Consider the following 144179-nt stretch of genomic DNA (forward strand, 5'->3'; position numbering starts at 1 on the left):
AAAAGTCCATCTACCTCTGAACGGCATCTGCTCAATTTCCCTTCACTTGGCAACGTAGATACTTACAAGATGATGTGAAAGCAGCCTTGATGAAAAAACAACCTAATATCTACAATTACTGAGGCCGTGCAACTCAAGTTAAGAAAGAAATTTTTGCAGAAATACAGTATTAAAAATTTTATCAGGCGGTAAGAAAATGGATTGACTTCTGGAAAATAATAACCGAAATTTCCACACAAAAATGTTTATGTTGTCATTGATAGCCAAAGAAAAGGTACTATTCAGTACACATTTAAACTATTGGTTATTTCCTTCCAGTTCACAATTCATACACACATTTCACATGCACAGCAGCCAGAAATCTGTCTAAACAACGTTTTCACTCTCATTACTCTCACCACTAATATGTGTTATTACATTCGGTCCTTCTTGTGGATTTCTTAAAAAAGAAAGTATTTAAAGTAATCCACAGTGGGCCAAAAGTGTATCGTGTAGTCTTGTTCCATTAATTTTACGAGAAAGTCTTCATTACCATAATAAATTTCTCAGTCTTTAATGCACAATGATAATTAAGTTGCCCACACATACTACAACAAATGTTGACTACCATTTAATCTCGAGTCTACATCTACAATGGCGTCACAGACATGTTCCAAAAATAGCAATCACATGCATTCTTTCTGTTAGGCGAAATTTCTTAAGCACAATTAAATTGTAATTAGCACCATAGTTTTCCCTACAATAGCATTCAGCCATTTTAGTACACTCACTAATTTGCTTAGTGCGTTGACCACTCCCACAGCACCTTCGTGCTTTGACTCAACAGACACTTTGGTTTAACTTCACTTTCGTTCTCATACACCGGCTGGTTCACATACTGTGTTCTTCTGTATTCAACATTTGTGAATTACATTGTGTTCAGTAAGTTAATGTTTGTTGGAGCTACTATTCCCTCATTTATTGTAAAGGGGCAGAAGGTAACATACTGATGACCCCAAACTCATTTTTATTCCTCTTCACTTTATTTGGACATCTCTTTATTTTGAATGATGCATATACAATATAAACAATGAACCATTCACCATATAACATTCTGAACCCTGTGTTTTCTCCTCATTTCTTGGCTCCAGAGTGTTTCTGCCAGTGCATGCCATAGTTAAAATGGATCAGGTACATTTACTTCCACATGTGACATGCATGAGTTCATGACCTACCTGGGTTCACAATGGCAGGCTCCATGTGCATTACCTTCAGTGCCTACTCTAGGTCATGCCTAACTTATCATTCCACAAGCTGCACAGTCTCATGAACACGTCCATTTTGGATTCAATGTCCCACACAGAGTGTGGATATGCAACATACATCTTCACCAGTGTTCAGTGGTCATCAGGCAGTGAACTACAGCTCACATAATGCACCTCAGTGTACTGTCCAGTCATTGGACTGGTTTTCCATGCATCTACCACTACTGAAGACAGCTATGGCTGTATCATCTGTGCCAGTCAGCTGTGTTCCCATGCCTTTTGTGTTTCCTCTACTTGCTCCTCCTATAGAGGCATTGGATGATGCAGCACACCATGCTCTCTCACCTCAAAAATGCACATCACTACTGCACTTGATGACCATGTTTGTCTCTCTGCATCAGTCGACCATGCCCTCACAGAAGCCATGTCATGTGTTACTTGTGGATATCACCTCGACCCCCTCCTCCCTATGGTTATCTCAAGTGACATAGCACTGCAACATCAAACTACGTATGCTGTCCTTAATCAAAATTTTGCTCCTTTTCACTGCCAAGATCCCTTGTTCTCCTGGCTCGATCTGCACCTGCACTACAGGTTCTAACTAGCAGACTCCCAAAACTCCTTTCTCTGCTGAAAGACAATCACATGGCTTAGACTGCTTTGATCGACAACCTCCTCGACATCCATGGCATCATGGATGATGACTCATGCTTCATTTGCCTCGTCAGCCACTTGCATGACCACACTGATCTCATCAGTGATTTGGTCCTCTGCCCACCTACTCATCACAAGTACTGTGCCTGTAAAGCTACAGTTGTCGAATGTCTGTCACACCCACCTGCTGCAAGCTGTTAATCATATCATTTATGATGAAAACCTCGATTCTCGTACTCCTCAATTCTGGCTCTGCCTACAAGCTCTGGTAGACACTGATTTTAAGCCTGATATTACACTATGGACTCTGTAGCTGGTAAAACTATCACATGAATTGCAACTACAAGTCCTATCACATGGTTCTATCCTATTGGAGACCAAGCTACATCTCTTGGACCAAGCATTCTTGAACTCTTCAACACAGACATCTTTTTGTCTAACCAGGTGTCTTCTCAGGAGAAAGTTGACAACTGTGACGCCGCCCCCCCCCCCCCTCCCCACTTCCCAACTCCCATCTCCCATCCACCTCACCCAGGCAGTAGGGAGGGTTTGCACGGGACCCCGAAGCACAACAGGAAGACACGCATCCACCTGGCAGCAGCCTCCATGCACTACCTGTGCCAATCCACGATCGCCTCTAGCCACTGCTGAAGGTACGTCCAAACATTCTAATGACTCAAAATGGAACCCAACACATGTTGCACACACAGTACAGAGCACTCACTACCTCACATGCCCTCTATGATGTTTCCACACTATATTTGGGGATGTATCATGGAATTGCCGCAGTCCCTGTGTCTACCCAAACTCTGCCTATGGGCTGATTTAGGTGCCCTGGTCCATGACGACTGCACACTGCACCTTATTACACAGTAGTCAATGAATGCCATCTCCATCCCAGGTGAGCACCTCTACATGTTGAATCACACAATGAATTTAAGATTCCTGATCAATTCAAGTGTGGAGGCCATCGTCATCCTTATTGCATTGGCACCCGCTCACACATCCCTAACTAAGCTCACATTCGCCAACAAGTCTAAAAAATGATTCAAATGGCTCTGAGCACTATGGGACTTAACTACTGTGGTCATCAGTCCCCTAGAACTTAGAACTACTTAAACCTAACTAACCTAAGGACATCACACACATCCATGCCCGAGGCAAGATTCGAACCTGCGACGTAGTGATCACGCGGTTCCAGGCTGTAGCGCTTATAACCGCACGGCCACTCCGGCCAGCACTAACAAGTCTAACATCAATGTACTTGGCACAGCAGATCTTCAAGTGCACCTTGCTCCTGATCTCGATTTTATCTGGACTAGACTTCTCTGGAAATTGTGTGTCACTAATGTCAAAGATCCTGTGCTTGGTATTGACTTTCTTAAGAATTTCCATTTATCACCAAACATTCAAACTACCTCTTTATGCTATCGTACCTCTGGCTCTCTCATTTCATGCTCATTCAGCTCCGCAACCCCTCTGTTAGATAAACATGACCTTCTCCTTCTCTCTCTTTCTGAGTGCCATACATCGATGGCTCTCCTCACCACATCACTGGTCAAACCTATTCCCAAGTGCTCTGCATACGGCACTCTCTGTCAGTTAATTGATGCAGCATCCAAGAAACGGGCTCATTGTATACTATGCCACCTCACCTAAACGCAGCCACCACTCACATTCGACGTGCCTGCAACCATGCCCCTCAACGCCTATGGCATCACCTGCCCCGCTACAGGGCTCTAAGGTATGTGTCACTCACTCTCAACGTTTCTCCCCAGTAAATTCCACTGTCACACCTCTACTTCCGTGAGTATGCATGATGCACATGTGGCAGTGAATACTAATTGGACTTGTCACAAAATCAGTGCTATGGAGGGACCACCCATACACCACAAGGCTCGCTGCCTCATCCCTAAAAAACTGTGTCATGCCCAAACCTCTGTCAAGCAGCTTCTAGACATGGGCATTATCTGCCCCTCAGGCAGCAACTGGTCTTCTGCCATGCATATTGCCCTCAAAAAAGACAGTTCACTTCGTTTATATGGCGACAACAGAGCCCTGCATGCTCTCTCTATTATGTACAACTACCCGATCACTCATTTACAGGACTTGTCTCAACTATTCAGTGGTGAGCACGTGTTCAGTGTATTTGACCATTACAAAGCTTATCATCATACTCTTATGTTCAAATACGAAATCCTAAGATAGCACTCACCTCCCCTTTCAGACTTTTTATTTATTGACTCTTTGTTGTTCAACCTTCCACTTTTGCTCGAAGCTTATCATCATACTCTTATGTTCAAATACGAAATCCTAAGATAGCACTCACCTCCCCTTTCAGACTTTTTATTTATTGACTCTTTGTTGTTCAACCTTCCACTTTTGCTCGCCTACCTTGATGACATCCTCACCTCCCTCCTCCCTCTCCATTCAAGGAACATGAACAACATCTGGTCCAGGTCTTGGCCACACTCTGTGACAGTGGTGTCGAAATCAATCACGAGATGTCACGAATAACTTACGACAGTGTCACTTTCCCAGGCTATATTGTTTCTTCTGAAAGTATCTGACTGACATACAACCATATTGAGTTCATTTATAATCTCCCACTGCCTACTGACTACAATGAATTGCAGAGTTTTCTCGGCATTATAAACTTCTGTCACTGACATCTGCCTCACACTGACTCCATCCAGGCCCTATATACTGATGCTCTGGCCAGCAAAAACATCCCTGGCACGAGAAGAGTATCATGGACAGAGGAAATGATTCATTCTTTTGAGGCGCTTGTGACAGCTCTAGCCAACACTGTTACACTGGCACATACGGTACCTGACACACTCATTCAGTTACTGCCAATGTGAGTGATACATCGATAGATGTGGTCCCACAGCAGGAAATCAGTGATACCGCTAAGCCCCTCAGACTTTTTTTTACTAAAAGCTATCGTGTTGTCAGCACAAGTGGTCAACTTTCGACTGTAAGCTTCCTGCAGTCTATGAGGCAGTCAGGCACTTCCCTGACGATACTGAATGGTGTGAATTTACCATGTTTACTGATCACTGGCTGCTCACCGTCACCATCCACATCTCAGGCAAAGCCTCACTCCACCCCCCCCCCTCCCCCCCCCCCTCCCCAGACAACTCAGGCACATGGACTTCATCAGTCAATATTCTGCAGAAGTCCAATACATACTCAGAGCTGATAACGTCTTAGCTGTTTACTTGTTCGAGTGAACGTCATCATTCCTCCCATCATGAACTAGCTGGACCTCTTACAAAAAGACGACATTGAACTTGCAAAGGGATCCCAAATGCACACTATCTCTTGAATCAAGCATATTGTCAGACCCCTCCCTGCCTGTCGCATGTGGTACTTCGACAGGTACTCTCAGACAAGTCATATTTCCTTCACTCTGACTGGCAGTGTTCACATCCTATCATGACCCCGCTCACCCAGGGATCAAACCCACTACACAACTTGTTACTGAATGTTTCACCTGGCCTAAAGTGAAGACTGATTGCCATGCATGTATTCCTTATCAGAAAATCAAAGTTGGACGACATGCACAGCCTTCTTTCGATCAATTTGATGTCACCAAGGGTCGCCTAAGGCATGTACACATTGACATCATCAGATCTGTCCCTCCTGCCAAAGGTTTTCGATACACACTCTCGATCGTCTGTCGAGTCACTAGGTGGGTGGACGTGGTCCCACTATCTGATATTGTGGCTGACTTGGTTGCTCACACTTTCCTCGACTGCTGGATCTCCCACTTTTTCTCTATTAGCACCGACTTGGGCTGCCAATTTGAGTCTTGCCTCTTTGTCAAACTACGTGAGCTGTGTTATGTCGACAAGTTCCACACCACTGCTCATCATCCACAAAGCAATGGACTTGTCGAATGCTGATACTGCACACTCAAGGCCATGTGACTCCTGGTTGGAGGCGCTACCATGAATCCTTCTTGGTTTCTGTACTGCACACAGAGGAATAACAAGCGTCACTCACTGACATTATGTATGGTGAACTGTACATTCTACCAGTTGAATTTGTAGAGCAATCTGACATCCCAACTCAAGGCAAACTCTCCACTCTAGGTGATCGAGTGTGCTCACATATTTCTCACATTTGTACTCCTCCACTGAAATTGCACACCCTGCCAAAGATCATCATTCATGAAGAACTCTCTGACTGTGAATATGTCATGCTTTGTGATGACTCAATTCATGCATCTCTCTGGTCTTCATACGTGGGCCTTCACAAACTCCTTAACCAAAGACAGAACACTATGGACATAGTGTTAGATAGCAAGTGCCAAACTGTCTCACTGAATAAGGCGAAACTGGCCTGGTCGTTAGTGGATGACCCCTCCCTTACTAAACCCTGCAGCTCTCCTGTGACGAACGACAATATTTCTCTTCTGATGGAGTAAATGATGCCTCCTCTCGGGATACAATCTGCGAAGTGAACTACGGCATCACGCACCTGTGCGACACCTCTCTCTCTCTCTCTCTCTCTCTCTCTCTCTCTCTCTTTCTCTCTCTCTCTATTCCCTCTCTCTCTCTCTCTCTCTCTCTCTCTCTCTCTCTCTCTCTCTCTCTCTCTCTCTCTCTCTCTTTCTCTCTCTCTCTATTCCCTCTCTCTCTCTCTCTCTCTCTCTATTCCCTCACTCCCTCCCACCTACAATGCTTACAGCTGATGTCATGGGCCTTAACTGAGGTGAACGTTCCATTGAGATCTGAGACAGCAGAAGCTTTTGTCTTCCTTTTCTCTCTGACACTGCAACTCGATGCAACCACAACCCTCACTCAACTACTGGACACCTTCCAGCTGCTGGCAGATGAAAACAACTACCACATCATGGACATAATCTCAGGCGACAGTGTACTCTTCAGTATCGACCCTCTACAACCGCCATCCATGGACGAGGCTTAGGTCAATGAGCCTCCTTGCTCTTGCACAGGCTACCACCTCCACAATACTGGGGTGGGATTCTGTGGTGACTATAGACCACTCACACAGCACCTTTGTGCTGTGACTGAAGAAACACTTTGGTTTAATTTCACATCGTTTTTGTGTGCTGACTGGTTCATGCTCATTCGATATTTGCGAATAAAATTGTGTTTAGTAAGTTAATGCGTCTTGATGCTACTATTCCCTCATGTACTACAAGGGGACAGAAGCTATCATAAGTGCATATGGATATCTGAGGGATGAAAATGAGAAGTTCGCGAATTCTATAGCGACAAATATACAGTCATATTCCAATCGAGCATAGAGTTCCGTTTCAGTTGTTCAGCTGTTGTTGCATCAATGAGTTTACATACTGGGCTCAGAGATGTATTTCAGATCACTTCATGTTCATTATCTAGTCTGGTGATGCTGGTTTCTAGTTATTGTTGTTGTTGTTGTTGTTGTGGTCTTCAGTCCAGAGATTGGTTTGATGCAGCTCTCCATGCTACCCTATCCTGTGCAAGCTTTTTCATCTCCCAGTGCCTACTGCAACCTACATCCTTCTGAATCTGCTTAGTGTATTCATCTCTTGGTCTCCCTCTACGATTTTAACCCTCCATGCTTCCCTCCAGTACTAAATTGGTGATCCCTTGATGCGTCAGAACACATCCTACGAACTGATCCTTTCTTCTAGTCAAGCTGTGCCACAAATTTCTCTTCTTGCCAATTCTATTCAATACCTCCTCATTAGTTATGTGATTTACCCATCTAATCTTCAGCATTCTTCTGTAGCACGGCATTTCAAAAGCTTCTATTCTCACCTTGTCTAAACTATTTATCATCCACATTTCACTTCCTTACATGGCTACACTCCATACAAAAACCTTCAGAAACGACTTCCTGACACTTAAATCTATACTCGATGTTAACAAATTTCTCTTCTTCAGAAACACGTTCCTTGCCATAGCCGGTCTACATTTTATATCCTCTCTACTTCGACCATAATCAGTTATTTTGCTCCCCAAATAGCAAAACTCATTTACTACTGTAAGTGTCTCATTTCCTAATCTAATTCCCTCAGCATCACCTGATTTAATTCAAGTACATCCCATTATCCTCGTTTTGCTTTTGTTGATGTTCATCTTACATCCTCCCTTCAAGACATTGGCCATTCCATTCAACTGCTCTTCCATGTCCTTTGCTGTCTCTGACAGAATTACAATGTCATCAGCAAACCTCAAAGTTTGCAATAACATTTTTAACCAACATTTTTATATGCACATTCTTGTGAATGCTGCAACTGCACTTCTTTATTTACCGCCCAGTCGCACCCTCAACTATTATAACTGCCATCTGGTTTCTGTGCAAATGGTAAATAGCCTTCCGCTCCCTGTATTTTACCCCTGCCACCTTCAGAAATTGAGAGAGAGTATTCCAGTCAACATTGTCAAAAGCTTTCTCTAAGTCTACAAATGCTATAAACGTAGGTTTGCCTTTCCTTAATCTATCTTCTAAGATAAGTCGTAGGGTCAGTATTGCCTCACCTGTTCCAACATTTCTATGGAATCCAAACTGATCATCCCTGAGGTCAGCTTCTACCAGCTTTTCCATTCGTCTGTAAAGAATTTGTTAGTATTTTGCAGCCGTGACTTATTAACCTGATAGTTCGGTAATTTTCACATCTACCAACACGTGCTTTCTTTCGGATTGGAATTATTATATTCTTCTTGAAGTCTGAGGGTATTTCAACTGTCTCATACATCTTGCTCATCAGATGGTAGAATTTTGTCAGGGCTGGCTCTCCCGAGGCTATGAGCAGTTCTGATGGAATGTTGTCTACTCCTGGGGCCTTGTTTCAACTTAGGTCTTTCAGAGCTCTGTCAAACTCTTCACGCAGTATAATATCTCCCATTTCATCTTCATGTACATCCTCTTTCATTTCCAAAACATTGCCCTCAAGTACATCACCCTTGTATAGGCCCTCTATATAGTCCAACCTTTCCGCTTTCCCTTCTTTGTTTAGATCTGGGTTTCCATCTGAGTTGTTGATATTCATACAAGTGGTTCCCTTTTCTCTAAAGGTCTCTTTAACTTTCCTATAGGCAGTATCTATCTTACCCCTAGTGATATATGCCGCTACATCCTTAAATTTGTGCTCTAGCCATCCCTGCTTAGCCATTTTGCACTTCCTGTTGATCTCATTTTTGAGACGTTTGTATTCCTTTTTGCCTGCTTCATTTACTGCATTTTTATATGTTCTCCTTCCATCAATTAAATTCAATATTTCTTCTGTTACCAAAGAATTTCTACTAGCCCTCGTCTTTTTACCTCGTTGATCCTCTGCTGCCTTCACTATTTCATCGCTCAAAGCTACCCATTCTTCTTCTACTGTATTTCTTTTCCCCATTCTTGTCAATCATTCCATAATGCTCTCCCTGGAACTCTCTACAACCTCTAGTTCTGGCAGTTTATCCAGGCCTCATCTCCATGAATACCCACCTTTTTGCAGTTTCTTCAGTTTTAATCTACAGTTCATAACCAATAGATTGTGGTCAGAGTCCACATCTGCCCCTGGAAATGTCCTACAATTTAAAACCTGGTTCTTAAATCTCTGAATTACCATTATATAATCTATCTGAAACCTTCCAGTATCTCCAGGCCTCTTCTATGTATACAACCTTCTTTCATGATTCTTGAACCAAGTGTTAGCTATGATTAAGTTATGCTCTGTGCAAAATTCTACCAGGCAGCTTCCTCTTTCATTCCTTACTCCCATTCCATATTCACCTACTACATTTTCTTCTCTTCCTTTTCCTACTACAGAATTCCAGTCACCCATGACCATCAAATTTTCGTCTCCCTTCACTATCTGAATAATTTCTTTTCTCCCATCATTTGACGTATGTGTCATTAAATCAGCTCAAACAGTTCAAGTGAATGTGATGACATGGCGGATATGTTGAGAGAGAGATTCAACCATTAACAGACTAGGGCCACATGTGAAAAGTATCTTGAAGTAGATGAACATCACTGTGGATGAGTTAAAAGAAGAATTATGCGATGGATGTGCACTGGGAAAAATACATCGGTTGCCTTTCAGTAATCGAGTGAATTGACCAGTGTTACTGGTTAACAAATCCATAGCAACGTAAATGGACCTACGTCTATAGAGTCTCTTGAGGAAGCTTGCTACTACGTATGTTTTAAAGATCTTAGCAAATTTCGTAAAATTTTCATCTTTAAGAAGAAGAGTGAGGACGCCAAAGTCCTGGAACAGTACTTGAATGAAGGTAAGACGATTGTTCTGTTATCAAACAGTTCAGGTGTGACAGAGGAAAAGAATTCAGAAACAAGAAAGTCTTGGAATTGCTGGCAAACAGAGGCATAGAGAAATGCAATACTCCATCCTACACACCACAGCAAAATGCTCCTGCAGAAAGAGAAAACTTCTGGTTGGGTACGTGAATGACAGAGACAGCTTTAGGATATGGATTCCATCTCAGAGAAAGGTTGTGGTAAGTCACGATGTACAATTGAAGACTGAAGTTGAATGTAATCTGTGCACCAATGTTACTGAATTTGAAGTTTGTAATGATGAAACTGTTAGACAGAGTCAACCTAATCAGACTTCTATTGAGGAAAAGGAATCATAAAATTTCAGCCATAACAAGAGGACACAAGTTTAAGTGAAGAGAAAGAAGATTTGGGTAAAACATCAATTTATGGAGAAAGTATTAATTGAGAAACGAAGAAACTAACGTCAAAATAAGAAACCAGAAAGGACGAGCTGTGGAGATTTTGTGTAAATAGCTCGAACACCTATCATCAAGGACTAGGATTGAAGTTCATATACTGAAGCTTTGCGGTCTGGCAATAAAATCAGTGCCCAGAGGCCTTTCATGAAGAACTGAAGTAGGCCTACCTGAAAGAGAGTAACACTGACTATGTAAAAACATTCAGCCCTGTTGTACATTATGGTACTATTCAAACCCTGTTGGCTGTGGCTGATGCAGAGAAAATGGAGATTGACTAGTCTGACAAGTCAGCTTTTCTAAGTGATGTATTTTGAAGGTACTACTGGAGGTGTCTGCTCTCGAACAGGCACCACATTGTTGGAACAAATATTTTGTAGACGTGATGATGAAAGCCAGATTTAAAGAAAATGATGCTGATATGTCTCTCTTCTATCACTGGAGCAACAATAATATCTTATATGTCACAATCTATAATTATGATGATTTACTTGTGGGAAGCAACAGAGCAGGTATTGAAGAATTCATGAAAATGTTGAAGCTAGAGTTTCATGCAACTAGGAGATCTCTCAGTAATTTTCTGTGTATGAATATACAGCATAATGAAGAAGGGTCAACAGAAGTGAAAAAAAAAAAAAATCTCTGGAGAGATTTTGAATGGAGTTTACACTACGTTTGGGTGTGAAAAAAGTAATGTGAAAGAGAAAATCACAGCCAGAGTTTGTTACAGCAAAGTGGTGTGTTGTCTGAAGTATTTGACAACTGTCTTACATCTGAACATTGGTTTCACAGTGCACAAAGTAAATAAAGCTGCAGAAGATCCTACAGTTCAAGACTGAAATCAAGTGAAATGAAGTTCTAGATACCGGTAAAATACAATGTGTTGTGGCGTAACAAGCTAGCTACGCCACACTGAGAAGGGAGCCGAAAGGCACGCGTACACACACGCCGACTGGCGTCAAGTCTGGAACAGGATACGTTATGACTGCTATCAAGAAAATACGTAGCTTTGGAATATACTTAACTTTATTCTTTGTTGGTTTACAATGTTCTTCTTGAGACATTTATACGATAACTCTCAAACTAGGTAAGGCTAATGGCGCCTTGCTAGGTTGTAGCCATGGACTTAGCAGAAGGCTATTCTAACTGTCTCTCGGCAAATGAGAGGAAGGCTTCATCCGTATTGTCGCTAGCAATGTCGTCCGTACAACGGGGGTGAGTGCTCGTCCGTATCTCGAGACCTGCCTTGTGGTGGCGCTCGGTCTGCGATCACACAGTGGTGACACGCGGGTCCGACATGTACTAAATGGACCGCGGCCGATTTAAGCTACCACCTAGCAAGTGTGGTGTCTGGCTGTGACACCACACAATGTATTATGAAAATATGCACACAAGAACAGAGATGGTCTGAAGGTCTATAGTTATGCAGATTATGCTGGATACAACGACATAAGATGTTCAATGGACATTGGACCATCCAAAGAAGTGACACATTCAACAGTCTACGTTGACAGTGCAAGTACAGCGAAGCTGTCTAAAAATTAACATATCACCAAAAATCAAAGCACATAGAAGTCTGTCACTTCTACATCAGGGGAAGATTCTTGAATGGTGATCTTGGATTAGAACACATCAATAGACTAAACAGTTAACTTGTCTACTAACCAAGCCATTATAAAGGGTCCAACTCACGATGCTATATGAAAGAATTGCACTTTCAAACAAACCTTGGGACTGGATTAAGGATTTCTTGGTTGGGAAGGTGCAGTATGCAATCTTTGATGAAGAGCTGACAATCATAGTAGTAACATAAAGTAAGCAATTGGAATCAGTCAACCGATATAGATATTTAGGTGTGGGACCCATACCAAATATGATTAACAGGGTATGTTGAATGCAAGCATGGAAGGGCAGCTCGAATGGTAACAGTTTTCTTTGACTCCTGTGAGATTACCACAGAAAAAATGAAAAACATAAACTCGTAGACACTTGAAGATAGGCCTACTTACAAGGCATACTTACCATGTTTGAAGAATTAGTATTAAGTAAAAGATATGCTATAGCCCTTTACAGCTCACTCCCATAGGGACTGTGAAGACAAGCTGAAACTAATTACAGTTGCACAGAGTGTATTAAACATTCATTCTCCCTGCACTCCATATGTGAATGAAATGAGAATAAACATTAATCTGTGGTAACATGCAAAGTTCCCTCTGATATGCACTTAACAATTGTTGCAGAGCATAGACAAATGGGTAGATGTTAACAATTAAGTAGATGGAGTGCATAAAGCAATTTATGCTGTGCTTATAATCAGGTCTAATGCTGGCTGCATTTCTGAAGTGAAATGACTAATCTACGGTACACATATAGGGGTGTGGGTGATGGGTTGCACAATCCAGTAAAGTCATTCCATTGCATCTCTCTGTAGTGTCTCAGTATGAGATGTGCATTCAGCACTGAACAATAAGTTTCATTTTAATGCATGTATAGTAATGGGTGTTTTACTGTAGCTGTACAGTTTACATAAAGCAAACAAATATATTAACATCTAATAAAATTTTCAAAGAGAATTTGGGTACAAGTATATTGTTGCTCTGTTGTGCAACTACATCTACAATGAAACACCAAAAAAACTGGTGTAGGCATGCGTATTCAAATACAGAGATATGTAAACAGGCAGAATACGGTGGCACTGCGGTCGACAGTGCCTATATAGGACAACAAGTGTCTGGCACAGTTGTTAGATTGGTTACTGCTGCTACAATGGCAGGTTATCAAGATTTAAGTGAGTTCAAACGTGATGTTATTGTCAGTGGATGAGCAATGGGACACAGCACCTCCAAGGTAGCGATGAAGTGAGAATTTTCCCGTACCATGAATATGGTAAAACATCAAATCTCCGAAATTGCAGCAGCTGGGAAAAGATCCTGCAAGAACAGGATCAATGACACCTAAAGGGAATCGTTCAACATGACAGAAGTACAACCCTTCCTGAAATTGCTGCAGATTTCAATGCTGGGCCATCAATAAGTGTTAGCTTGTGAACCATTCAATGAAACATCGTCGATATGGGCTTTTGGAGCTGAAGGCCCATGTACCCTTGATGACTGCACAGCACAAAGGTTTATGCCTCACCTGGGCCTGTCAACACCGACATTGGACTGATGGATACACAGACATTGGACTGTTGATGACTGGAAACATGTTGCCTGGTCAGATGAGTCTTGTTTCAAATTGTATTGACTGGATGAACATGTACGTGTATGGAGAGAACCCCATAAATCCATGGACCCTGCATGTCAGCAGGGGACTGTTCAAGCTGATGGAGGCTCTATAATGGTGTGTGGTGTGTGTAGCTGGAGTGATATGGGACCCCTGATATGTCTAGATATGACTGACAGGTGACACGTACGTAAGCATCTCGTCTGATCACCTCCATCCATTCATGTCCATTGTGCACTCTGACAGATTTGGGCAATTCCAGCAGGACAATGCGACACCCCATATGTCCATAATTGCTACAGAGTGGTTCCAGGAACACTCTTTTGAGTTTAAACACCTCCGGTGGCCACCATACTCCCCAGACATGAATATTATTGAGCATATCTGGAATGCCTTGCAATGTGCTCTTCAGAAGAGATCTCTACACCCTCATACTCTTACAGATTTATGGGCAGTATTGCAGGATTCATGGTGTCAGTTCCCTCCAGCACTATTTCATATATTAGTTGAATACATACCATATCGTATTGTGGCACTTCTGCATGTTTGCTGGAGCCATACACGAGCAGGTGTACTGGTTTCGTTGGCTCTTTAGTGTAAATCTACATCCATACTCTGCAAGCCACTGGAAAGTGCATGGCAGAGGGTATGTCCCATTGTACTAGTTGTTAGTGTTTCTTTTCACTCCATTCACATATGGAGTGCAGGAAGAATGATTGTTTGGGTGTGTCTATGCATGTTGTAATTATTCTAATCTTGTCTTCTTGATCCCCATGTGAGTCAAACACAGGGGGTTGTAGCATCTTCATAGAGTCAACATTTAAAGCCGCTTCTTGAAACTTTGTTAGTAGACTTTCTCAAGATAGTTGTTTATGTCTGTCTTCAGGAGTCTGCCAGTTGAGTTTCTTCAGCATCGCTGTAACATTCTCCCATGGGTCGAATAAACCTGTGACTATTCATGCTGCCATTCTCTGTATATGTTCAATAGCCCCTGTTAGACCTCTTTGGTATGGGACCCACACAGTTGAGCAATATTCAAGAATTGGTCACACAAGCCACTTGTAAGCAATCTCTTTTGTACACTGATTGCACTTCCCCAGTGTTCTACTAACAAACTGAAGTCTACCTCCTGCTTTATCCACAACTGAACCTATATGATAATTCCATTTCACATCCCTACAAAGTGTTACACTCAGGTATTTGTATGAGTTGGCCAATTCCAACTGTTACTCATTGATATTATAGGATGCTACATTTTTTTTCATTTTGTGAAGTGCACCTTTTGACATTTCTGAACATTTAAAGCAAGTTGCCAATCATTGCACCAGTTTGAAATCTTATCAAGATTTGACTGAATATTTATGGAACTTCTTTCAACCAGTACTTCATTTTAGATAACTGTGTCACCTGCAAAAAGTCTGAGGATACTGTAAATGTTTCCAGAATGAGATTTTCACTCTGTAGCAGTGTGTGCACTGAGATGAAACTTCCTGACATATTAAAACTGTGTGCCGGACCGAGACTCAAACTTGAGATCTTTGCCTTTCATGGGCAACTTTTCTACTAACTGAGCTACCCAGCACAACTCACAACCCATCCTCACAGCTTCAATTCTGCCAGTACCTTGTCTCCTACCTTCCAGACTTCACAGAAGCTCTTCTGCGAATCTTGCAGAACTAGCACTCCTGGAAGCCATGTCTCTGCAATATCATTTCTTCCAGGAGTGCTAGTTCTACAAAGTTCACAGAAGTTTCATATCAGTGCACACTCAGCTGCAGAGTGAAAATCTCATTCTGGAAACATCCCCAGGCTGTGGCTAAGCCATGTCTCCACAATATCCTTTCTTCCAGGAGTGCTAAATCTGCAGGGTTCACAGAAGAGCTTCTGTGAAGTTTGGAAGATAGGAGCCAAGGTACTGGCAGAATTGAAGCTGTGAGCATGGGTCATGAGTTGTGCTTGGGTAGCTCAGTTGGTAGAGTACTTGCCCGCGAAAGGCAAAGGTCCCGAGTTCGACTCTCGGTCCGGCACACAGTTTTAGTCTGTCAGGAAGTTTCACTGTTAATGTTGTCCACAAGGTCATTAATATGCAACAGGAACAGCAAGGGTCCCAACACACTTTCCCGGTGCACACCTGAAGTTACTTCTACATCTGACAATGACTTTCCACCCAAGATAATGTGTTGTGTTCTCACTATCAAAAAGTCCTCAGTCTAGTCACAAATTTCGAAAAAATGGCTCCGAGCGCTATGGGACTTAACTTCCGAGGTCATCAGTCCCATAGAACTTAGAACTACTTAAACTTAACCAACCTAAGGACATCACATACATCCATGCCCGAGGCAGGATTCGAACCTGCGACCGTAGCAGTCACGCCGTTCCAGACTGTAGTGCCTAGAACCACTCAGACACTCTGGCCGGCTCACAAATTTCACTTCATACCCAAATGATTGAACTTTTGACAACAAGCATAGGTGTGGTACTGAATCAAACATTTTTTTGAAATCAAGAAATACTGCATCTACCTTTCTGTCCTGATCCAAAGCTTTCAGTATATCATGTGAGAAAACTGTGAGTTGGATTTCACGTGATCAACGTTTTCAAAATCCAAGCTGCTTGGTGTGGAGGAAATCACTCTGTTCAATATACCTCATTAGGTTTGAGCTCAGAATATATTCTAAGATTCTACAGCAAATCAGTGTCAAAGATATTGGATGGTAGTTCTGTGAATCACTTCTATTGCCCTTCTTGTAGACAGCTCGTTACCTATGCTTGCTTCAAACTACTGGGCACAATTCTTTGTTCAACATGTCTACAATACATGACAGTTAGAAAAGGGGAAAAATCAGCCACAAATTGAATATAGAATCTGATAGTGATTCCATTGGGCCCTGGAGCTTTGTTCAATGTTAATGATTTCACTGTTTCTCAACACCACTGCCAATAATACTGATTTCATGCATCTTTTCAGTGACATGAAGATTAAACTGAGGCAATTCTCCTAGGTTTTCCTTTGTAAAGGAACAATTGAAAACAGAGTTAAGCATTTCAGCTTTTCCTTTGCTACCCTCAATTTCAGTTCCAGTCTCATTCACTAGGGACTAGACACTAACTTTGGTGCCACTAACTGCCTTTATACAGGGTGTTACAAAAAGGTATGGCCAAACTTTCAGGAAACATTCCGCACACACAAATAAAGAAAAGATGTAATGTGGACATGTGTCCGGAAACGCTTGATTTCCATGTTAGAGCTCATTTTAGTTTCGTCAGTATGTACTGTACTTCCTCGATTCACCGTCAGTTGGCCCAATTGAAGGAAGGTAATGTTGACTTCGGTGCTTGTGTTGACATGTGACTCATTGCTCTACAGTACTAGCATCAAGCACATCAGTACGTAGCATCAACAGGTTAGTGCTCATCACGAATGTGGTTTTGCAGTCAGTGCAGTGTTTACAAATGTGGAGTTGGCAGATGCCCATTTGATGTATGGATTAGCACAGGGCAATGGCCGTGGCGCGGTATGTTTGTATTGAGACAGATTTCCAGAATGAAGATTTCCTGACAGGAAGACGTTTGAAGCAATTGATCAGCGTCTTAGGGAGCATGGAACATTCCAGCCTATGACTCGCGACTGGGGAAGACCTAGAACGATGAGGACACCTGCAATGGACGAGGCAATTCTTCATGCAGTTGACGATAACCCTAATGTCAGCATCAGAGAAGTTGCTGCTGCACAAGGTAACGTTGACCACGTCACTGTATGGAGAGTGCTACAGGAGAACCAGTTGTTTCCGTACCATGTACAGCGTGTGCAGGCACTATTAGTAGCTGATTGGCCTCCACGGGTACACTTCTGTGAATGGTTCATCCAACAATGTGTCAATCCTCATTTCAGTGCAAATGTTCTCTTTACAGATGAGGCTTCATTCCAATGTGATCAAATTGTAAATTTTCACAATCAACATGTGTGGGCTGACAAGAATCCGCGCGCAATTGTGCAATTACGTCATCAACACAGATTTTCTGTGAATGTTTGGGCAGGCATTGTTGGTGATGTCTTGATTGGGCCCCATGTTCTTCCACCTATGCTCAATGGAGCACGTTATCATGATTTCATACGGGATACTCTACCTGTGTTGCTAGAACATGTGCCTTTACAAGCACGACACAACATGTGGTTCATGCACAATGGAGCTCCTGCACATTTCAGTCAAAGTGTTCATACGCTTCTCAACAACAGATTCGGTGACCGATGGATTGGTAGAGGCAGACCAATTCCATGGCCTCCTCGCTCTCCTGACCTCAACCCTCTTGACTTTCATTTATGGGGGCATTTGAAAGCTCTTGTCTATGCAACCCTGGTACCAAATGTAGAGACTCTTCGTGCTCGTATTGTGGATGGCTGTGATACAATATGCTGTTCTCCAGGGCTGCATCAGCGCATCAGGGATTCCATGTGACGGAGGGTGGATGCATGTATCCTCGCTAACGGAGGACATTTTGAACATTTCCTGTAACAAAGTGTTTGAAGTCACGCTGGTACATTCTGTTGCTGTGTGTTTCAATTCCATGATTAATGTGATTTGAAGAGAAGTAATAAAATGAGCTCTAAATTGGAAAGTAAGCATTTCTGGACACATGTTCATATAACATATTTTCTTTATTTGTGTGTGAGGAATGTTTCGTGAAAGTTTGGCCGTACCATTTTGTAACACCCTGTATATGATCAGAATTTCTTTGGGTTTTGTGAAAAACCACTTAAGAATATTCTGCTAAGGTAGTCACTGAAGGCTTCATGCATTGCCCTCTTGACAGCCAAATGTGTTTCATTCAGTATCTATCTATAGTCCTATGCTTTTTTTTACACCTATTATACAGTATTCTCCATTTCTTTAGAAGTTTTTTTCACAGAGACTGCGTACCGTGAAGGGTCCCTCCTATTTAGAACTGTCATACTGGGTACATACATATCTAGTGCATGCTCAACTACTGCTTGAAACGAGTCATAGTTCCTTTACATGCTCCTGTACTGTGCTGAAAGTTTCAAGTTAGATAGGATACTATTGATTTTTTATGTAGTTTTCTGAACATATATATCTTTGTTGGTTTTAGTTGCTCTTTGTACTTTGGTAATCATTGTTGCCGCAACCACATCATGATTACTGATAGTAGTTTCAATGTGGATATCCTCAGAGAGGTCAGGTCTATTTATTGCCATTAGATCCAATGTATTTCCATCATGAGTGGGTTCTGAACTATCTGTTCTATGTAGTTTCCAGAGGAAGCATTTAGTATAAACTCTCCACCATTGATGATGTTACATACAAGAAAACTGAGGTTATCTTTACAGTTTTCAGTTACATAAAGATATGAGTCTGGTGGGTGGCACAAGAATCCATTTACCATTTTATGCCTAGCCCCAAATCTGACTTCTGGCCAAACTATCTCACATGCAGCTTCAATTTCTGTCTAATTGGATCTGAGTTTCTTGTCTACTCTGACAAATACACCACCTCCATTTCCCATTAGCCTATCCTTTCAACACACACTTAAATTAGTCTGCCTGCTTAGCTGAGTGGTAAGGTGTTTGCTAATGTGTAGTGGGCCCAGGTTCCATTCTTGGCTGGATTGGAGATTTTCTCTGCTTGTGGACTGGGTGTTGTGTTGTCCTCATCATCTTCTCATCACCACCAACATGCAAATCACCCAACATTGCGTCACCTGAAATAAGACTTGTATCTCAGTTGCTGAACTTCCTTGGATGGGGCCTCCCAGCCAACGATGCCCCACGGACATTTTTACACTTAAATTTTCCCCAAAAATCTCACTACTCTCAATTTCAAGTTTCAACCAGCTTCCTGTACCTACTATTATGTGAGTGTTAATGTTTTTTAGAGGTGCTTCAAACACCGGCACTTTGTGGCAAATACGTTGGCAGTTAACCACTAGGATTTTAATACTCTCACCTCTGGGAGGCTTTTCTTTCGATCTTACATGTACTTCTGGGCTTCCTACAGCTCCAACATTGTCACTTGTCAGGCAGGCAACAGATGGTGTGTGTGGATCAGAGAGACAAAAAGCACACTGGCTCTTCCACAACATATTATCTTGGTCCCTATGCACAGAATGCATCACATAGCTACCTTCTTTGATTTACAGCACTGTTAAAAGCGTCAAAAAACATAAGGACGAACAATGATGCAAATGAGAAAGTATGATATTGTAGTGAGTACATTTCTCTGAACACTAATAAACACACAATTGCATTAAAGAACAGAAACTTGTGTTTCCTGTGTTTTCATCCATATTTCTTTCATTGGTGCTGCAGTGATATTAATGTAAGTTGTCTAACTAGAGTGTACTTACATGTTACTGTTGATTGTTTAGAAGGTTACATTTCATACTTAAAGTTAAGCTTTCTATCTGTTTGTGTGGCATTATGAACAACAATTTCTTCAAAATGTTTGAATCTAAAAATAGTTTTCATCTTTACAGTGAACTTTTTCTAACATCTCTTTTTTTTTATTTTAGTGTAACGAAATTCCTCTAAGTGATAATGGTGTAGGTAATTTTGTTCAGAGTTAGTTATCATGTTTTTATTCACCATTTGTTCTAGAATTTTGCTACAAATAGAGGTGATTGATGTATATTGATGGTTTTGTGGATGAGTTAATGCTACCTCTTATGTAGTGTCATTGACAGGTTTGCTTCTGTCTCATGTTATGTCTCATGTAGGCCATGGCAGCTGACAAAGCTGCACTACATTCAAACTCTGGCACTAAACTTGGCTCACTCCTCTTTTGGCCATTCTGTCAAATTTCAAAGTTCACCATATTGCTTCACCTTTGCATTTGTGTTCTTCCACCTATTTGAATGATTTACTGTTGCCCTCAACGGCAAGGTTTTTTGATGACCCACTGATGCACAGAGACCTAGGCCTCTACTTCAGCTAGTTACTGAGACTCATATTTCATTATTTATTTCCTTTTGTATTGTACAGCAATTGGTGAAGCAGCAGAGCACCTTATGTGACCACCAAAGATACATAAAACTATTAATGTTATCTCTTGTCTCCTGTTGAACTCTTTAAGAAAAGACATGCTGGTGCACTGTTATGTTATGTGTTGTATTTGTTGGCACTTAATAATATCTCACTGTTTATGTGGCTGTCTTTAGCATTGTGGTTTGTCACTCTTAATGCAACTTACTGGTTTCATAATATTCTGTTTATACAATAATTTAGGAGAGGCTGAGCCAGATGTTTTTGTTTGTAGAACTTTGCAAAAGAGCATTCATATCATCTGAATTACACATTTCTATAAGGTTGAGATTGAGATTTCTCTGTGAAACTGTGTCCTATTTATCTTCCCAATTTGAACAGGACTGTTGAAGAATCATTGGTGGAGTTTACTTCTTCCTTTTGTCAGTGTGTGTATTCATTTACAATATACATCTATATAGCTGAGGTCACTAATGCACTTTTCTTTGATGGCACTCAGCTTGACAGTACTGCATTAAAATTATGATCATCAGTATTTAGCAGTCAAGGAGAGAAGAGGTGATGGCATAAAGTTGCAGATCACCAGTGTGCATCAGTGTCCTGGGTTAAATTCCAACCTCTCAGCAGTTTTTTATGGAATGATGTTATGTGACTCTATTGACACTAGTGAATCCTTGAGATGATTCCATTAAGCTTGGTGTCTCCTTTGGTTTTATGTGTCAGCACTGAGTTTCACTCTCTCCCATCTCTTCCTCATCAACAACAATGTTTAAATGACACTAAACTCTAGATCCACTCACCACCATCACCTATTCTGAACAGAGACACTTAAGACATAAAACTCATTCATAACAAAGCAATAATACCATTTTGTACATGGTAACATTGCTTTCAAGGCAGGCAGATTAACAATCCCTCATAAATCTTTGAGCTAGTAATCCCATACAAATTATAATTGTGTATTGGGTCAAGACTTGAACCTGGACCTTCCTTCCAGAAGTGCTAATCTCACATGGTTTGCTTTGGAAGTAAGGAGATGAAGTACTGGTGGAAGTAAAGTTGTGATGGTGAATCGTGAGTCATGCTTGGATAGCTCGTTCAGACGAGCGCTTGCCTGCAAAAGGCGAAGGTCCCATATTAGAGACCTGGTCTGGCATAAAGCTATAATCTGTCAGGAAGTTTCAGATCAGTGCACACTGGTCCCATTCTTGCAGGATCTTTTTCCAGCCACAGTGATGTTGGAGATTTGATGTTTTACCGGATTCCTGATATTCATGGTACACTCTGTAGGGAAGCAGCCTACTTACGCTGTAGTAAATTCAGTCTGCTGTAACTAGCTCTGACGTCATAAATGTTGCGCAATACCTTAAAAATCAAGCAAATGACCTAAAACTTTTCTAGTATGTCAGAAATAATACTAAATTAATGTGTGTTAAATATCAGTTCGATAACTTCAGCCATTTCCGAGATTTGGACGTTTTTCTAAAAAAATCATTGGCGCAACAGAAAAGAGCTAGAGACTTCAAAATTTATATTTAGATTCATCTTTCATAATGATTTAATAAAAACAGTACTTTGGATTTCACAAATTAAGACTTTAGTGGAAATTCATGATTTTCTGATTTTCATCTCAAAACTGAAGGAAGCAAGATAGATTAAGTAGGTTAATAAATAAGGCTAGGATGTTTAGATTTAAATAGGTTGGAGGTCCGCTATGATTATGAAAATGTGTAAAGTTTCTTTTTAATACCTATAAAATTATAGCGATAGCGGATCTCAACAGGGCCAGTTCAGAGCTCATCTAGTGCGTGCAGGGCAATTAAATTAATTCTCTTGCCTAAAGTATTTAACTTAGCCACGTCAAAATTTTATTATCAATACTTACCTGCGTGCTGAATGCACGTTTAAATTAAGAGCTTCTTCGGCCATCAGCCAAAGAAGCTATAAATTATTATGTATCTTGAAGTGGTGCGTTACTAGCCCAGCGGCTAGTCGGGAGAGCGGATTTAATCAGGCGTTCCCTCAGCCGTCCGCACCGCGGCTTTATATATAAGAACACTGCGCGAGGAAGCAAGGCCCCAGTTCTCTCCAGACGCTGAATGACACGCCATCTGTGTCGGTAGTCACGTCGCATCAGTGTATCTGCTACAAACAGCCTCGGGTGCCGTATTAAGTTACTAGAGATACGCGGAACTATGAAAACATTTCATGTGAAGTGTTAATTCTGGAATGATTTTCATTAACTAGCTTCAGTTTGCGTATTGTCGTATTTTCACGTGCCGTCGCGGGACAGGCATTCTACCAAAAATTTAGCGTGGCGTTTGATGAAATATTTTCATCAAATTATGGCGAGCATTCTTTTTAACATTTGATTCGGACATTTATAGTTGCATCAGCGCATTAGACTCTGAACTGTTCTGTTAGTTAGATTGTAGGGATACTTGTGGTTTTTATTAGTGAATTTCAGAATATACTCAACTATTTTGGAAAACCGTTTTTGATTAGAAATCCCGGACAATCTCCTAATTCCTCAGAGCTATAAGCTGCAGCTATAAGAACATTCTCAGGTAAAGTGGGCACTAGGATATCTATTTACTGGCTCCAAGTTTTATTAAATCACTTTCTGGGGGTCACGGAGTAAATAGAGAGCCAGTGTTGAGAACGGCAAAAGACAGCAATAACAACATTCTAAAAGCTAGAAACTGATTCAACACGCAAGCGTTTATACAGCAATCAGATTTTTATTATTGTTACAAACTTATACATCCGCCGCCCCACAACTCGTGAAATAGTCGTACTAGAAAATCGCCACTTCATTGCTACCTTGGAGATGCTGTGTCGCATTGCTCAAGCACTGACTGTAACACCACATTCAAACTCACTTAAATCTTGATAACCTGCCATTGCAGCAGCAATAACTGATCTAACAACTATGCCAGACACTTTTTGTCTTATATAGATATTGTCAACAGCAGCACTGTAATTTGCCTCTTTACATATCTCTGTGTTTGAATATGCATGCCCATACCAGTTTCTTTGGCGCTTCAGTGCAATATGAACAAGCAGTGATGATAAAACAATGTTTAATTTGTCGTTTTATATTTGTAACTATTATTTTTTCTTTGTCAAAATAACTTAAAGGGGTTTACATTTTACTGTTCCATTTGCTTTGTAATGTTATCTAAAAAGCTTTTAAACCAATTTTTTAACAAGTTCGCTTTTTCAAGTACTAAAACATATGACACAATATTAGGTAAATATTTTGTCACAAGGCTAAGGAACTTCAGCACTCTGAGATACCTCTACTCAACGTTTGAAAGGCAAGTTTTTAAGTGTTACAAGAAAAGGACGTGAAAAGTGAAAAAGAAACTGTAGGACCAATCTAGTAGGCCCTACTACATCTCTATGTTGCTGTAAAACAGAAACAGAAGTTCATTAAAAAGGTTTATTTATCTTCTCAGAGAAAAATTAAAATATCACTCAACAATACCGAACATAAAAACAACAACAGTAAATCAATGTACAAAAAGATATGAGATCAATTAATATATTTATGGAATAGTTTTCTATTATAGTATTTTGTATTCCTCTTAAACAAGGAAGTAGTCACAGTCCAACACTTTATCTTCCTAATTTAATATTTTGTACATCACACATGTTTACTTCAGTGCTGTTGCTGACAATGTAATATAATGTAGCAAATTACACCAATAATTTAGTATCTTATTTTTACACTATGATCTACAATGGAGCACATTTCAGTTGATAACTGAAATATTTTGTACTAGAAACAACTCACTGTATCCTTGCCCAGAATTAATTGGCAAGGAAAGTATTTTGAAGTAAATAAATAGTTTCCAGTTTATCATCACCACATTAAACTGCAGTAAATGTCAAAAGCACAACACATCTAAGAGCATTATCTGTAAGAAATTACTGTCTTTTAGCAGCATGCTATGTGTGTGTGTGTGCTAAGATGTTTCCTCAAAAGTCAAGTGAGAGTGATGCGCCATCTCATGCGAGGCAGTTATCTGAAGAAACTGGTGATTAAGTGATTCATCTAGCTCTAGATGTTCTTGCAGGGCTGTTTCAATGTAACCTAAAAGAATGAAAAATATGTCTTTAATATAATCAAGTATTAGCTATTAAAATAAAAAGAATGAAGATGAAAAATTGTTAAAGTAAACACAAAGGCAACAAACACTACCAAATATTAGTAAATATATATTTTTTTTACAATTGATAATAGCACATGACTATTTCTTTTTCCTAATAATAGGCTGGGATGAACTCATGCTGACTCAGGATCCTTCCACATTGTCTGACTGTTTTTATGGGTGCTGGAGGCCTTGCATATAGCTAGATACCAGCATTATTGTTCATTGTTTTATTTGATGAATGTTATCTTTAGATGTTTCAATAATTTGGAGTCACATCAAAGACGTTCTTATATACCCCCAAATCTGGAGAGAAAGATCAGAAAGAAGTTTCACTCAAGCCTCTAAAAGCATGGGCATTACAAGATATTTTAATGATTAACTAAGTGCAGATTTTAGTAGAATAAAAGTCTGCTTTAGTTGTCAGTAATTTCTCATTTATTGCAGGACTGCTTTTGAAGCCTAAAGTTTCACCTTCAGGCGCCACCAAATAATTATGGAAATGTAAAATATAATTATGGAAAAATATGAATGTGTGGCACTCAGATCAGTCAGTCATGAGGGCATCACACACATACCAAACAAACACATGGGAGCCTAGGACAAGTAACAGTGTTGCCCACCTTGACAGCCAACACAGACTTCTGTCATCTCATGACTGACTTCGGTCACTGCCAAACATTTGAGTGTCCATAGTTATCTGGTGGCACATGAAGATGGAGCTTTCGGCTTGGAAAGCAGTCACATAATAAATAAAAAATTATTGCCAACTGAAGAGGATTTTTATTCTATCAATATGTTTCTCAGTTGTGGATATTCACCTGATCATTTAGTCTGTAAATATAGATGGAATTACAGGACTGAATGGTTCAAGTTATTACACTGCCACTTTTACATACAAAGGAGTTAAAATTTTGAGAGTCACATCAGCTCTTTACCTACCAATCTATTCTGCACTCTACTATTGCAGTATACATCCTTTACACATATATAATATTTATTTAGTTAAATTCATAATTTTTATTAAAGAGGTTAGGCTCATGTTAAGCCAAAGGTCATTTGAAACATGCAGTCTCATCTTTGTCATACTTATTTGGCATCGGACTGTTGATGTGACAGAATTGGAGGGTAGCTTTACTCCAAAGATACAGATTTAGTTATAAAGTTCCTAACTGTCTGCCTAAGTGACACATGCTATTTCAAGCTCCTGCTGTCACTGCTCCACAGAACTAAGTCAGTAACACATTTTTAAAAAAAATGAGAAATACGTATACAGGGTTGAATGGACATAATGTTACATATTTACAGCCACTATCAATGATGCAGCAATGTAAATCTGATAACTGTTATTCCAGTTATGCAGATGTAAAGGTGAGGATTTTGGACCCAATGATGGTTTGATCCTAGACTGAAATCAATTGTCTCTAATAAAATATATTATTACAGATGTGTATTGCATAAGCAGTTCTTAACAATAATTAAAGCTGTACGACACCATCTCCATAAAATATTTCTACTAATGAGAAAGGTGTCTTGAAATCTCAGCAGTTTTTATTAGACAAAGTATTTATTATACTTCAAATTAACAGAAAACGTCCCTACAATAACTAAACTTCATTCACATCCACATTTCCACTAGACTTTGTCATTGCTTCTCTGATTCAGTACAGTTGTGGTAAAAATTATATTTTGTCTCATTTCATACAAAAGTAACACGAACCAACAATTAGTAATATCAGTGCCGATTTTCCGCACTCTGATTAATGATTGTTCAGAATGCACTCCCCTGCAACTCACTCTGCAGATTCTCTCAGACCAACTGCCATGTGTCAAGCAGGCAGGCACGAAAATGCTGCTACACTTGAATGATGGGGTATCCCTGTGCCACCTATGGGCTCTGGTCCAGCAGAGATAAGTTAGAATTGATATGTAGTCAACTTTATTGATATCTGTACCCTTACACAACTGTCAGTCCTTGATAAAGGATATCAGGACTCAGGTATCATGTTAATAAGAAGTCTGCCCAAAAGCCTGCTGGATGGTGTACATGACATTAATATTCCAAAGGAGCTAAAAGGCTGTCTGATGGAAAAGGAATGTTATGGTTTTATTGATTAAATTTTTTGGTATTGTTCATTGTAGTAATTAGTGTCAAAAGCCAAAGTTAAATTGTTGCTCTTTAAAAAATATGTGATAATGAATCCTACAGGATCAAATGAAATCAAATTAAATCAATCAGGTTAGTGAAATGAATATCAATAGAGCTCAGCATCCCAAAAGAAGTATATTCATAAACGATTTTTTGTCTCAGTATCCAGTTACATCTTCAGTGTGCGGTGTACCTTGATGTCAAGGCTTTTTTTCTTTTATTATAGACCAGCTGACTGCCTAGTGTTGCCTGGGTATGTATTTATTCTGAGCTTCTATTAGGTCATCTCCTCCTCCCACTTCTCTTCGTCCATTTCCTCCTTCACTCCCTCTCTGTCCATCTCCTCTACCCTCTCTCTCTGTCCACCTACTCCATCCCCCCACCCTCCCACACTGTCCATCTCACCCTGCTCATCTGTCCACTTTCTCCTTCCTCTCTCTCTTTACATCTGCTCCTCCTCTATGTGTCCATCCGTTCCCTTCTCCTCTGCACATCTCCCACTCCCCCTCTAATTCCACCCACCCTCCCTCTCTCCATCTCCCCCTCCCCCTTCTCTCTCTCTCTCTCTCTCTCTCTCTCTCTCTCTCTCTCTCTCTCTCTCTCTCTCTCTCTCGCTTCATCTCCTCCTTGCCCCTCTCTCTATTCATCTCCTCCTTCCCCTCTCTCTGTCCTTATAGTTCTCCCCCCCCCCCCTCTCTCCCATTTCCTTTTCTTCTCTTTCTCTGCCCGTCTTGTCCTTCTCCTGTCTCAGTTCATCTCCTCCTCCACCTCTCTCTGCTCTGCATGCTTCTTATGCCCCCTGTCTCTGTTCATCTACTGCTCCTACCTTTTTCTGTCCATCTCCTCCTCTCCCCTCTCTCTGTCTATTTCCTCCTGCTGCCCTCACTGTCCATCTCCTCCTCTCTCCTATCTGTGCCCATCACCTTGTCCCCCTTGCTGTTTGTCCTCCTCTTCTTCCTCGTCTTCCTCATTCTCCTCCACCTCCTCCTCCTCCTCCTCCTCCTATCTCTTTCCATGTCATCATGCTCACCCCAATTGCAGGCTGGTGGTTTTACCCCCACGGCATTTCTTTGTCAATGGTAACTAATATGTGTACCAAATTTGGTTTAAATTGTCCCAGGGACTTAGGATGTGATTTTTACCCATGGTTTTGCCATTTACTGATATATCAAATATATTTCATACATATTTAGCATACTTCACACTTATTTATCCACACATTTTACCTGCATCACTAGCGAATTTCGACCTCCAATTTCATTTTCACATAGCTCAAGTTTATGACATCATATCTCCTGAACTACATGCTACACAATGATATAACTTTGCAGATACATCCTGTAGTATGTATGGCTACTGTCTGCAAAATTTGTTGTGAATAGACTTAATAGTAAAGAAGTAATGAGTTAAAATGTTATGCATGATGTGGTAGTTTTTCATCAATGTCAGTGTTCGAGACATCTTATCTCCTCAGCTATATATGTCATACAGTGATATAATTTTGCTGGTACATTCAATCATTCAGTGGTATATGTGAATACTATCTGCAAAATGTGTCATGAATACAGTTAGTCATAAAGAATCAATAAATTAAGATGTCGTGTTTCATGTGGCACTTTTACTGCATGAGCAGTGAAAATGTGGTAAGCAATAAACTCTTTTCCTTCATCATTTTGTGTGAGTTGTCAGCAAGAAAGCGTTTTGTAAAGGTTTGAAATCATGTGAAAACGTTTGTTGCAAGGCTCTAAGTGCTCTCATTCTCAAATACTGGATGACTAAAGTACGAGCTTTCGCACATTGTGGGTTACACTGCTTTTTCACCCCCACCTCATCCCTTTGATAGGTAGATGGTTCTTATCCCCACAGCAGTTCTCTCTAGACAGTAAGTGATATTTGTACCAAGTCTGGTTAAAGTAGATCTAGTAGTTTAGGTTGAGATGTGGAACATACATACATATTTACATCCATCCATGTTTATAATATGTGTTGATGTGTCTGCCACAATCTAGGTTATTAAACCAGGATGTCTGTACTAGAAAACTGACAATGATGCTGCTATGGCATTCTCACATTTTTTCCCCCACTTCTGTGTCCACAAACTGTCTGGTTACATTTGACCCAACTCTCTCTGTTTCATTCTCTATCTCTCTCTCTCTTCCCCCCCCCTCTCCCCCTTCCATATACCACTGCTCTCTCCAACTCATCCCCTACCACACATAGATATCAATACAACATCACTGTACTCCATACAGATTTGAAATTTTATGATACCAATAATTAAATTTACAAGGACTTGCCATTGCCCTTTGTTCAAGTATAGTAGTTTAATCAAATATCACATAATGAAACTATTACAAGGCTAATGTTTGGTCTAGCATTTTTCCTTTTTAATTGTAATCATATTATGGGATTCCCTGTCTCTAATGTCCTGTTAATTTCATACTGTTTACCTGACGGGTGTTACACAACTCACAAACAGTAGTAGGACAATGAAAATAATTGAAAGTGAAGAAAAATAAGTTAAATATTTAATGGATAAGTAATGAAAGTGTCATACCTATATTATCGCTCAACATTTTTTGTATAGAATCATAGGGAATGTATTCTGGAACTGCACCATTATGGCTCTCTGATGGTTCTTGTGAGGTGGCTGATGTCATATCCTCTTCATCATTTTCATGGTTTACGTTGTTTGTAAATACGTGTTGATCTGTAAAGAAAATTTAAGAAAATGTGTTTATACAATCTATAAAAAAAATCTTCATTCAAATCCAACACTGCCCACATTGTTTGAATCATTTGCAACTCCTGTGTTCTATCACCTGTGTTTCCCTATAGTCTGACTGAAAGATATTATCAGAGGGATTTTTGAATGTAATAAAAGCAGCTCTGCTTGTTGCTGAAGGCATTTTCCACTTATTAATGCAGTTGTGCTATAATCTTTACTTTTCTTTATGATATAGCATTACACATTGTCTGAATGTGAGTGTTGTATTTAGTATTGATTGTTGTTAAATAAGGTACAAGGTAACAGTCTCTGGAAATGCAAAATATAAGCAAAGAAGGATTTTGATTTAAAAAGCACAATAAACACGTACAACAGTTGTTTATCTGTCAAACAATAATGATCCTACTGGACAAATGTAACTGATAATAAATTGAACATTTATTTCGTAGACTAAAAAGTAAAGATTCTCAACCCAAAGGTTACTTTGAACACAGCATGGCTTTACTAGATGTGGTGCTGTTGGAGGTGGCATGCCCTTGGGTTTGAGCTGACTTAACTAGCTAATTTAAGGTAGATGCCAAACCATGATGCAATTTGGAATTTTTCAGAATAACAGATAATTCTGAGAAGGGAAAGATGCCATATATGAGAGGAAAAATTTTAAGATCAATTGTCTATGTTGGGTACTTTTATTTTTTTTTCTAATCCTTCCATATTTTTGGGGTGTATGCATTTTGGTTGTCAGCCACCTTTAGTCACAATTACTGTCATAGTTCTTTTGGCTATTAGTCCAGCCAGCCTTAGATACATTTAAACATACATACTTAATTAGATTTAAGGTACATCAAAATCTGTGTAGGGGCTGTGCTTATTATGTATGGATGCAGGTAGAACTGGCTGCAGTCCAAAAATCATTAGAACCTACATTGGCCATGAAGAATAAGCTTCATGTTGCCAAGGACTGTGGCAGAGACAGGGCCTCTGTGGCACCTCTTATACTGTCAGTATGTAACAGAGCAATCTGGGACTATCCTATTTGTTCTTATACCACTCCAGATGCCAGTATTATTATTTTTTTCCTTTTCTGATTTCTTTTCATGAAAAGTACATATGCGATAGTAATGAGAAATAACTAATTTCTTTTTTAAGTATTTAATTGAAATTGATAATTCACTGAAGATTTTAATTATTGCAGATTTCAATAGTACATTTGATTCATATGAAAACATTTTATTTTTATTTAAAGAAATATTCATGATTTGCTATACCTGTAAACCACATAACATAAAATTTCAGTACTGACCTAGTGTATCTGAAAGCTCTCTTTCCAACAAACATTTCACTTTCTTCAAAAACTATGTATTTCAAAAAGTTCAAATCTTAAAATGTAATTCCTTTCAGACTTCACTGCCATAGTTTTGCAGCCCCAGTTCTTCTGTGTCCAAAAATGTATACTTTACTTAAATTACTTGTTAGTTTTTTCAGTTATTCCAATTAGAAAATGTCATTTTCCAGAATATTTTAGTAAAGTTTGTGAATCCCTGTTCATATTCAGCTGCTCTCCCAAAACATAGAACTTATACTTTTGCCTATTTCTAACTATGCGACTATTGGTGGGTAGGTTGGTTGGTCGGTCGGTTGGTTGATTTAGGGGGAGAGGCCCAAATATGGAGGTCATTGGTACCACCTGATTAAGGAAGGATGGCAAAGGAAGTCAGCAGTGCCATTTTAAAGGAACCATCCCAGAATTTACCTGAATTGATTTAGGGAAATTTCGGAAACCTAAATCAGGATGGCCGGACACAGTTTTGAACCATCATCCTCCCAAATGCGAGTCCAATGTGCTAACCACCACACCATATTACTCAGCAACTATTAATTAAAGAAACTTATTTGCTGCCTATTTTATCCCTGTTCCTTTCAATTTTCCTGCCTTTTATGTCAATATCTAAAATGGAACAGCTTAGATTTTTACTTATTTGTGATCTTCTGTACTAAGCACATTTATAAATAGATGTTCCACACAAAGCCTGAGTGGGCTATCATTCTACCAGTATAGCCAGTATAGTATTCATTTTATTCAGTCAGTTTCCGATATGCAGTCAGTGTGACATTGCAGTAAAATTACTATGTTTGTTATGGGTGTTACCAACTGAAAAACTGTTAAGAAACTCATGGATTGTTTGAAATGCTGACATGTGTTATGTAAAACGTTAAAATGACTAAATACAAGCTGATCATTAACTGTTTAAAGCAATAAGTACATTTAACTGAACAAGTGAACTTTACTATGTTGTGGAATCCCATCACAATTTAATGTGAATAGACCTGTTAATTAGCTAAGGAATGTTTTTGTAAGTGAACATGCTCCTTAGTAGATCAGGCTTGGACTACACTCTGAAAGCAGCTGCTCAGTTAGCAGAGTATGTGTGGCATACACATGAGGGTAGAGTCTCTGATAATACTCTCTGTTCACTGAATGCTGGTCAGTTAGATGTAGTACAAGAAGGAACCATGTATAGGTGACCTGCAGCTTTATGAAGGGGATTAAGCATCATTGTAGATCAGGAAAAGGAAATTCATACCTGACATTAATTAACTCTGGGCTAAGGTCTCAGAGTTAGTGCCACTCATTAATGTCAGAACCATGCTTCAAAAGAAAAAAGTTGGCTCAAACGAGAAGTAAACAGCAGTGAAATATCCAACTCAGAATGGAACACATACCAAAAGTAGAGGCTGGATATTAGTGATGAAAGCATATTTCCTGTAAAACACTGGAATATCTAATGAGATAAATAGTGACTTAGACTGGAAGTGAGTCTGAAGGAAGTTAAACACCAAAGGCAGGACTGACATAATGATCAGTTGATGAGATAGCCCACTCATGAGTGGAATTTATTGGATTTGCAGTCAAAAATTAGTCCATACTTTTAAATTCATTTAATTTAGAAATGAAAATTAGTGACCAAAAGCCTAGAATATCATTAATTACTGGTAATACATAGAAATTTAAGAAAGGCAGAAGTAACTAGATAATTAAGAAGTGTATAATAATAGTGAAACTTTCTAAATGGAACAATATGTAAAATAAGGGAAAGGCTACCCACTACCTATAGACTGATGTGTGGAACATAGAAATATGCAACAGAAAACAGTATTCACACTAGCTTCTGAGCTCTTGACCTTCTTCTAATAAAAGTACACACATATACAACCAAACAGACATCCAAATGTACACTCCTGTAGCCAGAGTAAGGTTCAGTCAGTCTCACCACAAAAAAAAAGCACTCCGTCTTCAGGCCACAAGTGGCCCACCGGGACCATCCGACCGCTGTGTCATCCTCAGGTGAGGATGCGGATAGGAGGGGCGTGTGGTCAGCACACCGCTCTCCCGGTCGTTATGATGGTTTTCTTTGACCGGAGCCGCTACTATTCGGTCGAGTAGCTCCTCAATTGGCATCACGAGGCTGAGTGCACCCCGAAAAATGGCAACAGCGCATGGCGGCTGGATGGTCAACTATCCAAGCGCCGGCCACGCCAGACAGTGCTTAACTTCAGTGATCTCACTGGAACCGGTGTATCCACTGCGGCAAGGCTGTTGCCATAGTCTCAACGCAGGTGTGTACATTTGGGTGTCTGTTTAGCTCTGTGTGTGACTGTGTGTACTTTTACTACAAAAAGAGCAATAACTTGAAAGATAGTATGAACATTGTTTTCTGTTATATGTTTCTATGCTCCACACAACAGACCATATAGGTAAGTGGTTGCCTTTCCCTATTTTACATAATAAGTGTAATAGGATAATCATTATCAACTACCTGAACAATCAGCAGCAAACACTCTACTCTGGGAAAAAGGATGTGGATGATCTCAGGCCTTAGAGGAACTTTGGCAGCAATTCAGACATATTGTATGCATGTCCCAGGTCAGTTGTTGCCATGGAAGAAAGACAACCCTGGGAAAGATCCACTATGTTCATTAAAGGTATCAGGAAACTACTATGAAAGCAGAGGTGTGGATAGCAAAGTAAGGTGAGTAAATCTTAGGTGACAGACAAAACTGAATGAAATAAAGAATATGCAAGAAGAATTCAGTGAATTCAAAGATGACATTTTATCTGCCGAGTTTGAAAGGACTAAAAAGATTTGGTACTGGGTGAAGTCAGTCAACAGAACAAAGTCACCTGTCCAAATTCACATTGACCAAAATGGAAGATGATAAAACAAAGGCCAAAATTCTAAAGTCTGTTTTCTGAAGTTAATTCAAAGATGATGATCATAATGCATTTCCTGTGTTCAGGCATCACACTGATGCAAAAAATGATGGATACATAAGAAAGTAAATGAAGAATTGAAAGCAGGACAGACAGCTCAAACCAACTGACATTATAGGATGCCCATTAAATTCTATATTGAATATGCAGAACAACTGTCCCTTTTTTTAATAGTAATTTACCATAATAATAATAATAATAATTCCCGTGGAGGCCCGGGAAAAGAATAGGCCTCCGGTATGTTCTGCCAGTCGTGAAAGGCGACGAAAAGAACAAACCACTAATAGGGCTAACCCCCCTGATTTAAATCCAAATAGAGGTGTTTTGCAGGATATGCTTCCTGCAACCACCCTAGAAGGAAAACAAAGACAGAGGATGAGATGGTCAGATGAAGTTAATCGACACCTCATGTTCCGTTATTACCAAGCAACAAACCTAGGAACCAACACAACTGGATACAGATCACAAGTATACACAACATTTATTACCAGATACCCAGAATTAAAATTTTTAACAGAACAATGACTAGCTGATCAGATCCGTGTAATAATCAAAAATAACAGAATACCCCAGTCAGAATTAGATAATAATAATAATAATAATAATAATAATAATAATAATTATTATTATTATTATTATTATTATTATGGTAAATTACTATTTAAAAAAGGGGCAGTTCTTCTGTATGGTTTCTGGATCAATAGAGCATGTCATGTGACTGGAAAATGTTCAGGTCAATATGATAACTGTGTTGGAGGCCCGGGAAAAGAATAGGCCTCCGGTATGTTCTGCCAGTCGTAAAAGGCAACGAAAAGAACAAACCACTAATAGGGCTAACCCCCCTTTTAGTGTGATTACTTGGTTCAGGACAGAACTAAAGAAGCCTCGGACAAGCGCCATCATGGTCGGGGACGACGCTTGAAACCCTATGCCCGTCCACAATGGTAACGACACTGCTAGCCAACTGGAAAGTGATTCAAATCCAAATAGAGGTGTTTTGCAGGATATGCTTCCTGCAACCACCCTAGAAGGAAAACAAAGACAGAGGATGAGATGGTCAGATGAAGTTAATCGACACCTCATGTTCTGTTATTACCAAGCAACAAACCTAGGAACCAACACAACTGGATACAGATCACAAGTATACACAACATTTATTACCAGATACCCAGAATTAAAATTTTTAACAGAACAACGACTAGCTGATCAGATATGTGTAATAATCAAAAATAACAGGATACCCCAGTCAGAATTAGAAAACATCAAACAACAAGTACAACAAATACTGGAACAAAATAATGTGCAATCAGAAGAAGAAGAAAATACAGTAATGGACTCAAACATCCCAGAGCAAATAAACAAAGAACAACACACATCAATTAAACAGTCAGAGGAAAACGAAACCTTAAGACAGCCACCAGAACAAGTACAAATAGAACACGAAGTGACACACATGTTAGATATAGAAGAAAAATTTCAGCTGACATATATAGAATACAAAGACACGAATACAGACATTACACCATTCTTGCATAGACCGCCAAATAACCCACAAGTCGAAACAACAATAAAAACTATCAACACAATCATACACAACAAAACAAATGAAAACACAACTATGGAAGAGTTACAACTACTGGTTTATATAGGAGCACTCACTACACTAAATATACACACTAGGCAGAGATCAGTACCAACCAACACACAGAAGAAACCCACAAAACCAGCATGGCAAGACAGGCTACAGATCAGAATAGAAAAACTGAGAAAAGACATCGGACAGCTAACACAATTTATAAGAAATGAAATGTCAGAAAAAAAATGAAAAAGGTTAGGTAAAATCTCACAACAAGAAGTGATAGAGCAATTAGATGAAAAGAAGCAGAAATTACAAGCATTGGCCAAACGACTTAGAAGATACAAAAAAAGTGAAAATAGAAGGAAACAAAACCAAACATTCAACACAAACCAAAAGAAATTTTACCAGACAATAGATAACACACACATTAAAATAGACAATCCACCAAACATAACAGACATGGAACACTTCTGGAGCAACATATGGTCAAACCCGGTACAACATAACAGGCATGCAAGGTGGATACAAGCAGAAACAGATACGTACAAGATGATACCACAAATGCCTGAAGTGATAATTTTGCAATATGAAGTCACCTACGCAATTAATTCTACTCACAATTGGAAAGCCCCTGGAAAAGATAAAATAGCAAATTTCTGGCTAAAGAAATTCACCTCAACACATTCACATCTAACTAAATTATTTAACAGTTACATTGCAGACCCATACACATTCCCTGATACACTTACACGTGGAATAACTCATCTGAAACCTAAAGATCAAGCAGACACAGCAAACCCAGCTAAATATCGCCCCATAACATGCCTACCAACAATATACAAAATATTAACTTCAGTCACTACACAGAAATTAATGACACATACAACACAGAACAAAATTATAAATGAAGAAAAAAAGGCTGTTGCAAAGGAGCATGAGGATGTAAAGAGCAACTGATAATAGATGCAGAGGTGACATATCACGCTAAAACTAAACAAAGGTCGCTACACTATGCATACATTGATTGCCAAAAAGCTTTTGATAGTGTACCCCACTCATGGTTACTACAAATATTGGAAATATACAAAGTAGATCCCAAATTGATAGTTCCTAAACATAGTAATGAAAAATTGGAAAACCACACTTAATATCCAAACAAATTCAAATAATATCACATCACAGCCAATACAGATTAAGCGTGGAATATACCAAGGAGACTCATTAAGTCCTTTCTGGTTCTGCCTTGCTCTGAACCCACTATCCAACATGCTAAATAATACAAATTATGGATACAATATTTCTGGAAAATACCCACACAAAATCACACATCTGCTATACATGGATGATCTAAAACTACTGGCAGCAACAAATCAACAACTCAACCAATTACTAAAGATAACAGAAGTATTCAGCAATGATATAAATATGGCTTTTGGAACAGACGAATGTAAGAAAAATAGCATAGTCAAGGGAAAACACACTAAACAAGAAGATTACATATTGGATAACCACAGCGACTGCATAGAAGCGATGGAAAAAACAGATGCCTATAAATATCTAGGATACAGACAAAAAATAGGAATAGATAATACAAATATTAAAGAAGAACTAAAAGAAAAATATAGACAAAGACTAACAAAAATACTGAAAACAGAATTGACAGCAAGAAACAAGACAAAAGCTATAAATACTTATGCTATACCAATATTGACCTACTCATTTGGAGTAGTGAAATGGAGTAACACAGACCTAGAAGCACTCAATGCACTTACACGATCACAATGCCACAAATATAGAATACATCACATACATTCAGCAACTGAAAGATTCACATTAAGCAGAAAGGAAGGAGGAAGGGGATTTATCGACATAAAAAACCTACATTATGGACAGGTAGACAATTTAAGAAAATTCTTTATAGAATGAGCAGAAACTAGCAAAATACACAAAGCAATCACTCATATAAATACATCGGCTACACCACTGCAATTTCATAACCACTTCTACAACCATTTAGATCACATAACATCAACAGATACGAAGAAAGTAAATTGGAAAAAGAAAACACTACATGGCAATCACCCGTATCATCTAACACAGCCACACATTGATCAAGACGCATCCAACACATGGCTAAGAAAAGGCAATATATACAGTGAGACGGAAGGATTCATGATTGCAAAACAGGATCAAACAATAAACACCAGGTATTACAGCAAGCATATTATTAAAGATCCCAATACCACAACAGATAAATGCAGACTTTGCAAACAACAAATAGAAACAGTAGATCACATCACAAGCGGATGTACAATACTAGCAAATACAGAATACCCCAGAAGACATGACAATGTAGCAAAAATAATACATCAACAGCTTGCCTTACAACATAAACTTATAAAACAACATGTTCCCAGATACAAGTATGCACCACAAAATGTACTGGAGAATGATGAATACAAATTATACTGGAACAGAACCATTATAACAGATAAAACAACACCACATAACAAACCTGACATCATACTCACCAATAAAAAGAAGAAATTAACACAACTAATCGAAATATCCATACCCAATACAACAAAATACAAAAGAAAACAGGAGAAAAAATTGAAAAATACATCCAACTGGCTGAGGAAGTCAAGGACATGTGGCATCAGGATGAAGTTGACATTATACCAATTATACTATCAACTACAGGAGTCATACCACACAGTATCCACAGTATCCACCAGTACATCAATGCAATACAGCTACATCCAAACTTATATATACAACTACAGAAATCTGTAATTATTGATACATGTTCAATTACCCGAAAGTTCCTAAATGCAATATAACACATACCATACAGTTAAAAGGAAGTGACGCTTGATCAAGGTCCGCGTCACTTTCCATTTTTAACCAGACTTAATGTCTGAGAAAGTAAAGAAATAATAATAATTATTATTATTATTATTATGGTAAATTACTATTTAAAAAAGTGGCAGTTCTTCTGTATGGTTTCTGGATCAATAGAGCATGTCATGTGACTGGAAAATGTTCAGGTCAATATGATAACCATGTTGGTCTGTTAAAAAAAAAAATGTGAATGTCATTCTTACTGGAGAGGCATTCTCAGAAATAAAGGTAGTGTCTGTTATACCTGATTTCAGTGCAATGGGGTCACCACTGTTCACAATTAATACGTAAATAATCTGGCAGAGAAATACTGCAGCTCTATGAGACTGTTTGCAGATGACACAGATGTGTACAAGGAGGTGGCTTGGTTAGAAACACGTTTCAAATGTAATGTTCATAAATAAATGAAAATATGTTACATAGTTTGACTACATAGTGAGCTATCAATCTCCTAAGTCAATCAGAACCATATTGTATGTAAGATTGTAGATAAAATAGCCACAATAATTTAATCTGGGTGAAGATAGATGTCAGACTCAGGTATTCTGGGAGAAACTATGAGGAAGGGTAATTCATGCACGAAAGGAGTGACTTAAAAGAACATTGCTTGACCAGTTCTTGAGCACTGTTCATTATTCCAGAATTCTTATAAAGGTTGGTTTAATGGAAGATAGACGAAAGATTCAAAGAACAACTTACAGTTCACTATAGATGTGTTAAGTCAGCTTGACATCTTTCCAAAATGGGTACAAAATAATTTAAATTCCTCTCTATATGAATTAGAAAGAGGTGAAATACCATTTCATAGCTCAAGTTGTTAATTTTAATGATATCTGACATTAAAACTATTGCTTACTGTACCTGTTACTAAACTGCCATCTCTCTGTTGATTTGAATCTCTTTGTTCTGAAACATCCATCATAAACTGTAGATCTGAACTGGGAGCCACAATGAATGGTTGTTTTAGAGGAGAGCTGATTCCATCGCCATCTTCACTTGTCATCTGAAATTAAGTTTCCTATCATCATTTTGTAAACATATATTAAAACATTTACATGTAATTTCCTGTGATGTTTATTAAGCTGTATAATGCCATCAATGGGCACTTTGTACTCAATAACATTTATATACTAAATAATTTATCAGTTACTGTATAACAGAATCCTTAATATATTCAGTACAAGTGGAAGGGAGTAGAGTGTTGCAATTTAAGTATGAGTTATGATGTCATTTTATTTGCAGATTACATACTGATCCAGAAATGTGATACAATCCTAACATTTATGATATCTGTAGTTAGTCAGATTTTGTCACAGACAAGTTGAACAATACATCACTTTTTGTCTCTCTGTGGTGAAAAGATTTCTTAACCCTGCCCACCAGATCCAGGCACCTGGGCATTCAGTCTGCAATCTACTGAATACTTGCCTGAATTGTGGATGCACATAGATCAGCCATAACATCATTTTCACCCCTCCATTATGTAGGTTTGCTCACCTTAATTGTGGGAAAGGCATTGATAGAATATTTGATTCCTATAATACAGGGTGGGGAAAATAAAAATGGCTCGAGCAAGTGGAGATGATTGGATGTGAATGTATGTATATAAACACACCCCATGAGGTTACATGCAACAGGATGCAGCAACTGCCCATACAGCCAGCCAAACTTTGGATCACATTTATATGATATTCACACCTGACAGAGTTGTTAGCAGAGGTCAGTCTGGTCGCAGTCCTAGTTGGCCACCCAGGTTACCTGATCTGCCAGTGTGCAATTACTGTGTTTGGGGTGCACTATGAAATAGAAATCCACAAAATGCAAATACTAAGAAACTGACACTTCAGTTTTTTGAATTATGTATGACTTTTATCTTAATTACCTTTTTCTTTACCTGCAGCCTCTCTTTTTCAGTATGGTTTTTCACATGTTTCCTCAGAGAGCTTGGATCTGTGTAGCGTTTTGGGCAGCCAATCACTTGACATGCATAAGGTTTCTGAAATGAAAAATTCCTTATTAGTGAAGTGTGGTTTTCAATTTCATGAGTTATTTGAATTCAATTATGAAAGCTAACATCAATAAATCTATGCCCACCTGTAATATCGAACCATTTATAATTTCAATGCAAGGATACAAAAGGCAAAGTATTGGATTTAATTATTTTGCCAAAAAAGTGAACAAAATAACAAGGAATTAAGGTAAATATAGTGTGACACAAATTTAGTTTTTCATTGATATTGGTATAATTTTTTTAACCAAAGGTAATGAAAAATATTGTGTTTTTTACATACCGTATCAAAGTGAGTTCTCTGATGTTTTGCTCTGTCAGAACTGTTACTAAAAGCCTTGGTGCACCCTGCATATTGGCATAAATAAGGCCTCTCTCCTGTGTGAGACCTCTGATGAATTTTGAGATTTTCGAGACGAGAAAATGCTTTGGTGCAATCTGAATACTGAAAGACAAAATGAAAATGACATTCTTCAGAATTATAAGGACTGACTGTGTTATTAATATGAAATTAAAGTTTACTAATTTGTGGTAATGGTTGAAAAATGCAATTTGGTCATTTTGGTACATCTTATGAACCATACTTGATATTACTTGCAGTTACATCATACTCTGGTTTCTTTAAGTTTTATTATTTTTATAGCCATTGCATTAACTATGATCAGTGATTGTGACTTATATTAAGTGCAGAAAGTCAGAAGTACATTGTTTAGGATGTGTGTCACTTCTGTAACCTTTATGTTAACAACTTTACTGTATTGTATAATTTAAATCCCAACTGTCATGGAGTCACTTATGTTCAAAATTTTCAGTATTGTGTCATCATATTTTCATATTTTTATATTGTGGAATAGGTTTACATAAATGTTTATGGAGAAAATGATTGTGCACGATATGACTATGGATGATTATGTTTCTTGGTCATGTAAGTAATGCAAAACAATGTTTGGCTCCATCAGGAGAAGATACATACATGATACGGAAAACAGGAAAGCAACAAATTAAAAATTGTGCAAACATGATTCACTTCTTTCCCTTTTAATAATCTCCCAGTGGTTAGTTACTTTCACAGATAGACACAGACTTTAAGGTTGCACATGAATATAATCAAAGAAGGTTTCTCCATAAACACCTTTCAAAGCCAAGTGTATAACCAATAGACTTTCATGTTTCATTCAGTGGCACAAATAGAGAAGAATTTCATAAATTATCAGATTAAAGCATTCTTAACAAAAAAATTGTTGCTGACATAGAATACTATATTTTAACAAATTGAACAGCATAATTTAATAGTAGTTATTGTCATATTTAAAAGTTCATATTCAGAAGTCTCTTTCCCTATCATTCAGTTAATCAGGAGTGTAAATTTTTAATTGGAGCTCATGAAAATACAGCGAGAAACAATAAACAGCTTCAGTTCTAATTATTGTAATCTTATAAAAGAGAGGCAGTAGGAAGCCATTTGAGTCAGTCAGCAGGAGTTTGTGATGTGAGCAAGATCTGTGCTCAAAATTACTGCACAATGTATGCAGATGAGTTATCACAAAGTACAAGTCTTAAAAGGTGACAAGTTTTACCTAAATTCTGTGTCTGAGAGTTTATGCAGTGACTGTTTTGTAGTCATTGATTGTGAACTCACAGTTAATGTCATGAATTGTGTTAATTTTCAATAACACATTCTGAAAACTGTGGCAATGGTACTGGACTGTGAACTATGTTATTTCCAAATGATATTTACTATGTACATAGTTTTTGTTTTGATATGACTATCTGTTTGGAAGCATAATGTGATTATTGAACATGTTAATGATGTGCTTGCCACATGTAAACTTATGGGTCAGTTCACCATTAAATTACTGCACTCAATCAATCACAATATACGACATCAACAGTTTGTTGTATATGGCTTACCCTTTATATCTGCATAAATTTTAGTAAATGAGACTTAATCTGGCCACAAATTGTACATTTATTAATATCAAAGTGTAATGAAAGTATTTTGGACTTTATACCTGGTGTGGACAATATAATTTGAATTCACCTACATTTGACAGTCTCTTTTCGACTACATTTGACAGTCTCTTTTCAACTACATTTGACAGAGGTGCAGCTACTGGAGGCATATTAGCACAGGTAAATAGGGTAATGTTACAAGCCTAACAGACAGTAAAATAGGCTTCACAGACAAACTGAACTCATTTCTGAATGACAGTTTCTTCTCCGGCATAGAGGAATTCCTGAATGTGTGATAATAACTGCGCAAACTATTCTCAGGTGAAGTGTTGAGTATCACTGTGAAATTCCCACAATATTTCATCAGCACAACTAACTGACATCTTCAAGTACTATATTTCTAAAATTGACTCATTTCACATCATAGCAAGAGATTGGAATTATCATCTGTGGATAATAAAAATAACGGAACTAAACATAACTGAATCACGTAATTTATACATGCACCCAGTGTTTGATTTGTGACGGTATGTGCTGGTACAACATATAGGTACCTCCATTCTCTTCCTCTACATTTCCCTTTTGAGATATTGAAAATATACTACATTGTTCTTTAAGTTTTAGGTATTGTGATTATTGTTAATGATCTAAAATTTTTCTGATAAATTGATGTCTGAAACGTATATGTCAGGATATTACTGTTTTCAAAATTAATACTTACTGGGCATTTGTTTGGTTTTTCTCCAGAGTGGACTCTCATATGTATCAGCAACTTGTATCTTGCATTAAAAGGTCTTGACCGCCTTGAACATCCTTGCCAGAAACATGAGAAATCTTCACCTTTCCTCATTTCTACATGACTCTTTTCAATATGGTTGACTAGTGACTCTTGATCCATAAAAACAGCATAGCAGTCAATCCAACGACATTCAAGGAGAGTTTCAGCTGTAAATAATGCAGAAAAATATTTACAGTTGGATAATTAATGGCTACTTTATTTAAAATTGCATAGCTGAATAATCTAATTTCATGACCAAGGCATAAAACTCCACAAATTATTTGAGCAATATTGAAAGTATAAGTTATCAGAATTAATTCTACACTGGCACTGTATGTCTTTCTTACAGGAGCAGAACTGCAAATTGACTGTATTATTTCATTTACATCCTATTGCTGATATTTTTCATAGCTTTTGTTTTCACCAAAATAAAAATCAGTCATCAGCTGCACATCTTATTTCTTCATAGCAGAATAAAATAATAAATAGGTATGAAGCAATTAGCAAGGGGAGTGGCAAAAGTGGGTAATGGAAAGTATGTCCCACCAAAAAGTGAGAGAAAAAGATGTAAAGAATAACTGAAATTCGTTGTACAATTGGTCAGTATAACAAAGAAGACAATAGACTTATGTACAACAGCAGCAAAACTGTTTTATAATAATATGATCAAAATAACTCTAGAATCAATGTTTATTTTGTTATTTGCTCATCTGTATTCTGGTATTTCTTTTACTGTACTGGTAATTTAATACAATGCAACTGCTTTATATTTGAGATATTGTAGTATGTGGATTAAAAGTTTGATGTGATTTTGAAGTTATTACTGCAATACTCTGAACATAGTGTATCTCCTTAAAAAGAGGAAGATAAATAATGAAAAAGGAAATAAGACAGGTAATCAAGAAGCTGTTGTTTAGAAAAAAAAGGGTGACTTTATATCATCAGAAGTCATGTGTCTCTGAATATTAAATCCAGTCTAAAGTTACATGAGGAGTAAAATACATTGTTCACAATATACAGGGAAGTAGTTCTTCCTGTAGAAGAGTTGTTGATAATTCCATGCAAAATTGTTGAACACAGGAGGCAGTGGTAACCTCCAGATTGACTAATGCTTTGCATTGAACTAGAACTTGAGCCTGTGGAAGGATCTTACAATTAAGTCAACAAGAGACTCCTCAAGGCCTGACTCAACACTCCAGTCAGATAGTAAGGTAGACACCACAGTTCAAATCCTGGTCTGATACTCAATTTTAATTTGTCTGAGTTTCTTTACAGTGAACACTATGCTGCAGGATGAAAGTTTCACTCTAGAATATGCATTTGTTACTAATAATGTGTTTCATAAAAATGTATGCCTTTGATAACTCCAAACTTGCTTCATAATGACTTGCTTGCCCATGTGAGTCATAGACACACCAAGAAGTGTATCAAGTCAGTGAACATAAAACACACATGCAAAACTGTGCACACACACGTAGTTAACAGATAGTAAGTGTGTGTGTGTGTGTGTGTGTGTGTGTGTGTGTGTGTGTGTGTGTGTGTGTGTGTGTGTGTATGTTTAAAGGGGAGATTCAACTAAAAACAATGAGTAATTATTTTATTTTATAATTACAAATACTTTAGGTTTATTTACTAACCTGTTGTCTCATCATCTTCAGCAAGTTCAGAAGCAATTCTTTGTAATGACGTATTCTCACTTTCCAGTGTCCCAAGGAAAGGATCATGAGGGGGTCTGAGGCAATCAGGCAAATTTCCATTCTTTGGATAATGGCAATGATAGTTATCCTTTGAATGGTCAGCTGACAGCTGTATTTGATGAAAGGAAGGTAGTTGCTGTTTATTCAGTAAATTTGAAAGAATTTCACCCTTGTATTTAGGAAGAACAACCTGAAAGAGCAAATAATGATGTTTCAGTATTTTCTTACAAAGGTACCTCAGTGACCATATTGTAACACACAGGAGATGAAGTAGTGATGTAAAGAATGGCATTCATGGACAGCAGCTATGCAGATGAGGTCCTTGGAAAGAATTTTTGCTACTATGACTATATATATCCTTAAGCAGCAAAGTACATTGTTGTCTCAAGAAATTGTAAGAACTATTTGAAAAGGCTATGAAGGATTCCCTTACTTACTAGTGATAAATGACATTAATATTGATACACTGAAAGTTAGTTTATGTGTAAATGCTTGCATGACCTAATCTGTATCCAAAATCTAAAATTACAAATACACAATCCGACAAGGAGGTGAGACAAGTCATACAATAACAAACTTTTTTAAAAATACATTGCACTATGCTGTTAAACAAAGACTTGCATGACTATAACAAAAAAGTAGGAACACTTAAAAATACAAAGCAACAGCTGAAATTAAGGTGTAGTATCCATTTTTGTAATAACTCTTTGCATTTCCAGCTTTTAAAAAGAAACTCAAACTTTACCTTAATCTAGCTAATCCATGTAACACTGCAGATAACTTACACTTTGCATCAAAACAGCTAAACATTAATTTTACCTAAATTTGTTGACAGCTGTCACATTATCCAGACGTGAGAGAGAGAGAGAGAGAGAGAGAGAGAGAGAGAGAGACTATACCACATAGGTGATGTTTTCTATTTGGACTGTAATACTTATTAATACCGCTACTTACTCAGGCAGCAAGTATTGGTTTATGCAGCCATTTTCAGTTGTTTACATATTTTAGTTCAACATGGTCATAAAAATCATGATTTATTATTATGCTACAGTAAATACACTATGCGACAAAAAGTATCCAGACACAACCAAAAACATTCGTTTTTCATATTAGGTGCATTGTGCTGCCACCTGCTGCAAGGTACTCCACATCAGCAAACTCAGTAGTTACTAGACATCATGAGAGAGCAGAATGGGGCACTCCACAGAACTCACAGACTTTGAATGTGGTCAGGTGATTGGGTGTCACTTGTGATACATCTGTACGTGAGACCCCCACACTCCTAAACATTCCTAGGTCCACTGTTCTTCATGTGATAGTGAAGTGGAAACGTGAAGGGATACGTACAGCACATAAGCATACAGGCCGACCTCGTCTGTTGACTGACAGAGACCGCTGACAGTTGAAGAGGGTAGTAATGTGCAATAGGCAGACATCTATCCACACCATCACACAGGAATTCCAAACTGCATCAGGATCGACTGCAAGCTCGATGACAGTTAGGTGGGAAGTGGGAAAACTTGGATTTCATGGTTGAGCGGCTGCTCATAAGCCACACATCATGCCAGTATATGCTAAAAGATGCCTCACTTGGTGTAAGGAACTTAAACACTGGATGATTGAACAGCGGAAAGATGCTGTGTGGAGTGACGAATCACAGTACACAATGTGGCGATACGATGGCAGTGTGCGGGTATAACAAATGACCGGTGAACATCATCTACCAGCGTGTGTAGTGGCACCTGTAAAATTTGGAATCGGTGGTGTTATGGTGTGGTTGTGTTTCTCATGGAGGAGGCTTGCACCCCTTGTTGTTTTGCATGGCACTATCATACCACAGGCCTACATTAATGTTTTAAGCACCTTCTTGCTTCCCACTGTTGAAGAGCAATTCAGGGATGTCGATTGCATCTTTCAACACGATCAAGCACCTGTTCATAATGGATGGTCTGTGGCGGAGTGGTTACATGACAACAACAACCCTGCAATGGACTGACCTGCACAGAGTCCTGACCTGAATCCTACAGAACATCTTTGGGATGTTTTGGAACGCTGACTTAGTTAGTGCCAGGCCTTACCAACCAACATCGATACCTCTCCTCAGTGCAGCACTCCATGGAGAATGGGCTGCCATTCCCCAAGAAACGTTCCAGCACCTGATTGAATGTATGCCTGTGAGAGCGCAAGCTGTCGTTAAGCTAAGGGTGGGCCAACACCATATTGAATTCCAGCATTACTGATTTTTTGGGGGGGGGGGGGGGGGGGGCACCATGAACTTGTAAGTCACTTTCAGCGAAGTGTCCAGATACTTTTGGTCACATAGTGTATTATGAAAAAGCAAATAACAGTAGATACAAATTAAGGTGTCATAGACATGAAAATAATAGCAAATTCATGAAAGTCTACAAACAGATAATGCAGTTATGGCTGCCTGTGTATACCATTTATAATGTGATGATTTTCTCTCCATCCACATTACTGTGTTTCTTGAAGGCAAAAAACCAATCTGCTTTAAAAATGGATAAGAACTAAAGTAAATATGTATAACATCAGTAATATACAACTGTATATATTTATTCTCTACAAGCATATTGTTGGTTTATTCAATTACACTAAGATAGTTGTAAAATTAACCACAGACAAATAAAATACTTACTTTTTTTTGTTTACATGTAAATACAGTGTATGTCTTTCATGAACTATGAAGGACCAAAAACATGACACATAAGCAAGCAGTTGGGAATTTGGTAATAGGAGATTGTATTTAGCTAGATCACAAAATGAGTTAGCAGATAAATATGAGGACATGCTGAAAAGTAATGCCTCTGAATTTTTTAGTCTGTTCTCAATATTGGTCAAGGTATTACATCTCGTGCACATTATTCTGTTGGTCCATCTGATTTTCATCTGTTTCCAGAACTTAAAGAACACTGCTACTGAAGAAGTGGTGCAAGAAGACATGAGGTTGTGGCTCCATCAACAAAGTCAAACATTTTGCAGAGACTGTATCAACAAACTTGTTTGATGCTGGGAGAAATGTGGTTGTCACCAGGGTGTCTGTGTTGAGAAATAAATATATAAACAGAAAGAATATAGATCTAGAAAGTTAATAAAGTCTGTTTTATTTAACAAGCCTTAAGAATTTTCACAGAAAACTTGGCGGCATAACTTTTCAGCATGCCCTCATTGCAGAATACAATTTTCAGAAAGTAATTTAAATCTAAAGTAGCATAACATAGAAGAATGTCCAGGTGTATGAACTGGTCATAAAGCTGAAAAAAGTGGAACAGCTTCAATTGGGGATTAGCTCTAACAAAAACTGAACATATGTAATAAATAAATTCTGACTATAATGACTGTTGATAGTTATTATTTAGGTGATGTTATATGGCTCATCAGATCTCAAAAATTTTTAAGAAAAGAATTGCCTTATGCATAGGTCACCTTTCTTGGAGATATGATACAAAAATGGGAATACAGTATTATTAAATCCATTTCTTGGCATTTCAGTCAGTATTTTCTATGATGCATCTATTTGTTCACCAACTCCCAACACCAAAAAATCATTCACCTTTTTATATGTGGTTTAAATATCTCTTATAATTTAGTTTCATTACAAGACCTGTCTATTGGCATACTGATATAAACAATATACTTTATTAAAGAACACTGCAGTAAAAGTTTATGATGAGTTTTTAGTATTGCTCTTTTTGTAAATGAAACTAAAGCCTCAGTATGCCGCCCTCCCCTCCCCCATCACCCAAGACAATAAAATCAGATACAAAAAGACAAGATGTGGCAGACATGCTTTAACCTGCATTGTGTAGCACACACAGGCTTTCTCTCAGAGGAACACTGCTCATGTAAAAGCAAAGTTTACATTCAAGTTCTAACACACCATGAAGATTTAATCAGTGTATTTTCACCATTATAAAACTGAAGATGGCCAGAAAATTCTACACCAAAATATTATGGCAACAAGACTGACTTCTGGCAGTTTGTCCAACATTTTGTGGAAGAAGCTTTAACCTGGTTATCAGTTTCAGTGTACAGCACTGTTATTTTCACCACAGGATAAAAGTCAGTAAAATGAAACTTTAAATATATCTATTTAAAATTTTGAAGCTGATTGACTCTCTAGCACTATGACAATGCTTATCATCCTTCTGTGCTATTACCTTAGTGCTTTACTGTAAGTAAGAAAAAACATGGACTACTGAAGTTAGTGTTTATCTTGTAATTTGTTTAGGAGTACTGTGAATATTTACTTGCCTGATTTGAAGATAGGGCTTCACATGTGTTGAATGGCTTATTTTCTACTAAGGTCATTGCCTCTGAACTATGTGAGTGCCCATTTACTGGCAAATTATTATTGTTGTTGTTGGAAATGAAACTCAGGCTTGGTGGGCTACAAGTGCTCCTTGCTGATAAGTGACCATAGCTGCCCATTGCACCTGTATTGCTGTGCTCCTGAAAGTGACTGAATGGTTAGTTTTATGCAGTGCTAATACATAAGTGATTAAGTAAATGAATGATAATTGCTTGTAATTACATTGCTGTAAAATTATAACTTTAATACCACAAAAATACAAAAAAATTATTTATTCAACAGTATAATTTCACTTGAAATAAACTGTAAACTCAAGTTTAAAGTTTGTTAATGTTTATGAAAGTTCCTGAAGCAAAAAGTATGAAAAAGAACAATAAATTGATGCTTATAAGAAAATGATACAGTACTTAAATGGCAGCCAGAATTTTATTTATTTTTATTTTTATTTTTATTTGGTATGCGTATTCCATAGATCCGTACATGCGAGTGATTTGCCTGGATGTGGAACGTGTCAATACAATTGTACAAATACAATTAATGCTACAGAATAGTAATATAATTCAATGATATAGATATTACAAGCTGTCATTAAACTGAATGTGGTAATAACCTAGACTGACGTGACAAAACTACTGACATATTTCCAACAGTATTATAAAGATTCTCATTTAGAGGCTGGCTTTTGTTATTACCAATAGTGACAACTACAAACAGATACAGCATTGTCACAAGAGACTGACAGCTAACAGAGTGATGTTAAGAGTTTTCACATGTGATAATACTTAAGCAAAGTGTTTCAAGAGGTATTGTGGGATACTTCCTGTCAAGCTGCTTTGAGAGCAAAATTAACATTATGAGTAATGACTGCTGGGGAATACTGATACAAAGTTTACTGATTGAAAAGATCTCTCCTAGTTGCAACTAATTTCATATAACCAGCGATCATTCTAGTGCAAATAAAATGACTTTTGAAATATCATCTTCTATCAGACTGCTTGTGTTATGCCTATTATAGGCCAAAGTATGAACTGTTCATTGTTTACTCATTTTAAGTACCTCACTGCTGAATTTAAAAAAAAACTACGTACACATCATGGACTCAAATGAAAGATGGTTGTCACTCCAGAACCTTAAGTAGTGCCTCTTTGATTTTATGTTGGTTGCTAGTTGGTTAGTTATCAGTCTTGACTTAATGTCATGATGTGTAGAAGATCATATAGCCCTTTCTGTTGTTTAATAAAATACTGACTTTGTGCCAGAATATGGTTATATTGATCTGAAACTTAAATCATAGTAATGTAGTGGCATGAGTATGATTAACTTCATCATAGTAAAGCTGAGGAACAAGAAACTAGAATCAAATGTTGACACAGTCTGGTAAAGAAGTGCAACTATATTGATATCATACTATAAGAATTAAAATGGAAAGGAAGATCAGAAACTATACTAAATGTACATACCATCATATTTATAATAAAAATGTTTTGTAGTCATGAAGAAAATTATAATGGAATGCAATGACTATTTGACATGCATGTACATCACATATAGTTAGGCAAACTTCTGTTCAAAAAATATGAAAAAACTGTCCAATGGTTTGAGTATTTCAAAGAAACCTTAGACCAGCCCAACCCGCTGCATGCTTAAAACTTCAAAAATGAGTAAAACATGCAAGAACTAATGGTAAAAGCAGAGGTGTGCACAGTGATCACAATTCTTGAAAACAATGAAGTAGCTAGTTTGGATGAAACCTCAGCCAAAATTTTGAAATATGGTGATTCAGGCATAATTGATCACCTCTCTAAATTGTGCAGTACTTGTTGCCAAACAAGGTAAGTTACAGAAAACTGGGGGCATAACATCAGAGTTAAACTACTGAAGAAGGTTAACATAACTGAATATACAAACTGGAGAGATATCACACTCCTCTCAGAGCCAGGCAGAGTCTGCTGACTCTCTTCTAAAAACAAAACAAGCTGCAGATTGTTCATTATGAGAAGAACAGGCTGACATTTGAAGTGGGAAATCCTACTCTGAACAAATGTTTGTTCTGTGGAATGTAATAGAACAATACATAGAATTCAGCTGCCCACTGCCCCTAAGCTTTGTTGATTTTAAAAATGCTTTTGACAGTATATACTGAGAGTCATTGTGGAATATTGTAAGGTTATATGGAATTCCTGACCACCTCACTGATGTTTCCAGAAACCTACATCAGAACTCAAGTTGCTGCATAAAAACAGATTATGGGAACACCACTTTCTTTATGATACTGACAGGTGTTAGACAAGGATGCATTTTGTTATCATTCCTTTGTATATTTGTCACAGACTTCATAATGAGAAAAGCTGTAGATAACTCCAGTATGGACATATGTTTCAATGAGCAGTTTACGCTTATGGAATTAGATTTGGCTGATGACATCATTCTTGTGGCAGAAACACCACAAGGTTTATAGCTAATGACTACCAAATTTGATGGAATGGCCAGTTCTGTAGGGCTACAAAAAAATGCTGATAAGCCAAATACAATCTTCACAAAAACTGGTAAGATATCTACTCAAAATATAGTGCAACAGAAGGTACTACAAGATGCTGACCCATTTCTGTTGCTCAGCAGCGTTATCTGTAACAATGAGGATGTAGATGCAGACATCAGCAGCAGAACTGGGAAAGCCTCTGGAGCCTTCCAAAGAATGTGATCTATATAGCAATTAGACTCCATAAGTATGTCCATAAAGCTTCATCTGTACTCATCTATCATCCTACCATTGGTCTTATAAGCATGGGAGACCTGGAAAATGTCAGTAAAATCAGCACAAAATCTCAATGTTTTTCACCAAATATACTTGAGGTGGATTTTGAAGATGTGTGTTTCAAATGAGGAAGTGCAGAGAAGTGGTCTTCGCAACCAAAATGAAAGCTCGCGGGTTATGTTCTAGATGAGAAAGATGAGTGTCCACAACTCAGCACTGCTGTGGAAACCAACAGATGATACTGAAGCAGAGGAAGACCTCATAACACCACAAAATAAACACATGCAAAGCATTTTAAACTCATGGGCATGAAATGGGAGGGAGCTGGAGAGATGGCAGCTGATAGAGTTTACTGAAGGGGGAAAAATCTTAGTTGCTGAGTATGAACTGTCCATCAATGCATGACCTAGAATCAAATATGATTGCTCATATCTGTGCATAAGTATACACACATTTGTGAATAAGGCGAAACCCCTATTTTACGTTTTCATGCTGTCTAGACTTAAGAAACCCAAAGTTGAGGAAAATTCTGAATCAAGTGAAATGTTAACCCCCCCTCACAAAGTACAAGCAAAACACATGTACTTGGCACATATGATTAAAAATTGCTATCCTCTCCCAGATTTTACATAAAATTTTTCTAAATGAAGAAATTAAATGTACAATACAATGATTATACAATAATTTGTGGTAATCGATACAATCAGTTCTTAAAAAATCACAGATGTGTACTCACCAAAAAATTGAAATTGGTATCTGGGTACAAGGTAATCAACCTATTTTCTGACATGCCACAACCACAAATTATATGCTCAAAATATGTGTTTTTGAGAGATCATCCTATATGCTCACACAGAAAAAAGCAAACATTGATGAACACGTTGAATTAAACCAAAAACATCACTGCATCTAATTGGTTAAACCACAAGCATAAATGTGGACATCTGCTTAATGACAAATTTTGTCACCATTGCTGTTATTGTTTAATGCTTTTCTTACAAGCCACACTTCATATGCTCACCAATGTTAAAGTGTTTTTTTAGGCTTGATGAGAAAAACAGAGATGTGAGAAAATGAGTTTACTTCCCCAATTGACGTTACTAGCTTATCAAAAGTCAGTTGAGTGAATTTCTGTACACTGTGTAAGATATAAATTTGGAAGAAAACTCAGGTGTTAAAGTTTTGCTTCATGCCCTCTATCACTGCTGCCATTCTTTACAATCTACAGTGTGTGGTATGTGTGATGCAAAGTATATAAGTGAGTAGTGTATGTAGTTGTTACAACTGTATCATGTCAGCTTTGCATATGAAAACCTTTAAAATGTGCTATTACAAAACCCTTGATCTATTTCCATGTGACATCTCTCCCACAGCACATCATCTGCACGACAAGCATATTTTCAGCACTTCACAAAATGCTTTCACCCCTGCCTGCATTCCGGTCATTGCAGTGTCGCTCCCCCTCTGCACACATCCAGTAGGTGAGCTCATTTTACATGTTTTAGTGTGATGTGGAGGCTGCACTGGCTATTGGATGACTTAACAAGTCGCCAGCCAATTAGAGTTCACTATCCAAAAATGGGCAACATTTCCTCGATCATGACCAAGCATGTTCTTTGAGATTCAATGGTTGGATTTAAAAGGTTGACAATTGATATTGTTGCTGAATACATCACATCAGGAATACATGCAAAAAGATGAGACTGACCTATAACTGGCACAAAAAGAGGTGGTGGCTAGGCCCCTTCATCACATATTGGCTTGGTGCAGAACACTTCGCATTGACTGTCTTGTTTTTCTATTAACATTGCAACTTGCAAGCTGTGTTGGCAGCAGCAGTCATGGATTATGTCTGCATTTCCTCTCTCAAGTCTCCCCTCTCCACAATGGCCTAAAATACCCCCTTAACTTTGCCTCCATCGATGTTGCAAATTATTTGTCTTTTGTGGTACCTATAACTCAGTCAGTCACATCACATGTCAATAGGAAGAAAATGGGATGAAGTTGAGTGAGATATTGAGTAAGAACTTAAAATGAAGGTAAACCTTACTAGAAAGAAATGTAAAACAGAGAAATTTTTAGCATTGATCTGATGGCTTATTCACAGAGACTATGAACTTATGATGTAGAATCATAAAAAATGTAAAATTGGAGAACGTAAAATTGGAGTTCCATTGTAGTAGCACCTGAGAAAAATCACCCAAATGGCACACAGAGAATGTGTAGAACAATGCACCAGAATTAAATGAATAAGATTTAAGAGCAATGCTGCACATGTGTGCCTCTTATGTTAGCAAGGTCTTATCAGTCTAATCAATAACGAACCATCGAACAGCAAGTACTAGTATGTCTCATTTACATCTAATGCAAAATATCTGTTTGTGAGTGGGTGGAAGTTCACATGGTAATGGGTTTGTCATACTGCGAAATTGTTCTCTATCAAGGACTGTTTTTACAACAGTGATAAATGTGTAGAACAATAAGATAGAAAAGGGATGTAAGGAGCAATGACTTGATACTAGACCATGAAATGTGACTACATGTCTGGAGTAGACCATAAATCTTTGTCAGTAATGATGGCCAATGTTGGAGCAATGTGGTGTGTGTTGTGATTGTAATTATGGTTCAATATATTTTACTCCAACTGTCATGATAACAGACAAATATCATTTTATCTTGGCCTCTGGTGATGACCACATATTTGCTATATCCTTAGAGCAGGGTTGCAGTCAACCAACCAACAGAAAAGAGTAGCACAACACACCTAAATTAAGGCACTGTGGCAGTTTGGGGTACCATTAGAGTCAGTATCAACAATTGCAACATCATAGATGTTTTAAGCCTCAGATACTTGTCATCATTCAGGCAATTTCACAAACAACATTTCAGTGTGACATTGTCACATTTGGTAATAAATATGCAAGCCTTGTTCAAAGAATGATGGAAATAGCTGCATAAATTATTTGCATATTTACCCACCTAACATGCCTAGGTTTGGTTGGATAATTATTTGTTCAATCCTCCAAAAACTACTTTTGATGATTTGTGAATTCACCCAAAAACTACATGGCTGGAGACATTGCATGACTCAGTCCAGGTTCTTTTCTAATGCATGCAGTTATGCTTACAGGCTCTGATGGCAGCATCTTTGGGCATGTCATACTCTGTTCACAAAATAGAAAAATAGACACAGTTCTATAACCCTAATCACTTTTGTATTGGCATAAAGTTATCTTCATTGAGAGGTATCTGTCTTGCTGAAATTTTCACAAATGGAAGTTCATTTAATAGCTTTTCAAAATACTTGGTTGATCTCTTTATGACATTCCCTGGCAGTACTGAGATAAATTTGGTACCTATAATATGAAATATAATAATCTTGATGGTGTGTTTTGTGATTTTTCAATACACAGTTAATAAGATCTAGTAAGAAGCATTGTGCACAATGATTCTCCTGTGGTACAGATGATAAAGCTTTTTCAATGGCATGAACATATACTTGAAAAAACTGTTTAATAATGTATAAAATTATAAAATACTTTTCTAAAAATCTTTTCCACTCCATTGACTGGCGCATCAATTGTTATGAATTATTTCAGGAAGGAAACAGTCTTTGTTGCAACCAAGACTTTCTGAAATATTGTTTTTATACTTACTGTTTCCCAACTATAGATGACTTATCAGTTATATATGGTAATTACATCAACTGATACATTTCTGGTGGTGTTAACACATTATAAATAAGACAATAGTATTGTTTATTACCTGTATTGTTGATGATCCCAGAAGACTTGTAGAGGAATGCCTAATTATACTGTTCAAGTTTATGCTATCATTTCTAAAAGAAAAGGAAGTTCTTCTTGAATCAGTATTATGGATATTCCAAGACGAAAATTTTAAGTCTGTACTTTCGTTGTCCATACCATCAACAACAGTTTGTTCACAAAGACTTTGGGTATTTGAACTAGTTCTTTTCTCCTGCAGCACATTTGGAGAAATGGTAATGTGTTGTTTTGATGCAGTTGAGGGTACATCTACATTTTGACAAGGAAGTGATGTTTCACTGTTGCTGTCTTCCAGAGAATAGTTATGAACCTCTGTTACACCTGAATCAGAAATTACTGAAATTTCAGATACACCATCAAATGATACTGAGAAATTTTCACAAAATGACGATACTTCATCCACAGAATAATCAGAAGTGTCATTTAAAAATGGGCTTTTGCTCTTGATTAAGGTAGTAGGAAATTCACTGCACACTAGCTCACGTAGATATAATGAACAATCTTCCTGTGAGAGGAATGATGGAATTGCCATTGTATTGTCCAAAAGTGGCGTATGGTAATCCATCTTATCCTCTACAGACACATTGAAATCTTGTTCAAAAAACTCGTTTTGTGTGGGTGTGAGTAAAGCTGTTGAGCATGTCTGTGGTCCACACTCCTCTCTAACATCTTCAGATGCAGTCCGTACTGAAATAGCATCTGGAATCAGGCTGAAGAATGATGCAGTATCTTGTGGTGCCTGACTAAAAGATGAGTGCACAGTTGATGAGAAGTTCAATGTAGGTGATGCACACGATGTTAAAGAATGATGCAGTCCTCTGGATGACATCTGACTTTCTGCTGGAGTTGCTGGATCCAGATGCATGTTTCATGTCAGACAGAACCTGTGAAAGAAGACGTCAACTATAGTGTCAACCATTAAGAAAAATACTATCACAGATTTCAGTTATTATACAACAAAATACTGAGCGTGTTTGTAACCATATTTTTACTGCTGTGAAGTTCAAGGCCAGTTTGAGGTATTGAAAGTTTGTATTGCATTCAGATACCGTATAAAGTACCTCAGTCTCCCAACATGCTGAGACAACAATTTCTTTAAACAGAAATAAATAAGAAAGTATTTCAGACATACTTGTGGAAAATTTTTCCATGGGCTGCTACATTTACCAGTTCTGTTGCTGATTACTTTTCAATCCTTACCAAACCTGATGGAGTAAGTTATCTCTAACGACATAAACATTGGTGTTGTACTCTATAGAATATCTTCATTTGCATTTTGTTTTACAACATTTCTGATAGTTTTTCCTTAATTAATTCACTGATGGAGTGAGGGAAGAATGATTGCTCTGTGGGAGTGATACTAATGAGTGAGAGCGGAGAGTGGGAAGGGTGATGGGATTGTACAAGGGGGCTGCAAATCATGCCCATAGCACTTGACAAGGTATATACACCTCATGTGCAGTATCAAATAATGGGCACCTCAGAGAAATGGGCTAGTATTGGCTAGATGCGAGTTTGATTAACCCAGGGTTCCCAACCAAATGGAGGTCTAGCGTGCATCGCCAGACCTCTGTACAGATAAACTTCGGCCATGCGTCAGTCTCCACTGTGTGGCATGATCGTGGAAAGTTGTGTGCCACAGGGAATGGAATTTTTGAATTAACTTTCAGTATTGTGAGGATGGTACAAATCTAAAAAAAAAAAAAAAAAAAAAAGCTCTTCGCTTGAAAGTGTGTTCATTGCGATGGCTCGGATGTTGGGGCGATGCACAGTCCTGGAAGCACCTGCTGTGCTAAAGTTGTATTAGCTTATCCAGAAAAGGTGACACATTTACTGGATTTATCGTTATTTCCTCAGGTACTCCGCCAGTTGCTTTGGAGCTCACAATTTTAAACGAAAACACTCTCGATAGTTTAGATGGGCTGTTGAGAAATACTCACACTCAGTCATGCAGACTTCAGGTGCTAGTCCTCCTGAATGAAAGAGAGCAGCTGATACTACTAAGAGGCCAAAGATCACGCCCTAAAATATGGGGAAAGCAGGACGATTGATAGCGCCACCCCCCTACATGCACAAGGTACATTACTGGAAGGACCAGAAAGATCATTAAAATAAACTCAGTGGCCATGTAACGCAACACTTCTCACATGACTAGCTGAGTCTATCCACGCTATGTACCGCACTTGTTAAAGATTGAGAAACTGGGCGAATGCCCAAATACTGCAGAATTACACAGCTGCTGAACTTGAGCAAGGACGTAGTCGTACGTAAATGTCTCAAATATTTTGACAGCGGATTTACCAAAGTGAGGGAGACAGAACGTGTTTGTAAGAACACTATGAAGAGAGGCAACTACGAAGTTGAGCGGACAGCCGACTTTATACTGACGTTTAATTGTTGGTTATCGCGAGACTGATGTTATCAACTGTAAATCATATGTTCCAAACATAATGCGTCCTTGAAAATGCAGAAAATATTGCCGCATCACTTTGCTTTGCAGAGGGAAAGCGACGTAAGGAAAACATTGAACTGGTGTACATGAGACAGGAAACCCACAGTAAGGTCCAGATTCACATAGAAGAGATGGCCAACTCTTCCTCAAAGAAAAGAGAATATGGAGGATCTAAACAGAATAACAGCGCCATGTATTTTCTTTTTGCCTCACATCTGAAAGAACGTAACGAATCCTGTGTAAGCAGAAATCAGCATAAACATTTATATTTATAGCCTATGTCATTCCCAAAAACAATGCACCTCCGTAGCCAAGAGCAGTAATGTACGTCATATACAGTAGCGTCGATTAGGAAGTTGCTGGATCGAATCCTTGAGATGGAACAGAGAAGGAGAACCAGCCAACAATACCATGAGACTCTTTCTCTGTTTATATCAAACAACTGAAACAGCGTCCCCTGTCACCATATATACAAAAGATAGCAACTGCAATAAGGAAAATTTCTGCATCACACTTATCCTCAACATGATCAGTGCCGTCCTCTCCACGAAAATAAAATGAAATCGATAAAAACGGACCACAAGCCAGCTGATCATTGTTTTCTGATTTATAGAATGAGGATACTGCTGTAGAAAACTGTTGTGAGAACCTGCTAGTCACCAAATTGGATTCCTATCCACAAATCTCTTTTCCCCAAGTCAGAAATAAGTAGGGATAAGGTGAAAGAAACCTCGTCAGTAAAAGTTTTTGTATGTCCATCCTTGTGATTGGACGTCTGGAAATAAAAGAAAATAAAACACCTACAGCCAGCCATCATCATGATGTCATTTACTGTACAGCTACCAGTTTCGGCTCTTCAATTGGCCATCTTCGGGCCTTAGCTGATGCTAAAGAGGTTAACACCATCTACATACATGATGCATCAGTGGCCAACATAACTGGTTTACACAGGCTACCTGTAACTGTGATGTTGTCTCTCCAACCATCAACTGTCAACTCAACTGCGAGTTCACAGGTGATGGTTGGAAAGACAATGTCAATTACAGGTAGTCCACGTAAACCAGTTATGTTGGTCACCGATGCCTCGTGTATATGGATGGTGTTAACTCCTTCAGCATCATCTAAAACTCAAAGATGGTGCACTGAAGCGACAAAAAAAAAAAAAACAAAAAACTGGTAGCCGTACAATAAATGACATCATAAGGACGGCTGTAGGTGTTTTATTTTCATCAGTAAAATGTCTTTAATACTCCAGTGAAACAGGAATGGTTTCCGGATTATTACTGAAGTTCAAGGTAGAGGGGAGATCCTTGTGTCTTTGTCCCTGGGAAACTAGTTTCAAAGCTACTGGTGGTCTTACACTCCATAGAAAGGACAACCTCAATGTGGAAAACTGAAGGAGGACATTTCTGTCACAAGCCCTGCGGTGGAGTTCACGAAGATGAAAGACTGGTGTTTCTTAGAAACGTGCCAGTGCATGCACTTCAGCACTTCCAAAGGGTTCTTAGCCATCGTTAGGTATATCGGTATACTGATATACACTTTAGCCCCTGCGCTCTGTGGGAAATTGCTGACGATATTCACTTGACTGTTCGCTTTCCGGTCTCAATTCAGTTTGCATATGGTCCAACGCTGAAAAAGAAACTACAAAAATCGATGCTTAGTAAGGCTGACTGGACACTGTGTGGTCAAATGGCTGTGTCTGGGCATCGCAGAAGCATGGAAGAATAGGTAGAGCATACTGTCAACATGATACAACGTCATTAAAGCATCCATCCGACCAGTTATAAAGTCTGATAGTCACCCGCTCAAGAAACGAATGCTGCGCTACATTCAGAGGTTGGCCGGTGGCTCTGCAACGTTTCAAATGCCGAACAGTTGCTTAGAACCTTTCAAGTAGCAAAAGCCGTATGTCACCCACTTATTAAAGAGAACAAGAAGAAATTGCAGCAAGCATAACTTCTGATCTTCCTGAGTTCCATAAACTATTACATTAAGTCTACTTTATTATTGGAGATGATGAGAAGAGTTTCGAAGATGTGAGAACTGGTAAGTTACTGGTGTATAGGAAATGGCAGGCTCTCTGCCCGCCAGAGAAACATGCTGTAGGCACTTGTGAAATAATTCGCTAGTGTGAGCGTATCACTAGCCAGGATCCAGTTTCCCGTCACAACAGAGCTATTGATCAATGTGGTTGTTAGGATTTTTGTTCCATCAATAATAAAACATACTACTGTTCTTTATCCATGCAGGAGACGGACTGCTACAGGTTCTTGACACAACACCAGGTCATGACAAAATCCATTATGCTATGCCGTGGCACACCTCAGTGATAACTAAAGAAATTCCCCCCGCCCCGTCTCTTCAACTGTGTATGGGAAACAGGAGATTTTCCTGACTTTTGGATGTACACTATCCCAATAAATTACGCTAATGGCCATTAAAATTGCTACACCAAGAAGAAATGCAGATGATAAATGGGGAATTCATTGGACAAATACATTATACTAGAACTGACATGTGATTACATATTCACGCAATTTGGGTGCATAGATCCTGACAAATCAGTACCCAGAACAACACCCTCTGGCCGTAATAACGGCCTTGATACGCCTGGGCATTGAGTCAAAAAGAGCTTGGATGACGTGTACCGGTACAGCTGGCCATGCAGCTTCAACACGATACCACAATTCATCAAGAGTAGTGACTGGCATATTGTAACGAGCCAGTTGCTCGGCTACCATTGAACAGACGTTTTCAATTGGTGAGAGATCTGGAGAATGTGCTGGCCAGGGCAGCAGTCGAGCATTCTCTGTATCCAGAAAGGCCCGTACAGGACATGCAACATGCGGTCGTGCATTATCCTGCTGAAAGGTAGGGTTTCGCAGAGATCGCCGGCTGGTGTGGCCGTGCGGTTAAAGGCGCTTCAGTCTGGAACCGCGTGACCGCTACGGTCGCAGGTTCGAATCTTGCCTCGGGCATGGATGCGTGTGATGTCCTTAGGTTAGTTAGGTTTAAGTAGTTCTAAGTTCTAGGGGACTTATGACCACAGATGTTGAGTCCCATAGTGCTCAGAGCCATTTGAACCATTTCGCAGGGATCGAATGAAGGGTAGAGCCACGGGTCGCAACACATCTGAAATGTAACGTCCACTGTTCAAAGTGCCGTCAATGTGAACAAGAGGTGCCCGAGACGTGTAACCAATGGCACCGCATACCATCACACCAGGTGATACGCCAGTATGGCGATGACGAATACACGCTTCCAATGTGCATTCACCGCGATGTCGCCAAACACGGATGCGACCATCATGATGCTGTAAATAGAACCAGGATTCGTCCCAAAAAATGACGTTTTGCCATTCGTGCACCCAGGTTCGTCGTTGAGCACACCATCACAGGCGCTCCTGTCTGTGACACAGCGTCAAGGGTAACCGCAGCCATGGTCTCCGAGCTGATAGTCCATGCTGCTGCAAACGTCGTCGAACTGTTCGTGCAGATGGTTGTTGTTTTGCAAACGTCCCCATCTGTTGACTCAGGGATCGAGACGTGGCTGCACGATCTGTTACAGCCATGCGGATAGGATGCCTCTCATCTCGACTGCTAGTGATACGAGGCCTTTGGGATCCAGCACGACGTTCCGTATTACCCTCCTGAACCCACCGAGTCCATATTCTGCTAACAGTCATTAGATCTCGACCAACGCGAGCAGCAATGTCGCGATCGATAAACCGTAATCGCGATAGGCTACAATCCAATTTTTATCAAAGTCGGAAACGTGATGGTACGCATTTCTCCTCCTTACACGAGGCATTACAACAACGTTTTACCAGGCAACGCCGGTCAACTGCTGTTTGTATATGAGAAATCGGCTGGAAACTTTCCTCATGCAGCACGTTGTAAGTGTCGCCACCGGCGCCAACCTTGTGTGAATGCTCTGAAAAGCGAATCATTTGTATATCACAGCATATTCTTCCTGTCGGTTAAATTTCGGGTCTGTAGCACGTCATCTTCGTGGTGTAGCAATTTTAATGGCCAGTAGTGCATGTTTAAAGAAGTTCATAGAGACTCTGCACGTTTGTTACTAGAAATATGAATGTAGCGTACTGCAGATTTGGCCTATTTGGTGCTTCTTTTGAACAAACAGGCTGTATCATTCACGGTATCGTGAAAGAAGAACATGGCTGTAAGATTCGTACGCTTACACGAGTGTAAACGAAACAAGAATCCATCCTTACAATGCAGAGCGACAACTTTAGCCCAAACAGATGGTTGACAACGGTGAAAGTGCACAGAAAAAAAATCTAAAACACTTTTGACGGTTTGAAAAGTGCATGTGTACCGTTTTCTTCAACTCATAATTGACTACTTGTAAAATGGTAACACGTATAGTGACTCTTTTTATACAGTGTTATTAAACCGTTTCCACAGAGAGTTTAAAGATATCGCAGCTCGCTTAAAAATGCTGTTGTACCAGCGCAATACATCTGCTTGCACATCGCTGAAATGTGGTAGTTGTTCTTCTAAATATACTGCGCAGAAGAATTAAAGTACCACATTTCTGAAACGCCTTCGTTTTCCCCCATTGCGACGCAGAAGTTTGAAATTTGCATACAACCTTTTGCTGTAATGGTACAAAAGTGTGGCGCCTCTGGCTTGGTGATGCTTCAAACAGCGAGGTTTAGACACATGCGGAAAATAAAGGCCAGAGCTCAGAGGTTCATGTGAGTTGTAAGGTGGCATAATGATGTCACATTGGAATCAAATTTCACCACAATTCTGCCAAACGCCACCGTGGGCGTGTAGCACGATGGAAAGGTATCACTAGCAGTCGAGATGACAGGCATCTTATCCGCATGGTTGTAACGGATCCTGAGTCAACAGATGGGGACGTTTGCAAGACAACAACCATCTCCACGAACAGTTCGACGACGTTAGCAGGAGCATGGACTATCAGCTCGGAGACCATGGTTGCGGTTACCCTTGACGCTGCATCACAGACAGGAGCGCCTGCGATGTGGTACTCAGCGACGAACCTGGGTGCACGAATGGCAAAACGTCATTTATTCGGATGAATCCTGGTTCTGTTTACAGCATCATGATGGTCGCATCCGTGTTTGACGATATCGCGGTGAACGCACGTTGGAAGTGTGTATTCGTCATCGCCTTACTGGCGTATCACCTGGTGTGATGGTATGGGGTGCCATTGGTTACATGTCTCGGCCACCTCTTGTTCGCATTGACAGCACTTTGAACAGTGGACGTTACATTTCAGATGTGTTACGACCCGTGGCTCTACCCTTCATTCGATCCCTGCGAAACCCTACATTTCAGCAGGATAATGCACGACCGCATGTTGCAGGTCCTTTACGGGCCTTTTTGGATACAGGAAATGTTCGACTGCTTCTCTGGCCAGCACATTCTCCAGATCTCTCACCAATTGGAAACGTCTGGTCAATGGTGGCCGAGCAACTGGCTCGTCACAATACGCCAGTCACTACTCTTGATGAACTGTGGTATCGTGATGAAGCTGCATGGGCAGTGTTGTAGTTGGCAGAAGAGCCAACATCGTTTACTAGAGGCCGAAATGCACACGTTTAGCACACGCAGGCTGACGTTTCAGAAAGTGGACGAAATTAGTTTGATACTTAACTTTAATCCATTAATGATGAACGTCGCTCTTGACGGTACATGAGTCACAATATTATCTGTTCAGAAGACATAGTAACTGAATATGGCGCCTTGCTAGGTCGTAGCAAATGACGTAGCTGAAGGCTATGCTAAACGGTCGTCTCTACAAACGAGAGCGTATGTAGTCAGTGAACCATCGCTTGCAAAGTCGGCTGTACAACTGCGCGAGTGCTAGGGAGTCTCGCTAGACGAGACCTGCTGTGTGGCGGCGCTCGGTCTGCAATCACTGATAGTGGGGACACGCGGGTCTGACGTATGCTAACGGACCGCGGCCGATTTAAGGGCTACCACCTAGCAAGTGTGGTGTCTGGCGGTGACACCACAGGCAGCTGTACCTGTACACGCCATCCAAGCTCTGTTTGACTCAATGGCCAGGCGTATCAAGGCCGTTATTACGGCCAGAGGTGGTTGTTCTGGGTACTGATTTCTCAGGGTCTATGCACCCAAACTGCGTGAAAATGTAATCACATGTCAGTTCTAGTATAATATATTTGTCCAATGAATACCCGTTTATCATCTGCATTTTGTCTTGGTGTAGCAATTTTAATGGCCAGTAGTGCAGTTTGGATCTGGTTAGCAGTTCATCGTTTCATAAAGAAAAATGTTTTATTACTGTCCGATACTCCTCTTTATCCATCACTATGAAACACGCCCGATATTGATCGCCTAAGATAGCTGCCGACAAACAATTGACCGTCTTAGCTACATGAAAGCTTGAAAAAGGAAATGTTAGAAGAACCTCTCTTATACAAATCATTTTTCTAGGAAGGAAGATTAAGGTTTAATGCTTCGTCACTAGACACGGAGAACAAACTAAAAGTTGCCTGATCATATTAAATTTCTTAGCACAGAAATTTTCTAGCCTTTTAAGCACAAAAAATACATAATACATTAGATTGTAATATAAGAATAGGAAGGATGAAAGACATGTAAAAGTCAAAGTAGTTCCATACATAGAATGAGCGTAGGGGAGCAGATGCAAGAATCCACACCGTCGTTCTAGGCCAAGTCAAAGCGGATGTGGTTTGTCATCGCTTTCCTGAAGTGTGTATCTATGTCGTGGAGGTGACTGTGTGGACTCGTTGTGCAGTGTAGTGTTGAGTTTATGTAGTTATGGATGAAGGGAAGAGAGGGGGTGAACATAGCCTGCCCCTGTCGGGGAGCACCAAGGGGACCGCCATCAGACGGACAGATCACCAAAAACAGTGTCACATACCCTCATTATATGAGACACTGAGGAGAGGCTTGGAATTTAATCCAGGACATTGGCGCAGAGACTGGTGACCATGAACTTTCCGCCACCACCTCTCCTTCTCTTGCCGGCCATACTGGCAGTGAAACTTTTACGCCACCAGGATTCGAAACGACATACCTCCTAGCCTAGCGCCACCGCACAAGAGTGCGTTAGCGACCTCGGCTACGGAGGCGGGTTGCGTGTAAAAGGTACGTTTAATAAATTACTATCCACAAGGTTCCATTTCAGGCCCAGTATTTCGCCAGCCAGATTTCGTTTTACCTGTGTCCTTGTTCGGTATACACCCGATGTTGGGAATACAACTGAGTTAAGCGCTACACACTTTAATCATAAAATGCAACTTATGCTACCGAGCGAGGTGGCGCAGTGACGGGATACTGGACTCGCAGTCGGGAGCAGTGGAGTTCAAGCTGCCGTCCGACCAACCGGATTTAAGTTTTCCATTGGTTCACGAAGACGACTGAGACGAGGTGGTTTCTTTGAAATGGGAGCAGCTGAGTTCATTCTCCATCTTTATCAGCTCCGAGCTTGTACTCTGCGTCTAATGATGGAGCGTTAAACTCTAAAATTCTTTCATGAAAAAAAAAAAAGAGATTTATGCGACTTTTACGGGAATCATTTAGTTAAATTAGCAGGTATTGCCTGAACACAATAAAGCTTTTGAGGAATTAATGTTAATGCCCCATGAGCTTATGTATCTGCAGGAAAAGAGAATTGACCCTACTCTTGGACCAGATTCCAACGAGTTATTCACCTAGACTGATTCAGGAAAACATAGATATATCTGAATCAGAACGGGTGCAATTGTTGTGAAACTCAGATCCTTTAAAAATAGTCACATCTTCATCAGAACTTTGGTAAATAACTTACATTTATCATAAGACGGAGAGATATATGATTTTTAAAGGATTTTTCTGGGTTCTGATGCAGTGGAGATGGACATTTTTCGTTTTTGTATTCGTCTCAATTTATTACAACCAGATCTATGAGTTAGCACTGGAGTAAGCAGCATCTCCTGGACAGTTCCAAGACCAACCAAGGCAAAGCGCTTATATATACTATTTTCAGTTAACCAAGGAAGTTCACAGTGAATTTTCAAGATTTAAAAACATATACGAAACTTTTTAGAATGTACGAAATTGGGACGCCGAAATCTGAAATGACGCCCGTCTTAGTGTGGCTTTTCAACGGTGATACCACCAAGTAGAGTAGAGCTACTACCTGTAATGCAGTTATGAAACTTCATAACTTAAACGCACCCAAAACACCTACGGAAATTTGTAAGTGTGAATGTTGTTAACGATCTATGGAAGAAAAACAGTAACCGTCGGACAAACAATCCTGTAGGAAGAACTTCCGCAACTGAGCATTTTAGCAGAGGTCGAAAATCCCGCTTCAGTTGTAAATTTCTCAATTTTCACACGACCGGTTTCGGACTACTATAAGCCCATCTTCAGGTGCAGTAGCTGTGCTGTGGTCCCCGAGCGCCGCGTGTATCAGCCCCGGTGTGCTGCCTATGAGCGCAGAACGGGGACTCGCTGTCGCTCGGGGACCTCAGCACAGCTACGACACCTGAAGATGGGCTTATAGCATTCCGAAACCGGTCGTGTGAAAATAAAGAAATTTACAACTGAAGTGGTATTTTCAACTTCTGGTAGTAAGCTTCGGAGTAACGATAGCTATCTGATATTTTATTTGTTGTACACAATTCATTATGAAACCTTTACAGTTAAGCTTCGGCGAGGGTTGTATAGTAAACAAAATGTAAGTGTGACTGAAGGCAGATTTTTCATCACAAAATGTCTTTAAATCAATAATGACGGGGCAACCGGCAACAATGGATCTCCCACTATCCTGTAGCTCTGCCGATTTTCTTGTGGTGTTATGAAATGTTCTTTTATCCTACAAAACTGTGGTAAAAGCAAGGATATTTATTCTTAGAGAATCTTCCCAGATGAAAGATAACTGAAGGCTGAACTACGAAAAGTACGCTACAACAGTACGCTACCTCCTGTCTAAAATAAATAAATAATAGGAAAATAAAATACTTCACAATCACGCAGTGCTTCCACCAATAGCTCCCAGCCATGGGCTGTATTCACGCACAGCCACCGCGCCAGAGCTCTATATGATGCTGAGGTGCTCTGCTTGGTAATTAATACTTTCCTGCCAGAGCAAAGACCTTCTTTTACCGGATCTTGTTCGAGGTTTCAAACGTGTGCTCTTCCTGACAGACTCTACGCCAATTTTCGCAGTCACATTTCAGAACCCTGCGAAACGAATGTATAAGGCTAGGTGGCGCAGTGGTTAGTACAATGGACTCGCATTCGGGAGGACGACGGTTCAATCCCGCGTCCGGCCATCCTGATATAGGTTTCTCGTGATTTCCCTAAATCATTCCAAGCAAATGCCGGGATGGTTCCTCTGAAAGGACACGGCTGACTTCCTTCCCCGTCCTTCCCTAATCCGATGAGACCGATGACCTCGTTTTTTGGTCTCATCACCCAAACAACCCAACCTTCAATGTAGATTATGTTCTAGCGGTCAGACTGGAATGTTAGAATCAGCGTTGTTTTCTATACATTTTCTGGATAACTGTCCAAATATACATGCGCATTTCTCTTAGATTTATCCATGAACAATCTAAATTCATTACAGCCAACTACACTGTGGAATTACTTTAACGAGGGGCTAACCACAAGTGGGATGAAAGTAGCAGGCAAACTTCCCCACTAGGAACGCGCCCTAGAACACAATACGGTATTCCTGCTTAGCCCCAACTATTAGCTGACGAATACGGTTCCACTCAGGGGCTAACTTAACTGTGTTTTAATGATTAAATTGCAGAAAGACTCTCAGCTACACAACATGAAAACAGATTCTCTGTTCAATATTGAGGGCTGGCAGAACACGATATCGGTCACAGATACTGACTATTCTTATTCCAGTGCTGAGTGGGGGAGTCTGTCTTCCTTATGAATGAAGTTGATCGTGCCAAGTTGCCTTTATGAGAGTACTTGCGATCTGGTTAAGTCTCTGTGCATTCGATTTAAGAGGGCTTATACCGACAAAGGTGCCCCCCCCCTCCCCCGATTCTCCGTCTTCCTTATTTGAAAGAAAGAGAGAGAGAGAGGTTGTATTGAAAACGTATGTCCTGCGAGTTCTGTGTATAGCTAAAACTGCTACTACTACCAATGGCCAACCGTACAATAAGAATTACAGAAAACATTAGTGACGACGGCTGTTCAACATTTTCGACAGTGCACAGAAAAGAGTGAAAAATGATATTTACTGTATATATGGGTGCTAAATGTAGTTGGTCTTCAGCGCATCTGAATTTGCACAGGCATGCCTTACTTGGTATGGTTCTACTTTAGTGATAATGTCTTCCTTTCTCCTAAGTGTCAATCACCTTGTCCACTTCGGTATGAATGACCCTACAATTTGACTTGAAATCTAATCACAGATCGAATTTTTATTGTTTAAATTTTCAAAAGTTGTACCTGAAGTGTAAGGTAAAAGGAACCGCCTTGAATCGCACAAGGATATAACCCCGCATCGTACTACCCTATCGCAGAAGCTACCAGTCCACCAGGTCACTCAGAAGCAACCTAGCAGATTTATACAGAAAAAATACGGCTTACAATGATAAAGAGGAAAATCTGAAATTTATATCTACGCTATAAAGACTATGGAAAGACACAGAATTGCTTCTTTAATCATTTTATTAGATTATAAAAGTCAGCAGTGGAAGGTAGAAAAGAAGATGGATTTTCCTTTCTCTGGCACCAGAAATAGAATTTACACTATTGTAGGAAATCACGCTTCTATGCTACAACGATATACTATTACGTTACTGTGGATTTTTTCTGAAGAGGCAAAACTGAAAGTGCCTATGTCATGACTTTACCTCGTATGCCGCATTCGCAGTTACAAATCCTGCCACAAGCTTATGGCCTTTTCTGGTCTCCATGGCAACCGTGCGAACGCAAAGTGAGGTTATCAATATGTGGTAGGATTCCCAACCTATCGGCTCACATCGGTTCAGGGTCAGTTCACGCGGGCAAGATAAAGCCTCAGCACCATGGCAAACAATTTCAACATATTTTAACTCGCTCCTCCTAAAATCCATATCAATCTTTTGATATGCTTTTTATTCTGTAGAGTGAACAGGGATACCAAACCACCTATGAAATACTCTGTTACAATGATAATAGAAAATTATGATTATGAGTCTGTACATGTTTCCATCAAACCACTGATGAAACAATATACCGGCATCATTAAGGACTAGAAACAGTGAAGTGTGGGCAAACAAAGATTTTACAGATAGAGTAAAAACTAAAATTTGAGAGCCTAATGCTAATATTTTTAAATGCTGAAATGTAGGCCAACCCATTATGTATGACGTGAAGGATATATATACGACGTTATCGAATGCATTTTTTTACACATAAGAAGCCGGCCATGTCATCAAATATCGATTCATATCAATGTGGTTTGAATATTCTCAGATAAATACTGGATAAGCAACGCGGCTGACGAAATTGTTTTCGTGTATTACAGGCGCGTCACTGATACCTCCGTGTTGGAGTAGTAACAGTCGAATGTTCTAGAATATAAAGGATTATTCATTAATTTTGATCACCATAAGTGGCTCAGACCAAGGCAACACAATAGTTATCTTGTATACTCGTGTTCTCTATTTTATGAAATTACTGGCGTCTAATGGAGTCAACAAACACCTCAACTGACGCACAACAATTGTTGCAACACGCGTTTAACACTCAGAAACACGCTCAATGTCATAGCAGGCTCTGCTTTATCCGACTCCTCTGGGCGTATGTACAGAGACCTGGCTATTAAATGCAGTGCCGAGTAACAACTGATGAAGACATCAGGTTCTTATTGAAAACCGTGAAACTGAAATCCGGTTAGCTCAATGTGAATCAGGTTCTCCGCGGTTACCTTAAATCGTTGACACAAATGTCAGGAAAATTACTTCAACAATGCCACAAGAGGTTTCTGTTACTTTTCCTTTCCAACTGAACCAGACACCGTCTGTTGTCACATTCCTTTCGGGCGAACATTCATTTCAAACGAGAAAATAACTGAAGAGATGTTTAAATATCAAATCTTTCAAAGAAAAGTACTGACATCGTTGGCGATGAACGTTTGACCTCGAAACTCGTTACAGAGAGAGCAAATATCTAAACCGATGTATTTCCCCTCAATCGTAAAGTCTTCACAATCGTCGGTCGTCATCTGTAGGCGAAGGAAAGACACTAGCTGTTGTGCCTTCCCTGGTATGAAACTGAGCGAGACTTACCCAGTGGAGAAGAGAGATGCAGTCAGTCTTGTGAGGACTCCGGTGACGTCCGGCGCGTTGCACTGTGGCAGTCCGACTGGCGTGGCTGCTGGCTGGATGCTGCAGGCTCAACACTCGCGACCGCGCCACCGATCCGTGCGCCGTTCCGAATGCGACTGGCGTCGTTACTGTTGGGTTCATAATCGCGGGTCAGCCGCTCAGCCACGCTTACGCACAGATTTAAACCACGCCCCCGCGCGACACGCGTGTTCGGAGCGAGAGGCGTGAGGAAAAAAAGGCGAGCCCGCTCGCGGCGCGACAAAAAAACGAAATTGATGCTCGCCCGGCAGGGACAAGAAACTGAATGAAATGTGTACTTAGAGAGCGGCGGCGTTCCATAACGTCGAGGACCGCATGGCACCATCATTACTGTACGCTCAGCGCGCAGCACTTGTTTTGAATTAACGTTCCGCTGATCGAAAGATGCGGAAACGGTTGCGAGAAAAACTCCTGCCAATGCTAAACTGTATTCGCTAAAAATTTACACGAGCACGTATGTGCTGCTTGCACATGCGCGATCCGATGCATTTCAGCAGTATCTAAGGATGGTTTAACTTCCTATTTTTTTAATTTATTGGCTGTCGAGACGTGTCCATAACAGCCACCTCAACAGTGTAATATCATTGATGACGACACGAACGTAAGGACAACACGAAACCCAGTCCCTGAACTGAGAAAATCTCCGACCCAGCCAGGAGTCGAATCCGAACCTCCTTACTTTCTCCTTCGTAAACGTTTAATTATAGCAACAAAATTAATGGAGCCCAAACACGTTAAAGCTCTGTGAGAAAGCCAAGACTACGTCAAATGCTACAAAAAAAAAAAAAAAAAAAAAAAAAAAAAAGGTTCTAATGGTTCTGAGCACTATGGGACTCAACTTATGCTGTCATCAGTCCCCTAGAACTTAGAACTACTTAAACCTAACTAACCTAAAGACAACACACACATCCATGCGCGAGGCAGGATTCGAAACTGCGACCGTAGCGGTAGCGCGGTTGCAGACTGTAGCACCTGGAACCACTCGGGCACCCCGGCCGGCCAAATGCTACACATCACTTTTTGTTAAGACAGTAAATGATACTCGCTTATACACGGAGATGAGAAAAGTCGTGGGATACCCCCTAATATCGTGTCGGACCACCTTCTGCCCAGCGTGGTGTAGTAACTCGATGTGGCATGGAGTCAACAAGTCGTTGGAAGTCCCCTGCAGGAATGGCTCAAATGGCTCTGAGCACTATGCGACTTAACTTCTGAGGTCATCAGTCGCCCAGAACTTAGAACTAATTAAACCTAACTAACCTAAGGACATCACACACATCCATGCCCGAGGCAGGATTTGAACCTGCGACCGTAGCGGCAGCCCGGCTCTAGACTGTAGCGCCTAGAACCGCATGGCCACTCCGGCCGGCCCTGCAGAAATAATCAGCCGTGCTGCCTCTATAGCCGTCCATAACTTCGAAAGTGTTGGCGGTGCTGGATTTTGTGCATGAACTAACCTCTCGATTATGTACCATAAATGTTCTATGGGATTCACGTCGGGTGATCTGGGTGGCCAAATAATTCGCTCGAATTGTCCAGAATGTTCTTCAAAAGCCGGCCTGTGTGGCCGATCGGTTCTAGGCACTTCAGTCTGGAACCGCGCGACCGCTACGGTCGCAGGTTCGAATCCTGCCTCGGGCATGGATGTGTGTGATGTCCTTAGGTTAGTTAGGTTTAAGTAGTTCTGAGTTCTAGGGAACTGGTGACCTCAAATGTTAAGTCCCATAGTGCTCAGAGCCAATTGAACCATTTGTTCTTCAAAACGATCGCGAACAATTGTGGCCCATTTAGATGATGTATTGTCATTCATAAAAAAAACATGGTTGGTTTGGAACATGAATTCCATAGATGGCTGCAAATGGTCTCCAAGTAGCCGAACATCACCATTCCCAGCCAGTGACCCAGTCCATTCCATGTAAACCCAGCCCATACCATTATGGAACCACCACCAGCTTGCACAGAGCCTTGTTGACAACCTAGATCCATGGCGTCGTGGGGTCTGCGCCACACTCGAACCCTACTATCAGCTCTTACCATCTGAAATCGGGATTCATCTGACCAGGCCACTGTTTTCCAGTCGTCAAGGGTGCAATGGATATGGTCACGAACCCAGGAGAGGCGATGTCCTAAACGGTACGTTCGTCGTATGTACCGCATTGATTTCTACGGATATTTCACGTAGTATTGCTTGTCTGTTAGCACTGACAACTCTACGCAAACGCTGCTGCTCTCGGTCGTTAAGTGAAGGCCGTCGGCCACAGCGTTGTCCTTGGTGAGAGCTAATGCCTGCAATCTGGTATTCGCGGTTCACTCTTGACACTGTAGAACTCGTAATATTAAATTCCATAACGATTTTCGAAACGGAATGTCCCACGCACCTAGCCGGAAATCTTCTGACACGAATCACCTGACTACAAATGACAGCTCCAGCAATGCAATGCCCTTTTTTACCTTGTGTGCGCGATATTACCGCCACCTGTGTATGCGCTTATCGATATTCCACGACTGTTGTCACCTCAGTGTATCTTTAACGTGCATAGCTGTATGGTCAGAGTAGATGAGTACCACGCGCAGTACTGGGGTTCAGTTCACATAACTGCCTGAGATTTTTGCCTGGTGGGAGGACTGGAGAGGGGTCCACTCAGCCTTGTGATGCCAATTGAGGAACTAATTGATTGAGAGGTAGAGGCTCCAAGGTCTGCGAAGCTGACAACGACCGGGAGAGCGGTGTGCTGACTGCACGCCCCTCCATACTGCATCTAAAGGACGTCATTGACAGACAATAATACAGCTGTCGGTCGGTCTTTTAAGGTTTTGACTTCATTTACATAAAACAATTAAATTAAGATGATTAGCTAGTTTTTGTTGTAAGTAACAACCATTTTCAGATCATACACATACAAAATGCAGGTTGAACAGGATCAGGATATACCAGCAATAATCATCATGCTGTGATATGCGTTCGTGTAAACGTAACATGAAAAAAAATTTTTTTTGAACAACAGCAACAACACTGAGCCTGGCTGTACACCATATCCTTACGAGACGCAGGTTCAACAAACCGGCTGTATTATCACTGATGCGATTTTTACTGATACAGCCGGTTTGTTCAACCTGTGTCTCGTAAGAATATGGTGTACAGCCTGACTCAATGTTGTTGCTGCTGTTCAAATTTTATTTTTCTTATTCATTTTCTTTTCCTCGCGAACGCATGTCACAGCATGATGATTACTACTGGTAGGTATATCCAGTTCGTGTTTGTAGATACATAACCCGAAGACGATTGTTTTATGTAAATGCAGTCTAGGTATTAAAAGATTTATGTAGTTTTTTTATATTTAATAACTAAGATAAAGACCGCTTTCTCCAGTACTGGCAATGTCAGACGTTACTATCAGTTACCTTTGTTTCTGTGACACTACCTTCACAACAGTGAAAATGTCTGTAACATGAAATCGCCAAAAAGTTCAACACAAAACATAGAATAATACAATAACTTTCGGGCGGATGAAAATGTACTCTCATGCGTTTGCCGTCGCTGCGGGAAGAGCTCGGTATAAAGTGGTTCAAATGGCTCTGAGCACTATGGGACTTAACATCTGAAGTTATCAGTCGCCTAGAACTTAGAACTACTTAAACCTAACTAACATAAGGACATCACACACATCCATGCCCGAGGCAGGATTAGAACCTGTGACCGTAGCAGTCGCGCGGTTCCGGACTAAAGTGCCTAGAACCGCTCGGCTACAGCGGCTGGCAGCTCGGAGTAGTGTCGTTGTGCTGATATTCCGCTGTACTCTGAAACCATACAGGAAGGGCATATCGGCCAGCTCTTCGTCAGTAAACTCAGCCATTCTGCTGTTTATCACTACTAACGTCCAACTAACACTGCTGGAAAAACAAATATGAGCATGAATCGAGCAGGACTAAACCCTAGCAATACCAGGAATTTTCCATAGGGCGCATTACCCAGGGGGGAGGGGGGAGGCGGTACTTTATGCCCACCCTAAAAAAACAGTTGATTTATATGAACGACATACTTTTAAAAAGGTACTAGTGTGTAAGTAGGGTCCAGCACCTGAAAATATCTTTTAGCACATTTTTAGCAATATCAACGCATTTTCAGTAGCAATACTATCAAGCTGGTGGTTCTTTATGATAGCCACAGAAGAAAATTAAAAAGGCAGATTTCGTTATTTGTTTCTGAATTTTACTCACAATATACTTTTTAAAAGAGATATTGAACCTGAAAATACTGAATATGACTTCAGAGTGGAAAGTGACATCTATTACTAACACTTAATTTTTGTATTAAGTTTAACCAAAAAATTTAAAACATTTATCGAATATGTTAGAAGAATTCTTTAAAACGATAATTTTTTTCAAAACTTTAAAAAGTAAAGTAAATGACTGGATCACAATATTTTCAAAAATTGGGCCTAAGTACATGCACCCCTTTCCCTTGGTATTGCGGGGTATAATGCAAACTTGAGAGCGAAGGTTAAAGTGAGCATTATTGGTATCAATAGCAGGTCCCATGACTGAATGGAACAAATTTTTTTCCTAAGGCACAGCGCACGCCGTCGACATTTGCACTGTTCTTGTGTCATGAATGGTGCAGGTACTGACAGCGGGCCTTGAGCCTAAATAATGGTAACATAGGAGAAGAAATCAACTACTGCACAATTACACTATTGGTAACAAACTGTTGGAAACAGTAACTACCGTAAAATACCTAGGAATAACCATCCGAAGCGACCTTAAGTGCAATGACCAATAAAACAAAACAGTAGGATGGCAGAAGTCACACTGAGATTCGGAGGAAGAATCTTAAGGAAATGTAAATCAACTACGAAAGAAGTAGCTTACAAAACAATTGTTCGACAGATTCTTGAGTACTGCTCGTCAATATGTTACCGTTACGATATTGGGTTAATAGAAGAGCTAAACAAGATCCAGCGAAGAGCGTCACGTTTGGTCGTGGGATCGCTTAGTCGGGGCGTTACAGAAATACTCAGAAACTCCAGTGGCAGACGCTACAAGAGAGGCGTTGTGTATGATGGAGAGGTTTACTATTGAAATTACGAAGTTTACTTTCCGCGAAGAGTCTGATAACATATTTCTTCCTCGCACTGATGTCTTGCGAAATGACCACAACGAAATAATTCGAGAAATCAGAGCTCACATGGAAATTTGTAATCATTCAACCCACGCGCCATTCGTGAACGTAATAGGGAAGGGGGTTCAGAGTGTAGAATTGGAAGTATCCTCCGCCCCACAACGTCAGTTAACTTGCGGAGTGTAGCTGTAGAAGTAGATTCAACGTAACAAAAAAAAAAAAAGAAAGTGTGTGAAATCTTAGGGGACTTAACTGCTAAGGTCATCAGTCCCTAAGTTACACACTACTTAACCTAAATTATCCTAAGGACAAACACACACACCCATACACCCACGCCCGATGGAGGACTCGAGGACTCGAACCTCCGCCGGGATCAACCGCACAGTCCATGACTGCAGCGCCTTAGACTTTTTTTTTTTTTTTTTTTTTTTTGTTCATCTGCTCGGGGTGGACTTCGTAAGACATCCATTTAAGTTCATTGTTGATCGATTAACTCAGTTTTTTTATTACAGAGAGTAACTAACCCTTTGACTGAACACGCTGAGCTACCGTACCGGCATACCGCTCGGCTAAAAACGCGCAGCTTCAACGTTACAGCGTAGAGGTGCAACACAGCCATAGGTTACTGGAGACTACCATAAGAAGCGTAGACTACGTTAAAATCGTAACCGCATTACCCTATACGTTAGGCATGTTGGATATCTATCGGGCGTTACCTAATGTTGTCCGCTTTGTTTGCGTATGCAATTAATGTCTTCCTAGATTCCCCTAGAAACAGCAAGTGGTGAACCGTCTAGAAACTGAGTGAGGACATATAAAGGACTGAGTAACCTACGGAACAATTTCGTTCCACGTAGTTTGTCTGTTATTTAAAAATAAACAGTATTTACAACAAAATTGGAACTGTCCGTGTTTAATTCAGGATTTATTCAAACATTTGATTTGTGACGTGAAACAGAGAGATGTCGTGGTAAAAATTAGAAAAGGAAAGTACAGCAAATTTATCGTATAGCGCTAGCAAACTCAGTTTCCTCAAAAAAAAGGTAAAAATAAAAAGGAACGCAAAACAAAAATATACCAAACATCGCTTCAATACTTCATAAAGTTATATAAAACAGGTCTCTGTTATTCATAAACAACTTTCGCACTTACCAGTAACAACAGGAAGCACATGATGAAAAACGTTCTACTGAATGCAAAATAACAACAATAATAACACAGACTTTTTTATATTTGTGCTTGTGAACTGTACTTGCATCAAAAGTAATCGCTTTGGTTACTTAAAAGAACATAAGTTATCCGACAAACTAATTTTTATTAGTTGCAAAATGCAATTTATATTTTGTAAGGATATAAAATACACAATGGACTAACACTGAATCACGTGCGGTTCTAACTACGTGCCGGCCGCTATGACCGAGCGGTTCTAGGCGCTTCAGTCTGGAACCGCGCTGCTGCTACGGTCATAGGTTCGAATCCTGCCTCGGGCATGGATGTGTGTGATGTCCTTAGGTTAGTTACGTCTAAGTAGTTCTGAGTCTAGGAGACTGATGACCTCAGATGTTTAGTCCCATAGTGCTTAGAGCCATTTGAACCATTTCTAACTACGTGCAAAACAAACAAACAAAACACAGAAAGAGAAGTCGTCAGCTCGCCGTTTGTCCCTCACAAATTCATTTTTGTTTATTTCCCTACCAACGCTACCAATATTACCGGTAATCCTACCATTTACTACGTATTTTATGTACTGTACTAAAACTACCGAACCGTAGCTTTGGTAGAGTGCAACTCTGTTATAGAGACACGAAGGTAAGTGGGTGAGAGAAATCAAATGAAATGTCCTTACTCTGTAACGAGTCTCTTTGTACCAAAATAGACGCAAAACAGCGGCCGGAGTGGCCGAGTGGTTCTAGGCGCTACAGTCTTAAACCGCGCGACCGCTACGGTCGCAGGTTCGCGTCCTGCCTTGGGCATGGATGTGTGTGATGTCCTTAGGTTAGTTAGGTTTAAGTAGTTCTAAGTTCTAGGGGACTGATGACCTCAGATGTTAAGTCCCATAGTGCTCAGAGCCATTTGAACCATTTGAAGAAACAAAGTATTCCTCAACAACCTCCGAAATTTCATCAATAGAGCTCGTATTCACACTGTAAACACACGGTCACCAAACCACACTGCAAGCTTCGTAGATTTCATAGAAATCCAAACCTATTGCGTATGAAAAAAGTCTTGAAGACAGGAATTTGTCGAGGTACGGAGAGGTAAATGACGTTTTGACGTGGTGGTCACGGTGTCTTTGGTGTACAGCATGCAGTGCTGTAGATGTTATTGAGACTACGTTCTGTGAAAAAAATGCACAAGTGATGTCCGTGTACTAATGAAAAAGACATTCAAAACGGCCCCGAATTTCAAAAACATTAATTAAAGGAGAAAGAATATTAGAGTTTAGCGTCTCATTAACATCGAGTCCATTAGAGGCAAAGCACTGTATCTTATGGACAAGGATGGCGGAAGTAGTCTGCGTTGTTGTTGAAGAAATCTCGAAGGAATAGCCTGAAGTAATGTCGGTACCCTCTTAAAAATCTAAATAAGTGTAGCCTGTACGGATATGCAAGAAGGAAGTTTAGCATTTATGTCCCTTCCAGGATGGTTTCACTAGAGACGGAGCACCAGATCGGAGTGGACAAAGGTGGGGAAGGAAATCTGCCGGACTTTTTAAGAGGAACTATTCCAGCAGTTGCCTTAAGCGATTCGGAAAAACCTCGGAAAACCTAAATGTGGATGGCCAGAGGAGGATCTGCAATGCTGTTCACCTGGATGCGAGTCCAGTGTCATAACAATGCGTCCCCTCGCCCCGATTTGAAACCAATTACTCCAGCTGGCGAGTCCACTGCCGTAATCACTGCACCACGTAGCACGGTTACCAAGAGTTTCACAGCTATCACTGCTGTAGTTTCATGACCACGTACATCACCGTGTGAAGTGGTGCGATGGTGAAATACTGAACTCTGATTAGTTAGTTAGTTACACGTTCTACAGATAATTTAAACCTTTATCGAAATGGTGCGGAACGAGTCAGTTTACAGGATTTATAAAACCTAAGACAAAAAAAGACACACCACGTAGCAATTGTCCGAATGGGACAGAAGTCGATAAATGTGATGTACGTCTACAGACAAACAAATGATTACAATTTCAGAAAAAAGCTGGATGATTCATTCAAGAGAAAGAGCTTCACAAACTGAGTAAGTTACAACGCATTGATCCACCTGTGGCGCTTATGCCAGCAGCTGTTCGTCTTGACACTGCTTGACAGAGTTGTTGGATGTCCTTTTGAGGGCTATCGTGCCATATTCCGTACATCTGAAGCGTTTTGTTGTTGTTGTTGTGGTCTTCAGTCCTGAGACTGGTTTGATGCAGCTCTCCATGCTACCCTATCCTGTGCAAGCTTCTTCATCTCCCAGTACTTACTGCAACCTACATCCTTCTGAATCTGCCCAGTGTCTTCATCTCTTGGTCTCCCTCTACGATTTTTACCCTCCACGCTGCCCTCCAATGCTAAATTTGTGATCACTTGATGCCCCAGAACATGTCCTACCAACTGGTCCCTTCTTCTTGTCAAGTTGTGCCACGAACTCCTCTTCTCCCCAATTCTATTCAATACCTCAAACGTGTGGTTCCCGAAGAGGGGCAGCAGCCTTTTCAGTATTTGCAGGGGCAACAGTCTGGATGATTAACTGATCTGGCCTTGTAACACTAACCAAAACGGCCTTGCTGTGCTGGTACTGCGAAGGGCTGAAAGCAAGGGGAAACTACAGCCGTAATTTTTCCCGAGGGCATGCAGCCTTACTGTATGGTTAAATGATGATGGCGTCCTCTTGGGTAAAATATTCCCGAGGTAAAATAGTCCCCCATTCGGATCTCCGGGCGGGGACTACTCAAGAGGACGTCGTTATTAGGAGAAAGAAAACTGGCGTTCTACGGATCGGAGCGTGGAATGTCAGATCCCTTAATCGGGCAGGTAGGTTAGAAAATTTAAAAAGGGAAATGGATAGGTTAAAGTTAGATATAGTGGGAATTAGTGAAGTTCGGTGGCAGGAGGAACAAGACTTTTGGTGAGGTGAATACAGGGTATAAATACAAAACCAAATAGGGGTAATACAGGAGTAGGTTTAATAATGAATAAAAAATAGGAGTGCGGGTAAGCTACTACAAACAGCATAGTGAGCGCATTATTGTGGCCAAGATAGACACGGAGCCCATGCCTACAGAAGCGTTAGATCGTCAAAATCATGTGCTGGTTGAAGAGCCCTGGCCGTACGTAATGCTCGAAACGCTCTCAATCGGGAAGACATGCGGTGACCTTGCTGGCCAAGATAGGGTTTGGTAAGCACGAAGACAAGCAGTAGAAACTCTCACCGTGTGTGGGAGGGCGTTATCTTGCTTAAATGTAAGCCCAAGATGCCTTGGCATGAAGGGAACAAAGTTGGGCATACAGTATCGTCGACTTACCTCTGTGCTGTAAGGGTGCCTCGAATGACAATCTAAGAGGTTGCTATGAAAATAAATGCCACTCCAGATCATCATTCCTGGTTGTCAGGCCATATGGCGGACGACAATCAGGTTGGTATCCCTCTGCTGCCAGGGTCGTCTTCACCCACTGGCCTGGAATCTTATTGACTGGAACAGAACTGTCTTCAGTGAAGAGTTCCGCTTCGAACTCACCCCCGACGATCAGAGATGTGTCTAGCGGTGGGATACCAACCTGACGGTCGCTCGTCATACAGCCCGACAACCACGAGTGAGGGTCTCGGTTGCCATTTTTCTTTATAGTAGGAAGCCTATGGTTGTCAACCGCGGCACTCTTACAGCACAGCGGTACGTCGACTATATTCTACGCCCCGTTTTGTTGTTCTTCATGGCGAGGGATCGTGGTCTGACATTTCAGCAAGAGAAATACTCGCCCGTACACAGAATTTCTACTGGTTGTCTTCGTGCTTGCCAAACCCTCCCATGGCCAGCAACATCGCCGGATCTCTGCCCATTTGAGAACGTTTCGAGCCTTACGTATGGGCAGGGCTCTCCAACCAGCACGGGATTTTGACGATATAACGATCCAGCCGGACAGAATATTGGACGATATTTCTCAGGAGGATATCCAATAACTCTATCAAGCAATACCGTAACCGAATAATCGGCAGAGGTGGACCAACGCGTTATTGACTTTCTCCGTTTGTGAAGTTCTGTCACTTGAATAAATCATCCAATTTTTCCGAAATTATAATCATTTGTTTCTCTGTACATGTACATAACATCTACCGATTTCCGTCTCGTTCGGATAATTCTTTCGTGGTGCGTATTTATTTTTGTGTTAGAGTGTATGAAGAACAGTGGGTGGCACACTAGGGCACAGACTACATCAGAAGCCTATACATGGGGTCAGCTATTTACACGCCCAATGCAACCACTACCCATCGCTGAAGAACTCAGTCAACCGTTCTCTGACTATTAGCGGGGAGTGCCTTAGTGTCACTCACAGGTTAACACCTGAGCTCAAAAGGATGGAAGCAATGTTCCCGGCCAATGTTTGCAACCCTAAATCTATCCGCACAACCATGGAAGCGAATAGAAGAACACAAGATATGGGTGATAACGACAAACTGCAGCCAACAGCGCGCTTACCTTACGTGAAGAATGTCACTGACAGGATTGGCAAACAACTTAGCCGGGCATGGTGAAACGCAAGGTCGGAAAGGCCATCGAAATACTAAAACACCCTAACAACATGAACAGAGAGCGTAGACTCAGGTTTGCCCCATCCTGGCAGCCTGCCACTGAAGCCCAACAGGCCGCACTAACAAAATGTTTCAAATGGCTCTGAGCACTATGGGACTTAACATCCGAGGTCATCAGTCCCCTAGAACTTGAAACTACTTAAACCTAACTACTCGAAGGACATCACACACATCCATGCCTGAGGCAGGATTCGATCCTGCGACCTTAGCGGTCGAGCTGTACCAGACTGAAGCGCCTAGAAACGCACGGCCAGCCGCACTAACAACATGAGACTCGAGCGTTACCAGCGAGTTACGGCCGCGGCCTGCGTCCAGCCAACACCGACTCCACGGAAGGCCTCGGCGCTTGTTGGTGACATCACGACAGCTAGGCACGGCGAGCGCCCTGTCTGTTGCAGGCGGAAACGCCTGGGCGTGCTTATCACTATAAATCTATTATTTCTGGACAAACTGTTTGGCATTGTTTTGGATTCTGCAGTTTTATTTAGATGAAAGATTTTCTTACTGTCGTAAAGCTACAAATGACGATCACAGTTCTGTATTACTGAATCCTGTCGAAACAAACGTAGATCAATATGAGAAGACGCTTTGCCCCATTGCAAGCTTCGGAAATTTTACATTCGAGTAACTATAGTTACTTGATCCGTTTTGTTATCGAAACTTACCCCAACCCCCTTTCAATGAACTGGTTTCTTTTATTTATTTATTTATTTATTTTCGTTTGACATCGTCACTGGAAATGTGAACTAGTTTACTTGTGTAAATGTCCAACTGTTGCCAGTCATTAGATTACAGTCGTTTTCAACGAAAGGAATTCTAAGCAGGAAACTAAATAACTTCATACATCGAAAATACTGCTGAGCTTAATCTTTTTTAAACCTGCGCATTAGAAAAGATAAATATTACCCTCTTGCAACTGAAAGGAGAAACTTTATAAGATAAAAAAATTTTATTTGATAAAACAAGTATCTCTCTTTTGCCTCTTCTTCTGTCCCCCACCCCTTTCCCCAACGTGTACAATCGTAAGACATTTCATGAACATTCAGTGCTCCTCACCACATAGTCAACCAAGATACCTAAAGAAGAGCACCAATATGTTGACAGTTTCTTCTAAAAGCAACCCAGTACAAACGTAACTTCCTCAGATTAGGTAAAGAAGCACGAACTCTGTTGCTGCTGGACCATGAAGTTGTTTTTGTATGTCAATCCTTAAAACAGGTGGAAATTTAAGTTCAGGAGTACACTATTTGTTAAGAAGTGTAATGAATTGTACAATTAATTGATTGCAGAAATCTCTCAGAACAACGTGTGTTGGTCAACTACGGCCAATAGTTTCACATTTTCCTGTGTCAGAGAGGGAGACACCACCATTATGAGTATGCCTGCAACAGATCTGACGTTCGCTGTGCCTAGCTGACGTGACGTCACGAACAAGCGCCGAGGCCTTCCTTTGAGTCGGTGTTGGTCCAGCATGAGGACAACAGGAGAACACATCCTATTCGCCGATTACTAACAGTCATGGCACACACACGAGATACCCACTCCCTCCACCATAGTGACCTATTACAGTAATGTTTCCCACTCCTTCCTCCACAAGAGACCCATGATATCAACTTTTTTTAATTACGACGTAATGTCATGCTCACTGTAACCGTGACCGAAACGTTAGTTTCATCATTAATAGTTTTTCACTATATGACGCTGTGCCACACCCAGAAAACTTTCGTGTTAATTGAGTAACGCACTGTGCTGACAAAAACTAGAGGCTGTATTCGAAGCGATGTTACAGAAAGACAAAACAGCAGTAGGGAGGAAGATTAGAATGTAGTGTTCCGTCTACGATGAGGTCATTAGAGACGGTGCAAAAACTCGGATTGGGGAAGGTGACGAAGTAAGTAGGCCGTGACCTTTTCAAAAATCGTGTTGCCATTTGCCTCGATCGATTTAGGGAAACTATATAAAAGAATAATAGAAATATATTTATGCAGTGCCGAATCACTATATTCATTCTTCCACGCTACTCTAGATGGCCTTTCGTTTTGTTGTAAGCTTTGATACAGTACTTGTCTCCTTCCACATGTGATTCTTATGCCTTGTTATCCACATATTCTGCATCTAACTACTGGAATTGTGTTTTGAGTATTTTAGTAGAAAGTTCAGGGTAACAGTTATTGAACTATACGAAATAAAATCGTGACATCTTCTGAAAGCTTTGCGGTAGGACGTTCAAACTTCACAGCTAGCCGCGGATCGTGATGGGAATTAACATGGGCATGCATGGTTTAGCGACGAAGCCCACTTTCATTTGGATGGGTTCTTCAATAAGCAAAATTGGCGCATTTGGGGGACTAAGGGTCCGCATTTCATGATCGAGAAGTCTCTTCAACCTCAACGGGTGACTGTGTGGCGTGCAATGTCCAGTCACGAAATAATCGGTGCGATATACCTTGATGGCACGTTGACTACCGAATGGTTCGTGAAGGATTTGAAAGATGACTCCATCCTCATCATTCAAAGCGACCCCGATTTCGACAGGATGTGGTTCATGCAAGACGAAGCTCGACCCCATCGAAGCAGGAGAGTGTTTCACGTCCTGGAGGAGCACTTTGGGGACCACATTCTGGCTCTGGGGTACCCAGAGGTCACTGGCATGGGCCTCGATTGGCTGCCATATTCTCTGGATCTTAACACATGCGAATCCTTTTTGTGGGGCTATGTTAAAGACAAGGTGTACAGCAATAACACCAAAACTATTGCCGGGCTGAAAACAGCCATACAGGAGGACATCGACATCATCGATGTTCCGACGCTTCAGCGGATCATGCAGAATTTCGCTATTCGTCTGCGCATCATCGACAATGATGGCAGGCATACCGAACATGTCATAACCTAAATCCGAATATCTCTAGTGATGTTTACATGTCGTATGAAGTATGTGCAGGCCGGCCGAAGTGGCCGTGCGGTTAAAGGCGCTGCAGTCTGGAACCGCAAGACCGCTACGGTCGCAGGTTCGAATCCTGCCTCGGGCATGGATGTTTGTGATGTCCTTAGGTTAGTTAGGTTTAACTAGTTCTAAGTTCTAGGGGACTAATGACCTTAGCAGTTGAGTCCCATAGTGCTCAGAGCCATTTGAACCATTTTGAAGTATGTGCACGCCGTAGTTTGTAACTAATTTCCATTTCTTTCATATAGTTCAATAATTGTCGCCCTGTAGCTCTAATGTGATAAAAGTCTGTTAAGTTTATTGTATTTATCATCCAACCAGTGTACATTATACAAAGAAATGTTCAAATGTGTGTGAAATCTTACGGGACTTAACTGCTAAGGTCATCAGTCCCTAAGTTTACACCCTACTTAACCTAAATTATGCTAAGGACAAACACATACACCCATGGCCGAGGGAGGACTCGAACCTCCGCCGGGACCAGTCCAGTCCATGATTGCAGCGCATTAGACCGCTCGGCTAGTTCCGCGCGGCTACATTGTGCATATTAATATGTTAACATAAGGATGGCAGTAGACAGCCTGCAACTCTGAACAGCGTTCTGCAAGCTGCCTAGCATAACTTATCCATCTAAGAGGTGGGTCACCATCAGGCGTGTTGTATGACGTCAATCCATGAGAGACTGTGATAAGATGAGCAGTTTAACGTGCTGTGTTAGTATTAAGTGCAGTATTAAGGAACTCTGCGCCGTTATATCTTTCGTCTTTGTCTTTCAGTTACTGTTAATAAAAATTACTTGCACCACCAAGATTCACACTTCCGAGCATTGGTGACCGTAGCTACAGAGCTACGTAAGCATTGTCATATAAATTAGTTAAACAGCTTCTGAAAATCATGATACTGATTGGGTAGCCACGAAGTGGAATTAACAAACCACTTTTTCCTCTGCATGAAAAAGCTGGAAGCTCAAGTTGCAGCGTCTCAATGGAAGCTGCAACGAAATCCAGAACAGGACGTTCACAATAAATCTTGAACTTTGATGACTACACATGAAATTTAAAAGTAGTTTACTCATAGTAACAATATTATACGATGGCAGACAGTGATGAAGTTGAGAAAAGAAACCGAGATGGAGCCACGAGTGCAACTGGCGCGACATGTTGTTAGTAGCAATAAAAAAACAACTCGCTGCGTTAGCCACATGTGCTAACACGTGGTGCTGCCAGATCGGAGAGCTCCATAGCTTCGTCGAAATCCAGCTGTTTGACGAGACCTGCTACTGACATTGCAGCCAACCTGGGTCCTCATTTACTTAGCTGAGTTGTTGGATGGTCAGCAACTTCTACCCCGCTTCGCTTCACCTAGACCCGAATTGTTGAGTAGTGTCGTTCAGTTCCCGCTTAGTTTCACCGTAGATTCTTGATTTTAATATTGGACCTTTCCAATACCGCGACCATCTTTCACCTCATCCTTATCCATCTCCCTGGTGCTACATTTCCAAAGAAATCGATGTCGACCGGATACTAAACTCTAGTTTTCCTTTCTTTCTGTACAGAAATGCATATAACCTGTTCACTGTCGGTAGTTTCAGATCTACTAGGGGATCAACAATAATGGATCGCATGCTCATATTACACTGAAGCGCCATGAAACCGGCATGGCATGTGTATTCAACTACAAAGATATGTAAACAGGCAGAGTACGGCGCTACGGTCGGCAGCCCCTATATAAGACAACAACTGTCTCTCCCAGTTGTTAGATCGGTTACTGCTGCTACAATGCTAGGTTATCAAGATATAAATGTGCTTGAACGTGATGTTATAGTCGGTGCACGAGCGATGGGATACAGCATCTCCGAGGTAGCGATGAAGTGCGGATATTCCCGTACGACCATTTCACGAGTGTACCGTGAGTATCAGGAATCCGGTAAAACTTCGGATCTCCGACATCGCTGCGGCCGGAAAAAGGTCCTGCAAGAACGAGACCAACGACGTCTGACGAGAATCGTTCAACATGACAGAAGTGCAAACCTTCCGCAAATTCTTTCAGATTTCAATGCTGGGCCATCAACAAGTGTCAGGGTGCTATAATGACTCCTTTTCTTACTAGGCTAATTACTGTTTAGCTCTACAGGGCCATTATACTGAAATGTTTCCCCACACCACCTAGTATTGTCTTTCTATTTGTGTGAGTAACTGTATGTTCACTGATGTGGGTAAATACATACAGCGTACACAAGGCGGTGTGTGAAACTGATGGCGATTACACGCTTCCGCTGTTGTAGAAATCTGCTCCAGATGCTGCAGATACCGTGTTGAGCTGAAAGTGGTAACCAAAATACGGAGAAATATTCTTCGGGGCTCTGTTGCATAGCAATCAGATTGCTTTCAGTTCTGAGAAATGTCCAGTTACTATTGTGGATTTGAATGATCCATGAAGTGGCTTCTTTTCCGAAGAAAACATCGAACTATTTCACTAGAACTGAACGCTCCCGTCGGAACTGTTCTCAACTGGTGTTTATTAGTAAATCACAACAGCAGTACATCGCTGGGTATATAATAAGACGTACCTTCTTGAAATGAACAATATTTTATTGTTCTATTAACTAATTTCCTTCCATATGCACTTATATTTCACAATGTGAATCAAAAAACTCGCAATGGCGTCGATTTTTTACATCACAAGAATGGCTCTCCTCCCCTAAAAAATTACTCTTAACAAGAACAAAAAAACTCTATATCCTAAGAATAATTATGTGAGCGCTGACCGCCACAGAGTGATAAACAATATCTTTGTCTCTCTCTCGCACTGTCACAGCAAGTTACGCTGCATGATACATCATAAATGCCCCTCTTGTGGACGAACGTTTTTGGGCAAAAACAAACACGAGCGTTCACACAACACTATATCGGTGATTGTTTATGACGCTGTATTAATGTCTACTAGAGTATTAATGTCCACTGTATTTCTTATGATATTTTGATATTAGTGAATGACTATCTAAATGTAAATTATTGATTTGGGTGCATATACTGCTGACAAAGCCTGTGCTGAATTCCTGATGCAGCATATATGCATAGCTTACATGCTTGCTTTTATTCATTTGTCGAGGATGGCATGAGATGTGATCAGAAACCTTTTTCATCATCACTCAAAGCTTCTGTCACTCGCCTTGGGATGTCTCAAACGGATAATCTAGCCATTCGGCCAAGCCCCACAAAGGAAAACCAAGGAAAACCTCGTGGTAGATTTACCATCCTCGTATTTCTCATTTGCAAAGAAAATTAATTGAATTACAATGGAAAATAAAAAAAAATATTTGCAATATGGATTTTTTTTAAAATGAATTTAAACACTGATCACAAAAGAAACACAACACTGTTAATCTTCTGTGTCTTGAGGTGAACCGTCGACGCGTTGGTTTACGTCCATCTACGATTCCCTTCTATCTGCCATCTCCTGGTAACTGATGGAATTCTATTCCCATTTCACCGTCTCCTCGTGGGTATTATGGTTTTCCGCATATGGTTAACATGAAAATAAGAGTCAGTGTAAGTTCCGTGGAAAAGGTATTTGATCTATGCTGAGCTGAAATAGAATCTAATCTAAAGTTCTTTCTAATTGTCTGTCCTGAATTCGAAATATTCGGAAGTCGTAAAGTGTTCTTCATTTCTATCAACAACCCTATAATGCACTATACACAAATCCAACTGGTGCTGCCGTGTCAACTTATGCTCGTCATCCTTCAGATGGACTTTTACACTTGTTGATGTGCTTATAACTGAAAGGCATTTGCTCAGTTGGTAACTTCGCGAGTAACAATTGACATAACATAATTTACATACACAGGTATGTTACAACAATAGTACAATTATAAAGACAATGTTCATCACAAAAGATTGAAACAAAGTAATAGGCGTCCTTTTAAAACTGAGAACGGGTTACCCCTTCCGAACAGCATGACTTCAGCTCAGCAAGTAAAAAAAAAGCAAATACAAACATACACTGACATTGTTAAATTGACATAAGGAAAAATATCTTGCCATAGACCAGATTCATTTGAGTCACTAACCCATGGTCATTATGCATTGTGAAACCTGATTGAAATTACTATCTACTAAATAAAAGAAATTTTAAAAGAAATCATTCATACTATAGCTAAATTCTCTGCATACTGAAAAGAAAACTTATTCTTACAGTGGAAAACTTATACATAATGTCTGCATATCTCTCGTACAGTATGCCTGAAAAGAAAAACTAACTACTAAATTGCAAAAAAAAAGAAACTATCCTAAGTATGATTCATAGGTTTAATGAAAATTCTCTAATCAATATTATTTGATAAGAATAGTATTTTCAATCTTCAGAATCTTTAGTCATCATGAAATTGCTTTAACAAGTGATGAGGATACATTCCTTTCACCTTTCCATTCTTCACATCCTTCAAAACATAAGTTCCTGGATTGGGTATTTTGGTAATCACAAATGGTCCTTGATACAATAATTGCCATTTTGTGTTCTTCCTCTGTATAAGTGAAGCCTTAGGATGAGTTTTTACTAAAACTTGGTCTTTCACTTTATATGTTTTTATTTTTCCAAGTTGATTGTCAAAATATATTTTCCTTTTTCTTGCCTTGTCCATTATATTGAGTAAGGATTGTCGTACTTTATTTTGTAGGTCTATTTTGTTAATAGCTACTTTAGGAATTGGTCGAATCCAGTCATTCTGTTCCTGTTTTCCAAACATCAGTTCGTATGGGGTGTATTCTGTCGTAGTATGTGGCATATTGTTTACAATTTCCTGAAAATCGTGAAGATAATCGATCCATTTGGGTTGCTGGTTGTGGCAATATGTTCTCATGAACCGGTTTAATTCACGAAAAATTCGTTCCACGGGATTCACCGAAGGGTGGTACACTGATGTTAGAATTTGTTTTATACCACAACTGGCTAATGTTTGCCTCCAACGAAATCCAGTGAACGTTGACCCATTGTCAGAAAGAATAGCCTCTGGTTTGCCTACTTTGACTATATAATCTTTGACCAGCTTCTTGGCAATGGATGCAGCAGTAGCTGATTTTAATGGATAAAGTTTGACATACTTAGTGAATATATCAAGAAAAGCTACAATATATTTGCATCCTCCCCTTGATGATGGTAGAGGACCACAGACGTCGACCGAAATGATTGACAGCGGTTTAGTGGGTATAATAGGATGTAGGAAATCTTTCACACAAAAATTTCCTGGTTTGGTTTGCTGACAAATTTTACATTTCCTTAACTGTCTGTGCCCTTTCCTGCGAATGTTTGGGAAGTAGCAATATGCTTGAATCTTCCGAGCACACTTTAATACTCCAAAATGTCCCCAAGTGATGTGCGTGTGCAAAATTAAGTCATTCTCATTCTTCTCGGGAATACACACCTTCCAATTATCTGAATCAAGATGCCCTTTGAAAAATAAGACATCGTCCTCAACTTTGTACAGTCTCTTCAGATCATCGTTTCCAGGCTTTGCTAAAGTTTCCTTTATTGAATGCCAATGAGGATCTTCATTCTGTAGTTTTTCCATGTTCTTACACATGTCAAGAAAATGTTTCCTATATATTCTATCAGTCATTATAAGAACATTAAATTCGGACGGATTGCCGGTGATGTTGATAGTTGACAAATCTCCATCTGGCATTCTAGACAGTGCATCAGCGATGAAATTATCCTGTCCGCTTAGGTATTTAATTTCAAATTGAAACTCTTGGAGTGAGAGCGTCCATCTTGCTAATCTTGGATGTAATAATTTACATGTTTGCAAAAAACTTAACGCTTTGTGGTCACAGTATACTGTTGTCTTCGCTCCATATAAGTAATAGTAAAATTTCTTAAATGACCAGACTACGGCCCATGCTTCCCTTTCGGTAGTCGTATATGTTCTTTCACAAGCAGTTAAGAGTCGGCTAGCAAAAGCTATTGGACAGAAAGTTGATTTCCTATCTATCATCTTTACTTGGAAGAGGCATGAACCTATTCCAATTTCCGAAGCATCTGCCATTAAACCGAATTCTTGGCTCATATCTGGATGATATAATATTTGTGAATTGACTACGGCATGTTTTATTGCTTCAAATGCATTCTGACATTGTTGCGTCCACACCCACGGAGTATTTTTGCGCAACAAGCTGTACAACGGTTCTGCATTAATAGAGTGGTCGTGAATGAAATGCCTGAAAAAAGAGACAACTCCGAGGAAGCGCTTTAACTGTCTTTTTGTTGTTGGAACTGCAAAGTTTTTGATTGCCTTTAGTTTCTCGGAGTCCGGTAAGATGCCTTTTCCATTTATAAGATGACCCAAAAATTTGATTTTATCTCGAGCAAAATGGGACTTTTGCAGATTTGCGGTTATGCCTGCTTCCTTGAAACGTTCTAACACTCTTCTCAATAAATCAACGTGCTCCTCCCATGTGCTCGTAGCTATGAGCATGTCGTCCACAAATAAAGTTAAATTGCTTCGAAGTGCAGGTCCCAATGCATGATCTAGAGCATTTATAAAAACTCCTGAGCTCACGTTTAGCCCAAAAGGTAAAACCTTAAATTGATAGCTTCTACCTGCATGTACAAATGCGGTGTACTTTTTTGATGGTTCGTCTAGAGCCACCTGCCAAAATGAACTTCTCAAATCAATATTTGTTAAGTATTTCATACCCTCGAACTTTTGAATTAGCTCATCGATGTTTTCCGGGTGAGTTCGCACGGGCATGATAATCTTATTTATCTGCCGTGCGTCTAGCACGAGACGAACTTTTCCTCCCTTTTTCGAGACAACATGAAGCGGACTACAGTATGGACTCGTCGAAGGTTCGATCAGATCCCATTCAAGCATCTGGTGGATTTCCGCATCAACTGCCTTTCGTTGGTGCCACGGTACTGGATAAAAAATACGGCAGAAAGCTTGGTGTGGTATCACATCTAAATGGCATGTGTATCCCTTGATTACACCAGGTCTTTCTTGAAAGACTTCATGATATTCCTGTAGAAGATCATATAATTGCTTTCTTTGGTGTTGTTGCAAATATTCAGGTTCTTGCACCATTTCATATACCATAACTTCAGGGTTTAAAACTGGTTGCAAGTAATTAATTTGGTAATACCGTACAGGTTTGCTATGTATCCACTTTATTTGCAGCTTTCGTCCCTGACAATACTTTCCATGGGTACTATATTCCCTGAAAAGATTCAGTTGATGTTTCTGATCCATTATTGTAAAACTGGTACGGCCTAGAGAAAAATCGATATGCCAATTTCTCTCTCTAAATTCATCTATACCCAGGATACAGTCCTCAACCAATTTTTTTATTACAAGGAACGTGCAATTTATAGCTACATTTCCTATATCTAACTGGAGTTGAGTCTGCACTTTAACCTGAGAAGACTTATGACCAGTAGGACCTACAATTCTACAACACTGAACAGGAAAAATCGGTGGATTTGCTTTCTGAAGTATTCTTTGAAATAACTTCTCAGAAACGACATTTACTGCTGTTCCTGTATCTAAAGTAACTTGCACAGTAATGCCTTCAATCGCCGCCTGAATTTTCGCAACAGGTACAGTGATATGTTCCTCTTGACAAGGCATCATATCCTGCTGAAGTTCTTCTATTAATAATCTGCCTTCATTGTACCGGAAAAATTTGACGCTCGAATTTTCGCCCCTGAAAACTTCCTCGACTGCACCGTCGGGGCTTCTGACAGTCGAGTTTAGTTTGACGATTGTCCTTTATTAGTAGATGTCTGCTCCGTTACGTCGGTTATTATTGGTGGTTGATTTCTCCATTCATTTGCATTATCATTTGGTACCCAACCTGAAGTTTGTGGTTGGTTGTGATATTCATGGGTTGGTTGCTGATATCGGCGTTTTTGCTGATAATTCCCTTCTTGATAGTATCCTTTCCTCTTCTTATTATTCTTCCTCCATTTCCGTTTATATGTTTGTTCACATTGTTGGTCATGATTACACTGGTCGGGATTTTCGTTACCAAATTTCACGTTTTTCTGGAAATAATTCACCTGTGGGTTTGGTGAATTGTGTGCAAAAGGTTTGTTTCCATACTGTTTGTTGTTACTATTGTATTTGTTAGGTTGGTAACATGGTTGGTTATAGCGCACACGAGATTCTTCGAACAGAATGTCTATTGAATCCAATGTGGCTAGAAAATCTTCCACATGTTGTTCAGGCACATGTAGAAGTTTTTCCTTAACTTCAAGTGGAAGTTTGCCCTTTAATATTCGAATGATATCCTGTGTCGGGATTGGTTCATTCCAGTATTTACTTTTATTTATATACTTCTCGAAATACTTTCTTAAAGATCCATTTTTGAAAGAAAAAGGTTGTGGGTCAAAAACTTCCTTACGTAGTCTTTCTTGTACACCTTTATTCCAGTATTTGTGCAAGAAAGCGCGCTCAAATTGGTCATAATCTTGACACTAATCGGATGCTTCTGACGCCCACATCGATCCATCTCCATGTATGAATCCTGCAACGTACATAATTTTTTGTTGCTCAGTCCACATTCGCGGCAATATCCCTTTAAATTGCTTGAAAAATACCACGGGATTGATCGACTTCCTTTCGGGAATAAATATCTGGAATTGACGATATTTAAGCATTTTTTCTTCATTCATAGTCACAGGTGTATTCTGGTGGCTGCTACGCGGTGAATGATAATCTCGATAATTTGTTCTGGTTGATTACGTAAATATGCACCAATACATGGATATTGTTGCATGGATTCGGTTTCACTGGTTTCATCAGGAATAATGTCTGCTTTTGATAAACTGCAAGTAGTATGTGCCCCTCTAGTATTAACTAGACCCTGCTGGCATGCTTTTAATGTATTTTCTATCTTTGCTTTCCAAGCAGGAAATTCATCTCCTATATTCTCCTTAATCTCTTTAACTTCTGCTTTAAGTTGTTCTTGTGCAGCTTCGTTGTTAACTTGCACGTTAGAAACTGTTTCTTTCAAGGTTTTGTCAACATAATTTCGCACTGTCTCGGTTTGCTCTTTCGCCCAATCTTCAATGTCCTTAGAAAATGCGATCTTATGTTCATTGAAAAGTTTCTCTATGTGTTTCTCGCCTTCGAGACTGAGAGTGTCTATCCTCCGAGTAAGCTCAATGACAGCTTGCTCGTTATCGTGCTTAATTGTATTCACGTCTTGCGCAATAGTGTTCTGTACATGAATAACTTCTTGCACTTGATGATTTAGTGTTTCTTGACGACATAAGATGTCTTTGTATTTGTTTCTTAATTCCTGATACTATTGTTCTTGTGTAACTATGAGTTGTGCCTGACTGGTAATCAAGTGACTCTGCTTTGTTTCCAAACTCTGGAATTTTTCAGTAATCTTATCATTTATTTCTTTTAGTTTATTAGATTGCTCCTGAGCCAAATTAAATTGCGCACTCTCCAATGCCTGGAATCTACGATTCATGTCGTTTGCAAACGTGGATTGTGCCGTTGCAAGATTAGATTGCGTGGTTTCCAATGCCTGGAATCTACGATTCATGTCATTTGCAAACGTGGATTGCGTGGTTTCCAATGCTTTAATCCCTTGTGTTATGACAGTCAAACTTGACATCAGCTGGGATAACAAATCGGTATTCTCAGCAATTGGGGATTGCACTGGGCTTAATGAGGATTGTACCGACACAATTTTCGGTACAGTCATTTCGTTTTCGCACGCGTCTGTGTCAGAGATGAAATTCATGTTGTTTGTTGGTTGCTGCATATTTCTCTGGACTTCTTTCGACATATGAATGTCGGAACTAGCAACCGTTTGTGTCGACGGCATGAGCGCATTAATTATTGCTGGTTGCTCAGCCGTAATCGACATATCGCTAACTACGGCGGTATAAAATTCTGTGGCACTAGTTGACGATGCATTCACACTATTTAATTCATTTTGTGGCATTGTGATGCGTGCTTGCTTATTGGCTTTGAACATAGATCTCGTTATCACCATGTAAATGAGCAATTGACAGTTTCTCCTCTAAATAAGTCCTACAAAAGTGACTATTAAACTTTTACACACGCAAAAACGTTAATGTCCTAATGCTGTTAATGTACACTTTACAATGTGACACAAAAACAGTGCATAGATAACACATAAAATGTTGTCTTACTATTTCTACTGAAATACTGGAATTCTAGTAAAAGTAATATAGCAACTCTATTTATACTTAGAAAATTTCTACATGAAGGGTCACTACAATGCATAAATGCTCAAGAAAGCTAGTAATTCAAATGTTCTGGCCTTTTTGAAGTTTCTGCTCGGCTGCTGGGACGGCGCACTCGTTCTCTTCACAAGATACTCCCGCACGTTAGCGTTAGCATGAAACATACACAGGACCATAATGTAGTTACTCTATAAGACTAGACATATATACACACAATGAAACATTAATTACTAAATTACTAACATATTTATATTGCATGTTAACTATGAGTGTTGTATCAGGATCGTGTCCTGTCACGGTCGCCATTTATAATGACTCCTTTTCTTACTAGGCTAATTACTGTTTAGCTCTACAGGGCCATTATACTGAAATGTTTCCCCACACCACCTAGTATTGTCTTTCTATTTGTGTGAGTAACTGTATGTTCACTGTTGTGGGTAAATACATACAGCATACACAGGGCGGTGTGTGAAACTGATGGCGATTACACGCTTCCGCTGTTGTAGAAATCTGCTCCAGATGCTGCAGATACCGTGTTGAGCTGAAAGTGGTAACCAAAATACGGAGAAATATTCTTCGGGCCTCTGTTGCATAGCAATCAGATTGCTTTCAGTTCTGAGAAATGTCCAGTAACTATTGTGGATTTGAATGATCCATGAAGTGACTTCTTTTCCGAAGAAAACATCGAACTATTTCACTAGAACTGAACGCTCCCGTCGGAACTGTTCTCAACTGGTGTTTATTAGTAAATCACAATAGCAGTACATCGCTGGGTGTATAATAAGACGTACCTTCTTGAAATGAACAATATTTTATTGTTCTATTAACTGATTTCCTTCCATATGCACTTATATTTTACAATGTGAATCAAAAAACTCGCAATGGCGTCGATTTTTTACATCACAAGAATGGCTCTCCTCCCCTAAAAAATTACTCTTAACAAGAACAAAAAAGCTCTATATCCTAAGAATAATTATGTGAGCGCTGACCGCCACAGAGTGATAAACAATATCTTTGTCTCTCTCTCGCACTGTCACAGCAAGTTACGCTGCATGATACATCATAGTGCGAATCGTTCAACGAAACATCATCGATATGGGTTTTCGGAGAGGAAGGCCCACTCGTGTGTCCTTGATGACTGCACGACACAAAGCCTTACACCTTACCTGGGACCGTCAACACCGACATTGAACTGTTGATGACTCGAAACATGTTGCTTGGTCGGACGAGTCTTTTTTCAAATTGTATCGAACGGATGGACATGTACGGGTATGGAGACAAGCTCATGAATCCATGGAACCTGCATGTCAGCAGGGGACTGTTCAAGCTGGTGGAGGCTCTGCAATGGTGTGGGGCGTGTGCAGTTGGAGTGATATGTGACCCCTGATACGTCTCTGACAGGTGACACATACGTAAGTATCCTGTCTGATCACCTGCATCCATTCATGTCCATTGTACATTCCGACGGACTGGGCAATTCCAGTAGGACAATGCGATACACCACACGTTTAGAATTGCTACAGAGTGGCGCCATGAACACTCTTCTGAGTTTAAACACTTCCGGTGGCCACCAAACTCCTCATACATGAACATTATTGAGCATATCTGGGAGGCCTAGCAACGTGTTGTTCTGAAGAGATCTCTACCCCCTCGTACTCTTACGAATTAATGGACAGCTCTGCAGGATTCATGGTGTCAATTCACTCCAGCACTACTTCAGACATTAGTCGAGTCAATGTCACGTCGTGTCGCGGCACTTCTGCGTACTCGCGGGGGCTCTACACTATATTAGGCAGGTGTACCAGTTTCATTGGCTCTTCAGTGTAGATAAGAAGCGCAGAAGGAACCAGCGGGAACATTTTTTAGGAAGAAAGGAAGCTTAGAATTTAGAGTATCGTCGACCAACGACGTCGTTGGTGACGAAATTTTAGCTTAGGCGGGGGGGGGGGGGGGAGAGGGGGGAGATAAGGGGATAAGGAAGGAATAAAAAAAAGTCCTGTTGAAGTAATAATCCTGACATTCACCTTAGTGATTTAGGGAAACGACTGATAACACAAATACGAGGCCAGGCCGGGATTCGGATCCGGCTACCCCCGAATGGAATCTGGCATCGCAAACAGGGCACGAGATCGCTGGGTGTAACTTTGTTTAAAAATTTAACGTCATCATTCTCCAGAGACGAAAATGTAGGCTCTAAATAATAATGGCGAACTCACTGTCCAGACCGTAGGACCTTGATTACGAGGGACACCATTTAGCACGATTCCATTTTTCTGCATCAATGCCTACATGATTATTTTGCAGTTCACAATGGATGCAAGATACCAGCTGCAAACTGTTATGTCCACTGTTGCACGCTCGAACAGCCTGTGAGAAACGAAGACCTAACTCTTTCCACTCTAACTCTCATTTGTTTTATTTTATCGTGACGGTCGTTCCTCCCTGTTTAAGCTGAAATCAAAAAAATATTTAGGCATTTGGAGGAGAAAGTTGTCGATTCGTGTAAGGATTTCGCAGCAATGAAAAAACTTTTTTAAAATTATTATCATTTCAACTCGCTTATCATATACGTGACACTCTCTTTCCTTTTTCGTGATAACACAAAACGAGCTGCTCTCCTTAGCGCTTTTTCGAAGTTTTCTTTCAGTCCTTTCTGGTAAAGAAACCAGACGGCGTAGCAAAAATTTAGAAGTGGACGGATTAGCGTAGTTTCTTCACTGGATCTGTTGGACTTTGTAAGTGTTCTATCCATAAAACGGTCTTTGGTTCCTCTTTCCTGCAACATCTTCTGTATGACGGTTCCAATGTATGTTATTCCCCACTGTAAACCAAAATTTGTGTTATTTAAGATTCAACTGAAATTCAGCTAAACTGACTTAGCAGCCTACTCACGCGTAGACCTCACACTTTTCATTGTTCGGGGTAAATTACCACTTTCCGCATCATTTAGGTACCATGTATAAATAATTTTGTAATTAGTTTTGTGGCGTCACCGCCAGACACCACACTTGCTAGGTGGTAGCCTTTAAACCGGCCGCGGTCCGTTAGTATACGTCGGACCCGTGTGTCGCCACTATCAGTGATTGCAGACCGAGCGCCGCCACACGGCAGGTCTAGTCTAGAGAGACTCAAGTGGCACTCGCCCCAGTTTTACAGCCGACTTTGCTAGCGATGGTTCACTGTCTACATACGCTCTCATTTGCAGAGACGACATTTAAGCATAGCCTTAGCTACGTCATTTGCTACGACCTAGAAAGGCGCCATATTCAGTTACTATAATTACTTCAAGAATGTATTCTGAACAGATAATATTGTGAATCATGTACCGTCAAGAGCGACGATCATCATTAATGGATTAAAGTTAAGTATCAAACTAATTACGTCCGCTTTCTGAATTCTCATTCCTTGTCATGTTCCAGACCTCACGTCAGTATAGTTCTTCCCTCGTCACGCCAGCCTGCGTGAGCTAAAACGCGTGCCTTTCGGCCTCCACTCGTAACACGGTGTTGGCTCTTCTGCTAACACAAAAAGTTTTGATCTTATTTTGACTTCACCAGAGGGAAACGACAACGTCATCTGAAAACACTGAAAGAAGGATTATCAAATTATCTCTTCAATCGTTTACATTCATGACTGACTGCATGAGATCTGTTACAGTTCCTTGCCGATCGCCAGGTATAGTTTCGGAACACCAGATGAGACCTCGTCGGTTTTTACGTACTGTGACCCTTCTGACAGGAAACCACAACTCCGCTTGCATAGACGAGACGATTTTCCACAAGAACGTGTAGGAGGGCTTGTCGACAGCCTTCTTGTAATCCCGAAACAAATCAACTTGAGATCCCCCAACGATAACATTCATTACTACATACATATGGGGAGCGTGTTATGTTAACAAGAACGACATTCCGTGATGGTTATGTGTTAATAGACAGTATTCTTCAGCGTGTCTCATAATATCGGAACACAACATATGTTACAAAATGAAACTACAAATCTATGTTGATGATGATCTATAATTTTGTGGGTTACTTCTTGACTCACTTTTCAGTAAAATATTCTGGAGTGAAAATAATGCCTCACTCCGATCTCTGAGAGTGGGCTACTCAGGAAGATACTACCATCAAGAAAAACAAATCTGACCAATGTGTCGGAACGTGAAATTAGATCCCTTAATCGGGTAGGTAGGTTAGATAATTTAAAACGAGAAATTGGAAGACCGAAGTTTGATGTAGAGAAAATTAGTGGGGTGCAGTGGTAGGGAAGAACAAAACTTATCAGATGAGTACAGCGTTTTCACCACGGAATCAAATGTAGGTACTGCAGGAGCATGTCTAATAATAACTATGCAAATAGGAATGTGGGTAAGCTACTATGAACTGCAGTGTGGACGCGTTGTCGTAGCCAAGATAGAAAGAAAACCAACATCCACCAAGTTCATGTGACTATCGGCCCCGCAGGTGATTAACAGATTCAAAGAGTTTATGATGGGATACCGTAAATTATTCAGACAATTAAAGAAGACGGAAAATATAATTCTGATGGGCAATGGAACTGAACAGTAGGAGAAGAAAGAGAAGGAAAAACAGAAGAATATGGATTGGGGGCAAGGAATGAAAGGGGAGGTACCTGGTAAGGTCTTGAACAGAGCACAATTACTGCTAACATTTGGTTCAAGAATCATAAAAGAAGACTCAATACGTGGATGATGAGACCTGGATACATCGGACAGATTACATAATGGTAAGACAGAGATTTCGAAACCACATTTTAAACTACAAAACACTGCCACAAGTAGATGCGGACTCTGACTATAATTGACTGTTTATGAACTGCAGATTAAAATTGGTAGGATATTAAAGAGATGGCACCTGGAAACGTTGAAAGAATCATATATTGCTGCGAGTCGCAAAGGGAGCATTGTACGCTATGGTAATGGAGATATTTTCTTCCTCCTCTGCCAAATATTCGTTGTAAGACAGTTCACACAACTGCTGTGAAACAGTACGTGTCCTTTCTGCTTTCTCCGACAAATTTCCGTCAGGATTGGTCGTCGTTTTGATAAACGGAAGCGCGAACTTCATCACTTCTGACAAATAATACAGTTTCTCACTTCTACGGGAACCACTGGGCAGGGGTTTCTGATGGTGTGCAAATATGGATCGTAAATTTCGCCACTTCTCCTTGCACTCGTTCTTTCTAAAAAAAAAAGGTTATAAATAAATAACATTATAATTAATAAACATGTAAAATATGGCAGATCAAACATAGGTTGTCAAATACAAACATACACACACGTACCTATGTTATGGATATGAATAACTACAGCTGTATTATGTCTTACAGGTACCTGGCAATGGAATGTACTTTTGCATCACTATCGCTGTACTTTGCTAGAGGGCACAGCACCATTCCATACATCGACCGTGTAACTATTAGAATCATTTGCACACTCCGTCTTCAGGCCACAAGTGGCCCACCGGGACCATCCGACCGCCGTGTCATCCTCAGATGAGGATGCGGATAGGAGGGGCGTGTGGTCAGCACACCGCTCTCCCGGTCATTATGATGGTTTTCTTTGACCGGACCGCTACTATTCAGTCGAGTAGCTCCTCAATTGGCATCACGAGGCTGAGTGCACCCCGAAAAATGGAAGCATTGGATGGCGGCCCGGATGGTCACCCATCCAAATGCCGGCCACGCCCGACAGCGCTTAACTTCGGTGATCTGACGGGAACCGGTGTATCCACTACGGCAAGGCCGTTGCCTTTACAAGAATCATTTGGGAAGTGTTAAATCAAACCTACATGCGTATTCCAAACTAAGCACAACAGAAAATGATAATTCAACGTTTTTATTCGCTGTGGAATTTGCCTAATTGCTTGGGTTCATTGGATGGGAAGCACGGCATGGAATAATTATCTGGGACGGGTTCAACAAACTTCTGTTATAAACAGTACCACTCCATACTATTGCTGGCATGCAGTGATGCTGTTGGTTTCTTTATTACAATAGAAACTGGTTATGCAGGGAGAAATAGCGATGGAGGGATATTTCGTGCTTCAGCAACCAAATACAGAATTACAAATGGAAGGTTCAACTTGCCATTGCCTTTGAGATTACCAGTTGATGAAAATGAATATGATTTCTCTTGTTACTTTGTACTTGATAAGAACAGTCGATAATTTGAAGAGAATTTATTATTATAGATTAAGCAGAGGAAAAAAAATCTGTGGAATGCGCATTTGGAATGATGACACAGAAGTTCCAAGTTTGGAGTAGTCCTTTTTGATCATTTGCCCAATAACATAAAATGACTGACATGAAGGATAACAAATTTTAAATCTAACCTAAAAATCATTCCAGAGACGAATTTATATTTAAAAACTGGTAACCCCTAAAAAAATCTTTGGTTTATGAGATAGTTTCGTGAGTAATGTTGTCATTAATGTTAACACTAATCAGATATACACTTTAAGACAAAATAAACCATGCACCACCAAAGAATAATCCGAATGGGACGAAAATCGTTAGAAGTGATGTACATGTACAGTCAAACAAATGATTACAATTTCAGAAAAATAGGATGATTTATTTAAGAGAAAGAACTTCACAAACTGAGCAAGACAATGATGCGTTTGTTCAACTCTGGCCCTTATGCAAGCCGTTATTCGGCTTGTCATAGATTGACAGGCGTTCTGGATGTCCTCTTGAGGGATATCATGCCAAATTCCGTCCATTTGGTGCATTAGATCGTCAAAATCCCGAACTGGTTGGAGGGCCCTGCCCATAATGGTCCAACCTTTCTCAGTTGAGGAGAGATAAGAGATATGGTGCTCTTGCTAGCGAAGGTACGGTTTGACAAGAGTGAAGACAAGCAGTAGAAAATCTCGCCAAGTGTGGGCGGACATTATTTTGCTAAAATGGAAGCTGAGGATGGGTTTCCACGAAGGGCAACAAAACAAGACGTAAAATATAGACAATGTACTATTGTGCTGTGAGTGTGCCCCGGATGACAACCAAAGGGGTCCTGCTATGAAATGAAGTGGCACAACAGACCATCAGTCCTGTCTCCTGTTTATACACGTCTTCGGCCTCGAGTCTCATCGACTGGAGTAGAATTGTCTTCGTGATGAGTCCCGCTTCGAACTGATTCGCATTGACCGGTGAAAACGTGTCTGCAGACGCTCTGGACAGCAGTGGGATACTAACCTGACTCTCCCTCGCCGTACTACCCGACAAACAGGAGTGGTGGTCTGGGATACCATTTCTTTTCATAGCAGAATCCGTTTGGTTGTCATCTGCGGCACGCTTATAGCACAGCGGTACGTAGAGTATATTCTACGCCTTGGTTTGTTGCCCTTCATGGCAAGCCACCCTGGCCTTATATTTCAGCAAGATAATGTCTGCCCAGACACCGCGAGAGTGTCTGCTGCTTATCTTCGTACTTGCCACACCCTACCTTGGCCAGCAAAATCGCTGTATCTCTCCCCAGTTAAGAACCTTTGGAGCATTACGGTCAGGACCCTCCAAACTGCTCGGGATTTTGACGAGCTAACGCTCCAATTGGACACAATTTGACACGATATTTCTGCGGAGGACATCCAACAGCTCTGTCAATGAATGCCAACCCGAATAACTACTTGCATAAGAGCCAAAGGTGGACCAACGGGTTGCTCAGCTCGTGGAGCTCCTTGTCTTGAATAAATCATCCAATTTTTACAATCATTTGTTTGCCTGTACATGTACGAGTATATCACATTGTCGATTTCCGTCACATTCCGATAATTAGTTCGGGGTATGTCGTTCTATTTTGTTTTACAGTGTACTTCCACTCCTAAGAATGGAACGGCACCGTTCTTCTCTGCTTCGCGTGTGAATTGTGTCTTCCCGTGATTTTGCTCAAATATTGCTGAAACTTATATCACCGTGGGGCCATAAAACGACCGTTTTGTCCATATGTCTGAAACAGCAGCGTGGGCTGAAAGGAATAAAACAAAGTGCCGTTGCTTCAAAGGCGTCCATGAATAAGTGGCTGCCAACGGTGATAGGAGAGAACCCATTGGTATGCCGCCTTAAATTTTCCTTCCAAATTTGAGTATGTTGATGACAAAAACAAATCAACAAGGTTTCATATGGCTGGCTGGACGTGCTCCTGTCGGATGTGAATGGTTTCATCTACTGGTACTTCCATAAATAGTGACTTTATGTCCATGGTGAAAATTGCTTCTGCCTTTATGAGTTCTATAACGTACATCCAGTTCTTCACGTAAGAGCCCATTTTGCCGATTGGAGGTCTTTATTTGCAGGCTAAATACTTTATCAAATTGTACGTAGGCTAGTTGATCCCATTTACAATCGGCCTTAAAGGATGGCCTTCTTAGTGTCTTTTTGGCATTGCCATAATTTCTAGGAGAAACTGGAATTCTGGGAAGGAGTCCTTTGGTCATTCCAGTGTCATTCTCGAGTCCTTGATTGAGATCTGTATCTTTCGAACTAGGTTGTCTGTTGCGTCTGGAATCATTTCATAACTCTTTCATCTTGTCTTCATAATCCATGGTGTCCAAGATGACAGCAGAGTTGTCTTCATCTGCTTATAATAGTATAATTTCGTTGTTTTTCTTTATCTCTGTGACAGCTGCCCTTTCCTCACGGTTACTGTTGTACTTCAATGGCTTGGTCCATGTTAAAATTCGAGCGGTTTCCTGCCTGATTTTCTCAGCTACTATCGCTGATTTGTGCCAAAGTGCTGCTTCTACAGACTTGCTGTTTTCTTCTGTAGGAATCCACTCAAGCCGGCCGGGGTGACCGAGCGGTTCTAGGCGCTACAGTCTGGAGCCGCTCGACCGATACGGTCGCAGGCTCGAATCCTGCCTCGGGCATGGATGTGTGTGATGTCCTTAGGTTAGTTAGGTTTAAGTAGTTCTAAGTTCTAGGGGACTGATGACCTCAGAAGTTAAGTCCCATAGTGCTCAGAGCCATTTTAACCATTTTGATCCACTCAAATGTGACAGCGAAATTTAGTCCCTTAGCCAGAGGTTTTGCGGCTGCGTTGCTGATAGAATGAGATAAGACATTCCTCACTGTTCGAGATGCATCCAGTAGAGCTTTAGCGTTCCGTGTCGTCCTTACGAGCTGCTCAGATTTATTCATTTGGCGACTGGTGGCAGTTTCATTGGTTGCCCACGCTTGCAGGGAAAGGATTGTGTCGATGTTATGCCAATCAGTCTACGATGGCAGAAAATGTATTTGCAACAATCTTCTATTTATTTTTTTACTTTCACGTCAAGTTCCGTATGACCAAACTGAGGAGCAAATCTCCAAAGTCATGGAACGTGCCAGTACATGAAATTACAACATAAAAGTAATAACAGATACAATAAAATGTTTATGAACCCAAAAATTCAAACCATAAATTTCAGGAAACGCAGTCAACAATAGAATATAGGAATCAGCTTAATTTTTCAAGGAACTCCTCAACGGAATAGAACCAGTGGCCGATGAAGAAACTATTCAGTTTCAATTTGAAAGCGCGTGGATTACTGCTAAGATTTTTGAATTCTTGTTGTAGCTTGTTGAAAATGGATACAGCAGTATACTGCAGTTTACTGTTGAGTACTTAAATCGTTCAGCAAACTGATCATTCCTAAGGAAAAGTTACAAATATGGCTAAGTACAGAGCTAACATGTGCAGCACAGTACTTCAATATTCTGCTAGGCACTCCACTATATCCATGAGAGTCCTTAGTCTTCAGTGACTTAATTATTGACTCAATCTCCCCCTTGTGAGTATATCAGAGGAGTATTTCAGACATCAGTCTCGGAACTCAAGTTCTCTTTGCATTTGCTGAATACGCTCCTTCAGAAGAGCAACTTGCATGGGCAGGAATCATACAGCAAAATTCGCGAGCTAGAAATGTTCAGGAAGAAGAAAGGGAAATGTCTCAACGAACTAATCTACTCGAACAGGTGTCGGGGCCATAAAATCATACGTAAATTCGTGCAGTTCAAACTGAACATCGACACCTACAAAGCGAGAAGCATCTACAAGCAAGCCACTAAATCTCTCCTGAAGGAGAGTATTGAGTCCGTCTTCTACAGCAGCCGCAGGGTACAGGATGTGCCAGGCTCCATCAGTGAAAAGCTAGATGATCTGTACATAGAAGGCATGTACACTACTGGCCATTAAAATTGCTGCACCACGTAGATGACGTGCTACAGACGTGAAATTTTAACCGACAGGAAGAAGATGCTGTGATATGCAAATGATTAGCTTTTCAGAGCATTCACACAAGGTTGGCGCCGGTGGCGACACCTACAACGTGCTGACATGAGGAAAGTTTCCAACCGATTTCACATACACAAACAGCAGCTGACCGGCGTTGCCTGGTGAAACGTTGTTGTGATGCCTCGTGTACGGAGGAGAAATGGGAACCATCACGTTTCCGACTTTGATGGTGGTTAGTGTTTAACGTCCCGTCGACAACGAGGTCATTAGAGACGGAGCTCAAGCTCGGGTTAGGGAAGGATTGCGAAGGAAATCGGCCGTGCCCTTTCAAAGGAACCATCCCGGCATTTGCCTGAAACGATTTAGGGAAATCACGGAAAACCTAAATCAGGATGGCTGGAGACGGGATTGAACCGTCGTCCTCCCGAATGCGAGTCCAGTGTGCTAACCACTGCGCCACCTCGCTCGGTCCGACTTTGATAAAGGTCGGATTGTAGCCTATTGCGATTGCGGTTTACCGTATCGCGACACTGCTGCTCGCGCTGGTCGAGATCCAATGACTGTTAGCAGAATATGGAATCGGTGGGTTCAGGAGGGTAATACGGAACGTCGTGCTGGATCTCAACGGCCTCGTATCACTAGCAGTCGAGATGACAGGCATCTTATCCGCATGGCTGTAACGGATCGTGCAGCCACGTCTCTATCCGTGAGTCAACAGATGGGGACGTTTGCAAGACAACAACCATCTGCACGAACAGTTCGACGACGTTTGCAACAGCATGGACAATCAGCTCGGAGACCATGGCTGCCGTTACCCTTGACGCTGCATCACAGACAGGAGCGCCTGCGATGGTGTACTCAACGACGAACCTGGGTGCACGAATGGCAAAAGTCATTTTTTCGGATGAATCCAGGTTCTGTGTACAGCATCATGATGGTCGCATCCGTGTTTGGCGACATCGCGGTGAAAGCACATTGGAAGCGTGTATTCGTCATCGCCATACTGGCGTATCAACTGGTGTGATGGTATGAGGTGCCATTGGTTACACGTCTCGGTCACCTCTTGTTCGCACTGACGGCACTCTGAACAGTGGACGTTACATTTCAGATGTGTTACGACCCGTGGCTCTACCCTTCTTTCGATCCCTACATTTCAGCAGGATAATGCACGACCGCATGTTGCAGGTCCTGTGTGGGTCTTTCTGGATACAGAAAATGTTCGACTGCTGCCCTGGCCAGCACATTCTCCAGATCTGTCACCAACTGAAAACGTTTGGTCAATGGTGGCCGAGCAACTGGCTCGTCAAAATACGCGAGTCACTACTCTTGATGAACTGTGGTATCGTGTTGAAGCTGCATCGGCAGCTGTACCTGTACACGCCATCCAAGCTGTGTTTGACTCAATGCCCAGGCGTATCAAGGCCGTTATTACGGCCAGAGTTGGCTGTTCTGGGTACTGATTTCTCAGGATCTATGCACCCAAATTGCGTGAAAATGTAATCACATGTCTGTTCTAGTATAATATATTTGTCCAATGAATAATGAATACCCGTTTATCATCTGCATTTCTTTTTGGTGTAGCAATTTAAACGGCGAGTAGTGTACAAGGTAGAATCTGAGTGTCTAGAAGTTTACCTCGTCGAAACCGGCAGGTCAGTAGCAACGCGCATGCGGGAGCACGGGCGCAGCATTCTACTTGGGCAGCACAACAAACTGCAGTGGCCGAACACAAGAAAGACGGCGTCAAGGAAATAAAAATAAACAAAACCTGCGTATTTCCGAAGCACCCGATGATGGAAACGCAATATTAGAGAGGCTATGAAATATTAAAACAATCGAACAACATGTACAAAGAGAATGGACTTGGGTTTGCCCCATCCTGGTTGCCAGCCATCGGAGCCCAACAGGCCGCAATAACGCGAGAGCGTTACCAGCGGCCAACATATAGCATGAGGAAAACAATAGAGTCCACACGCCATTCACCTATGACTAACAGTCATGGCACACACTGTAAGAAGCAATGGACGATAGCAGATGCTCACTCGCTCCACCACACTGATATATTACAATGAATTTTTCCACTCCTTCCGCTACAAGTGAGCAATTATATCAATCTTTTTTGAATTATGACCTAATGTCATGCTCAGTAGAGCAGTCATGACAGTGGACAGAAAAAATACATCCGTAGACCCAGAAGAAAGCCACTGTAACCATAGCCGAATCGTTGGTTTCCTCAGTAATAGATTTTTAGAATATTACCCGCTACCGCAACCAAAAAACTTTCATGTTTACTGACTCTGCATCTGCATCTACATCTACATGGATATTTTGCAAATCACATTTAAGTGCCTGGCAGAGCGTTCATCGAACCACCTTCACAATTCTCTATTATTTCAATCTCGTATAAAGCGCGGAAAGAATGAACATCTGTATCTTTCCGTACGAGCTCAGATTCCCCTTGTTTTATCTTGGTGATCGTTCCTCCATATGTATGTCGGTGTCAACAAAATATTTTCGAATTCGGAGGAGAACGTTGGTGACTACAATGTCGTGAGAAGAGTCCGTCGCAACGAAAAACGCCTTTCTTTTAATGATGTCCAGCCCAAATCCTGTGACACTCTCTCCCATATTTCGCGATAATACAAAACGTGCTGCCTTTCTTTGAACTTTTTCGATGTATTCCGTCTGTCCTATCTGGTAAGGATCCGACACCCCGTAGCAGTATTCTAAAAGAGGACGGACAAGTTTAGTGTAGGCAGTCTCCTTAGTAGATCTGTCACATTTTCAAAGTGTCCTGCCAATAAAACGCAGTCTTTGTTTAGCCTTCCCCACAACATTTTCTATGTGCTCCTTCCAATTTAAGTTGTTCGTAATTGTAATACCTAGGTATTTAGTTGAATTTACGTCTTTTAGATTAGACTGATTTATCGTGTAACCGAAATTTAACGAGTTCCTTTTAGCACTCATGTGGATGACCTCTCACTTTTCTTTAATTAGAGTCAACTGCCACTTTTCGCACCATTCAGATATCTTTTCTAAATCGTTTTGCAGTTTGTTTTGGTCTTCTGATGACTTTATAAGTCGATAAACGACAGCGTCATCTGCAAACAACCGAAGACGGCTGCTCAAATTGTCTCCAAAATCGTTAATATAGGTAAGGAACAGCAAGGGGCCTATAACACTACCTTGGGGAACGCCAGAAATCACTTCTGTTTTACTCGATGACTTTCCGTCAATTACTACGAACTGTGACCGCTCTGACAGGAAATCACAAATCCAGTCACGTAACTGAGACGATATTCCATAAGCACGCAATTTCACTACGAGCCGACTCTGGTCGCGGAAGCCTACGCAGTTATATAATACTTCTCTCATTAGGCAGATACTCGACAATAGAATCAGTGATTAAATCTCCCACATAGATATAAGAGTATTCAGAGTGTACGAGAACTCCATCGACAGACCTTCCTTCAGAGGTTGTTGAAGGAGGCCTTCTGAGTGTTTTGGCAAAAAGGCTCCACATTCTCCTGCGGCTCGTTACAGAGTTATAGGATTTCGTTTGGTTTCTTGCACCAGTTAGCTTTGTATTCGAATTACACTGAAAATTGTGCGTAGCAGTGCACGTGTCGACGATATGCGCTGTGTTTCTTGTTTATAAACTATTTTGTTTCATTTACTCACGGTACTTGCTGTTAACAACAGTATTACCCATTCTAATCTCCTTCCTCAAGATTCAGCTCAGCACTAATCTGACTTGTTTCTCCGGCAGCGTTATTTGTACAGGAACAGTAATACCCAGCAGTATGGATGTTGTTCACGCCTCTTCAGTACCCTACCAGACCTTGTAACAACACTGACAAGAGCACCACTAATCTTCTCTTGTAGACATTCTACCTCTAATCTCTTCCATGACTGCCGACGTGTTTTCCTTCACCCAGAAGATGACAGCTGTTTCTCTGACACGCAGTTTGAAAAGTAGGACCCTAAACGCTACTTCCAACGCAATTTACGGAAATCTTGGAAAACCTAAACTGAGTGGCTAGATGCGGATTTGAACCACCGCCTTCCCAAACACCATCGTAAGGGCCTATCCTTAATTTTGTTGTATTTCAACTTCTCTATCAACTCCTTCAATTTGTGCGCAACTTCTGTATATAACTGCGGCGTTTTATGGATATCTAGCTCCTTCCTACCGCAACATGCCCACTCCTGCAACATCGCGCTTTTCAAAAGTTGTCGATTTTGAGGGGATTGATTTTGGACAGCGAGTTGCCAGGCACGTAAAATGCTTTGCATTTGGTTGGTTTTCGGCGAATTCGGTGATTGAATTTGTATGAAAGTTACGACACGTATAAGTGGTTTGAACTTAGAAGTTTTCCCAGTGGCCTTGCGTTACTTCCTTTAAATAGCGTTAGACGCTTGAACTTTTATGAGTGCCACTCGGGACTTGCAATGGCATACTGAAAAGTAATGCTACCGAATTTTTTTTGTTCTGTTCTGTTCTCAGTATCAGCTGAGGTATTACATGTCATGCGTATTACTCGGTTGACATTCCCATATCAATGACGCAAGTTGCAACCCTCTGCTGCTAGAGGGTTCCGGATTGTAGCGTGTAACATGGCGGTGTGTAACGTAACTATGTCGATGCGTGAAAAACAGTGCACTGTAATCGAGTTTCTAACCACGGAAGAGCTCATCCTTCAGCATGACAATGCTAGACCACACTGGTGAGCTGCGGCGTCTGCAACAGTACGACGCCTTGGGTTCACTGTCATTGATCATCCTCCGTAAAGTCCCGACTTGGCTTTATCCGGTTTTCATCTGTTTCCAAAAGTTAAAGAACACCTGTAGTGGACTTCCTTTGATAGTGATGAAGCGGTGCAAGCGGGAGCAAGGTTGTGACTCCGTCAACAAATCAAAGCATTTTACAGTGACGGTATCAACAAACTTGTCTCTCGTTGGGAAAAACGTGTTCGTCGCCAGGGTGAATATGTTGAGAAATAAATACGTAGATATGAAAAACAAAGATGTAGAATGTTAATAAAGTTCGTTTTATTTAAAAAGCCTTAAGGTTTTTCACATAAAAAATTCGGAGGCATTACTTTTCAGCACGCCCTCGTAGATTTTGTGCGTGCGTGTCATGATTTACTTAGCCTGGAGAGGCTGCTTATAGAGTCTGCATATTTCGTGAAACTTAACTTCACGTTAGGTCTTCGTTTACCGCACTTCAGTGTGTAAGGCCACCATTCACAGTATCTTTTCGAAATGATTTAAATAAACCTGATTTCATTTAAAGGTTTGGTTTGGTCTATTTAATTAATCCTGTAAGATTTATACCGTTCATTCTTTTATAATGATTTTATTCGTACTGCTGCATACTTAGAAATTTGTGTGTCAGATCTGTGAAGTATTTCTGAATTGCTGGAGGGCTTAAAAGATAGCGGTGTGAGACCCATTCTTAAGAGCGGCAGTGAGCCAACATTCCCTCCCGCCGGAGGTTCGAGTCCTCCCTCGGGCATGGGTGTGAATGTTGTCCTCAGCGTTAAGTTAGTTTAAGTAGTGTGTAAGTCTAGGGACCGATGACCTCAGCAGTTTGTCCCTTAGGAATTCATACACATTTGAACATTTGAGCCAACATTACGACTTTGGGTCCCACATTTGACTAGTTCCCGAAATTATGTTTATTTATTTATTGAGCTAAAAGAAAGGCGAGCATGCTTTCATATAGACAATGTTCAGCCATGTCGAGGACTTGGATAAGGTAGGAGGCAGACGAGAGGTCTTGAAGAATTGCGCACCAAGTTTAATGAAACTGGTGACAAATTGGGTGATAGATTTAATAATAAAAAAACGAAGCGATGGAAACGTTAACTGTGTACTGTGAAATGGGTGGTTAGCACACTGAACTCGCATGCGGGAGGACGACAGTTCAAATCCCCGCCCAGCCATCCAGATTTAGGCTTTCCGTGATTGCCTTAAATCGCTTCAGGCAAGTGCCGAGATGGTTCCTTTGAAAAGGGCACAGCCTATTTCCTTCCCGATCGTTTCGTAATCCGAACTTGTGCTCCGTCTCTAATGATCACGTTGTATACGGGCCGTTATACTCTAATCTTCCTTTTTCCTTCCTTCTGGCCAAATAAGGAAGTACGAGGAGAGCTATAGAAACTAGGTTTCAACATATACTGTGAAACACCACTTACTGACAAAATTAAAGTGAGACGTGAAATGGATGTCCCCGTAAATAGAAATAAGAGGAGGTTTCAAAAATTTTATCCTGGTAAGAAGGACTTAAACTTATGACAGAATACAAGGTCAACTATGTCGTAGTTTTGTGTCAATGTTAAAAATATATATTTATAGTATGGCATTAGCAAGGAACTTTTAGCTTTTGAAACAGGGTATTTAGAAACATACAGGGTGGTTAGAAAAAGTCTGAAAAGCTTGTAAAGATGTTGCAGGGTAAGTTGTTCTGAGAAATAAATGTTAAGAAAAAATCGTCATGTTACGCCATTACCAACCTAATTAGCATTGAAGTTAGCCAATCAGGCCGCCGCCAGCGCAAATGTAAGTGCCCCTCCAGATACAAGTAACGTGACTTGTCATAGCGTAGCTAATAGCGCACTAGCGTACTCAGTCTTTGGCTCGGATTCGATCCTTTCTGTGGACCCATGTCCAATGTTTTATCGCTTTCTTGTTCTTATTTAAGAAACCAAGCGAGGCACACATTTGGCGACACAGTCTCTGGTGGGCCGCTTGAATTTGCACGCGCAGTGACCTGATGGCTAACTTCCATGCTAATTAACTCGAAAACGATGCAACGTATCGAATTTTTTCTTAACAATTATTTCCCAGCACAACTAACTCTGCAACACCCTTACAAGCATTTCAGACTGTTTCCGATCACCCTGTATGCCCGGGAACAGATAACAGATAATGAATATTTGTCAGAATAGTAAGACAGACCGCAAAACAGCCACTTACAACAAGCTGCATATGTTTCACCAGGAAAAGAAGCACGTTAAACGGAATCAACAGAAAGAAGACCTCGAGAAAACCTTGGTAGCGACAGTTGGAACGTAAACATTGCCTTGTCGTTCACAAAAATTCCAGGAACTCAATGAAAATCACGCACCACTTAACCATCACATCGACCAAATGAGAATAATCAGCTTATCTGGTTTGATCGCCTCGCACAGGCAAGCGGCTGTAGCACATACCTAACAATAACTACTTGTCCACTGATGACTGTTCACAACTTGGGCATCTTTATTTAGACCACAACCTGGCAGTACGCAAAAACAACAAGTTTACTACCATGAGCAGGTATTATTTGTTATCACAGATAACTGGCTTCCAGCGTGTTACCAGGTTTTCTTCTAGAGTACTGTGCGCGTTGATCAACAGAGGACATCGAAAAAAGTTCAAAGCAGGCCAGTTCGTTTTGTATTAAAGAGAAATAGGGGAGAGAGTGTCACAGATAAGTTGGGGTGGTAGTCAGTAAAACAAAGGCAGTTTTCACGAAATCTCAATCACCAATTTTCTCCTCTGAATGAGATAATATTTTGTTGGTGCCCAAGTACATAACGAGAAATGACCAAAGTTATAGAATAAGAGAAATCAGAGCTCGCACGGAAAGACTTAAGTGTTAGTTTTATCCGCACGCTGTTCGGGGGTGGAACGGCAGAGAAATAGCTTGAAGGTGGTTCGATGAACCCTATACCAGGCTCTTCATTATGAATTCCAGAGTAGTCATGTAGATGTAGATGAAGATGTAGATGTCATCTTTTGCTGCAGCGTATTATATGGTAAACAGTGATGTTAATAAAAATGGAAATTTTCAACAGACATTGACGCCTAGAATGCTCTGCCTTTGCATTTCAGGGTCATAAAGAGATGAAAGAAATGAATTTAAAAATCCAGAGCCTTACCTTCTGCTTGTCCCCCGTTGTGTGGGCGCTGAAGGCAAAAAATGAACAGCATACTGTTAAACAGCAGCGTGAACACAGAATGCGCCAGTGCGAGTCTATTTTTAGGAAGCAGCATCAGAGAGAAAAATACATTTACCAGTTTGGTGTAAACGTTACACGTTGATAAACATAAAGCGGGTCCTGCAGTTTTTTCACACTAGGGGAATCATGTGACCCTGAGTTGCTGAGGCGATGCGACCCTAAACGACACAAGACTCTTCAACATCGGCGAGAAATCCTTGATATTATTAACAGCAATGTAGTTCAGATGGTTTACGACAGCGAGTGATAAATGGAAAGACCTCAAAATACAATGGTCATAAACTGATGTTAGTGTGAACTAGAATTTATATGCAGTAGAGCAGATGATGTATTTTTTTGGTGCTGTGAGACAGTGACATATACTCGTATTTCCAGTGTACGATATGGCGGATACTGGAATCCACTGAGAAACATGCAATATCCTCTAATAACAGAAAAATATACACTGCCTTACTAAAAACGAGAAGCAGCCAGAAAACATGGACGGATATCATGATAACTTCGTATATGTCCACACCTTCAGTATGTACGTAAATGATTAGAGTTGCAATTCTCTGTGACGCACAGAACGGTCACCAGAGCGTCTTAGTATTTTTCGTGGTTAGTGTTGAGATAAGTCTTGCAGGGTATATAAGGGACTTGGACAGCGTCAGATGTTGAACGATTGCTGTGAAGGACAAGAACATTCCGCGTGCTGGTGTGAGGCAGCTTTATCAGTACCTGATAGAGTTTGGAAGGGCCTCACTGTGTTTCCTCATTTGCCCAGCTGCTGGAATCGTGCAATATCCAGATTAGTGGGGCAGTCGGACATGACAGTGGCCAGATGTCGGACTGTATGAAAACGTGAGGACATACACGTCGCCAAGATTCCAGTCGATCATGTCTCACCACCGCTAGGAAACATCGACATATTGTGCACCAGGCACATCGTTACCCATTCACATCTGCACCTGCCATTAAAAAACAAGTAATGGACACTATGCAAGATTGTGTATCATTCCGCACCGTTATCCGGAGACTCGCAGCAGCTGATATAGGAAATTATCGTTCACAGTAGTAGGCTGCCATTAACACCACAACGCAAAAGGCTGCGTTTGGGTTGGTGCCACAACCGGGAACCATGGACTGCTGATGAATGGCGTCACATGGCCTTTAGCAACGACTCTCGAGTGTACACTACCCCAGACGACCATCATCGGCGACCTGGGTAGAGGTTGCATTCTTCCAATGATTTGGAGAGGCACAACAGTGTTACTCCTGGCACCATGGTGTAGCTTGAATCGGGTATGACTTCAGGTCACGACTGGTAATTATTGAGTGAACTCTAAAGGCACAACGGTACGTCATTAACATCTTGAGTTCTCATGTGTCATCTCTCATGCGACAGTATTGTGGTCCCATTTTTCAACAGGACAATACTCATCCACACGTGGCACGTGTCTCTTTGAACTGCCTGCGTGACACTGACCAACAAGATCCTCAGATTTTCCCCCGATAGAACATGTGTGAGACCAGCTCAGATATCAGCTGCGTCCAGTCACCAGTATCCAGAATATCAAGGACAAGTTACAACAGTTGTAGATCAGGTTGCCTCATTAGAGCCTTTATGCTATTCTTCCCAACAAAATCAGTGGACGTATCCAGGCCAGAGGAAGTGCAACGTCATGCTGAACATCACATACACTCTCAACCCTTGAAGTTTATTTTCCTCCCCTCCTCCCCTTATGTGTCCTTCAGTTTTTTGTCAGGCAGTGTATTTCCATTAGCAATAACCTTTTTACTCTCAGGTGTTATATTAGTTAAATCAGCAGCGTATATAGTGAAATAATATTGATCTCAACGCAGCTAAGATTACATACGTTAAATGTAGTAACCATTATCTACGAATACAGCCTTCGGAAGAGGCATAACATTATGTAGCGTACATCTCTAATGACCTTGTTGTCGACGAGGCTGTAAACTCTAATCTTCCTTTCTGTGTAGCACTGAAGGAGATTTCAGTTGATATACCTTTTGCATTAAACCTAACTTTCATTATCATGGTCAACGAAGTGGGCCTATCTCGTTGAGCTACTGAGACTACCCTACGGCATATGAATGCTTTTCAGACCCATCAAACTGTCTTCCCTCGTCCTAAATATCGAATAAGAAAGTAAATCAGACGTTACCAGGAATCGTTGTACCAAAAGCCTCATTGTTTTCCCTTAACTTCTAATCTAAGTACGCTGCCACATCAGTACCAACAAATACCTCTAACCCTGCGTTTACGCATCTCTCTTACCCTAATGCATCCCGACTCCAAAAGTTCCCACTCCTATATCACGAGATCCGCCCTGATATCTGATTAACTGTCACCATTCGTCGTAAAAATCATCCTTCATCCACATCCTCTTCTTACTATTTCTCTTCTTCCGACACATCAGCGATTTCTTCTTCTAATCTCCCTCCTATATATCATATCTCCAACCCTTCTTCGTCTTTCCTTATGATACACCTTGTATCAACTCGTAAGGAAATACTCTTGGATCACATCGCGGACTCTCTGAACCATAGGATCTCCTCCACATCATAGAATGTTACAATACGGTATCCATAACTGGCATAGTATACTCACTCTTAATACCCTCAGTCTAACATACGCTTGTGCCAATTCTTCATTGGGATTTTTTCTCCAAGAGACACAACCTATATTCACATTCTCACAGATGACAAAAATGGAATCACAACCACCAGAATCAATGAAAAAACGCCGATTCAGCATGTGATACTTATAATATTAAGCATTAAAAAAGTAATTCATATTTTACCTTCATTCTCACTGAAAAAAAAATTACTGTCAACGATTGATCTGGAATTTCTCTCGGCTGAAGAACGGTACCTTCTAATAATCGCCAGCCTGCCTCCACTTGGAGGGACGAAACAACAGTAACGAAAACAGTACATTCCTGGCTTCAAATAACCTTATATACAAAAATCACCAAGTACAATGTATGGAGACACAGCCAAATGTCAATAGTAGTAGTTGTTCAACCGGACGCTTGGTGAAATGAGGCGCTCAATGCTGCAATGAGCGCCGAATTCTTTTGCAAAGAGTAAATGACAGTGTCTCTGAAAAACGTTCACTTATGTATTTCCTAAAAGAAGATAATACCATTAAGGAAACGCAGAAGGAACCCAAACCACAATGTTTTCCGCAAAGAAATTTCGACAGCTGCGTGCAGATAACATGTCACCTAGACAAACAGTTCGTGTAGAATCACATTCCATAAAGTGGAAAATGAACCTCGTGCAGCCACAACACTGAACACTACGTTTTCTATTGCTACGAAAGCTCTATTTTCAAATTTTTAATGTCTCACAAAGTCACTCGATTTCAGTTGGTATACGCGCTGAATTTTGTAAGGATATATCTGAAGTATGGAAATACACCGATGAGCCAAGACATTATTGGCACTACCCGCTGCGAGAGTGAATTTCATCTGATGACGTTGCGAGCATGTGGCGCAGTAAGGAAAGTACAGAAGCGCAGCAGAGCGACGATATGAACTACAAATGGGAAAAAAACCATTGACATAAGCCACTTTTACACGGAACAGATAGTTATGATCTGGCGCCTGGGACCAGGCGTCTCAGAAACGAGGAAACCGGCTGTTCATGTGTTACTGTCGTGAACATCTATGGAGAGTGATTGAAAGAGGGTGACGAGTGGGCGACAAGTTGTTAGACTTGGACGCCTCACACAGAAGTCGAGGCTTATCTATTTTCTAAGCAGTGTAGGCGGTGATCTGTAATAGAACTGATGACAGAATGATATTGGTTCAGGCACAAGTCTTTCGGAGCAGCAGCAGATGACCCCTGCGTGTTGATTTGTTAAATAAACGACATCGTCAATTACGACTGCAATGGGCACGTGATCATCAAGATTGGAACGGTGGATCAGTGGATACGGGTTCGCCTGGCCCATGTTCTTGTTACACCACGTTGGTGGGAGTGTGGTGCTGCGGCCATAAGTGTGTTTTATGCTATAAGGAACATTCACCTTCGAAGGGCCTGTGGTAGTAATGGAAGGCACCGTAGCATCTGTGCACTACCATAAACGAAAGTTACTGCAGACCATATGTACACTCCTGGAAATGGAAAAAAGAACACATTGACACCGGTGTGTCAGACCCACCATACTTGCTCCGGACACTGCGAGAGGGCTGTACAAGCAATGATCACACGCACGGCACAGCGGACACACCAGGAACCGCGGTGTTGGCCGTCGAATGGCGCTAGCTGCGCAGCATTTGTGCACCGCCGCCGTCAGTGTCAGCCAGTTTGCCGTGGCATACGGAGCTCCATCGCAGTCTTTAACACTGGTAGCATGCCGCGACAACGTGGACGTGAACCGTATGTGCAGTTGACGGACTTTGAGCGAGGGCGTATAGTGGGCATGCGGGAGGCCGGGTGGACGTACCGCCGAATTGCTCAACACGTGGGGCGTGAGGTCTCCACAGTACATCGATGTTGTCGCCAGTGGTCGGCGGAAGGTGCACGTGCCCGTCGACCTGGGACCGGACCGCAGCGACGCACGGATGCACGCCAAGACCGTAGGATCCTACGCAGTGCCGTAGGGGACCGCACCGCCACTTCCCAGCAAATTAGGGACACTGTTGCTCCTGGGGTATCGGCGAGGACCATTCGCAACCGTCTCCATGAAGCTGGGCTACGGTCCCGCACACCGTTAGGCCGTCTTCCGCTCACGCCCCAACATCGTGCAGCCCGCCTCCAGTGGTGTCGCGACAGGCGTGAATGGAGGGACGAATGGAGACGTGTCGTCTTCAGCGATGAGAATCGCTTCTGCCTTGGTGCCAATGATGGTCGTATGCGTGTTTGGCGCCGTGCAGGTGAGCGCCACAATCAGGACTGCATACGACCGAGGCACACAGGGCCAACACCCGGCATCATGGTGTGTGGAGCGATCTCCTACACTGGCCGTACACCACTGGTGATCGTCGAGGGGACACTGAATAGTGCACGGTACATCCAAACCGTCATCGAACCCATCGTTCTACCATTCCTAGACCGGCAAGGGAACTTGCTGTTCCAACAGGACAATGCACGTCCGCATGTATCCCGTGCCACCCAACGTGCTCTAGAAGGTGTAAGTCAACTACCCTGGCCAGCAAGATCTCCGGATCTGTCCCCCATTGAGCATGTTTGGGACTGGATGAAGCGTCGTCTCACGCGGTCTGCACGTCCAGCACGAACGCTGGTCCAACTGAGGCGCCAGGTGGAAATGGCATGGCAAGCCGTTCCACAGGACTACATCCAGCATCTCTACGATCGTCTCCATGGGAGAATAGCAGCCTGCATTGCTGCGAAAGGTGGATATACACTGTACTAGTGCCGACATTGTGCATGCTCTGTTGCCTGTGTCTATGTGCCTGTGGTTCTGTCAGTGTGATCATGTGATGTATCTGACCCCAGGAATGTGCCAATAAAGTTTCCCCTTCCTGGGACAATGAATTCACGGTGTTCTTATTTCAATTTCCAGGAGTGTATATTTTCATGCTTTATGTCTTCCACTACAGCGACGGCTGGTTTCAGTAGAATAATTGTTTGTGGCACAAGGCCAGAATCGTGCTACATTAGTATATGGAGCTTCTTAGTGATCTCACGTTGATGTCTTGTTCTCCAAACTCGCCAGGCATGTACTCGATAGAGCACGTTTGTGTCCGTACCGGGCGACAGATCCGCGACCACAAACCACCTGCCCGTAATTTACGGAAAGTGCGTGATCTGTGCGAAGACATGTGGTGCCACATACCTCCAGTAAAGCACCAAGGAATTGTCGAATCCGTTCCCGTCAGAACAGCGGCTGCGTTCCGTTCCAATGGTGCACCATTACACCATTAAGTAGGTGGTCGTAATGATTTGGAAGATTTCTCCTTAGTTCGAACCAAATGCCAGCGGGACTCCAGAATTCACGTACACCGTGTTCCCCAGTTAACGAAGCCGCCGCCTGCGTCGGCATCAAGTTCAAATTTGTGAGTAAAGTCTTCAAAGTTTTTCATCCTTACGGTCAGTGAGGAAAAAAACGCTGCTACCCTTTCACATCTGACCACAAATATTGTAAAACAGGAAGCCAAAGCTGCACTTAAACATTCACAGATCTGATGACACAGCTTCACTTCAAAAGCCTTTTGTCGGGAAAGGTAACATACCTCATCTTAAGAGAAAGGTTTACTTGAGTGAATCGGTTAAGTAAATGAAGTTATACTTCACCATTCATAACAAAAGGAAGTTGTTTCCATCACGGCGTCGTTTGTTTGATCGGACTTGACTCACGCAGAATGCGCAGAGCAAAAGACGGCAAAAATAGCTTAAAGAACCAAGCGCAGCACAGTAGTTTCCAGGACGTTAAAGCGCCATTTTCTGTTGAAAGAATGGTGAGTGTTGTATGTAGGCGGTAGCGTACTTAGGAATACAAGGTGTTTTTTGGTTGGTAATTCAGTCTAATGACTCATTTTAGAATCACATGAGGGATAAACAGTTTCCGTTCTTTATACAGTTTTTGTTGTTGTTGTTGTTAGACGTAGGAATGTTTTGTGCAGCATTTGTAAATCTTTCGCGTTGTAAAAATTTAAGTGCCGCATATTATACTAAAGGTAATTGGTGCATATTGTTAATCCTTCAGGTACAGGATTTTACGGTGAGTAAACTGCTACACGACTGGCCATTAAAATTGCTACAGCAAGAAGAAATGCAGATGATAAACGGGTATTCATTGGACAAATATATTATACTAGAACTGACATCTGATTACATTTTCACGCAATTTGGGTGCATAGATCCTGAGAAATCAGTATCCAGAACAACCACCTCTGGCCGTAATAACGGCCTTGATACGCCTGGACATTGAGTCAAACAGAGCTTGGATGGCGTGTACAGGTACAGCTGCCCATGCAGCTTCAACACGATACCACAGTTCATAAAGAGTAGTGACTTGCGTATTGCGACGAGCCAGTTGCTCGGCCACCATTGACCAGACGTTTTCAGTTGGTGCGAGATCTGGAGAATGTGCTGGCCAGGGCAACAGTCGCAAATTTTCTGTATCCAGAAAGGCCCGTACAGGACCTGCAACACGCGGTCGTGCATTATCCTGCTGAAATGTAACGTTTCGCAGGGATCGAATGGAGGGTAGAGCCACGGGTCGTAACACATCTGAAATGTAACGTCCACTGTTCAAAGTGCCGTCAATGCGAACAAGAGGTGACCGAGACATGTAACCAATGGCACCTCATACCATCACGCCGGGTGAAACGACAGTATGGCGATGACGAATACACGCTTCCAATGTGCGTTCACTGCGATGTCGCCAAACACGGATGCGACCATCATGATCTGTAAACAGAACCTGCATTCATCCGAAAAAAATGACGTTTTGCCATTCGTGCACCAAGGTTCGTCGTTGAGTACACCATCGCAGGCGCTCCTGTCTGTGATGCAGCGTCAAGGGTAACTGCAGCCACGGTCTCTGAGCTGATAGTCCATGCTGCTGAAAACGTCGTCGATCTGTTCGTGCAGATGGTTGTTGTCTTGCAAACGTCCCCATCTGTTGACTCACGGATCGAGACGTGCCTGCACGATCCGTTACAGCCATGCGGATAAGATGCCTGTCATCTCGACTGCTAGTGATACGAGGCCGTTGGCATCCACCACAGCGTTCCGTATTACCATCCTGAACCCACCGATTCCATATTCTGCTAACAGTCATTGGATGTCAACCAACGCGAGCAGCAATGTCGCGATACGATAATGCGCAATCGCGATAGGCTACAATTTAACCTTACACGAGGCATCACAACAACGTTTCACCAGGCAACGCCGGTCAACTACTGTGTGTGTATGAGAAATCGGTAGGAAACTTTCCTCACGTCAGCACATTGTAGGTGTCGCCACCGGCGCCAACCTTGTGTGAACGCTCTGAAAAGCGAATCATTTGCGTATCACAGCATCTTCTTCCTGTCGGTTAAATTTCGCGTATGTAGCACGTCGTCTTCGTGGTGTAGTAATTTTAATGGCCAGTAGTGTATATATTTTTGGAACTACTAGTATTTATACAACATGTGGACAGTTAAACCATACTTCGTTGGTTGTGCGTATCTTGTACCTTGAAACAGAAGAAGGTATTTTACCACGCAACTTGTTATACTTGCAAATGGACTGAAGTCCCTTAGTGTCTTAATAAATTCACCTGTCTTGAAAACGGAAACTAGTTTTAATTTCAGTAGCTTCCGTCTCAAAATTTATTTAACTTGTTACTGGTTTTTGATAATACTTCTGCGTAATTTAATTTCACTTACTGGCTGTTGGTGGCCAACGGTCTTGCCGCAGTGGTCACATCGGTTCCTATCAGATCTCCAAAGTTAAAAGCTATCGGGATTGGCTAGCACTTGGATGGACCACCGTCCGGGCCTGCCGAGTGCGGTTGGCGAGCGGATTGCATTCAGCACTTGTGAGGTCAATTGAGGAGCTACTTGATCGAGAAGTAGCGGCACCGGTCACGATAACTGACAGCGACTGGGAGAGCGCTGTGCTGATCACATGCCACTCCGCATCCGCATCCGCATCCGGTGATGTCTAAGAGCTGAGGATGACATGGCGGCCAGTCGGTACCGTTGGGCCCTCATGGCCTGTTCGGACGATTGTCTTTTTCTTTTTCTCAACAGGTTTTAGGTGTGTGTAGTAGAGTAATAATATAACAGATAGATGATTAAATACAGTATTGACAAGATTTTTCTAGATTGCAACGCATTTAAATTTCATTACAATATTTGTTGCTAGGTACACAACTATGTTGTACCTTGGAACGTGTTTTCACATTTGCGGAAATCTTAATTTTCCGCAATAATTTTTGTAATTTAAGAAAAAGACTGCAGCACACATTAAATGAACGCATTCTTTTAAAAAAAGGAACAAGAAAATGTATGAAACTTGTATTGTAGGAATGGCTAAAGGCGAAAGTCTGCAAAGTGTACCAAGGTATAATATTCTCCGCTACTATTTGCGACAAACTGTTTCATTACGCCGGCCGCTGTGGCCGAGGGGTTCTAGGCGCTTCAGTCCGGAACCGCGCTGCTGCTACAGTCGCAGGTTCGAATCCTGCCTCGGGCATGGGTGTGTGTGGTGTCCTTAGGCTAGTTAGGTGTAAGTAGTTCTAAGTTTAGGGGACTGATGACCTCAGATGTTAAGTCCCATACGGCTTAGAGTCATTTCAACCTTTCATTATTTGAAAGTCCCAACGCCTCCCTGCAGATTTATATCAAAATTTTCATCAGTGGATATTTAATTTTTCTCTTTTTTCTGTTACTTTTGCATCACCAGTACAAAAAACTATCCCAGTGAATGACCGTCGTCAGGTTCTTACAACTCTTTTCCATGAGATGGACAAATAATAAATAGAAGGAAATAGTGTTTCTGTTGCAAGCTAAGGCATCCGCATTACTTTCCCTTGCAATAAAGAAGTGAGATATCTGATTTACACAGGTTTAAAACAATTGGGAGTAGAGACGTGTTGTTCCGTTTCTCGGATTTGCTGCGATAGCAGAAACACACAGCCCGTAGTATCGGGAGGTCGTGACTCTTGGCTAACACTTGTTTAAGAATAATAGACTTGATTCTGTAATCTGAGTTTCAGTAACTCAGTCAGCAAGGCTCCTCGCACAAACATGGCGTCATATCGGTCCTTGAGAAGTTTGCGTACAGTACGCTTCTTTTCGATTAGGTGCAGTGGACTGAAAGGCCTAAAACGTATATCTAATGTCACTTGCTGAGTTCTTTGCGATGTATATGATACCTTTATTGTTCACATTATCTTATTTTTTATGTGAAACGCGTTCTGAAAATGCTGTGCGCGTTGTCTGCTTGTACACGAATTTGGAAAATTTGCTACAGGTTCGATGGCTTTTCGTCGACTGATCATTCAGACACTCATCTTCAATATGTATAAGCTGGTCAGGTGTCTAATGCATTCCCTCTCACTTTGCAATTAGGCGAGAATGTAATTGGCGAGGTTTTCCATTATTTCTGTCGGTACTCGTCAGTGTATGTTCCTTTCCTTACTGATGCGTATAGCTTATTGCATGAAGTAGAATTCTCAGGTTTTAGCGTTTATTTCGGGTGCGGGAAGAAATAACTTCAACAGTTGATAATTATGCTAAGGGCTATAGAAAATTCCGCATATCCGCATCACGTAGCAACTTTGTACTGTTTCATGCAAAGCCAGTAATGTTTCAACTGTAACAAAATACTATATTTTCATGGAAATTATGATAATACTTGTAACTGGTTGACTTCAGAGATTGCTCTTATTTTCCACAACCACGAATTAGTTATATCAGAAGATATTCTGTAACATATAGCATATTCTAATGACTCGACAGTAAGTTAAAAGTGAATATGATAAACGGCAGGAATTGATACTCTTTCCTTTTCTTATGTAGTTTCTGATAGCTGAAAAAGTGATAAAAAAGATGATATGACCATTGCACAATTGGAGAAGTTGTTCACTGAGATTCGACGCTAAAGATAGGTTCGCCATAAGTAAAAATCTGCTACATGTATTTCATCTGGCCCATAACAGTCGCAGAGAGGGCAGCGCGTCTGATTCTCATGCAGAGGACCTGGGTTCGATTCCCTATACTGCCAGGCATTATTCCTTAGTGGGAGTACTGGAGAAGGGTGCAGTCTACCTCTTGATGCGAACTGAGGCGTAACTTGAATGAGAAGTAGCCGCTCCAAGATCTGATTGTCGACCACAGCCCCGAGAGCAGTGTGCTGAGTCCTGTGCTCCTCCATACGTCATCCAGATGACGCCACGCAGCAGAGGATGGCACGGCGGCCGGTCAACATCGCATTATGTTCAGGGCCTGATCGCAGATTTTAGATAATTAGATCCACAACAACTTGAGAAATGGGTATCAGTTACACATGGAAGTAGACTAGTGTTCAAAAAAATTTCTTACTGGGAAAATAAGGGAAACTGAAAGAGAAAAGGCGAGAAATCATAGCAAATGATTGTCAAGATCTGCCTGCAGATCGTCATCAGGATATCTGTATCTTCTTTACGTTTAAATAACCAGTATTGATTTGCACATTCTCTTCCTGAAATTTGATCGTTGACCATCCTTTTCAATTCCACAAATGTTCCACAGCCGAAGTCCTGCAATCCCATTCAGTTTCGTATGGAGAAGTGGCCGCTTAAATTCCACTTTAGTTTGCGGATTGAGTCTCGTAGCACATGTATCGAGAGACATGGTAACCTCTAAAACCGCAAGTACATTGTGAAAAGAAACCAGTCTGTTGGTGGTGGGGTCATATTGTGGGCAAGCATCAGCACAGATAGGAATCGCAGCATCACTTCCTCGTTATTGGTCCGAGAAATATTTTGAACGCACAGAAGCGCAAAGAGGAGGTTTTCCAGCTAGACAGCCGCTTTTCAGAGGTGGTTTTAGTCCAGACTATCTCATCGTGGACTATAATGCCCATCGATTTTTAGCTGCTTGGTTGGTAAATGTTTCGTCAGCAAATTATTCGGATGTGGATCTTATGGAATATGTCTGGCCTGAGTCTATTTGCCCTTCAGCCAACACCGTGGAATTATTGATATCTCTTTAATATCCTTGCCGGAAGGAACTGCGTGCAGTCGACTCGTCTCTGAAGGAACCACTGGCCGGCTGTAGATGTCATTCACAGCGCGCGTCATGGGCACAAGTCTGGCGAAGATTGACAGATGAAACGGCTCACGACAGTCTGTCTTCCTATACTCTCTAATCTCCGGCCTGCTGCCGCGCCTGTAGCAACTTGTCCCCACTTTCCACCTCCACCTCCACACCCTCCATACCCTATCTCAAAGAAACTTCAACAAATCCCCTCTTCCTAACACGGAACTCCTATGTGTCAAATAGCCACCCAATCAACTGCAGTCCTAGCCTCCATATCCTCTCCGTAGATCGAGACTCCAACACTCCTCTAAGCCTACTGGCCACCATAACTCCACTCTCGTTCCTTCCTGTGTCAGATCCCCCTTATCGATCTCACTTCCCGGCACACCATCCTTCCAGCTACCAGACATAGCGATCCATTGTATTGTTCCTCATCCCTCAATCCTACTTTCCTATCCCCACGGCATTTGTTAACAGCTGACATCCAGAAGCACATCGCCATCTTCAGCACCAGTCATCATCTTTTATTAAATTTTAAACGCATTAGTTACACTGCAGAGAGTTTTGGCAGGACATCTGATACCGCCTTTATGCCCCATCGACAGATTACGATCGTGCATATATCTCGCGAAAAGGCCATGAAGATATAACCTGAGAGTTCCGAGCTAGCGCAGATGTTTACGAGCAACCGTTGTTCCCACGACCCACAACAGGGAAACACGAATGACAACGGTACACCACGTACCCTCCGCCACACACCATAAGGAGGCCTGGAGCGTATAGGTGTAGATACACATGTATCAAACTGTCAGGAAATAACAAGGCCAAAATACACGACGAGTAATGAGCTGGGCACATATCATGCCGGTATCACATACATCTTCGTTCTGTAACGGGTGCTTCTTCCAATGCGTATCTGTTACCTGTTAACGTTCCCACAACGAAGTAAGTACTAATTAAATAGTATTCATTGATTTCACGTCGAACATTCGCACTTCATTGCCTCTGATGTCCCATCTACTTTAGCTCACGTGGATGGTCAGTAACAAACCGAGCGACGCGCCGCAGTGATTAGCACACTGGACTCGCATTCGGGAGGACGCTGGTTCAGATCAGCGGCCGGCCATCCAGATTTGGGTTTTCCGTGATGTCCCTATATTGTTCTAGTAAATGTCGAGATGGTTCCTCTGAAAGGGCACAGCCGATTTCCTATCCCATGCTTACCAGTCCGAGATTGTGCTCCGTTTCCAATGACCTCGATGTCGACGGGTCGTCAGACCCTAATCTTCCTTCCTTCCTAGACAGCAACAATAATGGTTATTTTTTATATTTACACGTCCATTATTGGTGAAATTTGGCATCATCAATGTAGAGACTTCTTTGATAAAACAACGGAATTACCAACATCACATCAGAACGGATCAATAAAATCCCACGTTCTTTCGGTCGAGTGAAATTGCTGATGAAGTAACGCGCGATATGGTTGAAATTAGTTCGTGCGTAAAATTCGAATAAGGTTGCGCCGACTCATTCATAGGCACTAGCAACTTTCCTGTATCTAAATTTTAGGTTTCAACCAAAAACACATTTTTATTTCGTTCCTTTTCTTGCAGGCTTGCCGTGAATATTTGATGTAGCTTTCTGGAGCTTTGCACGTTCTCACTATTGTTCTGGCTGATGGAGACTACTTGTCAGGATATCTTTGTGCACTTCATCTCTTCTCTAAGTGTTATTTCTGCATTCCCTGTGGTGTGTCACTATCAAATTTTTCTTGTTTCACATAAAACTAAACAACACCCGACAACAGAATTCGAAACACTAGCTTTACACAACTCAAATACTAAAGTGTATATTACTATCATTTCGTTATTTCGTTACCTCACATGAGCCAGGCTGAAGCTAGTCTGTTCTTCAGCCTAGATATTTTTTTTATATTTACACTGCATTACAATAATTACAGAGTTGAAAATAAGGAATTAAATATGTTATTGTGTTTCTTGTTGTGATCTTCAGTACGAAGGCTTGATTGATGCAGCTCTAACCCCTAGGCTATTATCCCTTTATCCCTGAATAAGTACTGCAGTCAACACCAATTTGAACCTATTTACCGTGAAACGTCCCCTTAGAAAAATTATAAATGACTGTGCGTAAACTGACACACAATATTTTTAGCGCAACGCAATCTGACTTTAAAAAATCCCTACAAAAGAATGGCACTGACTAACAATGCCTATACCTTTCATGAATCACTTATCTCACAAAAATCTTTGTTACTCGAACTACTGCAAAACAGTGAGCGCCAATACTGCCAGCTAAATAAAAGATTCCAAATACTGAAGGCACTAACTACTGATAGGCATAGTTAGCAAATGAAAGATTTTGATAGAGAACAAACAATGTATTTACCTTAATAGTGTTCAAAAGTCATTATATATATATATATATATATATATATATATATATATATATATATATATGTATATATATATATACACTCCTGGAAATGGAAAAAAGAACACATTGACACCGGTGTGTCAGACCCACCATACTTGCTCCGGACACTGCGAGAGGGCTGTACAAGCAATGATCACACGCACGGCACAGCGGACACACCAGGAACCGCGGTGTTGGCCGTCGAATGGCGCTAGCTGGGCAGCATTTGTGCACCGCCGCCGTCAGTGTCAGCCAGTTTGCCGTGGCATACGGAGCTCCATCGCAGTCTTTAACACTGGTAGCATGCCGCGACAGCGTGGACGTGAACCGTATGTGCAGTTGACGGACTTTGAGCGAGGGCGTATAGTGGGCATGCGGGAGGCCGGGTGGACGTACCGCCGAATTGCTCAACACGTGGGGCGTGAGGTCTCCACAGTACATCGATGTTGTCGCCAGTTGTCGGCGGAAGGTGCATGTGCCCGTCGACCTGGGATCGGACCGCAGCGACGCACGGATGCACGCCAAGACCGTAGGATCCTACGCAGTGCCGTAGGGGACCGCACCGCCACTTCCCAGCAAATTAGGGACACTGTTGCTCCTGGGGTATCGGCGAGGACCATTCGCAACCGTCTCCATGAAGCTGGGCTACGGTCCCGCACACCGTTAGGCCGTCTTCCGCTCACGCCCCAACATCGTGCAGCCCGCCTCCAGTGGTGTCGCGACAGGCGTGAATGGAGGGACGAATGGAGACGTGTCGTCTTCAGCGATGAGAGTCGCTTCTGCCTTGGTGCCAATGATGGTCGTATGCGTGTTTGGCGCCGTGCAGGTGAGCGCCACAATCAGGACTGCATACGACCGAGGCACACAGGGCCAACACCCGGCATCATGGTGTGGGGAGCGATCTCCTACACTGGCCGTACACCACTGGTGATCGTCGAGGGGACACTGAATAGTGCACGGTACATCCAAACCGTCATCGAACGCATCGTTCTACCATTCCTAGACCGGCAAGGGAACTTGCTGTTCCAACAGGACAATGCACGTCCGCATGTATCCCGTGCCACCCAACGTGCTCTAGAAGGTGTAAGTCAACTACCCTGGCCAGCAAGATCTCCGGATCTGTCCCCCATTGAGCATGTTTGGGACTGGATGAAGCGTCGTCTCACGCGGTCTGCACGTCCAGCACGAACGCTGGTCCAACTGAGGCGCCAGGTGGAAATGGCATGGCAAGCCGTTCCACAGGACTACATCCAGCATCTCTACGATCGTCTCCATGGGAGAATAGCAGCCTGCATTGCTGCGAAAGGTGGATATACACTGTACTAGTGCCGACATTGTGCATGCTCTGTTGCCTGTGTCTATGTGCCTGTGGTTCTGTCAGTGTGATCATGTGATGTATCTGACCCCAGGAATGTGTCAATAAACTTTCCCCTTCCTGGGACAATGAATTCACGGTGTTCTTATTTCAATTTCCAGGAGTGTATATATATCAGTTCATGACATCCAGTCTTGCAAATTTACTGTCTCTGATGGACAGACGTCCAGATCATCCGCTCTCAAAACTGCGCCATCTCACTCCCCACATCCACCACCACTGGCGGCTCACCTCCAACTGCGCAACGCTACGCGCTGTTAACAGCCAACTGCCCAACAGTACAATAGCCTATTCCAACAATGCAAACCACCCACAGACTGCAAACAGCACAGTCAGTGATTTTAATATAGAGCGCTACATGGCGTTACCAACATAAAAACCTAAACATCCTACTTAGAACAGTAGCCAAACGTCAGTCTCCTTATACAATTTTTATCCACGTCACTTCACTCCATTTCCAAATTCACGGTTCTTCGATACCTCAGAATGTGTTCTACCAATCGATTCATTATTTAGTCAAGTTGTGCCATAAATTTCTGTTTTCCTCAATTCGATTCAGTACCTCCCCATCAGTCATCCGATCTACCCATCTAACCTTAAGCATTAAAAATCTCATGCACCAATTAATACAGGATCAGACAAGTTGTCTTGTTTTTCTTGTCTCGATTGCACGGACACAACGCCGCTTGTATCTCTTGTGAAAAATGTTTAATTTAGTTAATTTATATTGCTCTGATAATAAGCGTCCTGAAGTCAGAATCGTGGGAGGTGGGGCTGCCGATAAACAGGTAGTTACGTCGTCTCTACCCAGTTGGTTTTGCGGATGCAGTAGTGAGGACTCAGTGTTGTACGTCGGTTCGGGCGGTGATTCAGGCGCGTTTGTTTGTATCGTCGATACGCCATAGTTCTTTGATACTTATTAACTATTTAGAGTTGGCCTCCCGCGTGACTTATGATGTAAAAATCACTAGTTACACTGAGCAGTGAATACACCTGTGAACAAAAAAATGGTTCAAATGGCTCTGAGCACTATGGGACTCAACTGCTGTGGTCACAAGCCCCCTAGAACTTAGAACTACTTAAACCTAACTAACCCAAGGACATCACACACATCCATGCCCGAGGCAGGATTCGAAGCTGCGACCGTAGCGGTCGTGCGGTTCCAGACTGTAGCGCCTTTAATCGCGCGGCCACTCCGGCCGGCACACCTGTGAACAATAAAGTTAGTTTAATAATAGGAATGACACTATCGAACTTTGTCGGAATTCCTGTAACTCGTACGTTTGAAGTGCACCTTGGTGTACAACAAGATGTCCTCTACCCTGTAAGTTAACGGTGCGATTTTTTTTTATGGACTCGTGCATGAACTTCAAGTATACGGCGGAAGTGATCGAAGATATTCTATCACATGTCTGCTTGAATGAAGTCAATAGTTCCTGGTTTCGAATGATCGCGCTGATAAAGTTTTCAGCCAGTCGCCGCTAATTTTTGGAACATCTAATGATGCGGCTACCCCTAGACGACGCAGAAACGTTTATCCGTGCACTAGATTGAGGTGACAAAAGTCATGGGACAGCTCTATGCACACATACAGATGGTGATTGCATCACGCACAAAAGGTATAAAAGGGCAGTGCATTGGCTGGGCTATCATTTGTACTCAGGTGAGTCATGCGAAAAGTTTCGGACGTGATTATGGCCACAACCCGGGAATTAACAGACTTTGAATGCGGAATGGGAGTTGGAGCTAGACGCATGGGACATTTCATTTCGGAAGTCGTTAGGGAATTCAATATTTCGAGACCCACAGTATCAAGAGTGTGCCGAGAATACCAAATTTCAGGCATTACCTCTCACCACAGACAACGCAGCGGCCGACGGCCTTCAGTTAACGACCGAGAGCCGCGATGTTTACGTACAGTTATCAGTGCTAGCAGACAAGCAACACTGCGTGAAATAACCGCAGAAATCAATGTGGGGTGTATGACGAACGTATCCGTTAGGACAGAGCGGCGAAATTTGGTGTTAATGGACTATGGCAGCAGACGACCGATGCGAGTGCCTTTGCTAACAGCAGATCGCCTGCAGCGCCTCTCCTACGGCTCCTGACCCTATTAGTTGGATTTTAACCAACATTGCGATCTTACTTATGATAATTAGTTATGAAGAAACAGTATGTCATTTATTTACTTTTAGTACCGACGTAGCCACATAGCTCTTATTACAAATTTTAATTAATTATCTAAAAAAATTACTCACGCGTCATAATTATTGCAAATGTCGTCTAATTCTCCCAGTATTTTATAAATCATGGTATTCTCTAAGCACAACGTTGAAAATTTCGAGCAAAACGCTAATTCAACCAAAGTAACGGTCACCTGGGCACCGTCTCAAATGGGAACAGCGTAAAAAAATAAAAAATAAAAATAAAAAAATAAAAAAAAATGTTTCAAATGGCTCTGAGCACTATGCGACTTAACTTCTGAGATCATCAGTCCCCTAGAACTTAGAACTACTTAAACCTAACTAACCTAAGGACATCACACACATCCATGCCCGAGGCAGGATTCGAACCTGCGACCATAGCGGTCGCGCTGTTCCAGACTGTGGTGCCTAGAACCGCTCGGCCACAACGGCCGGCGAGCAGGGTAATCTGCACACATGTTTGGACGCCAATAGACTCTATACAACGTCGCCTAGGCAACAATGTTCTACAGCAGGGTCTTTGACGAACACCGGCCAACACATGGCCTCTCCAGGGAAACGGCGTCGTATTAAAGTACCAACAAGCACCACCAGCTGGCGTTCAACTTTCGCATAACATTTTTTATTGGTGCACTTGTATTTAAAGTTTATTTAAAGTTAAGCAATTTTATTAATGATCTGCACTATTTATTTAAACAGCAGAACTCTAATGTTAGTTTTATACTTCATTCGCACGTCATAAACATTTTTACGTAAAGTGAGATTCCATTGGGTGCGGCTGGCGTAATGCAACAAATTGGAAAGCTATCAAGCACTATATAACTCGTGGCAGTACAGCCACTAGCAGCAGCTATCGTCTTGGCAACACGCAGTTGCTCAGCACATCGCCGGCCTCAAGTAAATGGGTAAAACATCACGCCTTTTTAGTTTAATCTTTGTACATTTTATGCAGGACTGACTTCCTTAATTACCATGCACTTTTATAATCTTTACAGTGCAGTCAATCTGATGACGGCCTACTGTATACGCTGAAACCGGTCATTTTAAATAACTGATATTTTGCAATCGTCACTATTCCTTCATAAGTAAATATCAGTTGGAAAACCGTGGCCTGGTGAGATGAGTACCGATTTCAGATGGTAAGAGCTGATGGTAGGGTTCGAGTGCCGTGCAGGCCCTACGAAGCCATGGACCCAAGTTGTTACCAACGCACTGTGCAAACTGGTGGTGGCTTCGTAATGATGTGGGCTGTGTTCACATCGAATTCCAATCAAGAACAACTGGCAAGATGAGAAACACAGAAGTAGATATCCTCGGACTAACGAAGCAGCTTAAATCACTTAATAAACGCAAGGCTTCCGGTCCAGATTGTATACCTGTCAGGTTCCTCTCAGAGTATGCTGATAAAATAGATCGATATTTAGTTATTATATACAACCATTCGCTCACAGAAAGATCCGTACCTAAAGACTGGAAAATTGCTCAAGTCACACCAATACCCAAAAAGGGAAGTAGGAGTAATCCGCTAAATCACAGGCCTATATAACTAACGTCGATTTGCAGTAGGGTTTTGGAACATATACTGTGTTCGAACATTATGAAGTACCTCGAAGAAAACGATTTATTCGCTACGGTCGCAGGTTAGAATCTTGCCTCGGGCGTGGATGTATGTGATGTCCTTAGGTTAGTTAGGTTCAATTAGTTCTGGGTTCTAGGCGACTGATGACCTCAGAAGTTAAGTCGCATAGTGCTCTGAGCCATCTGAATTTCTTGAAAACGATTTATTGACACATAGTCAGCACGGTTTCAGAAAATATCGTTCTTGTGAAACACAACTTGCTCTTTATACTCACGAAGTAATAAGTGTTATCGACAGGGGATGTCAAATTGATTCGATATTTTTAGATTTCGAGAAGGCTTTCGACACCGTTCCTCACTAGCGCTTTCTAACCAAACTGCGTGCCTACAGAGTATCGCCTCAGCCGTGCCACTGGATTCGTGATTTCCTGCCAGAAAGGTCACAGTTCGTAGTAATACACGGAAAGTCATCAAATAAAACAGAAGTAACATCCGGCGTTCCCAAAGGAAGTGTTATAGGCCCTCTGTTGTTCCTGATCTATATTGACGACATAGGAGACACTCTGAGTAGCCGTCTTAATTTCTTTGCAGATGATGCTGTCATTTACCGTCTTGTTAAGTCATCACATGATCAAAACGACTTGCAAAATGATTTAGATAAGATATCTGTATGGTACGAAAAGTGGCAATTGACACTGAATAAAGAAAAGTGTGAAATTAAATTTCGATTACGCGATAAGTCACACAAATCTGAAGGCTGTAAATTCAACTAAATACTTAGGGATTACAATTACAAATAACATAAATTGGAACGATCACATAGATAATATTGTGGGTAGAGCAAATCAAAGACTGCGATTCATTTGCAGAACACTTGGAAGGTGCAACAGGTCTACTAGACTGCTTACACCACGCTTGTCCCCCCTATTTTGGAGTATTGCTGGACGCTGTGGGATCAGGATCAGGTGGGACTGACGGATGACATCAAAAAAGTACAAAGAAGTGCAGCTCGTTTTGTATTATCGTGAAATGGGGGAAATAGTGTCACAGACATGATACGTGAATTGGGGTGGTAATCATTAAAACAAAGGCGTTTTTCGTTGCGACGGGATCTTCTCATGAAATTTCAGTCACCAGTTTTCTCCTCCGATTGCGAAAACATTCTGTTGGCACACATCTACATAGGGAGAAATGATAATCACTATAAAATAAGAGAAATCAGGGCTCGCACAGAAAAGTTTAAGTGCCCGTTTTTCCCCTGTGCCGTTCGAGAGTGGGACGGTAGAGAGACAGCTTGAAGGTGGTTCATTGAACCCTCTGCCAGGCACTTTATTGTGAATAGCAGGGTAATCACCTAGATGTAGATGTAGAAGCACTGGATACTCTAAACCAACTGAACTGATCATTGACTGGAAACTCCTATGTTCGGCTATTTGAAGACCATGTGCAGCCATTCATGGACTTCATTTTCCCGAACAACGATGGAATTTTTATGGATAACAATGCTCTATGTCACAGGAGCGCAAGTGGTCGCGACTGTATATTCTGGACCATTCGAGCGAATGATTTGGCAACCCAGATCGCCCGACTTGAATCCATCGAACATCTGTGGAACACAGTTGGTGCACAAAATCCTGCACCGGCAATACGTTCGTAGTTATGAAGGACTGTAAAGGAAGCATGGCACAATATTTCTTCAGGGGACATCCAGCGGCTTGTTGAGTCCATGCCACGTCGAGTTACTGCACTATGCTGGGCAAAAGGAGGGTCGACACGGTATTAGGAGGTATCCCATGACGTTAGCCACCTCAATGTTATACGTTTCGCAGGACTATGATAAAGTGGTACTTTAGAGAGCAGTAGTCATTCAGTATCTACGGCTCTCGTCTTCCGTCCAGTTTCTGAAGTCGTACGCTCTAGACAAATACATTCAGAAAAGACTTCCTAATACTTAAATTTGTATTTGATGTTAACAAACTACTTTTTTCAGAAGTCTCTCGCACTAGTGGCAGTCTGCATTTTATATCAACTTTACTTTAGCCATCGTCAGTTAATTTTCCTCCCAAACATCAAAGCCCATCGACTGCTTTTCCCAAACATCAAAGCGCATTTAGTGTTTTTAGTATTTAATTTCCTAATCTAATATCTGATTTAATTCGGTTGCAATCCATTATACTTGTTTAACTTTGATTGATATTCATCTTGTAACGTCTTTTGAAGGCAGTATCCATTTTGTAAACTTTTTTGACGACGCTATCCATTCTATTCAAGTGCGAGGAGGGAGAGGGAATGTTATTTTATTCCTAAGTGTCCTTATTTCTCGTACATTATTATAAAGGTCACATTATGGCCGGTGTCGGCTTACTGCGGTCATCATCTGAGTTAAAGCAAGATGGAACTTAACACTAAAGTAACAATAATAGGCAAAGTCTACGAAAAAAATCTAAGAGTACGTAATTAGCATAGCAAAGCACAACATGACAGAAAGCGATAACATACCATTTTATACACACAGGTAAACGAACCAATGCTAGCGATGCCCTGAAGGCATTTATGCAGCGCTAGCTATGAAATTAGTCATAAATAATCCATCAAAACTTGAGAGGAACAATGATGTGCATACCTGCAACGTTAGAAGGAAAAATGGCCTTTATTACCCATTGTTAAAGCTGTCAGTGGACCAGAGAGGGGCTCAACATGCAGCAATAGAATTTTTTGATCCTTTCCAAATAAAATAATATTACTGACAGGTAGCGAAGGGAGTTTTAAATCTAATTTAAAATAATTTCTCCAGGACAACTACTTTTATTCCACTGACGAATTACTAGCAGCAGTAAAATAAAGGGAAAAAAGAAAAGAAACTTGTTTTTAAGTGTAGTTGCATAAATAGGAATATAATCATGTGTTCACTGATGTTAACACTAACCATGTGTACATATCCTGTAAACTGGCTCGTTCCACATGATTTTGATAAAAGAACCGTTAAAATTATCTGTGGCATATGTGGAACATGTAATTAACTAACTAAAGCGGTAGCTGACGCAAGGGTGGTGAGGTTGATGGGATGATGAACATACGTGTTCAGCATCACAGATTCAGTTCTTCAGAATGGGGGTATTAATAGTCACCAATTAAAGTGGTTTCACAAGGCTAAAGTGTGTTTCTAAGAGTAAGATATAAAATATAATACAATATGTAGCAACAAAATTCATACTTAAAATCAGAATAAAAGTGTAAGAGTGGTAAGCAGTCTACGAACAGGAGACCTTCTAGTATGACAAGGTAAATAAAACAAGAATTTCTGTGATCGTGATTTGTGACGGAATTAAACAGTAATTATTTAACTACAGTCTCGAGGGTCGATGGTGCATTCAGAGGACAATGCAGTAGCCGCACCTCGTGGCAACAGTGTGAAATGTTTTGTTTTCCTGTGGTGGTGCTTACGGGAAGAGGCCCACAGTTCGTGGAGCCGGTGGTACGCGGCCCCATGTCGAGCTGCTGTGATATGCAATCCTGTTCACACTAGTAAGTTCCTGAATAAATCGAAATACGCATTCAAGTTAAAGTCACTCCTTTCATTAAACAATAACTCTGGTTGCGCTTTTCTGTGCACGTAAATCTCCATTGCCTCTTGTAGGTTTAATAATTGCACTTTCACTGCTTTCTGCCACATTTCTAAATTGTTCTGTTTATATTATGCCACCTGTTCTTCTTTTTCGAAATGTGTACCGAATGCGGTTTTATTTTGTCTATACATCTGTTCTCTGAAGTGAGTCTTAAAACCCTTCTCCATCTGACCGATATAAAACTTTTCCCAGCCCTTGCAGTTGATCTTATAGATACAGGCTTCCAAATATTTATTGATGTTGTTGCCAAATTGGTGGTATGGCATAGTGCTAGTTGTGCCCGTCGTTTTGGTCGCGTAACCGTTTTAACATCCTTATAATAATGGCTGTAAAATATGCCCATTTATGCTTTTATAGTTGACAGGATTTCACTTTTATGATTGTATCAGTAGCTTCTAGCTTCCTAAATAAGCTAATTTTGTGTATTCTGTCTCTTTTAATCAACCTGAGACCTAGAAAGCTTATGCTTATCCTCTTCTTCCAATCCCCGAATAAAATTGATTTTTTCATGCACCACAGTGATTGTTTCTGCTAGCTCACGTATTTCCATTCCGTCACCTGTGTACGGTAGGATGATATTGTCAGAATACCGCCTGTAACTGGTAAGTATTTCTTTGCATACACCAGGATTTTGTTAAAAAACCCTATTTTCTAGTTCGTTTATGAAGATTTCTGCTAAAACAGCTGCAAAACTGTTACGCATCCCAAGTTCAAATTTTTGTAAAAAAAATTATCACTGCCCGCATCTCGTGGTCGTGCGGTAGCGTTCTCGCTTCCCACGTCCGGGTTCCCGGGTTCGATTCCCGGCGGGGTCAGGGATTTTCTCTGCCTCGTGATGGCTGGGTGTTGTGTGCTGTCCTTAGGTTAGTTAGGTTTAAGTAGTTCTAAGTTCTAGGGGACTGATGACCTAAGATGTTAAGTCCCATAGTGCTCAGAGCCATTTGAACCATTTTTTGCAAGTTATCACTAAATTTATGGTAATTAAATAACAATAACCATTTCCATTCGTAACCACGATGTCCAGTCACAAACTGACCACCTGTCAAAAGCCTGACTAACCAGTTCTGCAGTGCGGACCGCTGCAAGGCGTGCAGGAAGAGTGTCAGCGAGGTTCTGGAAGGCACCGACAAGGATTGGGACCCGTGCCGACTCCAGTGCTGTGGCCAGCTGGGATAGGTTTCTCGGTTGAGGATGCATGGCGCGTACAGCCCGATCGAAATGGTCCGACAGATTCTCGGTTGGGTTTAAAACTGTGGAGTTTGGTAGCCAGGGGAGTACGGTAAACTCATCCTGTTGCTCTTCGAACAACGCACGTACACTGTGAGCTGTGTGTCACGTTGCATTGTGCTGCTGGTAGGTGTCATTGTGCCGAGGATAAACAAACTGCATGTAGGGGTGGACATCTACATACACTACTGGCCATTAAAATTCCTACACCACGAAGATGACGTGCTACAGACGCGAAATTTAACAGTGAGGAATAAGATGCTGTGACATGCAAATGATTAGCTTTTCAGAGCATTCACACAAGGTTGGCGCCGGTGGCGACACCTACAACGTGCTGACGTGAGGAAAGTCTCCATCCGATTTCTCATACACAAACAGCAGTTGACCGGCGTTGCCTGGTGAAACGTTGTTGTGATGCCTCGTGTAAGGAGGAGAAATGCGTACCGTCACGTTTCCGACTTTGACAAAGGTCGGATTGTAGCCTATCGCGATTGCGGTTTATCGTATCGCGACATTGCTGCTCGCGTTGGTCGAGATCCAATGACTGTTAGCAGAATATGGAATCGGAGGGTTCAGGAGGGTAATACGGAACGCCGTGCTGGATCCCAACGGCCTCGTATCACTAGCAGTCGAGATGACAGGCATCTTATCCGCATGGCTGTAACGGATCATGCAGCCACGTCTCGATCCCTGAGTCAACAGATGGGGACGTTTGCAAGACAACAACCATCTGCACGAACAGTTCGACGACGTTTGCAGCACCATGGACTATCAGCTCGGAGACGATGGCTGCGGTTACCCTTGACGCTGCATCACAGACAGGAGCGCCTGCGATGGTGTACTCAACGACGAACCTGGGTGCACGAATGGCAAAACGTCATTTTTCCGGATGAATCCAGGTTATGTGTACAGCATCATGATGGTCGCATCCGTGTTTGTCGACATCGCGGTGAACGCACATTGGAGGCGTGTATTCGTCATCGTCATACTGGCGTATCACCCGGCGTGATGGTATGGGGTGCCATTGGTTACACATCTCGGTCACCTCTTGTTCGCAATGACGGCACTTTGAACAGTGAACTTTCAGATGTGTTACGACCCGTGGCTCTACCCTTCATTCGATCCCTGCGAAACCCTACATTTCAGCAGGATTATGCACGACCGCGTGTTGCAGGTCCCGTACGGGCCTTTCTGGATACAGAAAATGTTCGACTGCTGCCCTGGCCAGCACATTCTCCAGATCTCTCACCAACTGAAAACGGTTGGTCAATGGTGGCCGAGCAACTGGCTCGTCACAATACGCCAGTGACTACTCTTCATGGACTGTGGTATCGTGTTGAAGCTGCATGGGCAGCTGTACCTGTACCCGCCATCTAAGCTCTGTTTGACTCAATGCCCAGGCTTATCAAGGCCGTTATTACGGCCAGAGGTGGTTGTTCTGGGTACTGATTTGTCAGGATCTGTGCACTCAAATTGCGTGAAAATGTAATCGCATGTCAGGTCTAGTACAAAATAGTTGTCCAATGAATACCCGTTTATCATCTTCATTTCTCCTTGGTGTAGCAATTTTAATGGCCAGTAGTGTATATACTCCTCAAACCACCTTACGATGCGTGGTACCTTGTACCATAATTAATAATTTATTTCCCTGTTCCACTCGCAACCTAGCGAGGGAAAAACGGCTGTTTAAAATCCTCGGCACACGGCCTAATTTCTCCCAGCTTATCTTCATGGTCCTTACGCAGAATATACGTTGGCGGCAGCAGGATCATTCTGCAGTCGGCCTCAAATGCCGGTTCTCTGAATTTCTGCTATAGTGCTGCGCAAAAAGAGCATCATCTTCCCTTCATGGGTTTTCTTTTGAGTTCGTGAAACATCTACGTAATACCCGTGTGCTGATCTAACGTACCATTAACAAATCTAGCAGTATTCCTATGAATTGTTTCGATGCCTTCCTTTAATCCGACCTGTTGGGGATCCAAAACACTCGAACAGTACGGGCCGCTGTAGCGTTTTCTACGCCGTCTCCTTATTGACGAGCTACGCTTCTCCATAATTCTCCCAATAAAACAAAGTCGAGCATTCGTCTTTCGTACTATCTACCTGATGTGCTCATTCCATTTCATATCTCTTTGCAACAGTACGATTAGATATTTAAACGGTGTGACTGTTTCAAGCTGCACCCTACTAATACTTTATTCGAAAACAATCGGATTGTTTTTCCTATTCATTAAATTACGTTTTCCTACATTTAGAGAAAGCTGCTATTCATTGCACTAACTAGAAATTTTTTCTAAGTCATCTTGTATACCGCTACAGTCACTCAACGACGACACCTTCCCATACACCACAGCGTCATCAGCAAAGAGCCGTAAAGTGCTGCTCAACATGTCCGTCAATTCATTTATGTACGAGAGAGTAAAAACAGTCCTATAACTCTTGCCTGGTATACACCTGGCGATACCCTCGACTCTGATGTACACTCGCCGTCGAGGACAGCATACTGGGTTCTAGTTCTAGAAGGGAGAACCGATAGAGATACTCAAGGTACCCTCCGCCATACACCGTCAGGTGGCTTGCGGAGTATGGATGTAAATGTAGATGTTGATGTAGTCTTTGAGCCAGGGAACCTAAACTGAATGCTCGGACCTTCGTCAAGAATTTGTAGTGGGGCACCGTTTCCGAAATTCTAGGAATATGGAATTTGACTGTTGTCCCTATCCATGGTTTGTAAGACATCATGTGAGAGAAAGACAATCTGAGTTCCGTACGAGCGATGATTTCTGAATCTGTGCAAGCTTCCGAATGCGAATCGTGCTGATATACACAGGCGGCTCTAACAAACGGCCGCTCCCAAGGTCATTGAAAAACAAAATGGCAGTCATTTTTGCAATACTACTATCCGCGAAGAGAAGCCTTCCGAGATCAGCAACCGAATGCCCGTCGAGCGATTTGTAAACTCGGGCACCGCAGCGCAGTGTGTGTCCGCAGTTCACATCCCAGAAGTCAACATACCAGCGGGAGGGTATGAAACGTTGGTGCAGCCTCGCCCCAGAGGGTGGCCCGGTCTCTTTGCCTCTCTGGTTGGGACACCTGTTTGGGCGCGAATTCTCTGAACCAGGGAAAACTGTTATGTCTCCGCTACCACGTGGCGTCACCTTTTGTTTTTATTGGCTTTCGTAACGTGCCCATACACAAAAATCTTAACCTTAGGCTGAAAAGTAACGGCCAGGAACTATTCAACTATTTGAGCATTTTCTACATTAACCAACTGGAGAACGTGAAAATATTCCCTCTCCATTTGATGGTGCACCATGGAAACAATCCTTCGGTGACACTCCTTGGCTATGGAAAATTTCTCTCATTGAATGAAATGATCGATTTAGTTTTATGACTTGTTAATGAAAAATCCGTCCAGTCTGAGATTATTATCATTGAGTTTGAAATTTTGTAGGTAGCGAGAATCTGTGGTTGGAATTACCAAATTTTATTTGGCTACCTTTCTTTGCGGTAGGAATTGGCCTGTACAGCCGTTGTGGCCACTTCCCGGGCATTGTATGCCCTCAAAAAGTCTCTACGTTGCGGTGCCAACAGTAATACCAGAGTTTCGTAGTTCAATTCAAACGATCCTGTTATTATGAACTTATAACTCCCTCCAGAAAACAAGAAAAGACAATGGTTTACAAACACTGTAGAATTTCCAGCAGACACTAGTAACGAGGCCAGCAGTGCCTCTGCCAGTGCCATAAGCGTTCCTCCAAAGTCCCCTCTGGCAAACAAACTAAAAGGGGAGTGTCAACTGCAGAAGAAGACAGTTCATAAACGTCTGACCATGCAGATCTCATTCTATGTGACAGTTCTAATGATTCCATTTCGGAGGCAACGAAAGACGAAGTCTGTTTGAGGAAATAATTAACCCCTCGGTTAAAACTCCAACCGTCACAGGATTCTCACCCCAGTGGGGAGACATGTTGAGCGAGAAAGAAAATGGCTCCCACAGCACAGTGGAACATTAGTGGATTTAGGACACTTGTCGGGGAACTGATATTCCTAGTGCAGGGAAGTCTTCTGAGCTCGGGTTTATAAGAAACGCATTTTGAACTTACTGACAGCATCCTACTATGGAGCTATACCCTCAACCACAAGGATGACGTCACTAGGGAAAGGGCCAAGGGAAGAATAGCTGCCGCGCAGGATTAGCCGAGCGGTCTGGGGCGCTGCAGTCATGGACTGTGCGGCTGGTCCCGGCGGAGGTTCGAGTCCTCCCTCGGGCATGGGTGTGTGTGTTTGTCCTTAGGATAATTTAGGTTAAGTAGTGTGTAAGCTTAGGGACTGATGACCTTAGCAGTTAAGTCCCATAAGATTTCACACACATTTGAACATTTGAAGAATAGCTTTGACTGTAACTAACACACACCATTCCTCTGCTCCTTACCTGGTTACTGACCTGCAAGGAGTTGCAGCTTAAATTCATGTGGCTCAAAGGAACGTTGTAGTCTCGCTGTGCTTACCACCAGAAGAAGCAATAGGTGTTGCGACTCAGATCGCTTTGAACAACTTCCTCGACGGTAGTAAGTCTATGCCAAATTTGATCCACAATACAATTTTCTCTCGCTAGTTGGAACTGCAGCCACCTGATGTCATAAAGGTGGCATTGGAGGAAAATTTAACAATCCAAGGTGGCGGATGGTGAGAGTTTTCAAAATAAAAGAGGGCACATAGTGGGACACTTAGAAATTAAAGAAGGCGGATGAGGAAAACTTAAAAACTGAAGATTACAGATCGAGGAAAATTTTATAGGTTGATGGATCGTGGAAAATTAAGAATTAGGGAGATAGTGAATGGTCAGAAATTTAAACACTACAGACGCCGTACGGCAGTAAATTTAAAACTAAATAGGGCAGATAATAGGAAATTTAAAAATTAAATAATGCACATGATAGAAAATGTAATACTTAAAGATAGCAGATTATGGTAAATTTCAAAATTAAGGATGGTGGATTAGGGAAAATTCCATACTCCAGGATATCAATGGTGATGAACTTAAAAAATGCAACATAGGGCAGACACAGAAAGGCAATTAGACATGTACGACCCTTCTGCGGAGGGGAAATGGACTCGAACCACAACCTAGTGAATTAGAATCAAGTTGAACGCAGCACCTGAAACGAAAATGAGATCTGTAAATGTGGCCAAATTTCATCTCGAAAATGTAATAGGAACAGAAGAAATACTAAAATACAAAGTTGTAGTTCCCAACCGATTTGAGGTTTTAACCAGCATCGGAGAAAATTATGAAATGATCAGTAGTGAGTGCTAGAGTAGAATAAAAGTAGACACCCTCAGAGCTGCAAGTAATAAACTAAAGGGAGAAAAAAAAGGCAGAAAGAAAATTTTCCTGAAGAATGTGGCGAAGCTGAAGACAAGGCTATGAAATTACGCAGGAAATGGCTGCAAGCAAATAAGAATAGAAATCACTTATCGAGAGGCACAAAAGCAAGCTAATAAAATAAACTATAATAAAAAACATTACCTAAAACAACAGTTTGAATCTATTCTCGAATATAATCAAAGTAATAAGCCGGAAAATGTATAGCACAGTCCACAAAATTAAAACAGGTTTTAATTCCAAATCTAAGATGATGAAGGATAGAAATACCAACATGATTAATGAAGCATGCAAAATTTTATCAGCAAGCAAGGAATATTTTGAACCGTTTAGTCCAGAATAATCAATTAGAAATTCTTTCAGCAACCGTAATAATGATCAAATTCCACAACCGACATATCAAGAGGTGCTGGGAAGTATCAAAGATATAAATAACGGCAAGGCAACTGGGAGTGACAGAATTCCAGCTGAGATACTAACACATGGAGAAGAAACACTGCAACTGACGCCAGTAATCTGGAGAACTGGGACCATACCAAGAGAATTGAAAGAATCATTAATAGTCCTGATACATAAAAAATGAGGCAGATAAAATTTCAGAAACTACAAGGGAATTCCTTAGTTAACACTGTCTATAGGATTTTATCCTGTTTATTACTAAATCTCTTGAAACCACACACAGAAAAAAATCGGGGATAATCAGAGTATTTGTCATAGAAATAGATAATTACTGACAATATATGTATTTGTAATCAATACAATAAATGAAAAAGTGTGGGAATATAAACAAAAAATATATTACTTGTTAATCGATTTTATGAAAGATTATGAATCCATTCACAGACAAAACTTGTGGACTGTGATGATGGACTTGGGATTTCCAATTATACTTATAAATCTTTCTAAAATGTGCATGGATAATACCATCGGACCTGGGCAAGAACAGTGACATAACTCAAAAATGAAATACTTGAGAAAACTCAGCTTAAGGAATTAATTCTATAAAACATACACTGAAGCGCCAAAGAAACTGGTATAGGCATACGTATTGAAATACAGAGATATATAAACAGGCAGAAGACGGCGCTGCGGTTGGCAACACCTATTTAAGACAACAAATGTCTGGCGCAATTGTTAGATCGTTTACTGCTGCCACAATGACAGGTTATCAAGATTTAAGTGAGTTTGAATGTGGCGCTATAGTCGGGGCACGAGCGATGGGTCACATCATCTCCGAGATAGCGATTGTAACGTGAATATCAGGAATCCGGTAAAACATCAAATCTTCGACATAGCTGCGGCCGGAAACAGAGTGGCGCCAGGAACACTCTTCTGAGTTTAAACACTTCCGCTGGCCACCAAACTCCCCAGACATGAACATTATTGAGCATATCTGGGGTGCCTTGCAACGCTCTGTTCAGAAGAGATCTCCACCCCCACGTACTCTTACTGATTTATGGACGGCCCTGCAAGATTCACCGTGTCCGTTACCTCCAGCACTACTTCAGACATTATTCGAGTCTATGCCACGTCGTGTTACGGCATTTCTACGTGCTCGCGACCAACTTTACGGTTTTCTTGGCTCCTCTGTG

At 41.2% G+C, this 144179-nt stretch overlaps 1 protein-coding gene across 1 annotated transcript; it reads right to left on the reverse strand.

The window, feature by feature from the left end:
• Nucleotides 1-24314: 24314 nt before the first annotated feature.
• Nucleotides 24315-70784, reverse strand: LOC124722030 (transcriptional activator GLI3-like). The gene is made up of 10 exons (XM_047247218.1): nt 70651-70784; nt 55905-56808; nt 49327-49524; nt 44995-45244; nt 43301-43524; nt 40910-41071; nt 40501-40614; nt 39480-39621; nt 29692-29844; nt 24315-24927 (listed from the first exon to the last, which is right to left on the reverse strand). The coding sequence occupies exons 2-10, from the start codon at nt 56787-56789 to the stop codon at nt 24800-24802; spliced, it is 2256 nt and encodes a 751-aa protein (XP_047103174.1). The 5' UTR covers nt 56790-56808; nt 70651-70784; the 3' UTR covers nt 24315-24799.
• Between the last annotated feature and the right edge of the window lie 73395 nt (nt 70785-144179).

Source organism: Schistocerca piceifrons, chromosome X, assembly GCF_021461385.2.
Source record: "Schistocerca piceifrons isolate TAMUIC-IGC-003096 chromosome X, iqSchPice1.1, whole genome shotgun sequence".
Classification (NCBI taxonomy): Eukaryota; Metazoa; Arthropoda; class Insecta; order Orthoptera; family Acrididae; genus Schistocerca; species Schistocerca piceifrons.

Bases quoted from the DNA above. Each gene is read 5' to 3' on its own strand.
- LOC124722030 (XM_047247218.1), bottom strand. From the start codon at position 56,789: ATGCATCTGGATCCAGCAACTCCAGCAGAAAGTCAGATGTCATCCAGA. The intron at 41,072-43,300 runs GTAAGTATTAAT...TTTGTCTTTCAG, and splicing joins AAAAACCAAACAAATGCCCA to TATTCAGATTGCACCAAAGC. The intron at 24,928-29,691 runs GTATGACACTTT...TCATTCTTTTAG, and splicing joins AATGTTGAGCGATAATATAG to GTTACATTGAAACAGCCCTG.